The sequence below is a fragment of the Schistocerca gregaria genome, chromosome 7, assembly GCF_023897955.1.
Source record: "Schistocerca gregaria isolate iqSchGreg1 chromosome 7, iqSchGreg1.2, whole genome shotgun sequence".
Classification (NCBI taxonomy): Eukaryota; Metazoa; Arthropoda; class Insecta; order Orthoptera; family Acrididae; genus Schistocerca; species Schistocerca gregaria.
Window position 1 is genome coordinate 48,364,160 of NC_064926.1, and position 144,179 is coordinate 48,508,338.

General features: G+C 44.6%; 1 protein-coding gene across 1 annotated transcript; it reads left to right on the forward strand.

The window, feature by feature from the left end:
- The first annotated feature begins 13,311 nt into the window (after nt 1-13,311).
- Nucleotides 13,312-118,762, forward strand: LOC126281892 (myrosinase 1-like). The gene is made up of 11 exons (XM_049981207.1): nt 13,312-13,471; nt 18,714-18,847; nt 34,495-34,629; nt 51,866-51,988; nt 52,068-52,251; nt 59,814-59,908; nt 81,932-82,079; nt 85,259-85,374; nt 97,223-97,363; nt 97,449-97,555; nt 118,538-118,762. The coding sequence occupies exons 1-11, from the start codon at nt 13,336-13,338 to the stop codon at nt 118,662-118,664; spliced, it is 1,446 nt and encodes a 481-aa protein (XP_049837164.1). The 5' UTR covers nt 13,312-13,335; the 3' UTR covers nt 118,665-118,762.
- The last annotated feature ends 25,417 nt before the right edge of the window (nt 118,763-144,179 follow it).

Sequence of the window (144,179 nt, forward strand, 5' to 3'; positions counted from 1 at the left end):
GTTGTTAAGCGCTAAGGATTCGATTGTGACTCAGAAGCCACGAATCCACGCACACAAGTTGTGAACAAGGCATAGTTCAAGCTGGTGCTGGCTCCTGGTTTTAGTTGTTAAGCGCTAAGGATTCGATTGTGACTCAGAAGCCACGAATCCACGCACACAAGTTGTGAACAAGGCACAGTTCAAGCTGGTGGTGGCTCCTGGTTTTAGTTGTTAAGCGCTAAGGATTCGATTGTGACTCACAAGCTACGAAACCACGCACACAAGTTGTGAACAAGGCACAGTTCAAGCTGGTGGTGGCTCCTGGTTTTAGTTGTTAAGCGCTAAGGATTCGATTGTGACTCAGAAGCCACGAATCCACGCACACAAGTTGTGAACAAGGCACAGTTCAAGCTGGTGGTGGCTCCTGGTTTTAGTTGTTAAGCGCTAAGGATTCGATTGTGACTCAGAAGCCACGAATCCACGCACACAAGTTGTGAACAAGGCACAGTTCAAGCTGGTGGTGGCTCCTGGTTTTAGTTGTTAAGCGCTAAGGATTCGATTGTGACTCAGAAGCCACGAATCCACGCACACAAGTTGTGAACAAGGCACAGTTCAAGCTGGTGGTCGCTCCTGGTTTTAGTTGTAAACCGCTAAGGATTCGATTGTGACTCAGAAGCCACGAATCCATGCACACAAGTTGTGAACAAGGCACAGTTCAAGCTGGTGGTGGCTCCTGGTTTTAGTTGTTAAGCGCTAAGGATTCGATTGCGACTCAGAAGCCACGAATCCACGCACACAAGTTGCGAACAAGACACAGTTCAAGCTGGTGGTGGCTCCTGGTTTTAGTTGTTAAGCGCTAAGGATTCGATTGTGACTCAGAAGCCACGAATCCACGCACACAAGTTGTGAACAAGGCACAGTTCAAGCTGGTGGTGGCTCCTGGTTTTAGTTGTTAAGCGCTAAGGATTCGATTGTGACTCAGAAGCCACGAATCCACGCACACAAGTTGTGAACAAGGCACAGTTCAAGCTGGTGGTGGCTCCTGGTTTTAGTTGTAAAGCGCTAAGGATACGATTGCGACTCAGAAGCCACGAATCCACGCACACAAGTTGCGAACAAGGCACAATTCAAGCTGGTGGTCGCTCCTGGTTTTAGTTGTAAACCGCTAAGGATTCGATTGTGACTCAGAAGCCACGAATCCATGCACACAAGTTGTGAACAAGGCACAGTTCAAGCTGGTGGTGGCTCCTGGTTTTAGTTGTAAAGCGCTAAGGATTCGATTGCGACTCAGAAGCCACGAATCCACGCACACAAGTTGCGAACAAGACACAGTTCAAGCTGGTGGTGGCTCCTGGTTTTAGTTGTTAAGCGCTAAGGATTCGATTGTGACTCAGAAGCCACGAATCCACGCACACAAGTTGTGAACAAGGCACAGTTCAAGCTGGTGGTGGCTCCTGGTTTTAGTTGTTAAGCGCTAAGGATTCGATTGTGACTCAGAAGCCACGAAACCACGCACACAAGTTGTGAACAAGGCACAGTTCAAGCTGGTGGTGGCTCCTGGTTTTAGTTGTTAAGCGCTAAGGATTCGATTGTGACTCAGAAGCCACGAATCCACGCACACAAGTTGTGAACAAGGCACAGTTCAAGCTGATGGTGGCTCCTGGTTTTAGTTGTTAAGCGCTAAGGATTCGATTGTGACTCAGAAGCCACGAATCCACGCACACAAGTTGTGAACAAGGCACAGTTCAAGCTGGTGGTGGCTCCTGGTTTTAGTTGTTAAGCGCTAAGGATTCGATTGTGACTCAGAAGCCACGAATCCACGCACACAAGTTGTGAACAAGGCACAGTTCAAGCTGGTGGTGGCTCCTGGTTTTAGTTGTTAAGCGCTAAGGATTCGATTGCGACTCAGAAGCCACGAATCCACGCACACAAGTTGTGAACAAGGCACAGTTCAAGCTGGTGGTGGCTCCTGGTTTTAGTTGTTAAGCGCTAAGGATTCGATTGTGACTCAGAAGCCACGAATCCACGCACACAAGTTGTGAACAAGGCATAGTTGAAGCTGGTGCTGGCTCCTGGTTTTAGTTGTTAAGCGCTAAGGATTCGATTGTGACTCAGAAGCCACGAATCCACGCACACAAGTTGTGAACAAGGCACAGTTCAAGCTGGTGGTGGCTCCTGGTTTTAGTTGTTAAGCGCTAAGGATTCGATTGTGACTCAGAAGCCACGAATCCACGCACACAAGTTGTGAACAAGGCACAGTTCAAGCTGGTGGTGGCTCCTGGTTTTAGTTGTTAAGCGCTAAGGATTCGATTGTGACTCAGAAGCCACGAATCCACGCACACAAGTTGTGAACAAGGCACAGTTCAAGCTGGTGGTGGCTCCTGGTTTTAGTTGTTAAGCGCTAAGGATTCGTTTATGACTCAGAAGACACGAATCCACGCACACAAGTTGTGAACAAGGCACAGTTAAAGCTGGTGGTGGCTCCTGGTTTTAGTTGTTAAGCGCTAAGGATTCGATTGTGACTCAGAAGCCACGAATCCACGCACACAAGTTGTGAACAAGGCATAGTTCAAGCTGGTGCTGGCTCCTGGTTTTAGTTGTTAAGCGCTAAGGATTCGATTGTGACTCAGAAGCCACGAATCCACGCACACAAGTTGTGAACAAGGCACAGTTCAAGCTGGTGGTGGCTCCTGGTTTTAGTTGTTAAGCGCTAAGGATTCGATTGTGACTCACAAGCTACGAAACCACGCACACAAGTTGTGAACAAGGCACAGTTCAAGCTGGTGGTGGCTCCTGGTTTTAGTTGTTAAGCGCTAAGGATTCGATTGTGACTCAGAAGCCACGAATCCACGCACACAAGTTGTGAACAAGGCACAGTTCAAGCTGGTGGTGGCTCCTGGTTTTAGTTGTTAAGCGCTAAGGATTCGATTGTGACTCAGAAGCCACGAATCTACGCACACAAGTTGTGAACAAGGCACAGTTCAAGCTGGTGGTGGCTCCTGGTTTTAGTTGTTAAGCGCTAAGGATTCGATTGTGACTCAGAAGCCACGAATCCACGCACACAAGTTGTGAACAAGGCACAGTTCAAGCTGGTGGTCGCTCCTGGTTTTAGTTGTAAACCGCTAAGGATTCGATTGTGACTCAGAAGCCACGAATCCATGCACACAAGTTGTGAACAAGGCACAGTTCAAGCTGGTGGTGGCTCCTGGTTTTAGTTGTTAAGCGCTAAGGATTCGATTGCGACTCAGAAGCCACGAATCCACGCACACAAGTTGCGAACAAGACACAGTTCAAGCTGGTGGTGGCTCCTGGTTTTAGTTGTTAAGCGCTAAGGATTCGATTGTGACTCAGAAGCCACGAATCCACGCACACAAGTTGTGAACAAGGCACAGTTCAAGCTGGTGGTGGCTCCTGGTTTTAGTTGTTAAGCGCTAAGGATTCGATTGTGACTCAGAAGCCACGAATCCACGCACACAAGTTGTGAACAAGGCACAGTTCAAGCTGGTGGTGGCTCCTGGTTTTAGTTGTAAAGCGCTAAGGATACGATTGCGACTCAGAAGCCACGAATCCACGCACACAAGTTGCGAACAAGGCACAATTCAAGCTGGTGGTCGCTCCTGGTTTTAGTTGTAAACCGCTAAGGATTCGATTGTGACTCAGAAGCCACGAATCCATGCACACAAGTTGTGAACAAGGCACAGTTCAAGCTGGTGGTGGCTCCTGGTTTTAGTTGTAAAGCGCTAAGGATTCGATTGCGACTCAGAAGCCACGAATCCACGCACACAAGTTGCGAACAAGACACAGTTCAAGCTGGTGGTGGCTCCTGGTTTTAGTTGTTAAGCGCTAAGGATTCGATTGTGACTCAGAAGCCACGAATCCACGCACACAAGTTGTGAACAAGGCACAGTTCAAGCTGGTGGTGGCTCCTGGTTTTAGTTGTTAAGCGCTAAGGATTCGATTGTGACTCAGAAGCCACGAAACCACGCACACAAGTTGTGAACAAGGCACAGTTCAAGCTGGTGGTGGCTCCTGGTTTTAGTTGTTAAGCGCTAAGGATTCGATTGTGACTCAGAAGCCACGAATCCACGCACACAAGTTGTGAACAAGGCACAGTTCAAGCTGATGGTGGCTCCTGGTTTTAGTTGTTAAGCGCTAAGGATTCGATTGTGACTCAGAAGCCACGAATCCACGCACACAAGTTGTGAACAAGGCACAGTTCAAGCTGGTGGTGGCTCCTGGTTTTAGTTGTTAAGCGCTAAGGATTCGATTGTGACTCAGAAGCCACGAATCCACGCACACAAGTTGTGAACAAGGCACAGTTCAAGCTGGTGGTGGCTCCTGGTTTTAGTTGTTAAGCGCTAAGGATTCGATTGCGACTCAGAAGCCACGAATCCACGCACACAAGTTGTGAACAAGGCACAGTTCAAGCTGGTGGTGGCTCCTGGTTTTAGTTGTTAAGCGCTAAGGATTCGATTGTGACTCAGAAGCCACGAATCCACGCACACAAGTTGTGAACAAGGCATAGTTGAAGCTGGTGCTGGCTCCTGGTTTTAGTTGTTAAGCGCTAAGGATTCGATTGTGACTCAGAAGCCACGAATCCACGCACACAAGTTGTGAACAAGGCACAGTTCAAGCTGGTGGTGGCTCCTGGTTTTAGTTGTTAAGCGCTAAGGATTCGATTGTGACTCACAAGCTACGAAACCACGCACACAAGTTGTGAACAAGGCACAGTTCAAGCTGGTGGTGGCTCCTGGTTTTAGTTGTTAAGCGCTAAGGATTCGATTGTGACTCAGAAGCCACGAATCCACGCACACAAGTTGTGAACAAGGCACAGTTCAAGCTGGTGGTGGCTCCTGGTTTTAGTTGTTAAGCGCTAAGGATTCGATTGTGACTCAGAAGCCACGAATCCACGCACACAAGTTGTGAACAAGGCACAGTTCAAGCTGGTGGTGGCTCCTGGTTTTAGTTGTTAAGCGCTAAGGATTCGATTGTGACTCAGAAGCCACGAATCCACGCACACAAGTTGTGAACAAGGCACAGTTCAAGCTGGTGGTCGCTCCTGGTTTTAGTTGTAAACCGCTAAGGATTCGATTGTGACTCAGAAGCCACGAATCCATGCACACAAGTTGTGAACAAGGCACAGTTCAAGCTGGTGGTGGCTCCTGGTTTTAGTTGTTAAGCGCTAAGGATTCGATTGCGACTCAGAAGCCACGAATCCACGCACACAAGTTGCGAACAAGACACAGTTCAAGCTGGTGGTGGCTCCTGGTTTTAGTTGTTAAGCGCTAAGGATTCGATTGTGACTCAGAAGCCACGAATCCACGCACACAAGTTGTGAACAAGGCACAGTTCAAGCAGGTGGTGGCTCCTGGTTTTAGTTGTTAAGCGCTAAGGATTCGATTGCGACTCAGAAGCCACGAATCCACACAAGTTGTGAACAAGGCACAGTTCAAGCTGGTGGTGGCTCCTGGTTTTAGTTGTTAAGCGCTAAGGATTCGATTGTGACTCAGAAGCCACGATTCCACGCACACAAGTTGTGAACAAGGCACACTTCAAGCTGGTGGTGACTCCTGGTTTTAGTTGTTAAGCGCTAAGGATTCGATTGTGACTCGGAAGCCACGAATCCACGCACACAAGTTGTGAACAAGGCACAGTTCAAGCTGGTGGTGGCTCCTGGTTTTAGTTGTAAAGCGCTAAGGATACGATTGCGACTCAGAAGCCACGAATCCACGCACACAAGTTGCGAACAAGGCACAATTCAAGCTGGTGGTCGCTCCTGGTTTTAGTTGTAAACCGCTAAGGATTCGATTGTGACTCAGAAGCCACGAATCCATGCACACAAGTTGTGAACAAGGCACAGTTCAAGCTGGTGGTGGCTCCTGGTTTTAGTTGTAAAGCGCTAAGGATTCGATTGTGACTCAGAAGCCACGAATCCACGCACACAAGTTGCGAACAAGACACAGTTCAAGCTGGTGGTGGCTCCTGGTTTTAGTTGTTAAGCGCTAAGGATTCGATTGTGACTCAGAAGCCACGAATCCACGCACACAAGTTGTGAACAAGGCACAGTTCAAGCTGGTGGTGGCTCCTGGTTTTAGTTGTTAAGCGCTAAGGATTCGATTGTGACTCAGAAGCCACGAAACCACGCACACAAGTTGTGAACAAGGCACAGTTCAAGCTGGTGGTGGCTCCTGGTTTTAGTTGTTAAGCGCTAAGGATTCGATTGTGACTCAGAAGCCACGAATCCACGCACACAAGTTGTGAACAAGGCACAGTTCAAGCTGATGGTGGCTCCTGGTTTTAGTTGTTAAGCGCTAAGGATTCGATTGTGACTCAGAAGCCACGAATCCACGCACACAAGTTGTGAACAAGGCACAGTTCAAGCTGGTGGTGGCTCCTGGTTTTAGTTGTTAAGCGCTAAGGATTCGATTGTGACTCAGAATCCACGAATCCACGCACACAAGTTGTGAACAAGGCACAGTTCAAGCTGGTGGTGGCTCCTGGTTTTAGTTGTTAAGCGCTAAGGATTCGATTGCGACTCAGAAGCCACGAATCCACGCACACAAGTTGTGAACAAGGCACAGTTCAAGCTGGTGGTGGCTCCTGGTTTTAGTTGTTAAGCGCTAAGGATTCGATTGTGACTCAGAAGCCACGAATCCACCTACACAAGTTGTGAACAAGGCACAGTTCAAGCTGGTGGTGGCTGCTGGTTTTAGTTGTAAAGCGCTAAGGATTCGATTGCGACTCAGAAGCCACGAATCCACGCACACAAGTTGCGAACAAGGCACAATTCAAACTGGTGGTCGCTCCTGGTTTTAGTTGTAAACCGCTAAGGATTCGATTGTGACTCAGAAGCCACGAATCCATGCACACAAGTTGTGAACAAGGCACAGTTCAAGCTGGTGGTGGCTCCTGGTTTTAGTTGTAAAGCGCTAAGGATTCGATTGCGACTCAGAAGCCACGAATCCACGCACACAAGTTGCGAACAAGACACAGTTCAAGCTGGTGGTGGCTCCTGGTTTTAGTTGTTAAGCGCTAAGGATTCGATTGTGACTCAGAAGCCACGAATCCACGCACACAAGTTGTGAACAAGGCACAGTTCAAGCTGGTGGTGGCTCCTGGTTTTAGTTGTTAAGCGCTAAGGATTCGATTGTGACTCAGAAGCCACGAAACCACGCACACAAGTTGTGAACAAGGCACAGTTCAAGCTGGTGGTGGCTCCTGGTTTTAGTTGTTAAGCGCTAAGGATTCGATTGTGACTCAGAAGCCACGAATCCACGCACACAAGTTGTGAACAAGGCACAGTTCAAGCTGGTGGTGGCTCCTGGTTTTAGTTGTTAAGCGCTAAGGATTCGATTGTGACTCAGAAGCCACGAATCCACGCACACAAGTTGTGAACAAGGCACAGTTCAAGCTGGTGGTGGCTCCTGGTTTTAGTTGTTAAGCGCTAAGGATTCGATTGTGACTCAGAAGCCACGAATCCACGCACACAAGTTGTGAACAAGGCACAGTTCAAGCTGGTGGTGGCTCCTGGTTTTAGTTGTTAAGCACTAAGGATTCGTTTATGACTCAGAAGACACGAATCCACCTACACAAGTTGTGAACAAGGCACAGTTAAAGCTGGTGGTGGCTCCTGGTTTTAGTTGTTAAGCGCTAAGGATTCGATTGTGACTCAGAAGCCACGAATCCACACACACAAGTTGTGAACAAGGCATAGTTCAAGCTGGTGGTGGCTCCTGGTTTTAGTTGTTAAGCGCTAAGGATTCGATTGTGACTCAGAAGCCACGAATCCACGCACACAATTTGTGAACAAGGCACAGTTCAAGCTGGTGGTGGCTCCTGGTTTTAGTTGTTAAGCGCTAAGGATTCGATTGTGACTCAGAAGCCACGAAACCACGCACACAAGTTGTGAACAAGGCACAGTTCAAGCTGGTGGTGGCTCCTGGTTTTAGTTGTTAAGCGCTAAGGATTCGATTGTGACTCAGAAGCCACGAATCCACGCACACAAGTTGTGAACAAGGCACAGTTCAAGCTGGTGGTGGCTCCTGGTTTTAGTTGTTAAGCGCTAAGGATTCGATTGTGACTCAGAAGCCACGAATCCACGCACACAAGTTGTGAACAAGGCACAGTTCAAGCTGGTGGTGGCTCCTGGTTTTAGTTGTTAAGCGCTAAGGATTCGATTGTGACTCAGAAGCCACGAATCCACGCACACAAGTTGTGAACAAGGCACAATTCAAGCTGGTGATCGCTCCTGGTTTTAGTTGTAAACCGCTAAGGATTCGATTGTGACTCAGAAGCCACGAATCCATGCACACAAGTTGTGAACAAGGCACAGTTCAAGCTGGTGGTGGCTCCTGGTTTTAGTTGTTAAGCGCTAAGGATTCGATTGCGACTCAGAAGCCACGAATCCACGCACACAAGTTGCGAACAAGACACAGTTCAAGCTGGTGGTGGCTCCTGGTTTTAGTTGTTAAGCGCTAAGGATTCGATTGTGACTCAGAAGCCACGAAACCACGCACACAAGTTGTGAACAAGGCACAGTTCAAGCTGGTGGTGGCTCCTGGTTTTAGTTGTTAAGCGCTAAGGATTCAATTGTGACTCAGAAGCCACGAATCCACGCACACAAGTTGTGAACAAGGCACAATTCAAGCTGGTGGTGGCTCCTGGTTTTAGTTGTTAAGCGCTAAGGATTCGATTGTGACTCAGAAGCCACGAATCCACGCACACAAGCTGTGAACAAGGCACAGTTCAAGCTGGTGGTGGCTCCTGGTTTTAGTTGTTAAGCGCTAAGGATTCGATTGTGACTCAGAAGCCACGAATCCACGCACACAAGTTGTGAACAAGGCACAGTTCAAGCTGGTGGTGGCTCCTGGTTTTAGTTGTTAAGCGCTAAGGATTCGATTGCGACTCAGAAGCCACGAATCCACGCACACAAGTTGTGAACAAGGCACAGTTCAAGCTGGTGGTGGCTCCTGGTTTTAGTTGTTAAGCGCTAAGGATTCGATTGTGACTCAGAAGCCACGAATCCACGCACACAAGTTGTGAACAAGGCACAGTTCAAGCTGGTGGTGGCTCCTGGTTTTAGTTGTTAAGCGCTAAGGATTCGATTGTGACTCAGAAGCCACGAATCCACGCACACAAGCTGTGAACAAGGCACAGTTCAAGCTGGTGGTGGCTCGACTGAGTCGTCTGGCCCAATTGAACTGATCACTGATTGGAAATGGATATGTTCAGCTACATGGAGACCATTTGCACACATTCATGTACCTCAAGCCGCAAAATAACGACGGAATTTTCGTGGATGACAATGCACCATGTCACCTGGCCACTGTTGTTTGCCACTGGCTTGAAGAACAGTTCGAGCGAATGAGTTAGACACCCAACATGAGTCCCCTTGAATATTTATGGGGCATAATCGAGAGGTCAGTTTGTGCTCGAAATCCTACACTGGCAGCACTTTTGCAACTATTGATCGCTATAGAGACAGGATGGCTCAATATTTCTGCTTAGGATATCCAACGACTGGTTGAATCCATACCACATCGAATTGCTGCATTTCTTTTCTTTTCTTTTCTTTTCTTTCTTTCTTTTGAGTCATCAGCCTTCTGATTGGTTTGATGCAGCCCATTACGAATTCCTCTTCTGTGCTAACCTCTTCATCTCCGAGTAGCACTTGTAACCTACGTAGCCGGCCGCGGTAGCCGAGCGATTCTAGGCGCTTCAGTCCGGAACCGCGGGACCGCTACGGTCGCAGGTTCGAATCCTGCCTCGGGCATGGTTGTGTGTGATGTCCTTAGGTTAGATAGGTTTAAGTAGTTCTAAGTTTTAGGGGACTGATGACCTAAGATATTAAGTCTCATAGTGCTCAGAGCCATTTCAGCCATTTTTGTAACCTACGTCCTCAATTATTTGCTGGATATATTCCAATCTCTGTCTCACTCTGCAGTTTTTGGCCTCTACAGTTCCCTCTAGATCCATGGAAGCATTCACTGATGACTTAGCTGACGTCCAGTCATCTTGTCCCTTCTCCTTGTCAGCGTTTTCCACACATTTCTTTCCTCTGTGATTCTGCACTGAACCTCCTCATTCCTCTCATCAGTCCACCTAATTTCACCATTCCTATGTAGCACCACATCTGAAATGCTTAGATTCTCTTCTGTTCCGATTTTCCTGAAGTCCATACAATGCTGTGTTCGAAACGTACATTCTCAGAAATTTCTTCTCAAACTAAGGGCTGTGTTCGATACTAGTAGACTTCTCTTCGCAAGGAATTCCCCTTTTGCCACTGGTAGTCTGCTTTTGATTTTGACCTTGCTCTGGCTGTCATTGGTTATTTTGCTGCCTAGGTAGTAGAAATCCTTAACTCCATCAACTATGTGACCATCGGCCCTGGTCTTAAGTTTCCCGCTGTTCTCATTTTTGCTACTTCTCGTTACACCCGTCTTTCTTCGATTTACACTCAATCCATATTCTGTGCTCAATAGACCGTTCATTCGATTCATCAGATTGTGTAATTCTTCTTCACTTAGGATAGCAATGTCATCAGAGGAATCGTATCATTGGTAGCCTTTCACCTTGAATTTTAATTTTACTTCTGAACCTTATGGGCTCTAAACTAACAACCATGCAGGTTAATATCTGCAGGACAACGTCATAGAAGTTCTGTTATTCTCAGTGATTTACTGTGTTGGAGTGTAACATAAGAATTACGTCCTAGAAAATCATAACAAACTCTTCTTCTGAAGGAGAAGCACGAAATGCAGTGTATATGCAGCAGGGAAATGATCAGTGGAGATTACGTAATACTTCACCTCATGCAGGCCACAGCAGAAAAAAATGTATCAAAATGTCTCCAAATGCCGGCCGCGGTGGTCGTGCGGTTCTAGGCCCATCACTCCGGAACTCCGCTACTATTACGGTCGCAGGTTCGAATCCTGCCTCCTGTGTGATGTCCTTAGGTTAGTTAGGTTTAAGTAGTTCTATGTTCTTGGGGACTGATGACCTCAGATGTTAAGTCCCATAGTGTACAGAGCCAGTTTTTTGAACCTTTCTTTTAGTTCCATCAGTGCTTCTACGATGTACACTCGAAAGACTACATTGCTGTCTTTCACTCTTTTTAATGCGAGCACCTTGTTCTTGGTCGTCCATTCTTATTATTCCCTCTTGGCTATTTTTCTCAGAATTTCGAACATCCTGCACCATTTTATATTGTCAAGCACTTTTTCCAGGTCGACAAATCCTGTAAAGTGTCTTGATTTTTCTTTAGTTTTGCTTCCACAATCAACCACAAAGTCAGCTCACCGGTGCCTTTACCTTTCCTACAGTCAAACTGATCATCTAAAATATCTTTAATTTTCTTTTCTGTTCTTCTGTGTATTATTCTTGTGCACCTCGCCGGGCGAAATGAGGTCCGACACGATGTTGGGAGGTTGCTGTTGTTGTGGTCTTCAGTCCTGAGACTTGTTTGATGCAGCTCTCCATGCTACTCTATCCTGTTCAAGCATCTTCATCTCCCAGTACCTACTGCAACCTACATCCTTTTGAATCTGCTTGGTGTATTCATCTCTTGGTCTCCCTCTACGATTTTTACTCTCCACGCTGCCCTCCAATGCTAAATTGGTGATCCCTTGATGCCTCAGAACATGTCCTACCAACCGATCCCTTCTTCTGGTCAAGTTGTGCCACAAGCTTCTCCACAATCCTATTCAACACTTCCTCATTAGTTATGTGATCTACCCATCTAATCTTCAGCATTCTTCTGTAGCACCACATTTCGAAAGCTTCTATTCTCTTCATGTCCAAACTATTTATCGTCCATGTTTCACTTCCATACATGGCTACACTCCATACAAATACTTTCAGATATGTCTTCCTGACACTTAAATCTATACTCGATATTAACAAATTTCTCTTCTCCAGAAACGCTTTCCTTGCCATTGCCAGTCTACATTTTATATCCTCTCTACTTCGACCATCATCAGTTATTTTGCTCCCCAAATAGCAAAACTCCTTTACTACTTTAAGTGTCTCATTTCCTAATCTAATACCCTCAACATCACCCGACTTAATTCGACTACATTCCATTATCCTCGTTTTGCTTTTGTTGATGTTCATCTTATATCCTCCTTGCAAGACAGTATCCATTCCGTTCAACTGCTCTTCCAAGTCCTTTGCTGTCTCTGACAGAATTACAATGTCATCGGAGAACCTCAAAGTTTTTATTTCTTCTCCATGGATTTTAATAGCTACTCCGAAGTTTTCTTTTGTTTCCTTCACTGCTTGCTCAATATACAGATTTAATAACATCGGGAAGAGGCTACAACCCTGTCTCACTCCCTTCCCAACCACTGCTTCCCTTTCATGTCCCTCGACTCTTATAACTGCCATCTGGTTTCTGTACAAATTGTAAATAGCCTTTCGCTCCCTGTATTTTACCCCTGCCACCTTCAAAATTTGAAAGAGAGTATTCCAGTCAACATTGTCAAAAGCTTTCTCTAAGTCTACAAATGCTAAAAATGTAGGTTTGCCCTTTCTTAATCTAGCTTCTAAGATAAGTCGTAGGGTCAGTATTGCCTTACGTGTTTCAACATTTCTACGGAATCCAAACTGATCTTCCTCTAGGTCGGATTCTACTAGTTTTTCCATTCGTCTGTAAAGAATTCGCGTTAGTATTTTGTAGCTGTGACTTATTAAACAGATAGTTCGGTAATTTTCACATCTGTCAACACCTGGGAGGTATGTTATGACATTTTTCACCTTTGTGTATTCTTAAAATGTGCCACTGGCATCATGCGCGACTATCACGTGATCGACGCCGATGAAGAGCACTAGACAATCTGGTGCTCAGGAAGTGGATCTGGCATTGCAGCAAATGAAATGAGGCTAGAATATAGCGTTCTGTAGACACAAAAACAGGAATAAAGTTTCCTCACCTGATTTAAGGAAACAAAGATCACGTAATCAGAAAAACTTTACGAAGTTTTGAAGTTTGCTTTTCCAGGGGTATTGATGAACTGTTGCATCGGAACAGACATATTGATCAGAGTTTTCACCCACTGCGAAGATTTCCGATACCAGTACATTTTAGTCGCCGCACTTACCAACTGTGCTGTTTGTTCTTAAATGCTCTCGTGGTTTCTGTCTTCCTGTTACCGATAACAAAAACTAATGACGCTGTTAGTATACCTACCGGGTATCAATATCGCAACAGTAACAAGCAGTAATCATATTTGTTCAGTGATAATCTGTGATAGCCAAGTTGTATGACTTTATCACTTCAGCGGAGTGAGAAGTTATGAAGTGGCTCGCAACCTATATATACTCGGTCTACAGCCTACATTGGACTACTGACCACACAGAATGCTGAAGCTGATACTGCTGGCAACCGTGCTCGCCGTCGCTGCGGCACAGACGGCGGTCAACCAGTTTCCAGAAGGTTTCCTTCTAGGGGCTGCCACTGCAGCTTACCAGATCGAAGGAGGCTGGAATGAGGACGGTGAGTCTACACCAACGTTTGCCTTAACGCATTCTTTATCGTCAACTTTTTGTATATACCGGTAGTACTGTCATGTCTGTAGACGGTCCTCTTCATTTGAGCCGGCCAGGGTGACCGAGCGGTTTTAGGCGCTACAGTCTGGAACCGCGCGACCGCTACGGTAGCAGATATGAATCCTGCGTCGGGCATGGATGTGTGTGATGTCTTTAGGTTAGTTAGGCTTAAGTAGTTCTAAGTTCTCGGGGACTGATGACTTCAGCAGTTAAGTCTCATACTACTCAGAGCCATTTGAACCTCTTCATTTGAGAGTTGAAATACGTTTAGAAGAGTATCATGTATGGTCCCTTCACTACATGTATGCTCACTTCCAAGCCTCACTTCATCTCTAACGACTGTACATTGTGCAACGATGTTCCTCATATCTGTACCCCTCCTTCTGATTTAGGATTCTGTAGCCCAGTCGGTGAAAACGAAACCCTTATAGCACCATTTTGTTGTCGGTCTGTCTCTCTCAATATGAAAATTATGTCACACACAATGGTGTATGGTCACTTGGTGGTGTAACAAATGTGAGCCTCTCAAATGATACGGCCATTTATGTCACACATATTGATACTCGCAAACTCAAGTCATCAAAACCTACAAGTACACTCCGTTGCTCTAGAATCATCAGAATCGGTAGGAAGAACGGTTTCGGAGCACAACCAAAGGAAAAATGCGAACTTGTTTATTTGTAATTACATCACACGAAAAAATATTTCTTGTCATTTATTATCCGATTTCAGTCTTGGAATCCCTGGGTCCAAATGTCGGCAATATGCAAAAATCGTCGTCGATTCCAGGAGGGGATGAACTGTCTATTTACATAATTTATCCTCAGTGCATGAGTCCTACTAGCCTCTGCCAAATTTTTCAATATTATTTGAACTCTCTCTAAAATACCACGTTTAATAAACATTAACACTGGATATTATTAATTTGGAACTAAGGGACACCATAGCGGACTTCGTTCAACAGCAGAATCGACAAAACATGCGACAAAATTATACATTAACTGTTTGCAAATGTTTTAAAGTAGGGCTAAACCGAGCTCGTGCAATACTTTTTGTAACTTTGGTAAAATTGTAGGTTAGGCTCAACCGAGATATTTTTATTCGTGTTACTGGAAATTCAACGTGACGAGAACAGTTCACCTTAATTATAACTAAGGAACTGGTTTGCGTGCACTATAGCTTTTTATATGGTAGACTTCTTAGATCTTGTGATAGTGGTTGTAGAAGGCGAAGGCAAAGTCAGACCAGTGTGTAAATCTGAAAATTTACCATATGTTGCTTGAATTTCGCAGTTAAATGTTAATAAAAAATAACTTTTATTGGTTCTACACTGTATTTAACATCATTTACACATTACACGCTTCGATGCTGACAAGTACTTAATACTGTACACATGTTTTTGGATAGGGTCCGCCTTTAGCAAAACACAGTTTTGTTTTTTAACCCTAACATGTTTCACTGCAGTTGCAGCACCTTGTGGGCTTTTATTTTGCGTCTGCCGGCCGCGGTGGTCTCGCGATTCTAGGCGCGCAGTCCGGAACCGTGCGACTGCTACGGTCGCAGGTTCGAATCCTGCCTCGGGCATGGATGTGTGTGATGTCCTTAGGTTAGTTAGGTTTAAGTAGTTCTAAGTTCCAGGGGACTAATGACCACAGCAGTTGAGTCCCATAGTGATCAGAGCGTTTTTTTGCGTCTGTTAAAGATAAAGAATGTTCTTTACTCTTTGTATACATGAAACCATTTGTTTTTAAATCGTAATTACAGATATTTGAAAAACACATAAATTATGAATTCATATCTTTTGCCAATACACTTTTTTTTCAAATATCTGTAATTACAATTTAAAAACTAATAGTTACATGTATACAAACAGTAAAGAATATTCTTTATCTTTAACAGCCATAAAATAAAAGCCTACTTAAGGTGCTGCAACTGCAGTGAAACATGTTTGGGTTAAAAAACAAAATTGTATTTTGCTAAAGGCGGACACCATCCAAAAACATTGTATTGTTAAAGCAAACACGGGAAAAAGAGCTTCAGCCCCAAGATGATTACTTAATACTGTAGCACCACAAGTTCAAAATGACTGCTTATACCTACTCAGTAACTTGTGGGAACATTTTGTCCTCAATGAACGTGTTATAACACATTATCGAAGAACAAGATTAACCTGGTACTTGTCTAGTTCTGTTCAATCTGTGCGCTGTGCAGACATACTTTCTGAGATGCAGATGAGGTAAATGCAAGAGTACCTTTCCTGTCAGCCTTCTTGTTTTTCGCTCAGGTATCCATCTTTTTGATTTTGCTGTCCTTTGACAATATGCCGAACGATGCTGTCCTAGGAACTGACTCCCCAAATCTTGCACTAGCCGACGGTGTCAAACGTTCTATATTTCGATAATCACACTTTTGTGGTTGGCAGGAGAGCCAACACCGTGTTAGTAGAGGAGGCCGAAAGGCACGCGTGAGGTCTGGAACATGACAAGGAAATTAGACTTCAGAAAAACGGACGTAGCTGGTGAAATACTTAACATTAATCCATTAATGATTAACGTCGGTCTTGACGGTACATGATTCACAATATCAATAATAACTGATAATGGCGCCTTGCTAGGTCATAGCAAATGACGTAGCGGAAGGCTATGCTAAACTATCGTCTAGGCAAATGAGAGCGTACTTTGTCAGTGAACCATCGCTAGCAAAGTTGGCTGTACAACTGCGGCGAGGAAGTCTCTCAAGACCTGCCGTGTGGCGGCGCTCGGTCTGCAATCACTGATAATGGCGACACACGGGTCCGACGTATACTACCGGACCGCGGCCGATTTATAGGCTACCACCTAGCAAGTGTGGTGTCTGGCGGTGACACCACACACACCTTGCCTCCGGCTGCTTGGTAGTGTTATCAACTGTGAATAATCGACTGCAGACTTCATCATCTACTGACTCGCATAAGCTTTTTTCACCTTCGGACAGCTGGCAGTGGGCTCAAATCGCTTTTACTGCGGTACGTTAGCGTATAGGACGGCATGGGAGAGACGAGCTGGAAGGAGAAATGTGTATAATAGTGTTCATTTTAAAGTCCCACGTTGAGCACCTAAATATTGTTCACATTCTTGATTATGCAATGAACATGTGAAATTGTAACCATGGATGATTTTTGTACTATCCATAAGAGTTACTGCACTGAGAGAATCTGCGAAATTATGTGCAGACCGAACACAAATATGAACTTTCCCAGCAATAAGTCATCGCACGTGGAACAAATTCAATAACTGATCTGATGTGAATAGCATTGTTCTCTATGTACCTTACATTTATGATCTTTAATTAATACTCCCTCTGCCATAAAGATCTGTGCTGTGATAAAGTAAAACATACCGCTACTATAATCATACGCGGACACTACCCTACCTCTGTTGGTAACAAAGCTGGCTTAAGAATAACAGAAATGAAATCAAACTAGGTTTCAAATGCAGTCAGATGAACCCACACCCCGAGAAGCGTAACGTAGACAATACAGGCCCGCCTGCTAAAATATATATCTTGACCCACATCCCCCGCCCCCCAACACGAAACGTATAACCTATCATCAACTAACGTAACTTTCATTACAAGAGGTAGAAATAGAAATTTAATGGCGTATGCTTTAAACTCCCACGTGATATCAATAAAAAGATAATTCATTTACTATTCAAAGTGTAAAACAAAAATTATTAATACCGATACATGTTATTAAAAATTATACACACATATGTATTACATTCTCCTGTCAGAAGCCTACATAGGTGCACAGTCAACGTATCATATAGTCTTTGACCAAAATTTGGCCACTTCCAGTAGATTTTCTGTCACTTGATGGAGGTATTGGTTCAAATTGCTCTAAGTAGTAGGGGACTTAACATCTGCGGTCATCAGTCCCCTAACCTTAGAACTAATTAAACCTAACTAACATAACGACATGACACACATCCATGCCCAAGGCAGGATTCGAACCGGCGGCTGTAGCAGCAACGCAGTTCCGGACTAAAGCGCCTAGAACCGCTCGTCCACAGCGGCCGGCGATGGAAATCTTCTGCAGTACAGGAGGGTGGACACAGTCGAAAATGAAGCATGTGCTGGACTGTCTGGAATTCTCCTTAATCATACTTAATATTGTTTTCTGTACTGTAGCTCCATCTTAATACACTAAACCTTGATCTACCCATTCCTGATCTCAGCCTGTTCAAAGATTGCCATGTCATCCATTCCCTGTCATGTCCTGGAGAAACAGTTTCAGAAACTCTTTTTTCCAATCAGAGGGAATGGGAATCCTGTTCTCCCAAAGTTGCACCCTGTTATTTTTAGCAGTGGTAGTCAGTACCTTTGATGTTCTAAGGGAACTCTTCCTTGACGTCAGACGCTACTGATGCTGCTTATGGCCGTAGAGGATGTGGGTTTGCTCGTGTTCCACTTTCTTTTGTTCCTTATTCGAAGCAATTTCTCTTCGAAACGTAGATGATGCTGTCCCTGCAAGGTCGCAAATCAAATTTATCACATTACCCCTATAGTGACTGACAGTCAATATCAACAAGCATAGGCTTATAGATCTATATGTTGTTTGATTGATTTGTACTTACAAAACCGCACTGTACCCATTTTGACCTCTAGTGACTATGCAGCATACTTTCTGTGATGGAAGGTATTTATTATTTCTCTGGTATCAATAGATCATTTTGGACACTATAGATGCTGAATTCACTCTGTCTTTGGAAATAGGGTTCCACAGATAGTTCTTTACGAGTATGAGCTTCAAAAATAAGTTTTCACCTGAAGAAACAGCATCATGAATAGTTAAAATGTAAAATGTTTGTTCAATAATCTAGAACGCTACTTCTACGATGATAGATGAAGAGGTGCATTTTGTAACGTAATTTTTCAAACTAAGCTTTGTATGTAATGGCGGTAAGTCAGTAGCACCTCAAGAAGGGTGGGAGACGTATAATCCACTGGTCGCCGTGGAGATCATAATTGTATGGATTGAAATTTCAGTGGCAGGAAATTAAAGAATCCTTACCATGAGCTTGGTCCAGAAAATCTCTTGGTAACATTTCTGTCCACAATCTACTTCCTAGAAATTATATTTTACAGTTTCTCTCATTTCATAAGAATATGTGTTGCAGTTGTGAAATGATAATTTGATATTTGTACAGGCAAGGGAGAGAATATCTGGGACCACATGCTCCACGAACACCCGGAGTATGGTACAAATGGTAACAACGGCGACGTGGCCTGCGACTCGTACCACAAGTACCAGGAGGACGTGCAGATGCTGAAGGCGCTCAACGTGAGTACTCGCTGGCGCTGCACAGCTGTAGTATTCTGTGAATCTACATCATCTTGGTGCCTTTGAGTTGTAGCAGATAGTCTCTGTCTCCACATAAATAGCTGCTTCAAGAGTTAATAAATCCAACTGAATATGTATCTAAATACACTTTCAAAAATATCACTGTGCAATGGTTTACCACAGTTTTGTGATGTATACAGCCACACTTGAACACGGACTCTAAAAAGACCGCGGAACAATTGTGAAACCTCCCTGATACATTTCGCAATCGAAAATTACACGCTTTTGTGGGAAACAGATCCAAAAACCGGTATCAGCAAATTTTACAAGCCAAAACAGTGATTTTGGAAGTTGAAATAAATATCTCTGCAACGCTAAACAGGGCGCTCACCACCACCACTTTTCGAGTTTTAGTTGCTTGTTTGAAGGCAATGCCAGAGAGAGAGAGAGACAGAGAGGGGGGGTGGAGGGAGAGCGGGAAAGGGGGAAAGAGAAAGATGTATATATATAGAGCGAGAGAGGGAGGGAGGGAGATTTGCGAGTCCTGCAGCTGTTGTGATGCTCATCACTTTTCTGCCTCAGTGAGAGGGCTTAGCCTATATTTTCTGCTGGAATCAGGAACCTTATTTTCCTTACTTCTCGTAGCACACACTGGTGTCTAATGACAGACAGGAAAATCAGAACAATCACACAAACAGAATTTGAAGTAATGTCCAACAGACGAGAAAAATGTCTGGGATTTTCGGTGAATTTTCGATGTCCCACATCTGCTCATCTGGAGATGTTCTGAAGCCACAACGGCAGGCGAGGCACGGAATCCCGCCTGTCCGAACCAGAGGAGGGTGGTCTGCTTGCACTTGTCTCTGAACACTCGAACAAAGAAGACATCACGTGATTCACAGACCTTCCCGTAGATACCCTGCCCGTGTCTTGTTCTAACCAGTCTGTAGAGACTCCTATGCCCAATACAAACGATGTCTTGCGACTTCCTGACGTCATGGAACTTCCTGCGAATGGAGCATTCTGATTGATTCTTACTGTATTTACCCACGAAACTGCTTTTGCTTCCGATGTAGGAGCACTTACTGCCATTTTCTGAAAGCTGATAAATTACGAGACTTTGAGCGGTATAAACAATTTTGTACAGATCGGGAGAAAACATACAGCAGTCATACTGCATTGGCAGTTAAACCTTGCAAAAGTAATCTACATATCATGAAATATGGAAACTACAGCCAAAGACGCTTCCTCAACTACACTGCTCTGCTACTGCCTAGGAAGGTTTGAATTTTTCAGCATGAAACCGATCTCCAACCACATACCACAACGATGTAGTAAAAACAATTTCTATCTGCATCATAGAAAATCATCAGTTCTCCGTCCTCACCAGACAATCGTAAAAATACGGCGAACACAGATAGATCCCAAAAACATAAGCACACGCATCGTATATAGTCTTAGCAGCACTATATACTTCCCAAGAGGTCGGCCGGTCGTCCAACGCGGCCATCAGTTACAAGTCAACTAGCCACCACACACGCTAGCCTGAGGGGCGATCAGAGCGCCCTCCACAGACAGCGGTCATTCTCCGAACTGTTCTACAGAGGCTCGGCTGGTCCCCCCCCCCCCCCCCCCCCCCCCCCCATAAACGGCGTTACTGTTTCCGGCCCTACTTGCTTGCTTCCTACCATGCTTTCTACAGCCCCTGCAGACTTTGGGATTACAAGAACATGTCTCAAAAATGAGATCGACAGGAAATGCAAAATGGCTAAGCAGGGATGGCTAGTGGACAAATGTAAGGATGTAGAGGCTTATCTCACTAGGGGTAAGATATATACTGCCTACAGGAAAATTAAAGAGACCTTTGGAGAAAAGAGAACCACTTGTATGAATATCAAGAGTTCAGATGGAAACCCAGTTGTAAGCAAAGAAGGGAAAGCAGAAAAGTGGAAGGAGTATATAGAGGGTCTATACAAGGGCGATGTACTTGAGGACAATATTATGGAAATGGAAGAAGATGTAGATGAAGATGAAATGGGAGATACGATACTGCATTAAGAATTTGGCAGAGCACTGAAAGACCTGAGTCGAAACAAGGCCCCCGGAGTAGACAACATTCCATTGCAACTACTGACGGCCTTAGGAGAGCTAGTCCTGACAAAACTCTACCATCTGGTGAGCAAGATGTATGAAATAGGCGACATATCCTCAGACTTCAAGAACAATATAATAATTCCAATCCCAAAGAAAGCAGGTGTTGACAGATGTGAAAATTACCGAACAATCAGTTTAATAAGCCACAGCTGCAAAATACTAACACGAATTCTTTACAGACGAATGGAAAAAATAGTAGAAGCCGACGTCGGGGAAGATCAGTTTGGATTCCGTAGAAATACTGGAACACGTGAGGCAATACTGACCTTACGACTTATCTTAGAAGAAAGATTAAGGAAAGGCAAACATACGTGTCTAGCATTTGTAGACTTAGAGAAAGCTTTTGACAATGTTGACTGGAATACTCTCTTTGAAATTCTAAAGGTGGCAGGGGTAAAATACAGGGAGCGAAAGGCTATTTACAATTTGTACAGAAACCAGATGGCAGTTATAAGAGTCGAGGGGCATGAAAGGGAAGCAGTGGTTGGGAAGGGAGTGAGACAGGGTTTGTTGCCTATCCCCAATGTCATTCAATCTGTATATTGAGCAAGCAGTAAAGGAAACAATATTAAAGTCCATGGAGAAGAAATAAAAACCTTGAGGTTCGCCGATGACATTGTAATTCTGTCAGAGACAGCAAAGGACTTGGAAGAGCAGTTGAATGGAATGGACAGTGTCTTTGAAGGAGAATATAGGATGAACATCAACAAAAGCAAAACGAGGATAATGGAATGTGGTCGAATTAAGTTGGGTGATGCTGAGGGAATTAGATTAGGAAATGAGACACTTAAAGTAGTAAAGGAGTTTTGCTATTTGGGGAGCAAAATAACTGATGATGGTCGAAATAGAGAGAATATAAAACGTAGACTGGCAATGGCAAGGAAAGCGTTTCTGAAGAAGAGAAATTTATTAACATCGAGTATTGATTTTAAGTGTGAGGAAGTCATTTCTGAAAGTATTTGTATGGAGTGTAACCATGTATGGAAGTGAAACATGAACGATAAATAGTTTGGACATGAAGAGAATAGAAGCTTTCGAAATGTGGTGCTACAGAAGAATGCTGAAGATCAGATGGGTAGATCACATAACTAATGAGGAAGTATTGAATAGGATTGGGGTGAAGAGAAGTTTGTGGCATAACATGACCAGAAGAAGGGATCGGTTGGTAGGATATGTTCTAAGGCATCAAGGAGTCACCAATTTAGTATTGGAGGGCAGCGTGGAGGGTAAAAATCGTAGAGGGAGACCAAGAGATGAATACACTAAGTAGATTCAGAAGGATGTAGGTTGCAGTAGGTACTGAGAGATGAAGAAGCTTGCACAGGATAGAGTAGCATGGAGAGCTGCATCAAACGAGTCTCAGGACTGAAGACCACAACAACAACAACGTGTTCTTTCACGTGGTTTGCCAGAATATCATAACACTTACATGATATTTCTTGCTGTGAGCCGTGTAGCAGTATGTTACCGATCCACTACACAGTGTAATTCCGAATATAAATGCGGTCATTATATCTCTTGAAACCCGAAACTTTAGCGAAGCGCAGCGACGTAAGAAATGATGCAAAGTAACTAGAAATTAATGTCGCCTGCGAAGATCTTCACGCGAAAACGCGGAAAAATAGGGGAAACAGGTAGCTCCGCTCGAATTTTTTAACGAATACCTATGTACATGATATAACATATTCCGAAATATACTTGTACTTTACAAAGTCAACTTAGTGTTTCTCATGTCCAGAGAACCAGCAATGTCTCTCCCACCTGTCTTTCACCATCTAGATGCACACAACACACACTGCAATTGATGTTCTTTCAACCAAATAAAGATGGGAGATGTGCAGAAGGAGTCAACCGGACAAAGTACATGTGAGGGAATAACTGTCTAGCACAAATACACGTCCATACTGAATCATCTCAAATGTCCACGGAGAACACTTGCTATCAGGAAGGCTGCCCAGCATATACTATTAGTTCGTTATAGAGGGCGACATGGTTAGGTCAGCTGCATTCCTGTACCCCAGCTGGCCTCTCCATTCAGAGGGCTCCCACCTTAAGCCGGAAATGTCAATCTTTCCCTCCACTGGCTGCCACACGCCAGGCAGGATCGTAAAGCAGACACATATCTTTTATCACTGTAATTACAGTTAAATATTACGATCGCAGTCTCAATCTGACTACATTCGAAAAGAGCAGAGTATCGGAAATGCTCCTTTTTGACAGCTGTGGCTCTGGTAATATGAAAATCTGTACCATCCTTAAGACTGGATATAATATTCAGCATAGAAAAATTTTTCATTTCCCTTTCGGCTATTGCAATTTTCCACGTCCTATCCGTATCTCTCCTTTTCCTTTGCACTTGTCGGAACACTGGCCAACGTGCACAGACTTTATAAGCCTGCTGATAATGGTTAATCTAACAGACATCCTCTAATAATTATAATACTACGCCAGTAACTGTATGCTGGTGATACCAAACAATATTGAACGAAAATCAGCGATAGCTTTATATGTCTCATTTGTTTTTCTTGCCAGTGCTACAACTGTGTCGTAGGAAGAGAGACATAATCGCTTTACATACCACGACAGCAACGGCTGTGGTGTCACAAGCGGTCTTGGTTGTAACAGCGCACACAAGTACCGCTAACGATATCCATGTTAAAAACTAAATAAGCTACATAAATCCAGATATGGTATTGCTTCCTAATGGTTTTCCCACAAATACTGCAACTCTGAAAATAGATACTGATTACTGGAGTGTGTATTAACAGTCCGTAAGCGCAGGTACACTACATTTAAACTCATATTTTGCAGTTATGGGATAGCAAATGTCTCGTTGTTCCATTACCATTGATTCCTCATATTGTATTCATGTACGCAGTCACTGTTCTGGGGCTAGCCATCATCCCAGAAGATGTTGAGCCGCTACCAAGACCCTTCCTCCAACTCAAAAAAGTTACGTCAGTCAGTCATTATGTGGTAATCGACAGCGTACCAGTGGACGGATGTGATGGAAAAGATGCAATTGATGTACTGTAATAAGCATCAAAGCTAATTGTGCGATCAGTATTAACAGTTTTACATTTTTCCGTAATTTCAAAGCAGCCCAATGACATGTCAGCATGCTTCCCAGTTTCAGTATCATCTCTAAACCACCCCTCCTCAGCTTTGTATCATTGTGACAGTACATAGATGACTATGTAGTATATACATTCATTGTTAATCCTTGAACATATTTATACCAGCGTATACCAGTCAGCAATCTACCTATCATTAGCACTTCGATCATAGTGTGTGATTTACGATTACGATCGCCGGGAGTGACAAAGTGTTCACCCACTCTTAAAATAGAGGCTGAAAGATACCTGGCATTGTCTTTGATCAAATCCTCTGGAATCTGCAGTTGACCAGGATTAGACAGTTCCAGTCCGCATCTTGTGACGTAGCATACCAAACCAAGTCCGTAACTACTGTTCCGTACCAATCTTACTTGCGGCACCCATTAAAGAGCAAAAAATTTCTGCACATGCGTACATGTCGGAGAGGTTAGCACCTCTTATCGGCGTGCAGTAGATATGAAAAAGTTGTGATGATATAATGGACAGCTAAGAAGAAGAAACATGTGGTTTTTTATGCATAATGGAGCTCCAGACGTACGGAGTTTGAAGCTTTTTAGGTGAATCAACTCTACCATCAATTCTAAAGTATTATTGTAGTGCATGGAATCAGTACGGAGGAGGTATTGGTGAGAGAGCAATGATCAGGGGAAATAAACACATGCACTCTAATGCAAGACACAGATGTGCAACATCTGTCACACATCCACCCTGCAAGTTTTCTACCCAACCCAGCACGGTGACAGACATAAATTTAAACTACTTGCTTAAAACAGAGTCTTTGAGATACATGCAGAATACAGATTTCCAGAGGTATATAGCACCCACTTCTCACAGCAAACCATGGTTCAGAAATTATGCTGTGCTCACATCAGTCCTATAAAAATGATCGTTAGTAACGGAGAATGTCTCTTACAAGGCACCAACAAACGTGCAGCAGTGGTGTTAGACATGTGAAATGACACGGCGTGTTGCCACTAGCTCTTTATACAGAACATCCGTGAACATCCGTGAAGCAACTGTATACATGGGGATTGCAGTACCTCACAAACACCTGTCACTAACTTAGAATCACCATAGTCATGAAACTGAAGACTCGATTTTATGCCCTAGATGGAGCAGGGGGATGGAGTATGTTGCATAAATCTTCATTTATCTAGAGGAGGGTGCTGAAAACATGATGGACGTGTCCCACCATCAACACACATGAGCTGAAAATCCTGTTATGACTCAGAGGTTTACTGTTACCGATCGCAGGTAGATAGTGCTTCAAGTCACACAAAGGACACACAGTTGTATAAGAGACGAACGCAGGTTATGCCACAAAACTGATACACCCCAACAAAACAACGGAAAAAATGATTAAATGTGTGATAAATGGCATGCAGAAACATCTTCCCCCCTCTCTAGAATGCATTATCAGTCTACCATTAAACCATAAGTCGTTACAACTCCATCTCAAGGGCACACTCCATCCACTTTCTGTCATCATTTAAGGCAGTTTAGAGGCAGAAATAGTTCTCTTTTTTCCAGGAAAGTATCCAAGTCAGCAGTCAAGTCGCAGGTATCACTCTTACCTCCATAGACATACAGTAGAACTTTGCCATACAGTAACTGTTTGACACCTGATGTACCAAGTAACGATGATAGAGACGAAGTTTGGGTGACAGCGTGAAAGCATTCTATGGTACACATATTTCCTTCAGCCTGCAGTATCTGTATGTAGTGTGCTATCACACCCCACCACAACGCAGTAGCAAAATCCTCGTCCTTCTTCCAGTTCCCATAACTGCTCGTACTATCTTTTATACTACCTTGTGTTGCAGGGAAAATTTCGTTTGGCGCTGGCCTTACAAACTGTACACGGTTGGTGGAACTGCAACAACATGTTCCCATTTCCATCGAGTGTTCCAATCATAGTCCTGTGGAAAACACGGACCTGTGCTATTAGCCCAGCTCACCCTGTTTCTCTGTGGGTTGCAGAAGGTGGTAGATATAGCGCTCTTCAACTTCTACTCTGTTCCGACTTAAACTGAAAAGAGCACATGCACAAAGCTGCAGGTTTGGCGGGAACAGTTACAAAATGCAGAGGGACTGTCTAAAAACGACGTTGGAGTTTTATTGTAGCAGAAGGTTCGGAAAGAGGTGACTCGTTTCGAGATATGAGAGTGCCATCAATATGATTAACCAGAGGCTGTAATCATTAAAGGACATCTCCATAAAATTGAACGCATGTATGTGGTTGATTGGAAAAACTTGATTACAAATCGCAGACAGCATTTCTACCAGAAAGTGTAATACCTTTGGATCTGAAAAGCCAGTGTATTGACCACAGGCTCTTATGCATTTCTTACGACTCAATCTAATGTTGCATTTTTTTAAAAAATTATTCGTCGCACAGCACACCGTGATCATTTTCATTCAACCATCATCTTCCCTTGTTTATAACCTTGTGGATACATCGCAGAACTTCTGGTATGCCATTGGGGTAGAATGTGTTACAAATGCTGGAGAAATACCTAGCGGCCGCGTGAGGGAGTTGTAAATACCGGCTTCATACCACGTTCCTTATCCGTATCATTTTCTAAATTCGGCGATTGTATTACAACATTGCAGTGCCGTCGACGTGTACCTGCGCTTACGGACTGTTAATACACACTCCCGTGGTCAGCATTTACTTTCAGAGTTGCAGTCTTTGTGGGACAACAACTTCATTTGGAAGTAATACCATACTTCGATTTATAAAGCTTGTATAGTTTTTAACATGGATATCGCTAGCGATACTTGTGTGCTCCGGTCGAACCAAGACCGCTTGTGACAATAACATAGCCGTTGCGAGCGTGTTTTTAACATCTGGTGGCTTGTAGGACGATTACGTCCCTCTTCCTAAGACTCAGTGATACCACTCGCAGAAAAAACAAATGATACATATCTGTCCATCGCCGATTTTCGCTCAATATTGTTTGATATTGCCAGCATTCAGTTACTGGCGAAGTATTATATTTAGTACGGGATGCGTGATAGATTTCTGTGATAAATAAGCTTATAATGTATGTGTACTATGGCCAATGTTCTGGCAAGTGCAAAGGAAATGACTGTGTGCTGTCGTAAGGGGACGTAAAGATTTGACATGGAAAATTGCATCCAGTCATAAGGATGGTACAGATTTTTATATTTCCAGAGCCACAGCTTTCTGATACTCCGCTCTTTGTCAAATGTCTTCGGATTGAGACTGCAATCGTAATAGTTAATTGTAATTACAGTGATAAATTATATGTGGCTGCTTTCCTAGGACGATTCTGCCTGGCGCGTGGGGAGTACGTATCGGCGGTAGCCTCAGGCCAGAACGATTGACGTTTCCGGTTTAAAGAGGGAGGTCTCTGAATGGAGAGGGCAGCTGAGATACGAGAATACAGCTGATCCATGACGCCCTCTATGCGGCTGAACAGCCAACTAATACTCAGTAATTTGAAAAGATTCACTATGGACGTTTGTTAGTGCTGGACAGTTATTCCTTCCCATGTAATTTGCCCGGTTGACTGCTTCTACATGTTTCACATCTTTAATTGGTTGAAATTACATCGATTGTTTTGTTTGTTGTGTGCATCTAGATGCTGAAATACAGGTGGAAGAGACGTTTGCTGGTTCTCCGGACCTGAGGAACACCGCAGTTGACTTTGTAAAGCACATGGATGATTTGGAATATGTTATGTCATTGACATAAATTTTCGTTAAAAGTACGAGTGGAAGTACCCGTTTCCTCTATATTTTCGAGTTTTCGCGTAAAGATCTTCGCAGACAAGATACGTTTCAAGTTTTAAGTGGTTTGCAGCATGTCCCACACCACTGCACCTCGCTTAAGTTCTGAGTTTGTAGAGATATATTTCCTGCTCGTCGGAATTACCCTGTGAAAGGAATAGGTAGTATACTGCTATTTGGCTCATATCTTGAAATGGTTCAAATGGCTCTGAGCACTATGGGAATTAACTTCAGTGGTCATCAGTCCCCTAGAACTTAGAACTACTTAAACCTAACTAACCTAAGGACATCACACACATCCATGCCCGAGGCAGGATTCGAACGCTGGCCTGATGGGCGATCATTGCGCCCTTCGAGTAGCAGTCGCACGGTTCCGGACAGCGCGCCTAGAACCGCGAGACCACCGCGGCCGGCCATATCTTGAACTATCGCGTAAATGCTATGACATTCTGCGCATCCATGTGAAAAAAAACATATGTCCTTGTAATCCCAGAGCCTGTAGATTGCTGTAGAAAGCATGGTAGGAAGCAAGCAAGCAAATGAGAGGTCAGGGACATAAATAGTAAAGCCTTTGTGCTGGGCAGATCCAGCCCAGCGTTTATACACCATTTCGGACAGTAACTTCTCTGTGTGAAGGGCGCAATGATAGCCCATCAGGCCAGCGTGTGCGGTGGGCAGTTGACTCGTCACTGTTGGCTGCGGTTGATGACTGCACAAAACTACTGTGGAGCGACCTTTTTGGAAGTGTATTTAGACACATATTCAGTTGTATTTAATACTTCCTGAAGCAGTTCATGCTCAAAGACAAGGGTATTTTCCACAAAAGCGCTCTAAGTGTCTGAGGTACAGTTTCGCAACTCACGATGTTTTCTTTTGTGTCCGTTTTCAAGTGCTGTGGTGGTGTTCTTCGGAATAAAACATGCAATTATATCGAAAATTGTGTAAATATTATTGCGTCATCTGCAAAGCTCTCAGTTTGTGCTGTGGTACAGGTAGTTCCCGTGACATCTTCAAGTCATGAATGTGACAGTATTCGACACGCTGCCAAGACACCAGATGTGAGAACTGACGAAGCAGTTGGTGTTAAATGATAAAGGGTATCCGTTTGCCGCAGGTATCTCCAATGTGGCAGGAAGCATGCGGGCGCGCACCTGCGCTAACTGCATTGCGATAGCATGGGCCCAACGCGTGGGGAGCGGAGTGTCTGAGGTGAACGTCTTGCCTGTTAAAGTTTTATTGAATGATCTACAGTTACACGAACAATTTCACCGATTTTCGCACTTAGGTTGCCACGTAATCGTGACTCATTCTGTTTCATGATTAAAGAAAGGTCTTTCACATACACATGTTGATAGAAGTAACGTAGCACTTTTGCTACCTCATTATGTAGACGTCTTGGACAGTTTTATCGTAAAATAGTTTTTATTTAAAACGAGAACTACATTGCAGAGCAGTCACATTCATCTGCACATACACAGTGGCACTTTCACCCGAAACAGCACCGATCTCGAAAACAGCTCGAATACAGATGCAAGACTGGCAGCGTCTTCAAAACGTTTCGAAAACTATCTTCGTAATTCTTTCGAGATTATTATTAATTCTTCAAACCTCTCGTTTTCCTTAATGCCAGCAAGTTTAGGGACCTGGATTTTGTCAGATTTTGTCATTTATACAATGTGATTTTCTTTTTAAATGCCTCCCCTTCAAATCAGAAATAAGTTATGGTTTACCTCGCAATGCCTTACTGTAAGCTAAATATAAATGTCGTGTGACTAGGACCTCCTAGACGGTAGACCGTTCGCCGGGTGGAAGCCTTTCGATTTGACACTACTTCGGCGACTTGCGCGTCGATGGGGGTGAAATGATGATGTTTAGAACAACACAACACCCAGTCCCTGGGGAGCTGTGTGCAGTTAAGTCGACTTAAACGCGAGATTCGTGATCTACTCTGGATGTCCTAATTTTCATTCCTGCGCCCCTTTTTCCTTCATAAATGCAACATCAATAGTTCTAGACGTGCCCCTTGACTTAATCAACGTACTTAACAGCAATATATGAATTCTACGTGCTCTTCGTTCATGACCCGTGGAAAACTTTTGCTACAGACAGTGGACTAATGAGTGTGACTTAAGAAATTTTACTATTCTACCGATAGTTCCTTCGCGTGCTCCATCCCTCCACATTTAACGCAGAGTACTTCCTGACGAACAGAACGATGAATCCTGTCTGTCTATCGATAGTAGAATTTTTTATTTTTTGATTGTCAGCTAGATCTATAATTCTCTCTGCGTGGTGTTCTTATGTCATTCCCTACACAATTTATGGCACCCGTCGACTATGCGACTGCAGAATAGGTGTTGAGAATTCTCGTCCGCCCCTTCTGTCCTTCCCATTCGCTTTTAAAGGCTTCTGGCGACAGATTCCTAGACTGCATCTTTTTGTGCAAACAGGCACTGGACCTGTGAACGACCTTCATACCAGGAACAAACGTCGCAGTGCAAACAGTTCTGCCGAACTGAAGACAGTCGCGCCGGCAGAAAAGTGCAGCGCCGCAGAGCTAAACGAAATGTCATGTTTTACCGAGTATTGTCTACTAGATATACCGGCAATTTCGATAGAGGCCGTGTCTCAGCCTGTATGTGGCTCTCGCGTCGATCTCACGTGATGTTTGGCGTCCCTGTTCTGTACGCTACTCTTCTTTTCATCCAATATGTCCTATTTACTCTTACTGTTAACTTCATTCTATAGTAACTTACACTGTTGCTTTAGTACCTCATTTATAAGACTGTTACAGTTTCAACTTCTGTCTGTAAGTTGAACGATTTCTGAGTAATCCATGACTTCTCTACACTGTGGCGTACTGTACTACCTTACTTATTTCCTCTTCTATTCGACAAACAATCCTGCTGGAAGGACATCCGCAACTGAGCATTATAGCAGAGGTTGAAAATACCGCTTCAGTTGTAAGTTACTTTATTTTAACGCTATCGGTTCCGGACTGTCATAAGCCCATCCTCAGGCGTCGTAGCTGTGCTGCGGTCCCCGAGCGCTGCGTGTGCCAGGCGCGGTGTGCAGCCTATGAGCGCAGAACAGGGAGTCAGCATCTTGTTTTCTCCCTGTTCTTCGCTCATAGGCTGCACACCGCGCCTGGTACACGCAGCGCTCGGGGACCGCAGCACAGCTACGACGCCTGAGGATGGGCTTATAACAGTCCCAACCGGTCGTGTGAAAATAAAGTAACTTACAACTGAAGCGGTATTTTCAACCTCTGCTATTATATTCGAATTATCTTCTCGTGAACTACTTTTGATGCCTCGCTTTCGCTGATGCCACACATAATTTCCACTCAGTCTCTCTCTGAGCTAAATGTGCAATATTTCAGTTCATTGTATACTACTTCCTTCACCGTAATGAATTTCACCCTACTTTTCATTATAAGCTTCTGTTCATATTCAGGGGACGTTCACCGCTTCAGTATTTGTTGTCTAGAACTTTGTAGTCCAATTTGTATTCTCCATTCCCTCGTCTATAACAGTGTTACAAAAAATGTCTCTGAGCACTATGCGACTTAACTTCTCAGGTCATCAGCCGCCTAGGAGTAATTAAACCTAACTGACCTAAGGACATCACACACATCCATGCCCGAGGCAGGATTCGAACCTGCGACCGTAGCGGTCGCTCGGCTCCAATTTCCACCCTTATTCACAGTACTTATCGATTTCTCAATTACTTTCTAAATAGTGTCTATGAAAGAGTACTATGTCCTTACAGAGAATGGTCAAATTTACCAAAAGAACCTTATAGACATGTGTCCGGGAAGAAATATTTGTTGATACGATCGATTCTGTCCTTTGGCGTTACAGGACGTGCTCAATGTGTTTACCATTCATTCCCAAACATGTGTCAGCTTTCCTTCTCAAAGAACAACAACTCCGTTTCTTCGGAATTGATCATAAAACCGGGCAATCACGGTTGTCTAATGCGTGCACACTGTCGATGGAAAGTGGAGCTCAGCACTGCCTTTAAATTTCCTCACAGCCATAGATCTCATGGATTAAGGTCAAGCAACAGCGAGGTCATACTGCTGGACCTCCTCGATCAAACAGCCGCTCATTAAACACTTGCGCTGGATACTATCGTATCAGGCATACAAAATGAGTTCTCTCAGAGTCACTGGAGACGGTGACAACAGAGTCACGGGCAGAGGACTAATTACAGATGACACGCAGAGCCAATAATAAATGAGGAACGACTCCTTTGGCACATTTATCTTAACGAACACTGTTTGTAGGTTTAGGTTCATGGGAGTTTTCTTTAGTTATGAGAAGTACTATCTGCTGTAAAAATTTTGCACATTTAGTTCTTTACTGAAAAAGCTGTATAATATTTCTATTTCATCATCATCGTGTGATTTAAGCGTGTACAGTGGTGGTTGTCGTAGGTTGCTTTCAAACCTTAGATCAAGAATTCGTTGACAAAACAACCTTGAATTCAGATGTATTCATACATTAGTTGCCAGACTGACATTTGTTAGAAGGCCACACACGTTTTTTCTATTTTGCTTCTACAAACATTCGAATTATGTGTCCAAAAAACAAGAAAGTGCACAAATATCCTCATCATTACTAAGGACACTGTTGACACCTATTCTGATCTTTCTTTTGTAATTTCTCTTAAAAAATGTACTCTTTCTGTCCATGAACTTTTGTTGTATTAGCAGGCATCCTGTCTCACTTATTTACCACACTACAGGATAGTGGTGGATACCATTTGGAACACTGCGCCTAAGCGTGTAAAGGAGAAACTGTAAAAGGCTTCATACTCAATTTGGAAATAAAGTAAACAGCAAACACAGCTGAGTGGAATATTACTATAAAAATAGTCCTTGTGCTCTGCAAGAAAATGCTTCTGAAGAGTCTCTCCGTATCAAATACGAAGTCTGAAACGTAGCGTCAGTTGTACTGAAGTCCTACATTTAGGAAACTGTACCACCAGCTCTTGCTTTTTTTGTTAATGTATCATTAAACTCTGCTAACAATACTGCATTACAACGAAATAGAAATACGCTGGGAAAAAATCAAATTTGTAGAGTACAAAATACACTCCTGGAAATTGAAATAAGAACAACGTGAATTCATTGTCCCAGGAAGGGGAAACTTTATTGATACATTCCTGGGGTCAGATACATCACATGATCACACTGACAGAACCACAGGCACATAGACACAGGCAACAGAGCATGCACAATGTCGGCACTAGTACAGTGTATATCCACTTTTCGCAGCAATGCAGGCTGCTATTCTCCCATGGAGACGATCGTAGAGATGCTGGATGTAGTCCTGTGGAACGGCTTGCCATGCCATTTCCACCTGGCGCCTCAGTTGGACCAGCGTTCGTGCTGGACGTGCAGACCGCGTGAGACGACGCTTCATCCAGTCCCAAACATGCTTAATGGGGGACAGATCCGGAGATCTTGCTGGCCATGGTAGTTGACTTACACCTTCTAGAGCACGTTGGGTGGCACGGGATACATGCGGACGTGCATTGTCCTGTTGGAACAGCAAGTTCCCTTGCCGGTCTAGGAATGGTAGAACGATGGGTTCGATGACGGTTTGGATGTACCGTGCACTATTCAGTGTCCCCTCGACGATCACCAGAGGTGTACGGCCAGTGTAGGAGATCGCTCCCCACACCATGATGCCGGGTGTTGGCCCTGTGTGCCTCGGTCGTATGCAGTCCTGATTGTGGCGCTCACCTGCACGGCGCCAAACACGCATACGACCATCATTGGCACCAAGGCAGAAGCGACTCTCATCGCTGAAGACGACACGTCTCCATTCGTCCCTCCATTCACGCCTGTCGCGACACCACTGGAGGCGGGCTGCACGATGTTGGGGCGTGAGCGGAAGACGGCCTAACGGTGTGCGGGACCGTAGCCCAGCTTCATGGAGACGGTTGCGAATGGTCCTCGCCGATACCCCAGGAGCAACAGTGTCCCTAATTTTCTGGGAAGTGGCGGTGCGGTCCCCTACGGCACTGCGTAGGATCCTACGGTCTTGGCGTGCATCCGTGCGTCGCTGCGGTCCGGTCCCAGGTCGACGGGCACGTGCACCTTCCGCCGACCACTGGCGACAACATCGATGTACTGTGGAGACCTCACGCCCCACGTGTTGAGCAATTCGGCGGTACGTCCACCCGGCCTCCCGCATGCCCACTATACGCCCTCGCTCAAAGTCCGCCAACTGCACATACGGTTCACGTCCACGCTGTCGCGGCATGCTACCAGTGTTAAAGACTGCGATGGAGATCCGTATGCCACGGCAAACTGGCTGACACTGACGGCGGCGGTGCACAAATGCTGCGCAGCTAGCGCCATTCGACGGCCAACACCGCGGTTCCTGGTGTGTCCGCTGTGCCGTGCGTGTGATCATTGCTTGTACAGCCCTCTCACAGTGTCCGGAGCAAGTATGGTGGGTCTGACACACCGGTGTCAATGTGTTCTTTTTTCCATTTCCAGGAGTGTATATAACATGTTCTTCCATATTCTTACAATGAATTATTCAAGAACTGTGGCGCTGATTTCGTAAAGTAGCTCACATTATTATCTTTGTTTTTGAACAGGCGAACGTGTATCGCTTCTCCATCTCTTGGGCACGCATCCTGCCCACTGGAGACGTTGACGTCATCAACCAGCCAGGCATCGAGTACTACAACAACCTCATCAACGAGCTGCTCGCGAACGGAATCCAGCCCATGGTAAGAAGGACACACATGAGTATTGGTCTAAGCAAGTAAACAGTTCTGTAAGTATATGCTTGCATATTGTGCAGTCGAGGCTTGCTAGGAACTTGGACCACACCAGAGGAAATGGTTGGCGGTGGACACTGTGTACATAAGATTCTGACTATGACACGGTGGTCTGTCGTGCATCACAGAAAGTCAGTTTTATCTGCATGTACCAACTCTAAGAAGCGTCAATATTCTTTGTTCGAGACTCCGAAAAAACCGTCACGTCATTTTGACTTGGAAACCTAAGATAATATCAAATTTCGAAGGAGAGACTGACTCCAGCTGCAGTCGGGTAACGAAATAAATCGATAGTGAAAGTTCTAAATAAGTAATTGTCTGAGACTTGAACCCAGATCTCCCACTTAATGCAAACGGCCACCTTAACCGTCTCTCCCATCCGGAAACACTTCCTAGCCCATCCAGATTCTCACATTGTCACTTTATAGTAGTGTCCACTGTTCACCTACTTGCGAGTCCCACATTCCAGTAAGTGACGTGGGACTCTTAATGAGGACTACAGATATCGCTGTTCCCTCACGAGTGGAACAGGAAAGAAAATGACTTGTAGTGGAACAGGGTTCTCTCCCCCAAGACCACCACACGGTGGCTTGCGATGTAGATGTAGACCATGTTGTGCATCCGCAATGAAATTATCACGGGATTCATGCCTACAAATATACTACGGAGTGTTCAGTCAGTAATGCACCACATGTTTTTCTGAAAGCAGATTGATTTTATCCACGATTCCAATAACCATATTCTCCCCCTCTCATTTGGTTACGAACCCCTACTTTTCAACATGATCTGCGTTCAGTGCGACAGCCTTACGCCACACTATTGGGAGGTCCTGTATGCCCGCGTCTTACCAGTCTACTGGTCGGCGTCGGAGCGATCGTCTTGCTGCACCAATATCCTACACATCATCCACATATTGGTTCTCGTGTAGTGTATCATTTATTTGGCCAAGCAGGTCGAAGTGACAAAGTGCGAGACCTGGGCTGCAGGGCGGATAAGGAAGAACAGTCGAATGAAGTTCAGTGAACTGCTCAGACGGCCTGTGTGGCCGAGCGGTTCTAGGCGCTTCAGTCTGGAAGAGCGCGACCGCTACGGTCGCAGTTTCGAACCCTGCCTCGGGCATAGATGTGAGTGATGTCCTTATGTTAGTTAGGTTTAAGTAGTTCTAAGCTCTAGGGGACTGACGACCTCAGATGTTAAGTCCCATAGTGCTCAGAGCCATTTGAACAATTTGAACTGCTCTCGGGTGTGTAGATTTGGGTGAGGCCTTGCAATGTCAATGGGATGGAGAAGTTCATTTGCATTTTTACGGCGACGAACACGCGAAAGCCGTTACTTCAACTTCCTTACGGTAGCACTATACGCTTCACAGTTGATCTTTGCACCATTTAGAGTCCCACAAGACCGTCGCCATAACTTTACCAGCTGAAGGTGTGGCTGTGGCTTTGAACTTTTCTTTTGTAGGAGAAGTGGTCTCGCGCGACTCCACGGACTGCCGTTTTGTTTCAGGTTCGAAATGATGAACCCCTGTTTCATTGCCTGTGACGATGCTCGACCAAAAAATTATGACGATAAACCTCGTAACGTGCAATCAATTCCGCATAGCTGGCCCTTCGTTGCTCGTGATGGTCTTGTATTACGCGGCGAGGAACCCAGAATTCACACATGATTGCGTACCCCAGCTAGTGGATAAGTTTGGCTGCACACTGACAGAGAGGTCCAAGTGAGGAACAGGGTGTTTGATTGTGATTCGTCGATAACCTCGAATGAGTCAGAGCTGCAACCTTGGTCCCAGCTCGTGGGAGATGAGACACCTTTGCACTAACTTGCTACGATGATCACAGACGCCACGCCCAACGACTCATCATGCTTTTGTTCACTGCCAGGTCGCTGTAGACATTCTGTAAGCGTTTGAGAATATTTGCGATGTTGTCTGATAGAACAGCCACCACACTGTGTCTGATACAGTGGACATAAATGTCGAATTTCCGTAGAGAATCATAATAATTTGATAGTGAAAGTTGAAAATTTGTGCTGCACCGAGACTCGAACCCATATCTCCCGCGTGACGTCAGTGGCGCTTTTTTTTTTTTTTTTTATTACAGAGGCCAACCCGCTCACTGGCCGAACACGCTGAGCTACCGTGCCGGCCGTGGTGTAATCGCCTCGCCCATCGAGACACTCTTAGGCCCAACCCAAATTCTTAGTTTGGCCCACGCTAGTAGCGTCCACTGTCCGTCCACCTGCTCGGTCGCAGCGAGTCCTGTATTACAACAAGAGGCACGAATCCTATTGTTCATCCTCACTAAGGTGGCATTCTTACATGGGATTTATTTTCTATGTATACTGATTCTTTTGTCTGGTGTCTCAAGTATGACACTCGACAGTCAGGGCCGGTTCGAGAACGTTTTTCCACACAGGTGACGTATTACTTTGCGACCGAGCGAGGTGGCGCAGTGGTTAGCACACTCGACTCGCATTCGGGAGGACGACGGTTCAATCCCGTCTCCGGCCATCCTGATTTAGGTTTTCCGTGATTTCCCTAAATCGTTTCAGGCAAATGCCGGGATAGTTCCTTTGAAAGTGCACGGCCGATTTCCTTCCCAATCCTTCCCTAACCCGAGCTTGCGCTCCGTCTCTAATGACCTCGTTGTCGACGGGACGTTAAACACTAACGACCACCACCACATTACTTTGCGCCTCCCCACCTTTCACCGTGCTCTTTCACCCGACGCAATGTAGCTACCAAATGTGATACGCATTGTACACTAATCTTGCACTTGAGTATCCCTGCCGTCTGTCTCAGCTTGGAGCCCCAAGGTGCGGCTTATGTCGCTTGGACCTTATACTGTTCTTGTTGACAGTGGAGATAAGCAATTCTAGGTACAAGTTCACTCTCAAGTGCGTTTGAGAGAGAGAGGACAGCTGCATCTATCTTAAAGTTCTGCGATCTTGCGGTACGTGGCAGTAAGTTCCGCAAGTGTCGGACGATTCGGTCCGAAAACAATAATGGCTGAAGCCAGTGTTGTGGCCCACTTTCCAGTACATGCAGCACACGTCTTTCTCTTAGCTTAGCTCTGGTGGCTCACTGTACTAACGTATCCACCATTCTTCATTTGTGTGGGCATATAATCCATAATTGATTTACGATTCCTGAGGGTATTCTTGTTTCGTCGTTACAACTATAAGAAGTGTATTTTTCCCACCAGACGTGTTTTGCTTTATTGAGGTGAAGCACCATAAGTGCTCTTTAATTAAAGGTATTTAGCTAAAATCTGATTTGTGTGTAAGATCAGAAAACAGTTCGTAAACAATTTGTTGGTTTTTACTTACGGTAATTTTTGGTTGGTTTCTCCCCTACAACATAAAATGCCGTCTGCTGGCACGTCCATGGTTCCTTTCTTCATTAGACACTAATACTTGTAGTCTAATTTTTCTCTGCGTTCCACAACTATACGTTTCTTACGTTTGACAAAGCACACTTTTTGTATAGCATTGTTTGTTGTTTATCGGTATACTTCTAGTTGTGTATTGTGGTGTGTAGTCTTTCCAACATCGGCACTAGTTAGTGTTTGGCGCACATTTTTCTTTTGTAATTACTTATGTGTGTAACATTCGATTTCATTATGTTACTGTGTATTTATATACTGTGTAAGATCAAGTACTTACATCTCAGTCTTACAATTCGCCACGATTTTTTCCCAACGTCGGCTTTGTGGTATGTGAACTCTGTTCGAATTTTATGCTTTCGTTAATTGAGATAACAATGCCTTAATTTAAGTAGCACCCACAGGAAAGAGACACGAGAAAGCCTAAAATCAATCACTGATTAATATTCAGAACGCAAAATCTCGATTCGGGCTTCATCCCATCAAGACGTATGGTCCACAGGAGAATTGCTAGAATTGATCGGTGTCCGGAAATAAACGTCCAACCTGATCATAAAACGTGGTTAGCCCTAATCTTATTTATATTGGTTCTCTTGTTGATTCAGAGATTCTTTTCCTAATACTTTCATATGGAAATCACATTCTTGCATGATGCCACATTCGTTTGAAGGACACACTCTCCGCACAATGTTAAGGGATTCAGTTTGATTTTATAATTTTTAGGAAGGATTGAGTAGTTACTCTTACGACACCTAGTCGAATAGCTAATGTCTGTGGGCGCAACCTTCAACTGGACAATACCTCAGACTTTTGACCAATATGTGTGAGAACATTTGATAACCGTGCGAAGATTAGGAGTGCGATGCACTATATCTTCATAAACACTTGTGGAGGATTCGCGTACACTGTTCTCTTTTATGCAGGTCATTTCCATGTGGTATCTGCACACATAAATGTAAATTCCGCGTTCTTGTCGAAATACCATCATGCAATGCTGGCACTGACTTTTCAGCCTCAATCTCCAGCTGATAGGCAGGGGAAGCCATTTGAACAAATTGAATCTCCAGGTATGATTTACTGCCCGGGAAAGTATTTTTCCCGTATAACATTCAAGTACTGATATGAAAGCAGCTATATAATTCAGTTTGAGAAACATGCACAATAATGAAATAAGCCGTTTGTAATCCAGATCTCGACGTTTTGACTCTCTAATGTCGTTTAATCGTATCATCTCCTTCCAGTTGGGTTCTAATTTTTGCCAAGGTTTAGTTGTGACGATCATGCCCCAACAGTGGTTCCTTATCTGTTGTCTGCAGCCATTGATGTCACCCAGATAATGAATTGTATCCTTGTTCGATATAAACTGATTTATCCACGTAATTATTACTCCGCTGGATCTTCAGTATTCGTTGAATATGTCAAGTGAATTCATTCTTTTAAAATGAGCCAAAGGTTGGTGAAATACGCCTGCGGGTCAGACAAAGTAGCCCATTTTTGGTACAGGGTAAAGCCAACAAAGACCTAACATTATAGAGTGCAAACTATTGCTGTACTTGTTCCAAAAGGATATCATCAATCTTTGTTCGGGTACGTATATTTCGTTTACATACCTTTGTGATTCCACAAATTTCCAAACATATTCCGGTTTATGCATTATCATTTGCAAGTAATCAAGATCAAAGCTCTTTTTGAAAATCGAGAAATGCGATCTGCTAGGTTGGCTGCGCTTCTCATGTAAAATGAACTTAGTGTCGGTAGCCTGGGACCGCGGTTGTTTTATACTATCCAGAGATTGGAGGCAGTTGAACTTTCAGTCAGCTGGTACTCATCTTAGCGAATATTTGTCATCAACACTCGTTAAGTCAGCTCATCGCATATTATGAGTTCCAGTGATTTCGGCTTTGTTATTACCACAGTTACAGAATACAGCAGCCAATTTCTGTAGTGCATGCTCGAGTAAGTATCAGAATTTGATATAAAATTCTACCGGTAAATTATCGAAACCAGCTATTTTACACCTTAGCGGAAAAATCTCATCTACAGAGCTAGTCAGGAGGGAAGGTGTATGCTTTGAGGAGTTGGTAGTACTGACGATTCTGAACAAAGAACTTCAAATGAACGTAACGCCTTTTCTTAACTATTTCCGACATACAACAGTTTGATAGTCATGGGAATGGAGCGCATGTCCTTCTTCAGTAGCACTCACATGCGAATGCAACGAAAGAGGCACTAGGGTACGCAGTGTTGAGTTTCTGACCGTTTCAATGCGCGGTTCACCACTCCGTTACGTTACTTACGTTACATTAGATTAACTACAATACATTACATTACATTAAATTACTTACTTCATTAGATTACTTTTTGTGAGATCGGCTTAAGAGCGAAGTTTTCAAGCGCAGAGTGGACACAGAAGAGAAATGTCTCGTTCGTATTTTACACGCGTGAGCACAAGTAAAGGACGATACGAATGAGCTCAGATCACCGCCACAGCAGATGCCTACAAGAACTCAAAACGCTTTTCAGTTGACGGTGGTCTTTCTGAACATCTTTTGCGAGAAAGTGTACGCAGCTAAACAAAACATTAGATGACAGCGTTTCATTTACTATCACCTGATTTGTTCTGTTCCACATGGTCTCCGTTAGTTTCCTCGGAAACTGTTAAGAACAAGACGTAGGTTCGTATGACGTGTATTGTACAGAATCATACAATCATCTCTCGGAGCATGTTCCTTTCCTACTGACTCACGCTGTACAGTAATTGGGGCAGTAGAGTCTATTCTTCTGATCGTCAGTCTCATGTAACGCTTCAACGTTGCGTAAGCAGTCCGGAGTTAGAGTGCATGCCACGCATGCTGAAGAATACAAAGAGGAGAAAAGTGTCACAATACTGCTTTAGAATCTCTGTTGTGCTTCGCAAACATCTCCATCATCTGTCGGAAAACTTTGCGTAATCTGCCTGCACGCTGATTTGAGATCTTAAACATGACGTTGTATGGTTACTAATTACTGACAGATAATAGTTTCGTCCCACGCCCTGCAGCGATAACATATCGCATGCTTCTATATCAACACAATAATTTTGGCCCATGTGCTTGTCATCGAGACATTTTTATTTAGTATGGGAGTGTCTGTCTCGGGTAACTGCCCCATTTCCAGAAAATAATATTCTTCCCAGAATGCGATTTTCACTCTGCAGCGGAGTGTGCGCTGATATGAAACTTCCTGGCAGATTAAAACTGTGTGCCGGACCGAGACTCCAACTCGGGGCCTTTGCCTTTCGCCGGCAAGAGCTCTACCAACTTGTTTTCTTTAAATGTCATTTTGTTCCATATTGTTCGTTGTATATGTTCGAGGCGGACGTCACATGACACCCGTTCAGTTGTTCGTTGATCCATTCACTCAGGTTTTTTTTATTACAGAGGGTAGCTAACCCTCTGACCGAAGACGCTAAGCTACCGTCTCGGCACCAACTGAGCTACCAAAGCAAGACACACACGTCCCGTCCTCACAGCCTTACTTCTACCAGTACCTCGTTTCCTACCTACCTTCGGGTCCCGAGTTCGAGTCTTGGTCCGGCACACAGTTTTAATCTGCCAGAAGTTTCATATCAGCACACACTCCGCTGCAGAGTGAAAATCTCATACTGGAAACATCCCCCACGCTGTGGCTAAGCCATGTCTCCGCAATATCCTTCCTTTCAGGAGTGCTAGTTCTGTCAGGTTCGCGGGAGAGCTTCTGTAAAGTTTGGAAGGTAGGAGACGAGGTACTGGCAGAAGTAAGGCTGTGAGGACGGGACGTGTGTCTTGCTTTGGTACCTCAGATGATAGCCGGCACGGTAACTCAGCGTGTTCGGTCAGAGGGTTTTAGCTGCCCTCTGTAATAAAAAAAACTGAAGTAATGGAACAACGACGAACTCAAATGGGTGTCTTGCGACGTCCGCCCCGAGCAGATACAACGAACGAAAACGAACAAAATGAGATTTAAAAAAATGGTAGACAACTTCCCCGCGAAGACAAAGGTCCGAGTTCGAGCCTTCGTCCGGTACATACTTTTAATCTGCCAGGAAGTTTCAATAATATTGTTGCCTTGGTTATTATTAGATAGCCTGTTTCTTAGCTTATAATCTGACACGCAGTCGATCAATGTAGGCTTAACATTCCCTATCGACCTTTTTTTTTTACTACATATAAGTCCTACTCTCTCATTTGTTATTACACGAAAAAATACGGCAGCAGCTTCAATTAATTAATTATTCAACTACGAAACTCAACCAAAATTAACACTGACAAATTAATTCATTTTGAATAAATATATACCATGTTTGAGTTAATTTGTATCTTCCTCCTGGATCTTTAAGCAAGCTACAATTAAGCTGCCTCATTCCTCTGCTCTGGCGGATCTTTTGTGGTGCGTGACGGTACTGACACTGTACGTGTAATATCCTAAAAGACGCCATGGACCCCCAGTCTGCCGCACCCATTTTGCTTACCAGTTGTCACTATGCAACAGTGGGTCAAAACATTGTGACCACCTGTGCAGCTTTATGTACAATTATGCACCTTCGGGACGCTATACAACTCCGATTCTGCGTTGCTTGGACTCGACAATTCGCTCGTAAGTTTCCAGAGACCTGTGGCACCTAGTTACATTGTATACTGGCCGTGGTTTGGCACTCGGTAGCGTCTCAGATGTGTTCCACCTGGTTCGCTCAGGCGAATTTAGTAGACAATGCATCAACTTCAGTTCGCTAGTGTCCGAACCTGGTAGCTGAGTGGTCAGCGCGACAGAATGTCAAACCAAAGGGCCCGCGTTCGATTCCCGGATGTGTCGGAAGTTTTCTCCACTCAGGTCCTGGGTGTTGTGTTGTCCTAATCATCATCATTTCATCCCCCTAGACGCGCAAGTCGCCGAAATGGCGTCAAATCTAAAGACTTGCACCAGGCGAACGGTCTATCCGACGGGAGGCCCTCGTCACACTACATTATTATTAGTTCACTAGTGCTCCTAAAATGACTCCAGGACGGTTCTGGCTTTGCGACACAAACAGTTATCTTTCCAGAACGCCTTCGCCGTCGGGAAACACATCGAGCGTGAATGGAGCCAGGTTTCTTGCAATAACGGTCACGTAGTGCATAACTCTAATGGTGCCTGCGTTTACTACCAAAGCTTCCATGGGAATGCTTGTGAAAGACACCTACAGCATAACAATGCGTCCATGGCACGGTGCACATTTCGAGATGCTGTTCATCTGCATGCAGCGTATGCAGACAGGACCGTCGACCTGCTGAAGCAAGGAACCTGACTGAACCGACCAAGCGACACGTTTCCACTTATCCACAATCGAGTCACGATTATGTCGATGGGCCAGCTTAGGAACACACAAGAGTTGTTTGCTGCGGGGTCCCACGTTCAACAATGAGCGCTCAGCACTGTGGTCCGAAACACTGGTGCCCGGGCCAGCACCGCACTCTTTTGTCCGGTCCGCCACAGACCACCGTGTATCCTGTTCTACATAACGGGCAAGTATTCGCCTTCCCCGTTTTGTGAAGAAGTGTAGAAGTCCAAAATATTTGTCACCACCTCTGATTACAGCGTCGTTCAACTGCTTTTCATAAACACCCCAGACACTAGTGCGCGAACAGTCGACTGGCTTCACCGATTACAAAATGCTCTTTTCCAGCCCTGGTTCATAAGGGAGAAAAATATGTAAACGGAGTAGAGACGAATGAGGAATCATTCAAGCGACGATACTGATGGTAAATAGGGAAAATCTAATGACGTAAGCTACTTTGTCATCCGTTTTCCATACTACTACACTCCTGGAAATGGAAAAAAGAACACATTGACACCGGTGTGTCAGACCCACCATACTTGCTCCGGACACTGCGAGAGGGCTGTACAAGCAATGATCACACGCACGGCACAGCGGACACACCAGGAACCGCGGTGTTGGCCGTCGAATGGCGCTAGCTGCGCAGCATTTGTGCACCGCCGCCGTCACTGTCAGCCAGTTTGCCGTGGCATACGGAGCTCCATCGCAGTCTTTCACTGGTAGCATGCCGCTACAGCGTGGACGTGAACCCTATGTGCAGTTGACGGACTTTGAGCGAGGGCGTATAGTGGGCATGCGGGAGGCCGGGTGGACGTACAGCCGAATTGCTCAACACGTGGGGCATGAGGTCTCCACAGTACATCGATGTTGTCGCCAGTGGTCGGCAGAAGGTGCACGTGCCCGTCGACCTGGGACCGGACCGCAGCGATGAGAGTCGCTTCTGCCTTGGTGCCAATGATGGTCGTATGCGTCTTTGGCGCCGTGCAGGTGAGCGCCACAATCAGGACTGCATACGACCGAGGCACACAGGGCCAACACCCGGCATCATGGTGTGGGGAGCGATCTCCTACACTGGCCGTACACCTCTGGTGATCGTCGAGGGGACACTGAATAGTGCACGGTACATCCAAACCGTCATCGAACCCATCGTTCTACCATTCCTAGATCAGCAAGGGAACTTGCTGTTCCAACAGGACAATGCACGTACGCATGTATCCCGTGCCACCCAACGTGCTCTAGAAGGTGTAAGTCAACTACCCTGGCCAGCAAGATCTCCGGATCTGTCCCCCATTGAGCATGTTTGGGACTGGATGAACCGTCGTCTCACGCGGTCTGCACGTCCAGCACGAACGCTGGTCCAACTGAGGCGCCAGGTGGAAATGGCATGGCAAGCCGTTCCACAGGACTACATCCAGCATCTCTACGATCGTCTCCATGGGAGAATAGCAGCCTGCATTGCTGCGAAAGGTGGATATACACTGTACTAGTGCCGACATTGTGCATGCTCTGTTGCCTGTGTCTATGTGCCTGTGGTTTTGTCAGTGTGATCATGTGATGTATCTGACCCCAGGAATGTGTCAATAAAGCTTCCCCTTCCTGGAACAATGAATTCACGGTGTTCTTATTTCAATTTCCAGGAGTGTATATAAAGACAAGTCCATGTTTGTTATCAAAAGTCTGGAAAAGTTCTTCACCGAGTTACTTCAGATTTTTACAGGATACTCTACTGTACGTTCGGTAAGAACTAGGCTACATATTTTAATACTCGTGGAAAGTAAATACATATGTGGATACTACGCAAAGGGGAAACGTAGTTACCAAAAACCTTTAAAAGTTATTGGCCGATTTGCTTCAAAGTTTTACAACTTACTTTAATACATGTTCTGAAGAAATTTCCCTACATAACCTCAAAAATTTGTCACCGATTTACTTTAATTTTTTCACTACATTCTAAAAATAACTGGACACACAAACGCTATATTTAGTCTAAAAACAACTGGACAGACGTAAGCTATATTTACTCTAAAAATAATTGGACTGTCATAGGCTATACATGGTGGTCCATTGATAGTTACCGGGCCAAATATCTCACTAAATAAACATCAAACGAAAAAACTACAAAGAACGAAACTCGTCTATCTTGAAGGGGGAAACCAGACGACGCTATGGTTGGCCCGCTAGATGGCGCTGCTCCATAGGTCAAATGGATTTCAACTGCGTTTTTTGAAACAGGAAGCCCCATTTTTATTACATATTCATGTAGTATGTAAAAAAATATGAATGTTTTAGTTGGACCACGATTTTCGCTTTGTGATGGATGGCGCTGTAATACTCACAAATGTATAAGTACATTCCGTCAGTGCGGACGGTATTTGCTTCGTGATACATTATCCGGGTTAAAATGGACCGCTTACCACTTGCGGGAAAGGTCGATATCATGTTGATGTATGGCTATTGTGATCCAAATGCCCAACGGGCGTGTGCTATGTGTGATGCTCGGTATCCTGGACGACATCATCCAAGTGTCCGGACCATTCGCCGGATAGTTACGTTATTTAAGGAAACAGGAAGTGTTCAGCCACATGTGAAACGTCAACCAGAACGTGCAACAAATGATGATGTCCAAGTAGGTGTGTTAGTTCCTGTCGCGGCTAATCTGCACATCAGTAGCAGACAAATTGCCCAAGAATCGGGAATCTCAAAAACATCGGTGTTCAGAATGGTACATCAACATCGATTGCACCCGTACCATATTTCTATGCACCAGGAATTGCATGGCGACGACCTTGAACGTCCTGTACAGTTCTACCACTGGGCACAAGAGAAATTACGGGACGATGGCAGATTTTGTGCACGCGTTCTATTTAGATACGAAGTGTCATTCACCAACAGCGGTAACGTAAACCGCCATAATACGCACTATTGGGCAACGGAAAATCCACAATGGTTGCGCAAAGTGGAACATCAGCGACTTTGACGGGTTAATGTATGGTGCGGCATTATGGGAGGAAGGATAATTGGCCTCCAATTTATCGATGGCAATCTAAATGGTGCAATGTATGCTGATTTCCTACGTAATGCTCGCGTGCGGTTGAAGCGGTACTGAATAGCATATTTCATGATAGGTGGATTGGTCGTCGAAGCACCATACCATGGCCCGCACGTTCACCGGATCTGATGTCCCCGGATTTCCTTCTGTGGGGAAAGTTGAAGGATATTTGCTGCCGGCCAGAGTGGCCGTGCGGTTCTAGGCGCTAGTCTGGACCTCTCCGGTAGCAGGTCCGAATCCTGCCTCGGGCATGGATGTGTGTGATGTCCTTACGTTAGTTAGGTTTAATTAGTGCTAAGTTCTAGGCGACTGATGACCTCAGAAGTTAAGTCGCATAGTACTCAGAGCCATTTTTGAAGTTTGCTATCGTGATCCACCGTCAACGCCTGACAATATGCGTCAGCGCATTGTTAATGCATGTGCGAACATTACGGAAGGCGAACTACTCGCTGTTGAGAGGAATATCGTTACACGTATTGCCAAATGCATTGAGGTTGACGGGCATCATTTTGAGCATGTATTGCATTAATATGGTATTTACAGGTAATCACGCTGTAACAGCATGCGTTCTCAGAAATGATAAGTTCACAAAGGTACATGTATCACATTGGAGCAACCGAAATAAAATGTTCAAACGTACCTACGTTCTGTATTTTAATTAAAAAAAAAAACTACCTGTTACCAACTGTTCGTCTAAAACTGTGAGTCATATGTTTGTGATTATTACAGCGCCATCCATCACAAGGCGAATAAAGTGCTCCAACTAAAACATCCATATTTCTTTACGTACTACAAGAATATGTAATAAAAAAATGGGGTTCCTATTTAAATCCGTTTGAGCTATGGCAGCGCCATCTAGCAGGCCGACCATAGCGCCATCTGTTTTTCCCCTTCAATTTAGACATGTTTCGTTTTTTGTAGTTTTTTATTTTGACGCTTATTTCGTGAGATACTTGGCCGGGTCACGATCAATGGACCGCCCTGTATATTTTTCAGAGTATATATAGCCTACGACAGTTCTGTTGTTTTTAGAGTATCGAGCCGACCGCGGTGGTCTCGCGGTTCGAGGCGCGCAGTCCGGAACCGTGCGACTGCTACGGTCGCAGGTTCGAATCCTGCCTCGGGCATGGATGTGTGTGATGTCCTTAGGTTAGTTAGGTTTAAGTAGTTCTAAGTTCTAGGGGACTGAAGACCACAGCAGTTGAGTCCCATAGTGCTCAGAGCCATTTGAACCATTTTTTAGAGTATCGAGTAAAAATTAAAGTAAATCGGTCAACAAATTTTTGAGATGTATATAAATGTCCCGTCTGGTGCCAAACCCTCTGCGCGGTAGAAAACAAAACAGCACATAGTTATGTCTAGAATTTATCCTTAAAATTATATGTAAGGAGAAAGATAATATATGTGTGAATCAATTTGTCTCATTGTTTAAATGCACTGATCCTGTAATTAAAACTGTCTGTAAGGAAGAAAAATGAAACTCCCATTTTCAGAGATCAGCTTTACCTTTCTCTCAGTTGGTTTTAACAGAAAACCTGTACATTCTTGTTTCAAACAGATAAGTAGCCCCATATATAAATATATATACCGAAAAGATCTTGACATATTTACTTCAATTTTTGAACGATACTCTAACAAACATTCAGTTAAACATAGGCTCTATATTTTTTAAACAGCAATGTATAGATTTCCTGTTAAAACTAACAGAGAAAGATACAGCTATGCTCTGAAAATGGGAGTTTTCTTTTTCTTCCTTACAGACAGTTTTAATTACAATATCAGTGCATTTAAACAATGAGATTAATTGATTCTCACGAATATTATCTTTCTTATTACATATAAATTTAAGGAAAAACGCAAGACATAAATATGTACCGTTTTGTTTTCTTACACGCAGTTGGTTTTGAGAACAGACAGGAAATTTGTGTATATTTCTTTTCGGATTAGGGTTATTATACCACTATGGAAATTGAATCTTCCAATATTTTGTAATCTTACCTGTTTGCTGACGAAAACAATGCTTAATATTGTTATTGAAGGTAGCATCATCACAGATGCAACACTGGGAGAGGTCTTTCACACACTCTGCGCCAATTATCCCACCGATTTAGCCATTCATATCAAGGGACTTTACTTCCCAATCAAGGATTAGGTGACAAGAAGAATAAACGAGGCTCAGAGTCAGAGAGAGAGGGGAGAAAGAGGACAGTGTGTGTGTTGGGAGGGGGGGGGGATGGTCGCAGTGAATGGGAGAAGGACATGGATAGAGGGATGGGGAGGAGGAAGTGGTGGGAGAGAGACAGGGGAGAGGAGGAGATGGACAGGGAAGGGAGGGAGGGGGTGATGGTCTGATTGAGGGGGAGGAGGAGGAGACGGACAAACAGAGAGGGAGTAGGAGATGAACAAAGAGAAGGAGGAAAAGGACATTATGACATAAAGCAAGTTACATACATGTTTAGCAATTGCGAAATATTGCCAGGTTCGCTAGTATAGCATATATTTACGTTACTGGGCAAATGGCGGGAATGTCGTCCGGTGGTACACAGTTTTGTGCTGGTCATTGGTCTTATGTTCTGACTTATGAGTGTACAAAACGGTAAATGGAACTCGAGGCAGCTATAGAAATTCTCAAATTTTGTCTTTATTCAGACCTAAACTATTTTAGCTTGAAGAAAAAAATGAATTTTTCTGTTGACCTGTGTTGTTTACATCTGTCAACTGAACGAATGTCCGGTGTGTGAGGCTGGGCAACACCTCTGAGCTCAGAGTCTGAGGGTTAATTATAATGTACAGTGCCAAATATCGCAGAAAGTCGGATTATCTACATCCATGTCTACAAGTAGCAGGGGAACTTTTTTGTACCACTGTCACTTCCCCCTTTTCGTGTTCCGGTCGTGAATGGTTCATCAGTATGATTGATGCTGGTGAATCTTCGTGTAGTCTGGAATCTCTCTAACGTTATATTGATGGCCTTTTTCTGATGTATACGTAGGAGTAACCTCTATACTGGTTGGCGCTTGCAGGAACGTATGCTCACGGAACTTTAAAGATATACCATAGGTCTTTTACTCACTATCAAAGATCCCAGAGAGCTGTCATTTGCGCCAGTCAGAAGCAGAGCTTGGAAACAATAGCAGTGCACCCCAACTGCTTGGACTCAGATGGGTGGAGCATCATTTAAGTGGACACAGAGGAGGTATAAGATCATTACTTTAGGTGGATTTCAAACCCAGACAACGAACAGAAATCATCAACAAATAGTCGTTCGATGACGCACGTACAGTGCAATATAGAGACTACAGTAAACTTGGTCTTCAAAACGAATGTTGGGCCACAAAACTACAAAGGTAGAATGGAGCTCTGGTTTCATAAGCGAACAGTTATAGGAACCTCAACCATGTCGGAGCGTGTTGATTTGTATAAACAGAGGATAATCTTCGTTTCTGGGATAGCCTTTTATCACCATAGTTGGGGTAGACAAAAACTCAGACAAACGATTAAGGGTGCAGGAATTTCATATCTTATGTAGATCCAAAACACTGCAGAAATCAAAATCAGGATGTAAGGACCACACAATCATTTCTCTGCCGCAATCCAGTCATTTCATATCGGATAACCATGTTCGAAGCGCATAATCATGATAAATCTCAATAATTCCAGGGTTTTCTGCAGCCAGATATGGCAGGCCGTTGTGGCAGAGTGGTTCACTTCAGTTCGGAACCGCGCTGTTGCTACGGTCGCAGGATCTAATCCTGCCTCGGGCATGGATGTGTGTGTAATGTCCTTAGATTAGTTAGGTTTAAGTTGTTCTAAGCCTAGGGGGACTGATGACCTCAGATGTTAAGTTCCATAGTGCTCAGAGCCGTTTGAACCGTTTGTAGCCAAATATGAAACAGTTAGTGAAGTGATACCAAAAAGAAATCATTGCTCCGTCATTGAGGGCACGCGACTGATTTTTCGTCCAGCTCAATTGCCTGTCTATACAACGCTGATGCTATACCTCTGTTGGAAAATCTAAACACGATTAGACCAAGAGACAAATAAATTATCACATGAACAAAACCCAGTCTTGAAACATGATCATTTCATCAAAGCCCAGTAGAATATACTTTCCTCATCATTAGACGCGAAAGGCAACGCATTGTTGACGTAGCCATCCGACCCTGTCCGTCGCCATCTATATCATTTGGTTGTGCTATCTTCCCTGTATCGTGTTACCCAATATCATTTTCTTGTTAATTTCTTTTAGTGTTTGTTGATTAAATGTTCTTTCAGTCCAAGATGTTTTTAGGTTCTTCTCCATATCTATTGCTTCTAAGTTTTTCTCGTCTTGTTCCCTCAGAGTCCACCTTTCACAACAATAGCTTAAATTTATTAAAGAATTTCTTCCTTGTTTCTGTATTAGTGTAGTTCTTTGTTGATAAGTTACACTTATGCCTGAATACTCCTTTAGTCATCGCAAAAATTCTTCCATTATCCACTGTACTTTTGTTGTCATCTGTTACTGTTCTTCCCAAGTAACAAATTTCATTTACATGCATGCACTAACGTTTTATTTCCTGCCTTAATGTGTGCCCTCATTTTTCTGTTCTGTTTATCTATCATCATTATTATAGTATTGCTAATGTTTATTTTCTGTTTATGATCATGAAATGTGTAACAAATAATTTTACCATAAAGTTCATATCCTGTACAGAATCTGCTAAGATTACTATACCATCAGCAAATATAATGTATTTGATTACCACTAATTTTGATCCCCGTTGCTGCTGTTCCTCGTAGTTTGTGTTACATTTTTTGTAAATTAATTAAGTACTGTAAATAAGGAGGGAGAGAAAAACAGCTTTTTCGGACAGCTCTTCTTATTCTAACCTCTTTCTTAGTGCATTGATGCCTACTTCAGTGCCGGCCGGAGTGGCCGTGCGGTTCTAGGCGCTACGGTCGCAGGTTCGAATCCTACCTCAGGCATGGATGTGTGTGATGTCCTTAGGTTAGTTAGGTTTAATTAGTTCTAAGTTCTAGGCGACTGATGACCTCAGAAGTTAAGTCGCATAGTGCTCAGAGCCATTTTCTACTTCAGTGTTATGGTTTTCCTGTAGACTGAGAATCAGAGTGTTACTTTTGGAGCAAGAATATATTTTACTCGGTTTTCCAAATAGTAGTTTTTAGCACATTCTATCACAAGCGCTTATTTAGGTGCATGAACGCGACGTATGTTTCCCTGCTCAACTCATTTCTTCATTTTTATCTTCTAGATTAATCTTTCTTCCTCTCTGTATAAACAATGTATTTACAACAATAAACCTGATTACAGATTTAACAAAAACCATTTAATTTAGGACTGAAGAACATAATCAGTAATAAAACACGGTATGAGATGTATTACATAACGTTAGTGATGAGGTGTATGGTGTACAGGTGACGATGTATCACTGGGACCTACCGCAAGCACTGCAGTACATCGGAGGATGGCCAAACCCGCTCCTCGCCGACTACTTCGTGGAGTACGCCAGAGTGCTGTTTGAAAACTTTGGAGACAGGGTGAGTAGCGACAGCTCTACTGCTTCTCACGTTGGTTTCTACCTGTTGTGATTCACCTCTGATGGCCCTGGTCCTGCAGGTGAAATGGTGGATCACTTTCAACGAACCGGCCAGTTTCACCGGTGGCTACGGCTCTTCTGGTCTTCAGGCGCCCTCGCAGAACGCGTCTGGCATCGGTGACTACCTGGCCACACACACTGTTCTCAGGGCCCATGGGCTAGTATATCACCTCTACGATGAACAGTACAGAGCCACGCAGAACGGTGTGTTTTTACTCAAGCCAAATTTCATTTTTACTGAGTGTCTTGTTCGTCAGTATCATTATTGTTGTGTCTAGACAAAACTACTTGCGTCTGGCCATCACTATGGATTTTTTTGATTGCTCTGGGAGAAGACTTATTGAACTAGAGAACATGTTACACAAATGAGTAAAAGATTTATTTGAGTTCGAGACCGCTGTTTGTACAGGATTGCTTAATAATTTACAACTGTCACTGCTTATGAAAAATGCACAGATTAACAAACGGTACTCTTACAGTACAAAATGCACCATTTGCGGAAATGTATTTCATCAAACTTACAACAGACACTGTCCTACACGATGTTGGTGATTGCCATAGCTGAGGTCTGTGATTGGCCTGAGCTCTTGCATGCTCGACACTGTGTTGAACACAGTGCGAGGGGGATGGCATACTGAGAGGGAGGGCGTGTCTTCTGCAGTGTCCCCCAATAGTTGTTGCAGACTGCAGTGAGCCCTCACTAATGTCTGTGCCATTGATCCGTGTTGCTGCATTTGGTGTGGCACTGCAATCTCTGGGTGGTACCACAATAATAATGATAATTATTTAAATTATTATTATTGGTCGTTTGCTGATTACATACAAATAAATTACCCACCCTCATTGTAAGTACACAGTCTGTCACAGAAAATGGAAATAATAAGTCTTGAATATGCACAAATTCAGTACAAATTTTAATTTTCTAATCCTTCCATTTACCTCGTCATTTCTGAAACCCTATATATGTGGACACCATTGCATTCACACCGCGCTGCACCCTCCACTCAAACAATCATTATTCTCCTTCGACAAGTAAACAGTCCAAACAGAGAAGCAGCAGCAAAAATGTTCTTTAGAAGAAAGCCATTAGAGGTATATTAAATACATACCACGTAATCCTTAACAAAAACGCAGATCTGTTTTGATGTCAATAATTCATTTTCTTTTCTCGAAGCGGTGGAAACAATACAATGGTAGCATGCTTTTCATCTCTTCCTTACAGGACACTATACATTAGTTACAGCTGCTGTGCCATAGTGAGGAGATGCTCATGGATTCGGAACACGCAAGAAAAATACGTGTTTCCAAAAGATCTAATATGCTACTATTCTTTTCTCCTATGTGAGGTGAAATGTGGAGAAATGAAAAAGAAATGACACAGTTCTTCGAAAAACATTTAACTGTAATTTATATGTACTCAAATTCATAATGTGATTACTGGGTTGTTGTAATGAAGCGTCATCAAAACAAGTCACTTTACTTTGCCTTTATAACAAATCGCAATACACTATTCAACTTGTGCCAAGATCAAGCATTACATAGCATATGCATTTTGTGACGTAGTTAACAACACTTACATCATTTGGTTCCGCTAAAAAATTCGTCAGCATAATATAAGATGTTGACCATCACTATATCTTTTAAATTTTGTTGTAATTTTGTTAAAACTTTTATCACTGCTGGCGAGTTATTGATAATGTGTATCCCTGAATAATGGGCAATTTTCCATACCAAAGAGAGTTACTTTAAGTACAAATGAATATTTTTCTCATTTTTAGTATTGATAATGAGAACAGCGTTAATGCTTTGAAGCCGAACTGTGTAGGTATGACAAATAAAAACAAAAAAAAAAAGAAGAAAAGAACGTAAAATAGATTTTTTTTATTTCTGCAGCTTACATAGTACAACTAATGTTAGGTCGATATTGGACATTTTTGTGATATACATAGTTGTTGTTGTGGTCTTCAGTCCTGAGACTGGTTTGATGCAGCTCTCCATGCTACTTTATCCTGTGCAAGCTTCTTCATCTCCCAGTACCTACTGCAACCTACATCCTTCTGAATCTGCTTAGTGTATTCATCTCTCGGTATCCCTCTAAGATTTTTACCCTCCACACTGCCCTCCAATGCTAAATTTGTGATCCCTTGATGCCTCAGAACATGTCCTACCAACCGATCCCTTCTTCAGGTCAAGTTGTGCCACAAGCTTCTCTTCTCCCCAATCCTATTCAATACTTCATTAGTTATGTGATCTACCCATCTGATCTTCAGCATTCTTCTGTAGCACCACATTTCGAAAGCTTCTATTCTCTTCTTGTCCAAACTATTTATCGTCCATGTTTCACTTCCATACATGGCTACATTCCATACAAATACTTTCAGAAATGACTTCCTCACACTTAAATCAATACTCGATGCTAACAAATTTCTCTTCTTCAGAAACGCTTTCCTTGCCATTGCTAGTCTACATTTTATATCCTCTCTACTTCGACCATCATCAGTTATTTTGCTCCCCAAATAGCAAAACTGCCTAACTACTTTAAGTGTCTCATTTCCTAATCTAATTCCCTAAGCATCACCCGACTTAATTCGACTACATTCCATTATCCTCGTTTTGCTTTTGTTGATGTTAATCTTATATCCTCCTTTCAAGACATTGTCCATTCCATTCAACTGCTGTTCCAAGTCCTTTGCTGTCTCTGACAGAATTACAATGTCATCGGCGAACCTCAAAGTTTTTATTTCTTCTCCATGGATTTTAATACCTACTCCGAATTTTTCTTTCGTTTCCTTTACTGCTTGCTCAATATACAGATTGAATAACATCGGGGAGAGGCTACAACCCTGTCTTACTCCCTTCCCAACAATTGCTTCCCTTTCATGTCCCTTGACTCTTATAACTGCCATCTGGTTTCTGTACAAATTGTAAATAGCCTTTCGCTCCCTGTATTTTACCCCTGCCACCTTTAGAATTTGAAAAAAAGTATTCCAGTCAACATTGTCAAAAGCTTTCTCTAAGTCTACAAGTGCTAGAAACATAGGTTTGCCTTTCCTTATCTTTCTTCTAAGATAAGTCGTAAGGTCAGTATTGCCTCACGTGTTCCACCATTTCTACGGAATCCAAACTGATCTTCCCCGAGGCTGGCTTCTACTAGTTTCTCCATTCTTCTGTAAAGAATTCACGTTAGTATTTTGCAGCTGTGACTTATTAAACTAATAGTTCGGTAATCTTAACATCTGCTTTTAAGTAAGAGCACTATAGTAGGCAGAAATTCTTTATCTTTCCATAAGTACTTAGACTCACTTCATTACCAGTTTTTGATGTTCAAATTGCCTTCCCTCTACTCGGGCCTGCGTGTGTGTGTGTGTGTGTGTGTGTGTGTGTGTGTTTCCAGTTGTGTAGCTATTGTCCTTCTAGCAGTCATTTTGTGATGCATCTTTCAAAGTCATTGCGCTGGTTTACAAGATACGGAACGTTGCGTATATGGCAATAAGACTTTTTGGTTGACTACCACTAACTAACACGATAGCAATTTTTTTAAATTTTTCATATTTGCAGAACAAACGTTTCAGCATATAAATTCGAATGTCATGAACACTGATGTGTGCAATAATAAAAACAATAGAAATGACAATTTATTGACATTGCTGTCATGAAACGTTGCAAACAAAATAAGCAAATCCATCTATTAACATGGCCTTCCGGGCTACTTGTGACGCAGAACATACGGTTTACAGCTCTCAGTGTCACCGATGTGTGTTAAAGAAGGTAGTAACTAAGAGCGCTGTCCTCAGTTACTTGAACAGATATCCAGGCTAAACAATTTTTTGGTTCACTTTGTAGCAGTGTACGTTCCCATCTGCTAGTGCATTGCTTTTACAATTTGTTAATCACCCTTCATCTTCTACCGGTTTAGGATGGTAATTTTACTCACTTCCTCTTTTTGTGACGTTAGTGGTATTTGCAAAGTTGCTTCATTAGATGATAATCGAATCATAATTATGACGGGCGTTCAATAAGTAATGCAATCCGGATTCCCACGTAGATTTCGTCGAAGTTGTTATGGCTCATCTTGTTGATTCTAGGGTGATTCCACTTTGACTGCTAGAAAGTCCACATCTGTATTTTAGCAATATTTCAAGACCTAACAAATGCGTTTTTCAGGAAATTGTTAATGATCAAACAATCCCAGATCATAACAATGATATGGTAGAAATAATTTTTGATTTGGTGTTCACGATCCACATTTTTATTAAACTTCTTGTAAATTCACATATACTTCTCCTTAGTTGTCACATAATCAAGAACACACTTTTGTATCAGTCTTCATATATTTAATTTCCACTTTAACTAAACACAAGACTTTACTGTTCTTTTACAAAGCGAAATAACAACTTCTGCAAAGTGAAACAAAGACTGCTCTGTGCGCATTCGCGCCAAAACGGTTACAAGTAAGTCGAAGATTATGACAGTCTCTCCGAAATGAACACACACAAGAACCATATCACTTTAATATATAGATACATCGGAGTACCTACACATTAATAAAACCAAATGTGAATATTGTTACAAAAATATGTCTGTTACTTCGCAGAAAAGTAGTACGATATTACTGGTATCGAGAACTGGGGTTGGAGTGCCGTAACGGTCACGTAAATAAAGAACCATTACATGTTTCATGTAGTTTCGATAGGTGGCGGGGCTTTACGTAGCCTTTAAAATGTTTCCTGTAACGGAGGTGCGTTTTAAGCTGAGAATTGTTATTCAGTGTCTTTTGGCTGAAAACCAGAGCATTGCAGATATTCGCAGGCGCTTCCAGAATGTCTTCAGGGGGCTGGCATTGAACAACGGCATGATAAGTCGTGGGAAGAGGCATCTGTCGTCATTTCTACATGGTCGAGCAAAGCTGTCCAATCCACCGTGTGCCTCACACATTTCTGACTCCTAACATAGTGGGACGTGCGGACACTCTCACTTGAGGTGATCGACAGATCACAATCAAACACACCACTGCTCAACTGGACGACTCCGTTGACAGTGCTGGCACACTTGATACCAGTTGGAGTCCTCAAAAGTGTGGTCCTGCTCGGTTCCTCGCCACACTAACACAAGGCCATGAGGAGCAAAGACGGACAATCTGTGCGGAATTGCTAGCGCGCAACGAGGCTGATCGTGACAATTTCTTGAAGAACACCACCATAGGCGATGAAAAATGGGTTCACCTCTTCGAACCGGAGACAAAACGGGAATCCATGGAGCGGCACCACACCACCTCTCCTCTGAATAAAAAGTTCAAAGGAGCACTCTCAGCCTCTAAACTCATGGCGACGGTCTTCGGGAACACTGAAGGCGTTACCTGTTTGATGCCTTCCCTCACTGTGCAACGATCAGGTCGGAGATCTGATGTGCTACGCCCAGAAAATTGAAGAAATGACTCCAGCGTGTTCGTCGCCACAAAAACGCAACTCATAAAACTTTGTAACACGCCAGCGGTACAAATGGCGGGGGGTGGGGTCTCTTTAGCTGGTTGTCGCTTCTTCACCGTGCGCCCTGTCCACACCACGAACCTGAAAAACCCGCGGCGGTCGTACTGTTCTGCTCCACACAGCTGCTGGCTTGCCTGAAACTGTCTAAATATGCAAGCGAGTTTGGGGGGGGGGGGGGGGGGGGGCATTAAACGTTAAGCACAACACTGTCCTACGTCTGGTAAGAACATCTGTATTCTGTTTACATTCTAAGACATAACTGCTTGTCCCAGTTAACATTCTTGATGATTACCAGTCCACAATATCACTTGGACGAGCGTACGCGTAACCGACGCGACGCGGGTGATTGTTAATGATGCAGAAGCCGAATGAACGAACGAAAGTTCTTACACTCGTCATGCATACACAGATATTTGGTAACAGTCCCCCCTGTCACTAGTAACGATATAACACTGTTCGTAGAGCTAATTTTTCAGTTTTCGGTTCTCACTTGTACGAGTGTGAGCGTAACCGTCGTGGCGCGGCTGATTGTTGATGATGCGGAATGGGATGACCGAACGCACGTTCTCAGGCTCACAACAACACATTGGCACTTGAATGCTCTCTTTCTTGGTAAACTATATCGCTGATCGGCATTAGTTCATTCTGAGAGGCCGAACACTGCTCGGATGATTGATATACAGTGCGACACGCAACGAGAGAATACACAAATACATTATCGGCGGCACTGCTTATTTTTAATTACATCATTACGCTCTGTGAACCACTTCCATATTTCATCACTTTACTATAATAGCACTTGTAGCAACACTTTAACTTCCATAACAACAATGCCTCTCACATGCAGAGCTAACACATCATACTAGTTCCGTGTCCCGTGTTCGCATGTGCAAATGCGGCTGCCCGCAAAGATAATACTCTTACAACTTGATTAGACTGTCTCTCCTTACCCACCCTGCAGCCCGCATCTTGCACTTTCCGACTTCCATCTGTTTGGCCCAGTTAAGTAGTACGTGTGTGATGGGGAGGTTATTGATGCACCAAGACGAGGATCCGACGTCAGCCAGTAGGGTGGTATCATGCGGACATACAAGCCCACCGAGTTAGATGGTGTAAGGCCATCTCATGAATGGAGAGCATGTTGAAAAACAGGTTTCTTGTAGCCAGACCAGTTGAAAATAATATAGTGTACTGGAATTCTGAAAGAACCAACCTACTTTCAGATATAGAAAAAAATGTTGCATTACTTACTGAACGCTCCTCGCGTTAATCCTAAAGTGCTTCGTTTACATTACACCGTGAGCATAACTCAGCTGCTGGCAAAATTCTCTGAAGAATTGATCTTGTTACTTGTTCTGTGTGAATAATCAAATGTCTGTGTTAATGTAAAAGAATTTATTAAGATTCGTGCGTAGATAGTTTGGTTGAGAGTTCTGTGTAGCTTCGTGTCACAGTATCTGGTGATGGTAGTAGTAGTAGTAGTAGTAGTATTAAACCATCGGATAATTGTGTGTTATGATGCAAGTTAATTCTAAGAGTTGTTTGCCAGCTTATGTTTCAATGTTGCAGTTGTTTCAGATATTCTAAATGGTTATGTTCGAGCCCGCCGCTGTGACCGAGCGGTTCTAGGCACTTCAGTCCGGAACCACGCTGCTGCTACGGTCGCAGGTTTGAATCCTGCCTCGGTCATGGATGTGTGTGACATCCTTAGGTTAGTTAGTTTTAATTAGTTCTAAGTTCTAGGGGACTAATGAGCTCAGATGTTAAGTCCCATAGTACTAGAGCCATTTTTTGGTTATTCGAAGGCCATCCAGTATAGACTGTTAAAAGTTGTTGCTCAGTTATGTACATTACGACTAAGGTTGGAGTTATTTCTGTCATTTAATGGAGGACATTTTGTTTCATAGATTGCTTGGAGCCCTTTTTAAGGATATTTTCAGGTTGCAGATATATGATATTTTAGTGAAAGTGTATTTCCATGCTGTTGGTGTTAAATAAATTATTATTTAAATTGAGCTCCACGTGTGCACAACCCGCAGCTTGAACCCCAGTCCACCTAAGCCCTAAGCTACAAAATGTTCAAATGTGTGTGAAGTCCTAAGGGCCACAACTGCTGAGGTCATCGGTCGCTAGACATACACACTTCTTAAACTTACTTAAACTAAATTATACTAAGAACAATACACACACACCCATGCCCGAGGGAGGACTCGAACCTCTGGCGGGAGTGGCCGCCTAAGCTGCAATTCTACTAACTCTCCAAATGGAAATCTGTTGTAGGTAGCGTAGGAATCACGCTCAATATTGCGGGAACAGAACCATTAACAAATTCGACGGAAGACTTAGAAGCTGTTGAGAGAAGCCTTCAGTTCGAAGTAAGTATTTTAACTGCTGCCCTAGCAGCAGCTGTTGAACTCGATTTTATTTTTAGATTTTAGTTTTTGTGATTTCAACGTAAGTTGATGCTGCTCCAGTGGTCGTATTGTTACATATTATCAAACGATGCCTTAACTGTCAACAGTTGAATACATACCACTCATTACTGTGACATTGGAGTGAACGCTATAGCGAGAGACTGATACTGTTTCCTCTATTTGATCGTATATGGGAGGAAATATTGGCCTGTGTATCGCAATGCAAATGAGCGATTTGTGAAAAACTTAACTTCACATCCATTACACTACTGATAGCATTTGAGGATCAGTGTCTACAGTTATGCGAAAACTGTATTTCTTTACTCGTTCCATTTGATGGATTACAGCTTTTACGCACTGAACTAAAACGTTGTACGTGGAGTATGTTAATATCCAGATAGCAAAAGGTCAAAGAACGTATGTTAATATCCAGATAGCAATACGTCAAAGAACGTGCCGGCCACTGTGACCGAGCTGTTCTAGGCGCTTCAGTCCGGAACCACGCGGCTGCTACGGTCGCAGGTTCGAATTCTGCCTCGGGCATGGATGCGTGTGATGTCCTTAGTTAGGTTTAATTAGTTCTAAGTTCTAGGCGACTGATGACCTCAGAAGTCGCATAGTGCTCAGAGCCATTTGAACCATTTAGATACCAGTGAGGCAAAGAGGCCCGGTCACCACAAAAAAGAAGGCAACAGCAGTGCGAAATCAGCCGCTGTACAGCACAAACGCCTTTTTGGAGGGTCTGTAACTTCAGTCCTCGGACCACGTGGGTCGAGCTTAGTGCGAGACCATTCTCACCGGAGTTTGTTTGGGCGCTTTGGCGCTCTCCGTTCGTTTCCGCCTTCCCTTCGTCGTGTTCGCAAAATACGCGACGCCCCGCGGTTGCAAGAAAAAGGTTCGTTTCGTCGTGGACACGCGTCTGCTGCTCTCCCGTGCCCAAGTCATCGGACGAAGCGTTCGTCACCGACGAGTGTACACACTCCCGGTCGGAGTTGCAGTGGAACTGTTATGTAACACAATTATCGCGATCGCCCAGTAATGGACGTTGGGATCTAATTTAATTCTTGTCACTTGTTCATTTGCTCATTTGGCAGAATAATACATTTTCGGCAAGTGTACTTATCAATTCCCCTTACCACACCATAGCCTGCATCCCGAACAAAGTGCGTGGGTGCGAGAGCAAAGTCGGCTCACTGCACGACTGACATGTAAGCGTTGGTATCCACACGTTCCCACTTCACTGGTGACCCCGACGTGATCACTAGCCTAGATACGTAGTGACGAACTGCATCGGTGTGAGTGACGCGGAACCGCGAGTGATCTAGCACTTTTGTCCTCGGGTACCAAGAGTGAGTCTGCAAACAAATTGTGAACTAGGCGCTAAAGCAAGAACTGCAAAAGACAGTAGGCTGTAGAAAAAAGACAGTAGATGAGCTGCTAGTGAGATTGGAGAGCGAGCAGCAGGCATTCTCGGCAGAGAAGCAGCCGAGGAAAACTTGCTTGCAGCCACACCACCACCTCCCACTGTTACGGGAGCGACGGCAAGCGCAGGACAGGTGTTGGTTAGGCTGCTGCCCTTTTGGCCGCACGATCCAATCATGTGTTTCAGCGAAGTGGAGGCGGTTTTCCTGAGCAGCAACGTCACCTGCGACCAGACCCGGATCTGCGGAGAGTGGGGTGGGCAAACCGGACTATCTGCCCCGGGTGGTAATTTCAGTGGGGCGCCAAATTCATATTCTCGAAGAAAAAAATCTTGTTTCATAAAGCGCTTAGCATCCAAAGCACGTTCGTCTGTCGATCATTCTTATGACTTTAAAATGCAGCGCTGTCGGTTTTCGAGCATTTTTGAACACAGTCTAAGTTGATTTCTGAACGAACCATAAGTTGATATTTGAATGTGTGTGTGTGTGTGTGTGTAGTGTACGTGATGTCTGTACCAGGGGGATCCCCGTCTTATCTAGAAATAAAAAGCTTTCCCGCAGGCTAAAGCGACCGGGCTGTTAGGGCTGAGCCGGATAAAACCGAACGGGTGAATGTCAATCGCTGTTTGTTTATTTGGTTCACTGAGTGTGTGAATGATAAGCCTTGTTATAATTACTAGCGAAATCCATAGATTGAAACTACCAGAGTGGAAATAAACAACTAGCAGGAATAACAAGTAAGGAACTTACATATCATCTTCTCAGTCTGTCCAAGGAAATGAAATTTTGCAGAGAAAATTTTCGCCGGGCCGCTACAGTACCGTGGGCCAGTTGCACACTCTCTGATTAGCAGCCGCTGAAGTTGTGTTGCCTGAATAGCGCGAAAACGCATTGTACGAACGCGTAATACCGCGTAACCGGAGCATAAACGCCACATAACTGATCCGGTGATTCTGACAGGTTTGGTGAAGTTAACCGGAGAATAACTTTTAACATTGGCAGGAACAGTTACAGAATTAGTGACGACAAAATAGTTTGTTAGAACGAGGAAGAAGACGCGGGTACATCACACAGATCATACGGAATATATGACGATCCCAAATTTATGTAAAAATTTGGTACTACTACTACTTTTCGATCTCATACTTGAGAAACTGGAGTCTATGAATGAAATGTGAAACTATTTCCTAATTTAAAACTTTTTACTTGTAGTAGGTCTAATAGGCATTTGATATTGGTACTCTGTGAGTTACATTCTATCGTCTTATTTGTGTAAATGAGGTAGATAAAAATGGCCGTTTGTGGCAAAACAGTCTCGCTTATTTGACGTGTGTCTGCAATATTAGAGAGGCCTGTTTCGTTCTGGTCACAAATAGTTCCACCCAGTGTTAATTGTGAGTTTTCAGTATACACGTTTGAATCCCACAGAGCGAAATAGAGTGACGTGCTGTGTGGAGAGGCACGGCACTGCACTTTGGTACACTTAAGAAGAAATAAGATGTCGTACATTTCCTCGAGCATATACGTTTTATATAACAAGCTCTTCGGAAAGATGTGCGCTAAAAATGGACATATCTTTAAAAAGCCGATTTCCTTTTCTTAAAAAAAAAATTGAAGTCCTATCGCAAATCCTCGAGGGGGAGGGGGCACCACTATCACGTCTTTGCCCCAGCTGAGAAATTTGTAGATCAGGGGCTGCCTGCGACCCCGCCAAATTCGAATACGTAGTGAGCCAGGTAGATCAAGAATACCCGGCCGAGGTGCGGGACGTAATCACCGCAAGCAGACGCAGTCTTCATATAAGCGACTTAAAGAGGGGTTAATGCGCCGCAATTCATCGTCGCAGGAACGACGTGTGCCATAGTTGCTGCGCCAGGAGGAGTGTGGCAACAGAGGGTCATCTCAGTTCCTGAGTCATCTGCACAGCCACGCACAGTCCGACGTGGTCCCGGACTGTTGCGTGCTATCTGGATACGCAGCTATCCAGCACAAGTGAAAGCGGTCATCGCCGCTCAAACAGGAATGCAGCCGGACGCTGTCCGGTTCTTTACGCCTGGTAACGGCGCCAAATATCGCTGCCCTGCAGCCCTCATTGCCTTAGGCGCGCGGACAAATGTGACTGAGGGCCGACACGCGTCTCCCGCAAGAACTGGGACGGACGCCGCCTAGTTAAGACTTGGCCGCACAGATGGCAACACTCAGCACGTAGACCGACCGGTTGGCGGACTCACTGACAGAGGGCAGCAGGCGCCGTAGCGGCGGCAGAACCCGACTGCGCCGGGCCGGCGACGCGTAACCAGTCGTTCTGGCTGTACGCCGACGATAAGAGCAAAAGCGGAGCGGGTTCCGCTTTGGCAGCGAACCGACAAACTGTCGGCCTCTCTGCCCTCCCCAACTGCCAACGGGGCCTAGGCGCACCCAGCTGCAGTGCAGTATCCAGGAGTCTCTTCGCAACGCAACGCGTCGGCAGTATGAAGTACCTTGTCGAGATGGGGTTCCGATCTATCTGTATTCCTCAGGTCTACGCGAAGCGACCACCGGAAACCTTAGGAGCTGTCAACAATATCTTGAAAGGCATCATGTTTACGCCAGTGACTGTTAAACTCTTTACATCTTTCAAGAAATTTCACATGACTGAATGTCAGCTATGAAAAGTTAATTCAACAATAAAAACGTGAACGTTTACTGTGGCTGACGTCAACGAACCAGTGCTGGTTCGTATTCCCTCGTCCACAACTTACTAGACGACATTGTGAACGCCATGCAGCAAATTTGAAAACAGCGACGAGCGGCCGCCTTCTTCGGTGTTAAGGCACTCAAGTCCCCCGGTCCACACGCAGGCGTACTGGACGAATTCCCAGAGCTCACTGGCCCACCTGGTGCACCGAGGGGCCTCAGACATTCGACGGTGACTACGCCGCCCCCTGCCGCCCAGGTTGACTTGAGCGCGAGCGGTTCACTGTAGCAGAGGCTGAGTTCAAAAAATGGCTCTCAGCAGTATGGGACTTAACATCTCAGGTCATCAGTCCCCTAGACTTAGAACTACTTAAACCTAACCAACCTAAGGACATCACATGCCTGACACTCGAACCTGCGACCGAAGCAGCCGCGTGGTTCCGGACTAAAGTGCCCAGGACCGCTCAGTCACAGCGGCCGGCAAAGGCTGAGTTCGAGACCATATTGCGGCAGGGCATTGTTCGACCTACGGTCCTCTGCATTCGAGTTGGTGCCAAAGAAAGATACTTAGTGGCGACCATGCGAAGACTGTCGTGTACGAACTATGCCGGTTCGATATCCGGTACCGCACTTGCAGGATTTTAGTCACGCCCTGGCTGGCTTAATTATATTTTACAAAACTGACTGCGCGAAGGCGTTCAAGCACATCCCTGTCGAAGACGTTGAGGAAACACCAATTATCATGGCCTTCGAGCTTTTCGAAAGCTTTACGTGACGTCCGGCCTTCGTAATGACGCCCTGACCTGGATAGCGACTTACGAGGCTTACTGTGGTGTTTCTCGTACGTCGACGACATGCTCGTCTATTTGAAGTCGGCCGAGTCCAGCGCCGCCTCCTAGTGACTATCTTTCGGCACCGGCATCGTCATCGTCATAAATTCTCCAAAAGTGTATTCGGAGTAACGAAAACAGAGTTTCTGCGGTATTTAATCACATCTAACGGATCTCCGCCACTACCGGGCAAGGTAGAGGCGATCTCGAACCTGTCGCGCCCACTGTCGCACAAAGACTTACACTGCTACCTTGGGAGGATAAATTGCCGGCGGGGGCCGAGCGGTTCTAGGCGCTTCAGTCCGGAACAGCGCTGCTGCTACGGTCGCAGGTTCTAATCCTGCCTCGGGCACGGATGTGTTTGATGTCCTTAGGTTACTTAGGTTTACGTAGTTCTAAGTCTAGGGGACTGATGACCTCAGATGTTAAGTCCCATAGTGGTTAGAGCCATTTGACTAATTTGATGATAAATTTTTATCGGTGTCTTCTGGCAGACGCCCCCGAAATGGTGGAAACGCTGAGTGCGGCGCTACAGAAGGGAAGGGAAGAACTCCTGTTAACTGGAATTACGCAATAGGTAGAAGCTTTATTAAAGTCCAAATGAAGCCCCGCAATGGCGACGCTGCTCGCTCACCCGGTGCTAGACGCTGAGCCGGTCGTGGTCGTGGAGGCACAGCTTCAGCAACTCGCCGCTGGCACCTGGCACCCACTCGGTTCGTTCTCACGGAATCTTTCAGAGTCGCAACGAACATGAAGTTCTTATGATCGTGAGTTGCTAGAGTTGTTCGAGGCAGGAGCTCGTCCTTCCGTGATTTTCACCATCTATAAGCCCCTAACTGACGCGTTTCAGAATAATAGTAAAGACTATACGCCACCCCAATTCAAATGGTTCAAATGGCACTGAGGTCATCAGTCGCCTAGAACTTAGAACTAATAAACCTAACTAACCTAACGACATCACACACATCCATGTCCGAGGCAGGATTCGAACCTGCCATCGTGGCGATCACTCGGCTTCAGACTGTAGCGCCTAGAACCGCACGGCCACTCCGGCCGGCTCACCCCAGTTCCGGCAGTAGGAGTACGTGTCGCAGTTCTTGACGGACGTCCGCCGTTCTTTCAGAATTGACAACGGTCGTCGCCGACTGCTTGTCCCGCGCTTGTGCCGTTATCTCTGCTCCTGTGAGCTTCGAGGACGTTTAGCAAGCAGAGAAAAGTGACACAGAACTGGACAGCTTCTGCCAAGATGCCTCCAGTGGCCTGCAGGCCGAGCTACTGCATGTTGCTGGCAATGCCCGCAAAATTTGATGCAACGTTTTCCTGGAGCAATTCAGGCGCAATGCCTCCGAGCTTGTCCACGGATAATCACATCCCGGCATCAACAGCACTGTTTCTATCGCAGCCGAACGTTTCATCTGGCCAGGCTGCCGTCAGTAGGCAAGCATTTGCAGTGCATACCAGAGAGCCAAAGCCGGGAGGCACACCCACGCACCCTTCGGCGCCTTTCCCGATGCGACTCGTCGCTTTCACACGTGCGTGTCGACGTCTCGGGTCCTCTGCCTCTGCCCCAAGGCAGGCGTTATCCGCTGACGACGCTAGACCGCTTCGCACTGTGGCCGGAGCCAACGCCCACAGCGACGTTACGTCCAAGACCGCCGCTACAGCTGTCGTCAACACACGGCTGGCACGCTCCGGCTACCCCAGACTGTGCGCTGTTCACACCAGTCGCCCGGCTTGCACTTACACAGCAGTACCAGCTGGCACTCCGCGTCTAACTGCAATGTCGAGCGGCTCTACCGAACACTTAAACGTTGCACTAACTTGCCACGATGCCGCCTGGCACAGTTATAAGTTGGCACAGTGGACAGGCCTTGAAAAACTGAACACAGATCAATCGAGAAAACAAGAAGAAGTTGTGTGGAACTATGAAAAAAAAGCAAAATATACAAACTGAGTAGTCCACGCCCAAGATAGGCAACATCAAGGAGTATCCGAGTTTAGCAGCGCCGTGGTCCCGTGGTTAGCGTGAGCAGGTGCGGAACGAGAGGTCCTCGGTTTATCTCTTCCCTCTAGTGAATAGTTTATTTTTTTATTTTCAGACAATTATTATCTGTCCGTCCGTCCGTCCGTCCGATGCAACTGCGCCGCAGTATGGGGAAGCTACAACTAAACAAACATCGAAACAAAACATATGTTTTGACAGAGCACAGGGAAAACTGCGCGACTGTGAAACTGTTGCATTCATTTGTTGCAGTTGATGTGACCAATTCTTATGTTTTCATCACTTTTTTGGGAGTGATTATCACATCCACAAGAAAACCTAAATCGGGCAAGGTAGAAGAATCTTTTTACCCATTCGCCAAGTGTACAAGTTAGGTGGGTCGACAACATATTCCTATCATGTGACGCACATGCCGTCACCAGTGTCGTGTAGAATATATCAGACGTGTTTTCCTGTGAAGGAATCGGTTGACCTATGACCTTGCGATCAAATGTTTTCGGTTCCCATTGGAGAGGCACATCCTTTCGTCTACTAATCGCGTGGTTTTGCGTTGCCGTCTCAAAACACGGACACAGAGCAGACAGTGAACAGAGACTCAATGAACGGACAGCGAAAACAAAGAAAGTAGACTTTTGACTTGAGGGAAGACTTGAACCAAGAACCTCTCGTTCCGTAGCTGCTCACGCTAACCACGGGACCACGGCCCTCCTGAGCTCAAACTTTCCTTGATGTTGCCTATCTTGCCCGTGGACTACTCAGTTTGTATATTTTGCTTATTTTGTCATACTTCCACACAACTTCTTCCTGTTTTCTCGACTCATTTGTGTTTCAAGGCCTATCCACTGTGCCAACTTATAACTAAATCTGAAGGGGGGTGCGATGCGGAGGTTCCCTTATGAGTAACACCAAAAGAAGAGATCGGCACTTTACCTGCAGACCTCGTATACGGACAAAGTCTTCCCATCCCTGGTGATTTTGTGGAGAGTGTACCACCACCGTGCGACGCATCGGCGCCTCGACTGGCAGAAAGTCTGCGTGCTCACGTGGCCCGCCTCTTACGGCAGCACGGCACCGGCAAAGTGTTCGTGCAAGCCCAACTCCAGCTGTGTACACACGTCATGCTGCGCACTACACAGTACGATCTCCACTGCGGCCGCCGTACTCGGGTCTCACCGCGTCATCACCGCGGCGAGATAATGCTCGACATAGGGTGCAAAGACAAGCCTTACGTCTCGACCGCTCCTGCCGCCGTTCACTTCTTCGAGCCACCTGCGGGACAACGCTTCTTCCGCCAGCGGCCAGACAGACACCCTAAAGCCGTCGGTACACGGACCGTGCATCCGAACGTTGAGCGTTGAGCGTGCCGAGTTTCTGACGTCATACCGTGGAATAGCATGTTCGGGGGTCTTTCCGAACGTGCAGAGCAGTATCTAGCATGTCAGATATTCTGAGCGTGCGTCTGAGAGTTGACCAATGAGATGGCACAACGCCACCTAAGTCACACGAAAGCCATCTCCCTTCAGTACAGAGTTGTGAGGCGCCATATTGGTATTCATTTCAATCCTATATGTATATATGCCGTTTCTGAGCACCAGAAAATTAAGAATCACTGTAAAACCTGTTAAATGCGTTATTCGTTCCAATAAAATAATGAGAAACATCATATTCGTGGCAAAAGAATTGTTGTAACTTGCGTATTATGAGAGTAGGCTATTTGAAGGCAGAGACACACTGAAGATCCACCCAAAACGCATTGTTCTTGGTACAATTTGTTATAATTAAAATTCAGTTAATAAGATGTCTACGATTATGGTTTTAACCATGGGTAACAAACTGTGATTAGAGACTTTACATGTGTTGACGGTAAAAAAAAAATAAATAAAAATAAAAGAAAGCGTGATGAGTAGCGTCATTATTCCACGACAATAATTTTATTGACGGCGGTGGTTCGTTACTTCACACTCCCAAATTTTTTTTCTTAAGATCCGTTTTTTTATTAGATTCTGACTTTTTATTATTAGTTTAATATAAGTATATATTACAATATTTGATGCTACATAAATGTAAGTTCCTTTTTGTGGGGGTGATTCGATTGGCTTAATCTGCAGGACAGCATGTGCTACTTGTATAAAGATACTTTGCTCCTTTTTCTTTTACGCTTCGTTGCAAAGATTCAGCTACTGTCTAGGAACAGTTATCAAGTAAGACTGACCTTGTGATTTTAGTAAAATGTGATAATGATGAAATAATGTTCATCTTACGCGGAGAAGCATTCCAAATTTGTACCGCACTGTTTGTAATGGAACTTTTATAACCCTGTGTCCTTATTGATTGGACATGGTACTTTCCTTTTCGTGGACGAAGAAGGAAATGTCCGTTTTAATAGAGCTAACATGGGAATTGTACGCTCGCCCGTTGAGTAATCAGTGTGATTTACGAACTAGAAACATCTCTCAACTGCCGCTGGAGTGCGTTGCGATCGCGTTTACCACGTTGTGGCCCACGTGCCGTCGCATCGTTCCTGAGCGTTCAGCAGCACGTTGAACTTGGGCACGCTCAATGTTAACGTTCGACAGCACGGTCCGTGTGCCGACGGCTTATTAGCGTGGCTCCCAATGACGCACTGCCGCCACCGGCTGTCATCGCGCCGTCACGTGCTCTGCAGCCCCACCCCACCTCGTTCAACAGCCCGGGTCGCTCCCACCACAGCTGCCAGCAGACTACGTCACGCGCGCCGGCCGCAGCGTCCTTTTTAAGCGCCCGTCCTGCGCCATAACAACGCCCCAGCCGTAGCCTGCTGTACGCCGCCCGTCTCTACTGAGCCGTGTGACCGGCACTTCCTCTCCAGTCCAGCTCCGAAAGCCATTTTCTGCCTAAACGGCTGCTCGTCCGCCTCACCTGCCGTTCTCGCGGCCCTGTGCCTCAGCCGTGTCGAGCGTTGAGGCCGGAATAACGTCCGGGCCGGACCGCCGGGCTTCTCGGTCGTAGTTCCGGGAACCGTGTTCTCGCGCGAATCTAGACACTTCGCGTGACCTCCGTACCTAGGGTGACCAGATGCAATTGTTTAAAAAGGAGGACAAACAGCTTCAAAAAGGAGGAAAAAGGAAGAAAAAACTGCAGCTTTGGACAAGTCACGTGACTGCCGGGAATAGCTGGTAAAACTAGTAGTTAATTGTTACTGGTGGTCAGGTGGTGATTCCTAGAGCAATACTTTTTTTTTAATTTTAAATTAAAAACATTGATTGTGGTGACAGTGCGGCGTCAATTGTTTTGTTATGTTAACAACACGGAATTGTTTACAAAGCGAAAAACGGACGACCATTCACCTCCCTTCATTCGCCGCACCGCTACCAACATCTACAATTCAAGCAGCAGCTGACGACATGTAAACTGCACTTTGATCTTCCGAATACAAATAAATTGAAGGACTATGAAACAATGAAATAAAACCATGACAGATAATCTGTCGAGTTATTTCTTACCTTTATTGGTCACTGAGACGTACGTTCCAACTCCACATATCTTAGATTCCGCTTCAAATTCATTTTTCCCTTTCTTGCAAGCCGGTTATTTGCAGGATAGGACATCAGAAAATGTACACTTTCGTTTAGGCATAGCCAAATATTTTACGTAACTCATTCGATTAAAAATTACACTCACAAATCACACGTGCACTACAGTAAGCCAAGCCAATACAAAGCGAAGGTACGAAACGAAAATTTTAAATAATCGATATTTGCACTCGCTTATAGGTCGATCAACGATAATATCGGCGATCGTGGTGCCACCTACTAACACCGCCTTCGTGCGTGCTTATCAAGAAGGCTGTGCCAATAGTTAAAATATTTAAGAGCAATAGAACGGGACGAATATTAAATGTAACTGTATTACGCTCAATTTTGCGAAAAAGCCGGACAGTGTAAAAATCCGCGCGGACCCCGGACAAAGAGCTAAAAAGAAGGATATGTCCGAATTAATCCGGACGGCTGGTCACCCTATCCGTACTTCCGCTGTGCCTCAGCGTCGAGTCCGGACTGAATCCCGCTCTGTGCTCCGACTGCCGGGTATGTCTGCGTACTTTGAGCGGTGAAGCTCGTGAACGCTTTTTCTGTTACATTCTACCAACAGTATGGATTTCTTCCCCTCCCCCCCCCCTTTCGAGACGACATCTTTTCACGTAACTCACAGCTAGCGCTGCCAGCCACTACTGTCATCGTACTCTGTTCATCATACGAATAAAACTGATGTAAACAACTCACCATCTATTCTTTCGCATTTGCTTGACTCTCATTGGATTTCGTTTCACTTGGAGCGGAAACCAAGCTGTGACCAATACAATCACGTAGGATCGTAAGGATACGCTTCATGCTGCGTTGCATGCACAATGACCCAGTAACAATGCGGGACGGCAGCTTCACCGACGCCTTAAACTTGGGACAGCACTGCCCAGCCAACAAACCAGTAATGACGTGACCAGCTGTAGCTGACACGTAAAAAGAGACGAGGAAAGAAACAATTTTTAAGGGAATGAAATAATACAGTATTCGGCAAAACTCGGCACTCCTGCGCTTTCCTTAGGTGACCAGAGGGGAAGCATAAAATGCTCCCATTCTCACCTGACACAGTATTCTAATTACAAACAAGAGTGATGAAAATTTCCAACTTGAACACAGGGTAATTTCTGTGAGAGAGCTGTGTGTGATGCAAAACCATAATGCAGAGATTTCACCGTACTGTTGAATGCTGAAGCCACTGAAGATATTAATTACAGTCAGTCGTCTGGTAATCTTTTAGCTCCTTCCTTATCCAAATCGGAGAAATACATTTCAGTTCTGGAAGTGTCACCTGCTACGTTGATAACGAGCCTATGAATAACAGAAACCGCGAAGCCAACCGGACGCTGCCTTTCCCCCCTCTTCTTTTGTGACGAGCCATTATATATCCCGCCAGCGTTCGGCAGTACACGTGAACAAACTGCTTGCGTCAGTTCCAGTACGTCTGACAGCTTAACAGTTCAAATGGTTCAAATGGCTCTGAGCACTATGAGACTTAACTTCTGTGGTCATCAGTCCCCTAGAACTTAGAACTACTTAAACCTAACTAACGTAAGGACATCACACACATCCATGCCCGAGGCAGGATTCGAACCTGCGACCGTAGCTGTCGCGCGGTTCCGGACTGAGCGCCTAGAACCGCGAGACCACCGCGGCCGGCAGCTTAACAGTGTTGTTACACCTAGGCCCAAATCCCGTAACTTGGTTCCAGATCAGTTCTGTTCATATTTTAATGGTAGAGTGCCAAATGTAAAATGTATGGTGTACTCCATGTTGTGAAAATAATAATTTTCTATGTTCGTACGAAACTTATCTGTGGTATAAAGCGATTGACATAGTCCAAATACAGAGTATATGTTTTTTCATTTTTGCCTTAAAATTAAACTGTTAAGTGTCCTTAATGTAAGCAACTTTTATTAACAGTCTTTCGTAAAATATCGATAATTAAGAATTTATATTTGAAATGAAAACAGGAATTTCGAGTGCAATATGTAATTAGAAAGAAAAAATGCATTACCAAAAAAAAATTATGTTTGTTATCCACGAGATTTCAAAGTGACTGAGAAAAAACAATGACTAAGACGAGATTAGAACCATTAACTATAATAAGTTTTTAATCGATTACGCTGCGGGCCGTAGTGGCCGAGCGGTTCTAGGCGCTACAGTCTGGAAACGCGCAACCGCTGCGGTCGCAAGTTCGAATCCTGCCTCGGGCATGGATATGTGTGGCGTCCTTAGGTTAGTTAGGTTTAAGTAATTTTAAGTTCTAGGGGACTGATGACCTCAGAAGTTAAGTCCCATAGTGCTCAGAGCCATTTGAACAAATCAATCACGCTACCGATTCCGCTCCGTGTCCAGTAGGCATTTGCGTCTCAACTGAATGTAATACGGTCCCTCGCAAAACTTCAAAGCCGACTATTTTTGTAATTTTATGAAAAACATTAAAAACCACCTACTTCTCGGCACTTTTTAACCGGGTTCCCCACGCGTGTTTCACTACGGAACAGGAATCAGCCTCAACCATTTTCATTCTGCGCATCAACAGGGCGACAATCGGAGCACAATAGTGCAGAGACTATGACTAACACGATTTGTGACATGAAAACCACATAGCCATAGCGTGATTGAGACAAATGTTGATGGCTGTTAATAAATGTGGATATCTTAAACTTTCATAGTAGCAATGTATCTAATACATAAGTAGGACCCACTTCCAAGAGCGGAGCAGCGCCAGTGTACGAATGTTACGGGTTAGAGTTTTTGTTTGTTTACATGAGGTTTATTCTTGTGATGAACGGAGTATAGTCAGGCCCTCGACGGCACAGCCACCGTGCACACCTGCGCTGACGTCACGCGCCGCCGGCCAATCACCGCCGAGAGGTTCGCCTCCTCAGACCGCCCAGCCTCAGTCGCGCTCGCGCTGACGTCACAACAAAGTGCGCCAAGCCCAGACAACTGTTGCACAAACAGGACGCCTACACTTTCTGGCGGCCGTGCCGCAAAAATGTGACAACGGAGCGTGGCCGCTCACTGCCGCGTCCGGTATGTGTGACGTGCATAGCTGTAGACACGCAAAACTCTGACAACGTGTGAAATATGCGGTGCCCCACTATCGAGAGAAAAAGGTCCGTCTCGTTGCGGACACGCGGCCACTGTTCTTCCGCGCTCACTCGATCGGACCACGCGCTCGCCACACACCCGCCAGGATCGGTGTTAGAGCTGAACTATTATTCAAACAATTATCGCAATCGCAGGTCGATGGACATTGCGATCTGATTTCATTTTTGTCACTTGTTCATTCACTCATTGGGCATAATAAATACATTTACGACAAGTGTACTTACTAATTCCCGTTACCAAACCGTCACCGAAGCCTACATCCTGAAGAAAGTGCGTGTGTGGGACAGTTAAGTCATCTCACTGCAGGACTGACATGTAAGCGGCAACACCCACACGCTCCCCCTTTCCCAGTATCCATCTGCGCTGTAGTGGGATCAAATTGTACAAAAATGTTAAGCAGACTACTATGCAAGTCGATTTAATTACATTTTTATGCTTTTTATTGTGTTAGTTTTAATTACTTCGGCTTGCCTATAGTCGTATACTCTATCATAGGAGACGAAAATACGTGAACAGACAATGGCTCGTCTTCACGACATCCAGGACATTAGGCAGGAAGTGCCATGAAAGGTCTAATTATTTGTGTTTTGCATCACTTCGATATTCTGATTTGTTGTAATTTTATCCTTGCAGCATTATGAGTACTCAACGGCCATTAACACTTGTTGGTGACTAACGCAACTACCTATAAATACTTTTAAAATGCTTTTATTTCAGAACCATAACAGGCATTCATTCCCATCATCAGATGGCTAAAGTTTTCAATTACATAAAAGTTTTCATCGGCAACATGTTGTCAGTTCCAGCATAGCACAAGAATATTTGAGTGTTTAGTGCTCCTTTTATGTTTTTTCATGGCAATTACATGCTAATATCCCTGCATTGATTTGGCTATAAGTTGTACACACCTAAATACTTGTACGTTCCACTGGACGGCGCTTCGACGTGCCATTGTCCCTATAACTTTCGAGGACAATCTACAAGTTGTTGTGCTCTATAATAGCACACACAGTGTAAATAAATCAGTGAGGGACGTAAAACACACTCGAAAATAGTCTCAACGTCAGTTCAAGTTCAAACATGTACTTTCCTCTTGATGTCTTTGTTTAGAAAGTAAAGAGCTACCATTAAGCAAATATATAATAGGTTTCTTTATTGAGAAAAGATCTAATCTAAGGAAATATGTCGAAGGCGCAGAAAGGCTTTTACCCGAAAAATGAAGTTATTAGTTAAAAACTCCAGAATCGTCTTATTTCGGTTATTATTTTTAGTAACAAATGGCAGCGGATATTTTAACAAAACACTTTCAGAGACATCAGATTGGATACTATAAATTATACCTACAGGGTAAACATTAATGAAACCGACAAACTGCAAGGGGGGGGGGGGGATTCCTGACTGGAAATGGAGGAAAAAAGGTCCAGAAATGGACGGTGTGGCGCGGGATCAGGCGAGCGGTCTAAGGCGCTGCAGCCATGGACTGTGCGGCTGATCCCGGCGGAGGTTCGAGTCCTCCCTCTGGCATGGTAGTGTGTGTTTGTCCTCGTGATAATTTAGGTTAAGTAGTGTGTAAGCATAGAGACTGATGACAAGAGCAGTTAAGTACAATAAGATTTCACACATTTTTTTTCATTTTGGGACGGTGTGCATGCTACAACAGATCATCCCCAAACACTGTACAGAAGTGCATCGCATACACGTCACAACAGATGTTCAAAGCGGCCCTCATGGGATGCGATGCACTCGTTGACACGTCACATCATGGTCTGCTACACTCTTTCGCACGTTCCGGCCTCTCTCCGAATACCGTCACAGACGTTGTCAACACGTTGTTGAAGGTTGGTTCAAATGGCTCTGAGTACTATGCGACTTAACTTCTGAGGTCATCAGTCGCCTAGAACTAATTAAACCTAACTAAGCTAAGGACATCACACATATCCATGCCCGAGGCAGGATTCGAACTTGCTACCGCAGCAGTCGCTCGGTTCCAGACTGCAGCACCTAGAACCGCACGGTCACACCGCCCGGCGTTGTTGAAGGGTCTGAACATTAGGGGGTTTAATTCCAATGATCTAACAGGCCATGCTACAGGGACTCCGCGTCTTACGTAAAGTCCGGGGGAAATGTTGTTGAGTTGTAGGCGAACTGTAAGGCGGAAGTTTGGAAGGTGGGAGACGGATACTGGCAGAAGTAAAGCTGTGAGTACCGGGCGTCAGTCGTGCTTAGGTAGCTCAGTTGGTAGAGCGCTTGCCCGCGAAAGGCAAAGGTCCCGAGTTCGAGTCTCGGTCGGGCACACAGTTTTAATCTGCCAGGAAGTTTGTAAGGCGGAAGTTGGGTGGTGTTCCGTAGTGCAGAAAGCACATAACGTGTGGTATTGTTAAACGCAGATTCTGTAGCAGCCCAGGCAGACTATTCCTCAGGAAGTCTAGGCACATTATTACTCCAGAACGATTTCCCGAGGATTTTCTGTAGCGAATAGATAACGATTATGTAGATTGACGATGTCAGTTCTGGTAAAATTTCCTTTATCGATAAAGGGAACTGAAGACAAAAAATCCCATAATTTAGATGGTCTAGTGAAAAAACCATCGACAATTTTTTTTTCCTGTATAGGGAAATCTGCATTGATAACGACAGTAGTGGTTGCCATGCACTGCACACATAGTCGCACTTCGCTTACACCATACTGGCTGGCCACTTGCCTGGAGCTTCTACTGAGGTTTATCTCAATGTCCTGTAGAACCTGGTCGTCCACATCTGATGTACACACAGTCCGCCGCTTCCCTGCACACTCGACTGTCTGAAAACAGCACACAAGCGCCCCAAAAGGGCTTTAAATATTGTGTGATGTGGTCGGTGTCTGCGAGGGTGCTTGCTTTTGTATAGCCTCGGTACCTCTCGAGCGTTTCCATCTGCCTGGTCGTACACAAACAATAACTCTGCTTACTTCCGACATGGATACCGGACCATTCTGCTGCTTATAGTACACTGCGTCAATCACACAGCCTGCAACACACAAGGAACACACGGTACGTGGTCAGAGGAACTTTTAATCGTCAGCGGCATCTACCATGACAGCGATGCATTTCCGGACACATGTTCATAGGACATTCATTCCACCATTTCTGCTCAGGAATCCGTTCATGCAGGTTGTCGGTTTCATTAATGTTCACCCTGTATATGTATACACACATACCTATGTTACGTACGTAACTTTTGATGATAATTAGACTTTTTAAGTTGGTTGAGGGCAGCACAAAATTAAAAATGCGGATGGTGGAAAAAGGTAAAAACAGTTCCTCAGAATTATAGTTTAAATTTAATTAATTTTATACTGACATACGTGGCTACAAGCAAAAAACGTTTTAGGAGATATTAAAAATTAAAGTTATTTGTTATTGGTGGTATTCTGAGTATCTGTTTGGTGTACTGATCTTGGTCTCTGTTCTTTTTCTTATATAGTGATTGTTACGGTGCTGTGTGGTGCAAGTGCCTGTGAGTCTGTGCCTAGGAAAAGAAGGAATGTGAATATTTTCTTTTCTGCTGGAGGTCGTGTATCTGCTGAAGATAATGTTTTGACAATACGGATTTCCTTTACTCTGGCAGATGTTCTAGTGGGAGTTTTATGCGTGCAGTTTAACATGGATCTCGAATATGACATTTTTGCTGTGTAGTTGGGTTTTCTATGAACTTCATGCTTGATTCCACTTTTTTTTATTCTAAGACGTAGAAAACTGATGTCCTCATCTGTCTGATGTTCAGAGATGATTTTGATATGAGGGTGTTGTGGTGCACGTTACTCATGTCACATGAGATTGTTTTCAGACTTGATAGTTCACAAGCATCTTACATACTTCGTTCATCTCCATTTCCTCTACTTCATTGTGGTGCGTTGTAAGCAGTTATCGTTTACACCATATCGCCATACCCAGTTATTGTACCACTGAATATTCCACAAGTCACCACAGGACGCTCAGCAGAGGCGGATTTCTACCAATGTTTGTCGTTCCCTATTCCTTCTGCACACAAACTGTGGAAAGAGGACAGACGTCTGTATATACACTGAAAGACAAATGAAAAATAAAGAAAAAACGACGCAGGACGAAGGAATTATCCGAATGGGTCGGAAATCGGTATATGTTATTTACGTGTACAGACAAATTGGAAATGAATGTATGGCATCGTTGGCCGGGTGGCCCAATCCGGTGACGTTCGGCCGCCAAGTGCATGTCTTATTTCAGTTGCGCCACATAGGGCGACTTTCGTACCGATGATGAGGATAAAATTATGAGGACAACACAACACCCAGTTCACGTGCGGAGAAAATCCCAACCCGGCCGGGAATCGAACCCAGGTCCGCCTGCACGGAAGGCAAGCATCTTACCAAAAGGCAAGCATGTTACCATCCAGCCAAGCAGGTGGACCGTGTACAGCCAGAAAATAATTACAATTTCAGAAAAATTAGATGATTTATTCAAGAGGAAGAGCTTCACAAACTGAACAAGTCTGTAAGTCTTTGGATTACATCTGGTCCTTATGCAAGCAGTTATTCGATTTGGTACTGACTGACAGTTTTTGGACGTCCTCCCGAAGGATATGCCACATTCTGTCCAGCTGGCGCGCTACATCTTCAAAATCCCCAGCTGGCTGGAGGGCCCTGTCCATAATCCTCCAAGGCTTCTGAAACAGAGACCGTGCTGGCCAACGTAGGGTTCGGTGAACACGAAAACAAGCAGTGGATACTCTCGCCGCGTGTGCGCGGGCATTTTCTTGCTGAAATGTAAGCCTGGATGCCTTGCCATAATGACCAACAAAACTGGGTGTAGAATATCGTCGACGTACCTCTGTGGTGTAAGACTGCAGCGAATGAAAACCAAAGGTGACCTGCGATGTAATGAAACGGCATCCCAAACCATCACTCTTGGTTGTTGGGCCGTATGGTGGATGACAGCAGGCTGGTAACCCGTCGCCGTTCGGAGCGTCTCTGGACACGTCTTCTCGGGTCATCGGGGTTCAGTTCCAAGTGGCACTCATCACTGAAGATGATTCTACTTCAGTCAATGGGATCCCGGGTCGAGGACATGTCTGGAGACGCCGCGGACACACATAGAACGCAAACCCGATTGTAGCCCACTGTCCTACCTGACGACCAGGCTGTCATGTCAAATTCTGTCCAGCTGGCGATTTACATCATCAGAGTACCGAGTTGGTTGGATAGCCCTGCCCATAATTCTCCAAACGTTCTGAATTTGGGCAAGATCCGGCGACCTTGCTGGCCAACGTAGGGTTTAGTAAGTATGAAGACAAAGAATTGGAAACTCTCATTCATAACAGGACCATTCTGGTTATCGCTCACGCCACCCTCACATCACAGCAGTCCGTTGACAATATTCTAGCCGGCCTGTGTGGCCGAGCGGTTCTAGGCACTTCAGTCTGGAACCTCGCGACCGCTACGGTCGCAGCTTCGAATCCTGCCTCGGACATGCATGTGTGTGATTTCCGTAGGTTAGTTAGGTTTAAGTACTTCTAAGTTCTAGGGGAGTGATGACCTCAGAAGTTAAGTCCCATAGTGCTCAGAGCCATTTGAGCAATATTCTATGCCTCGTTTTGTTGCCCTTCATGGCAAACTATCATGGACTTACATTGCAGCAAGATAATGCCCACCCACACACTGTGGGATTTTCCACTGCTTACACGATGTAACGCGCCAGTTGGTCAGAATGTGACACGATATCCCTCAGAACGACATCCAACAACTCTCAACCAAAGCTGCACTAAATAATTGCTAGCGCAAGGATAAGAGGTGGACAATGAGTTAGCGACATGCTCAAATTGCGAATCTCTTCCTCCCGAATAAATTATCCAATTTTTCGAAAAGCTGTCCATTTCTATCTTATTGGTATAATTCCTTCGTGATGAGCCGTGTTTTGGTCCTGGAGAGTATTATTCTGTATGAGCTCTGATTTCACTTATCTTGTCTTCACGGTGTTTACGGAAGATGTACTTCCATGGGAGTAGAATCGATCCGTAGTCAGTAGCATTTCACGAGATAAATGTCTTCTTCCTTCGTGGTATACACGCTTTGGTTCATGGAGCATTTCTGAAATACGCACGTGTTTAACCAACCTTGTGGTAAGAAATATGGCACCACACCTCTTAACTGCCACAATATCTCCCTTTAATCTGACCCCAAACACTCGAGCAGTACTCAAAACTGGGTCGCGGAAGTGTTTAGTACGTGGTCTGGTTTACAGATGAGCTACACTTTCCTAGAATTCTCCCAATAAGCCGAAACCGACCATTCGCCTTTCCTACAACTGACTTTACTTGCTTGTTCAATTTCATGACGCTTTGGAACGTTACCCCTGGATATTTAATAGTCGTCATTACGTCAGGCGACATACCACTAATACCGTATATCAATATTACAGAACTGTATCTTATACTCATCGTTATTAACTCACATTTCTCAGATTTAAAGCAAGGTACAATTCAGCACACCTAATAGAAGTTTTCTCTTACTCAGCTCGTATCCTACTTCAGTGAATCAATAACGACACTTTCCCATATACTACAGCGTCATCAGCAAGCAGTAGAGATTGCTGCTGTCGCTATATGGTGCAGTCCTAATGATATCTTGATCTACAATTATGTTCACGATCCAGGTGGAACTACTAGGATCCATTACTTAAATGTCTTCGAGCCACTTCCAGTCCAGGCATATACACTCCTGGAAATGGAAAAAAGAACACATTGACACCGGTGTGTCAGACCCACCATACTTGCTCCGGATACTGCGAGAGGGCTGTACAAGCAATGATCACACGCACGGCACAGCGGACACACCAGGAACCGCGGTGTTGGCCGTCGAATGGCGCTAGCTGCGCAGCATTTGTGCACCGCCGCCGTCAGTGTCAGCCAGTTTGCCGTGGCATACGGATCTCCATCGCAGTCTTTAACACTGGTAGCATGCCGCGACAGCGTGGACGTGAACCGTATGTGCAGTTGGCGGACTTTGAGCGAGGGCGTATAGTGGGCATGCGGGAGGCCGGGTGGACGTACAGCCGAATTGCTCAACACATGGGGCGTGAGGTCTCCAAAGTACATCGATGTTGTCGCCAGTGGTCGGCGGAAGGTGCACGTGCCCGTCGACCTGGGACCGGACCGCAGCGACGCACGGATGCACGCCAAGACCGTAGGATCCTACGCAGTGCCATAGGGGACCGCACCGCCACTTCCCAGAAAATTAGGGACACTGTTGCTCCTGGGGTATCGGCGAGGACCATTCACAACCGTCTCCATGAAGCTGGGCTACGGTCCCGCACACCGTTAGGCCGTCTTCCGCTCACGCCCCAACATCCTGCGGCCCGCCTCCAGTGGTGTCGCGACAGGCGTGAATGGAGGGACGAATGGAGACGTGTCGTCTTCAGCGATGAGAGTCTCTTCTGCCTTGGTGCCAATGATGGTCGTATGCATGTTTGGCGCCGTGCAGGTGAGCGCCACAATCAGGACTGCATACGACCGAGGCATACAGGGCCAACACCCGGCATCATGGTGTGGGGAGCGATCCCCTACACTGGCCGTACACCTCTGGTGATCGTCGAGGGGACACTGAATAGTGCACGGTACATCCAAACCGTCATCGAACCCATCGTTCTACCATTCCTAGACCGGCAAAGGAACTTGCTGTTCCAACAGAACAATGCACGTCCGGATGTATCCCGTTCCACCCAACGTGCTCTAGAAGGTGTAAGTCAACTACCTTGGCCAGCAAGATCTCCGGATCTGTCCCCCATTGAGCATGTTTGGGACTGGATGAAGCGTCGTCTCACGCGGTCTGCACGTCCAGCACGAACGCTGGTCCAACTGAGGCGCCAGGTGGAAATGGCATGGCAAACCATTCCACAGGACTACATCCAGCATCTCTACGATCGTCTCCACGGGAGAATAGCAGCCTGCATTGCTGCGAAAGGTGAATATACACTGTACTAGTGCCGACATTGTGCATGCTCTGTTGCCTGTGTCTCTGAGCCTGTGGTTCTGTCAGTGTGATCATGTGATATATCTGACCCCAGGAATGTGTCAATAAAGTTTCTCCTTCCTGGGACAATGAATTCACGGTGTTCTTATTTCAATTTCCAGGAGTGTATTTCGTATCCTTCGACCTTCATTAACAGTTTTCAGTGTAGAGCTGTGTCTATGACTGAAATAATAAATAGTGTGTGACTATAAAATTTAGAGACTGATTTAAAACACAGGTTACATGATTTATTACTATGCTCGTTCATTCGCCAGCTTCGCTCTGTATCAGTGTGTTCGGATAACCTGACTATGGGGAAGGACTTCTTATGTCAGACGCTTTTTTTGTTGGTGCTAATCAGGCGGGCCACTACGCACACCCCATCTTCAGCCAGGACGGGGATTACCCAGCCATAATGCGTGAGAGGGTGGACGCCAACAGCGCAGCAGAGGGACGACCCCGCTCGCGGTTGCCAACTTTCACTCAGGAAGAGATAGCATACCTTAGAGGTAAGCATATATCGTTCTACCAAATTCACTTCGATCGAAGTACAGTTTAAAATAACCAATGCCCTCCTATATTGAACACAGCTACAAATTTAACATTGTTATTAACTAAGTTTTCTTTTGTTTGCCTGTTTAAATATTTTGATTCTATGTATCTTGAAACTAAGAGACATAAAACATTTGTCATCGATTTCTGCAGATACTACATGAATAAAAAACTGAAAATCTGTTATTTCACCCATTATTTTGATCGATTTTAACAATCACATAAAAAAAACATACAACCGAAAACCGGTTGTTTCAGAGATAACCGCCATCCCTGCTCTGTGCTGCAATTCCCATTGTATCCAGCTCCTACAGGACAGATAAGCTAGATGCTGCGCCACTATCCATTCCTCCATCCAAGACTCTATGGGATACCTCCTCACATACTAACACGATTGAAGTAGTAATGTTGGCTTCATCCTCTCCCTTCAATAATTCTCTAAAAAAGTATCATCTTTCCTTGACACACCTAAAACGCTATGCACATTAAACAAATAGATACTCCAGACCACCTACAACACGGAAACTTTGAGCTGAAGAACAATTCTATGGCTATTATCTTAAGGGAGCATGTGTGATAGCAATTCACAACTGTATACGCTAAACCGCAGAAAACAAGTCCTAAGCAACGAAGGGAGAGGTGGAAGGAGTGTATAAACTGTCTGCTATGTCTGCATAAGCAGAGGAAACTAACGATCCAAGTCCGAAAACAATTTATTAGACTCTTCAATTAACCAAAACAAATTCTCCAAGTATAACACCAACGCTAAATAGAGGTCCGTCTTCGAATCACAATTACATACAAGAATAATGTAGAAAACAACAGAAATAATTTCCTACTATTCCCCGCCAGAGACTTCTCCGATATACCAAGCCTAATCCTTGATCAGCGAGAAGATCCAAGCTGGGCTGCCGGGGCGGCAGCTACCCACGTCTGCTGGCGGTCGATGAACTGCCGATGTGCGGCCGAGCGCCGGCCTTTATAGCGCTTCGGCGGATGAGTACCTCAGAACTATTTTGCATCACGTGGTTTGACGTGTGAAAATAGTTACGGGATCTGCAGCGACCTCTTCCTTATGTTTTTGTGTGCCGGTAGTGGCCCCAGGTGGCCGTTGGTGTCTTTGCAGTGGTATTGTTGTTGTTGTTGCTGTTGTGGCCGTTTATCAATAATGCCTGTCGGTTGTGTAGTGCTGCAGTGTGCCTGCGAAGCGGGCAACCCGCGGCTGCAGGCTGTCAGTTTGGTTGCTGATACTCTAGGCGGCGTGATGTCTGGTGGAGAAGGCTACACCACTGTCTACACGGGGAAGATGAACTTGAAGGCAATGTTACTGAAATGAAGAAGGCGTAAACAAAGATGATGTGGGGGACATGTTGCTGTGACGAGGATTTGACAGAGCCCTGAAAGACATAAGTTGAATCAACGCCCCAGCAGTAGAAGACTTTCTGTAAGAACTACCATATTCATAGTCTTAAGAGAGTCATCCACGACAAAACTCTTAAATCTGGTGTGCAAGATGTATGAGACAGCCGAAATACCCGCAGACATCAAGGAGAATGCAGTAATCCTAATTCCAAAGAAAGCATGTGCTAATAGGTGTAAATATTACCGTACTACGAGTTTAATAAGTCATAGTTGCAAAATACTGGCGCGACTTCTTTAAAGAAGATTGGAAAGAACAGGAAGAAGCTGCCCTCAGGTAAGATCAGTCCGGATTCCGGAGAAATGTAGAAAAACATGAGGCAATACTGACCTTATGGCTTGTCTTAGAAGACAGGGTAATGAAGGGCAAACCTTAGTTTCTATCATTTGTAGATTGAGAGAAAGTTTCTCAAATTGCTGAATGTAATACTCTCTTTGAAATACTGACGGTACAACGGCAAAATACATGTATGGGAAGACCATTTGCAACTTATACAGAAACCAGAAGGTCGAGGGGCATGAAAGCGAATAAGTGGTTGAGAAAGGAGTGAGACCAGGTTGTAACCTGTTACTGATATTATTGATTCTCTACATTGAGCAAGCAGTAAAGGAAACCAAAGAAAAATTTGGAGTAGTGAGATTTGCCAGTGACTCTGTAATTCTGTGAGAGACAGTAAAGGACTTATAAGAGGAGCTGAACGAAATGGACAGTGTCTTGAAAGAAGAAAATAAAATGAACATCAACAAAAGCGAAACCAGGATAATGAAATACAGTCGAATTAAATCAGGTGATGCTGAAGGAATTAGATTAGCAAACGGGAAACTTAGAGTATTACACGAGTTTTGCTATTTGGGCAGTGAAATAACTGATGGTAGCTGAAGCAGAAAGGATTTAAAACGTAAAGCAGCAATGGAGAGAGAAGCTTTTCTGAAAAAGAGAAATTTAGTGACATATAATGTAGCTTTAAGTATTGGGCAATCTTTTCTGGAGGAATTAGGAATGTAGCCGAGTATGGAAGTGAAACATGGATAATAAACAGTTTAGAGAAGAAGAGAATAGAAACTTTCGAAAAGTGATGTTACAGAAGAATGCTGAATATTAGATGGGTAGATTAGGTAATTAATGAGAAGATACTGAGTAGAGTTTGGGAGAAAAAATTAGCATAACGATAAATTTAGAAGGAGAATTTGAATGACTACACAGTTACACATTTTAGCGGCTGTTGATTTATGTTCAGAGGAATCAAATGCGTAGATAAAGCCTTGAACGGAATTACAATTGAGACTGGTGGGATTTCATTATAAAATTTCGTATCGTGATTCAGTAGAAAGCTTTATATTGACGATTCTGAGTAGATATTATTTAGCAGTTCACCTTTAGTCACTGCAAGTACGTGTGTAACCCGCGTCTATAAATATAAAAGTATAAATGGAACCTTCCAAACAGCTATTTTGATGTTTCTTTTGGTTTTGTTAATAGTTGGCATTGCATATATTTTTGTTCAATGGTTAGAAATGTTACATGTCACTCTAAAATTAGTATCCTGCCTCATTTCCATGAGACCTGAGAATGTGGTTTTTAAACTGCCTGTACAGTATACGATCATTAAACATAACGATTTCAGGCTCTATAATTCTCTGTAAATCAATTCTTTTACTCCACTGCTAAATGATTTCTTCGGAAATGTGCACCTGTGACAAAAAATCTCTTTTATAGGTTCGTCTGATTTTTTCGGAGTGAATCATTACTACACGAACATTGTGACATCAGGGGAATCTGGAATATCTCCATCCAAGACAAGAGATTCCGGCATTGTCAGCACCGCTATTCGGGTACGTAAGCTGCTGAAGTTCAAGACAAGATATGTACCGATAAATAATTTAAACTTATAATTGGATCAATAGAAGCAAATCTGCTATGAGGTTTCTTTGCAGATTCAAGTACTCTATAGGCGACAGCACTTTTGTGTAGATGCTGGCTGATCCCCTTTTACCCCTTGTTGATATGTTGTTATGATCAGTGAATCGATAACAGGTTACACATCGGTGTTTAAAATTAAAACAACAAACGAGAATCTTGCAACGTTGCGTTTATTTTGTTACAAAACATCATAAATAGGTGATGACAAGTAGAAACAATGTGAAGAATACAGAAGGTAAACAAGTGCACCATGCATAACGGTAGACAAAAATGTTCTTCGCCTTTTCCATCTTAATGGATTTGCACATACATTCCGACAACTGGTCAGTGTGCTCGGTATTGGGTGTGACCACCTCTGGCAGCAGTGCAGGCCTGACAACAACGGAGCATCCTGTGAATGATGTCATCAGTCTCATGTTGAGGCAATAATGCCCATTCTTCCTGCAGAGCTGCTCGCAGTCATGGAGAGTGGTTGGCGGATGGTGACGTGATGCAAGCCGTCTCCCTAGCGCAGCCCAGACATGCACTATGGGATTCAAATCAGGAGAGCGGGCAGGTAACTCGGTGTGTGCAATATTTTCCGTTTCCAAAAAAAACATCAGCCACCCGTGCTCTATGAGGGCTAGCATTATCGTCTATCAGTACGAAGTGTGGGCCCACAGCAACTCGCAACAACCGCAAATGAAGTCCCAACTTCTCGTTATGATACCTGATAGCAGTCAAACCGTGCCTATTCACCCGTATAATTTCATGAACAGGTGTTCGAATTGTAAAAATAATCCTTGGCGACACCAATAGAGATCCTCCTAGATATCGGTCTCTTTAAGCAATTTTTGGGTCCCTAAATCGTGTTCCACGTTCCCTCCATGCGCGAATCCACCGAGAACCAGTCTCCAAAATCAGGACTCATCTGTGAAAACAACATTGGCCTGCTATTTCGACCGCGCAGGTGGTATGATGACTCCTCTTCAGACATTCCCTTCTATGAAGATGCGACAGAGATGGACATACAGAAGGTCTCCGACAATAAAAGTAGTCTGCCGAAGCCTTCTCGTGTGGATGCTGCGAGCTCACAAGCCAATTGCCGTGCAGTACAAGGCAGGGCCCTTACAGCCAAAATACGGTCCTTTCTTCTGAAGTCACACGTGGTCGCCCTGCCCTGATCTTCGGGAGACAGTTTTGGTCTCTGTCACCACAACAACAGAACGATTCACTCTAAGCCATCGGTTCACATCAGTTTGCGACTGATCTGCTTCCTTTCTTTCTCTGGCCCTCCACTGCAGAGAGTCTGGTAGGCATCTCCTCTGTGTCATACTGCACCGTCTGTGACTGTGTACATCTGTGACTGTACACAGCAGTTGTTGATTTGGGGCTACCCGATAAACACTACTTCGTTTCATAGGTGCCCTGACATCATCGTTGACCGGAATGCCACCTTCAGTGCTGAACACTATCGTACGGACGTGTGGTTGAAAGTCTATATGATTATATCGTGAATTAGTGAAACAGGACGGGGAAGTAGCCGTTTGTTGCTTTTATTCTGGACACCAGTGTATATATCAACCATGTTACCTACGGCACACACTTTTCTTCTTCTGCCGTAGACCCAAGTCCGTTCCCACCTCAAAGAGTGTGTACCTGTGAAGTAACAAGTGTTTCGCTGAAAGCGGTTAATCATCGCCGAGGAACATCTTGTGCTGAGCGCAAGTTCAAAAGCAACAAAACACTAAATGCATAACAAATTTCTCTAATGGATTATTGGAGAAGGTAGTAGTTTTAGACGCCTGTACTTCTTGTTGAAATAGTTCGAAAAGTAGATGACTATCTGGTCAGAATATAGATTACAGCTATGCCCGGAAAGTGGAGTTACCGACCGTTAAACGCGGCCCAGCGTAGAGGGTTTGATGTCCGGGTCACCATTTGGTCCGCCGCACACAGCAGAAATAGAGTAGAGACTGCGCGGCTTCTCTAAAGCACGCTTGCCAAGGAAACACCTTGCTTTACACGCAGTGCAGGCGCAGGGCAGGACATTAACTGGGCCAGCCCTCTGTCCGAGCCGCACAGGTTTCCTTTACCTGCTCCCGCTTCAGTTGATTCGGCGCGGTAATTAGCAGGCGTGCGTGACTGAGTGAACGGTAAAAGTGAGCCAAGCCGAACGGTATGCAGTCTTTCTCAGTCGTGTGTAACGGAACTATTCGATAAACAAAATTGATTCTAGCACATCTCATAGCCTCTTTTGTTGGCTTCGTGACGTACTGCCTAGCATTTCGTTAATTGTTATAGTCACTGAGATTATGTAAGCTACTACAAAAAAAAAAAAAAACAACTCTTAAAGTTTCCATTGGAAATTAGGGGGGGCGGCCGCGGTGGTCTCGCGGTTCTAGGCGCGCAGTCCGGAACCGTGCGACTGCTACGATCGCAGGTTCGAATCCTGCCTCGGGCATGGATGTGTGTGATGTCCTTAGGTTAGTTAGGTTTAAGTAGTTCTAAGTTCTAGGGGACTAATGACCACAGCAGTTGAGTCCCATAGTGCTCAGAGCCATTTTGGAAATTAGGGGTCACTATGAATTTCCATTTGGTGCATGTTAGGTCATATGTTGCTGTGTATGAAGTGACGCTCAGATGTTGAATTATTTTTTAAACTTGGGAGGATATCGCTGTCTGTCTCCAGTCTCGAGACTGTTATATGTAAACGCTTCGTCCCGATCGCGTGCGCGAGCGAAAAAGCCAGAATCAAATATTGACAAAATACCTCGTATTTCATTAACGGTTTCATATACTGAAGCGAGATTTTGGCAAATGATAGCACACAAAGAGGGTAGTATTTTTCCATATAATCAATACATGAAATTTCTGTATCTATAGCGATCTTCACGCAACTATAGAGTTTTTCAGTGGAATAATGGATAAAATTGGAAGGAGGTTGCAGAGGAATTACGTTACAGCAACAAAATGCGAATGCCGTGTGGCTAGGGCCTCCCGTCGGGTAGACCGTTCGCCTGGTGCAAGTCTTTTGAGTAGACGCCATTTCGGCGACTTGCGTGTCGATGGGGGTGAAATGATGATGATTAGGACAACACAACATTCAGTCCCTGAGCGGAGAAAATTTCCGACCCAGCCGGGGCATTCCGTCACGCTGACCACTCAGCTACCAGGGGGGGGGGGGGGGGGGGGGGACACGTTACAGCAATTGTACGTATTGTTTATTATTTGATTTATTCATTTGTTTATTTCATATGCCTATTCACAGTAAACTTTTAATATTAACAGCGCTATGTTCTGCACTTTAGTATTGGCCTCTTTTATACCTGCATACTGCCCTTGATTCTGGTGAATTATAGCTTCACTCTTGTTTCTTCATCCACTTGGAACAGGCGACAGAAGCTAGTTGGTAATCAGTGGTCTCATTTCCTCCTCTTCCTCCTCGTAATGTTTTCAGTTCTCAAGTAGCCTAATTATGAAGTACGCATGTTACCATTACAATTTTATCTACAGTCTGTAGTTTACAGACAGAAGGTCGTTTAAACACACGAAATCTGGAGCCCAATACAGGGTGTTTCAAAAAGAATATACGTATTACAATGTATTATCTTGTCCAAACTATCGATCGCTGCGCCTCGGCTCGGCTATTGGAAAAACGAATACATAGTCTGGTTTATATTAATAGCCTCTAGATGTCAGTTGTCTCCTGTTTTGCTTGGTAACAGTGATATGTTTAAAATGGCTACTCCGCAACATAAATCATTTTGTGTTCTCGAGTTTGGAAAGTGCAATTTCGTGATTACGGTGCAAAGACGTTTTAGGTTGAGATACCAAACTGACCCTCCGAATGGGTGGAACATTCGCAGATGGTATCGACAGTTTCTAGATACAGAGTGTGTATCTAAAGGAGAGTCCTTGCCACCCTCCTGTTCCTGAAGAAAATGTTGCACGAATTCAAACTGCTTTCCAGCTTAGTATTTCAAAATCAACTCGTGCCAATCTGGAGTTACAAGTACCTACAACAACATTTTGGCGTGTTTTGAGACGTCGGTTGGTAAAGAAACGGTACAAGTAGCAGCTGTTACAAGCTCGGCTTTCTGATGACAAATGCAAACGTCTGACATTTTGTAAAGAGATTCTTGGTGCTATTGACAATGATAACGCATCGTGTTCAGTGATGAAGCGACTCTCCATGTTAGTGGTCAGGTAAACAAACACAATGTTCGAATTTGGGGCTTGCAGCCACTGAACATGTGCGAGATTCGCCCAATGTGTTCTGTGCGATATCCAGATCATCCGTGTCTCGCTATGTTACAAAAGTAGTTGTTTCCAACGCTGCACGTAAACAACTTCATTTTCCAACAAGACGGGGCACCCATCACTGGAGTCACTAAGTGCGTGAATATCCGAATGAAACTCTACCGAACCGCTGGATTGGTCGTCAAGGAGCTGGCGACTTAGCATGTCTCAGCTGGGCTCCACGGTCAACGACCTTCATCCTATGGGGTTCCGTTAAAGAAAATTTTTACGTACCACCACTCCCACAGCACCTGGAAGAGTTGAAGAACCGGATCCGTACCGCCATAACATCAGTGACGAAGGACATGCTTGCCCGAATATGGGAGGAATTTGCGTATCGATGAGATATTGTTTGCGTTGCTGATGGAGTACATACTGAATATCTGTAATCTCAACTTGAGAGCTTCGTAAATATGTGTGTAAAGTTTCATAGTCGTATGCCTTCAAGTTTAATAAATATACGAATTCGAAATATGTATATCCTTTTTGAAACACGCTGTGTATGAAATGCACACTCTACAGTTTGACGCCAACGGGAAAGTCTTAGCTGAAACTTCACTTTTGTCATTAGCTGTACCTCTGCACTTCCGGTAGGGTAGCATTAAGCTTTTTAAAATACGGAAATGTGTCATCACCCACGGAAACATAAAGGGCCCTAGAGTTCCTGAGTTCCGAATAAGAGTCGAAATGTAAATGTAACTGCATAGACAGAATCAGAGTGGACGCAACATGGCATCCAGTGCTTCGCGATCGCTCAGATCTGTGTGGCTGTGCTGAGGCCAGCAGAAGCTCTGGTGCTAAGCCACGCTTCTGCAGCGTGCAGTGTGCAGAGGAGGGCCTTAGCGTTGGTCTGTATTGCAGCTTCACTGCTGGCTTCTTCACCGCTCGCAGGGAGCGTTTACCTCTCATGTCGGTATTTGATTACTTCCACCAGCGTGAAGTGAAAACGCTATTCCCTGCCTCTTCTGAAAATGCATAAAAATTTGAATACAGAAAGTCCAAATTACAGCGCTCTAAAAACAGCTCAATAATCATCCAGTGAATTTTTACAGACTGTTGCGAATGCTGTGACAACTTTTCCAGTTTATGGTATATGTTATTAAATGACAAATAGTTGAAATATGAACATTTGGCCAGCAACATTAATAATCTACTTCAACTATCTCTCTCACCTGTAACTTTCCCTTTTGGTATTTACCAAATGGGGATAAATTATGTGAAACAGATGAATTGAATTCAAAAAATTATTACATCTCATATTATTCAACATGGTGCATTTGCTCGTCTCAGACAGCTTCGCATTAAAAAATGCCTGAAAAAATGCCTGTTCGAAAGCTTTATTCTTATTTCTCACTCTTCAAATGATCTAGCATTTGCTAGATTCATTAGTAAGCTACTTTGAAAATGAAATCAATTGTCATATGATTTTACATACAAAACAGTTCTACGAGTCCGGTATGTGGGATCCATACCAAATAGGACTATCAGCAGACATTGAACGTATATGAGGATAGGAAGCTCGAATGGTCACAGGTTAATTTGACACGTTGGATAGCGGCACGTAAATACCATAGGCCGGCGCCTGAAGATGGGTGATAACTTCCGAAAGACTCATTCATAAAAAATTTATGTCCAGATTGCATTTCATTTAAGCGTTTCGGGAGGCTGCCACTATCAGGTCAGCAAATTAAAGAATCAGTGCAACATGTATCGACAAACAGTTCGTAATTGTACTGACTAAAAGCGTATACTGGTGGTGGCACTCTGTCAAAACGCATATGGTAAGGTCTAGGATTGGTAAGCAGGGCACAAGGGCTGCTGGAGTGAGATTCTGACCACATTCTAGAATATAAAATTTTATTTTCACCACCTTAGTTAAAACAGAGCACTGCTAACAACACAATGATTAATTAGAATTTGCAAATTGCGGTGATCTACACCGAGTATTCAATAACATAAAGGCAATGAGAGTAATTCAACTGTAAAAGAAAAGCAACCTCACGGCCCCTATTTTAATAAAAAATTACTTTGCACAAATATAACTTTAACATAACTACAGATCTGAGCTCACTAGTCAATTACCAGGCCTATGAATACGAAAATAACAATTTGTAACAGCTATTAGGTTTCAAAAAATACACTCCTGGAAATTGAAATAAGAACACCGTGAATTCATTGTTCCAGGAAGGGGAAACTTTATTGACACATTCCTGGGGTCAGATACATCACATGATCACACGACAGAACCACAGGCACATAGACACAGGCAACAGAGCATGCACAATGTCGGCACTAGTACAGTGTATATCCCACTTTCTCAGCAATGCAGGCTGCTATTCTCCCATGGAGACGATCGTAGAGATGCTGGATGTAGTCCTGTGGAACGGCTTGCCATGCCATTTCCACCTGGCGCCTCAGTTGGACCAGCGTTCGTGCTGGACGTGCAGACCGCGTGAGACGACGCTTCATCCAGTCCCAAACATGCTCAATGGGGGACAGATCCGGAGATCTTGCTGGCCAAGGTAGTTGACTTACACCTTCTAGAGCACGTTGGGTGGCACGGGATACATGCGGAAGTGCATTGTCCTGTTGGAACAGCAAGTTCCCTTGCCGGTCTAGGAATGGTAGAACGATGGGTTCGATGACGGTTTGGATGTACCGTGCACTATTCAGTGTCCCCTCGACGATCACCAGAGGTGTACGGCCAGTGTAGGAGATCGCTCCCCACACCATGATGCCGGGTGTTGGCCCTGTATGCCCTGGTCGTATGCAGTCCTGATTGTGGCGCTCACCTGCACGGCGCCAAACACGCATACGACCATCATTGTCACCAAGGCAGAAGCGACTCTCATCGCTGAAGACGACACGTCTCCATTCGTCCCTCTATTCACGCCTGTGGCGACACCACTGGAGGCGGGCTGCACGATGTTGGGGCGTGAGCGGATGACGGCCTAACGGTGTGCGGGACCGTAGCCCAGCTTCGTGGAGATGGTTGCGAATGGTCCTCGCCGATACCCCAGGAGCAACAGTGTCCCTAATTTGTGGGAAGTGGCGGTGCGGTCCCCTACGGCACTGCGTAGGATCCTACGGTCTTGGCGTGCATCCGTGCGTCGCTGCGGTCCGGTCCCAGGTCGACGGGCACGTGCACCTTTCGCCGACCACTGGCGACAACATCGATGTACTGTGGAGACCTCACGCCCAACGTGTTGAGCAATTCGGCGGTACGTCCACCCGGCCTCCCGCATGCCCACTATACGCCCTGGCTCAAAGTCCGTCAACTGCACATACGGTTCACGTCCACGCTGTCGCGGCATGCTACCAGTGTTAAAGACTGCGATGGAGCTCCGTATGCCACGGCAAACTGGCTGACACTGACGGCGGCGGTGCACAAATGCTGCGCAGCTAGCGCCATTCGACGGCCAACACCGCGGTTCCTGGTGTGTCCGCTATGCCGTGCGTGTGATCATTGCTTGTACAGCCCTCTCGCAGTGTCCGGAGCAAGTATGGTGGGTCTGACACACCGGTGTCAATGTGTTCTTTTTTCCATTTCCAGGAGTGTATATACTCAAATAGTAAGATCTCATAAATACGTGAATTAACTATTATGGAAAACATTCGGCAATAGGATGTTATGATAGCCTGAAAGATGTACACAGCAAACCAGCACATCCGCGACGTTTGGCGTTCACATCGGCCGCACGTCTGAATTCCATGTTCGAGAGCTCGAGTGTCAACAACTGGCAGGAGGGATTGCGAACAGTGATAACGGCTTGTACATCGCCCAAACCGAGTATTAATACACAGTTCACTAAAATACTAAAACCAACAGCCAAGCACTGGGTAGCGCCAAATGCAGGAAGAGATATTGAACGTTAAAGTGTGACAACCGCAGCCACTATTAAAGCAAAAGTTCATTAAAAAGTCTCCAATGACGTCAAATTAGACTTGATAAATTTATGAACCACGACTATCTCAAGGTGATAATGACCAGACAGTCAGCGCACAACCTTGAGTACCAAAGCAACGTTTCCCGGCGCAAAATTGTTACTGTTAAAGTTGCCAAAAAGAAAGAAGATGGCAATTCCAATTTAAATTGGTGGCTGACGTTTTAAACAGAGAATAAACTTTGATTCATAAAATTGACCACCTAATATATTAACATATAAGAAAAGGAATCGCCGAATATCGTCCACACTTGTAATTCAACGTAAGCGGGGCACAGCTCAGTTCCATGGACTTGCAATGCCAAGAGTCCCCGGCCGACGTCTATGTGGTTTACGAAATGACTAGCGAACATCAATGTGGCTACACGGAGCAGTGACATCCAAAAATTCCGTCACAAAATGGCTCACCATTTAAAGTTAGTCCACGAGCTCGCCGTTAACATGCACGCCAGGGTAAACCCCTGCGCTCTCCTCGGGATTCGAGATAGACACGACACTTAAAGTAGTGAAGGAGTTTTGCTATTTGGGGAGCAAAATAACTGATAATGGTCGAAGTAGAGAGGATATAAAATGTAGACTGGCAATGGCAAGGAAAGCATTTCTGAAGAAGAGAAGTTTGTTAACATCGAGGAAAGATTTAAGTGTCAGGAAGTCATTTCTGGAAGTATTTGTATGCAATGTAGCCATGTATGGAAGTGAAACATGGACGATAAATAGTTTGGACAAGAAGAGAATAGAAGCTTTCGAAATGTGGTGCTACAGAAGAATGCTGAAGATTAGATGGGTAGATCACATAACTAATGAGGAGTATTGAATAGGATTGGGGAGGAGAGGAGTTTGTGGCACAACTTGACTAGAAGAAGGGATCGATTGGTAGCACATGTTCTGAGGCATCAAGGGATCACCAATTTAGCATTGGAGGGCAGCGTGGAGGGTAAAAATCGTAGAGGGAGGCCAAGAGATGAATACACTAAGCAGATTCAGAAGGATATAGGTTGCAGTAGATACTGGGAGATGAAGAAGCTTGCACAGGGTAGAGTAGCACGGAGAGCTGCATCAAACTAGTCTCAGGACTGAAGACCACAACAACAACATCTCTTCTGATACTATGGTTACTTGATGATGTTCCACCAACTACCCTATCACCATGACTTTTCTTCTAGTTAATTGTTTATGCTAAGTTCTTTTATTGCTGCTTTTGTGGAGAGCCTCCATATTTCTTATATTACCATATCCTTTAATTTTCAGCATTCTTTCGTAGCAACATATCTCAAACGCTTGGACTTACATCTTTGCCAGTTTTCTCACTGTCATTGATTCACTGACGCATATAACGCAGTGTTCAAATATAAATCCACATGAATTTCTTTCTCAAATTGAGGTCAGTTTTTGGAACTAGCACACTTCAATTGGCGAGGACAGCTTTCTTTACATGTGCTAATCGATTTCCCATATCCAGGTTCCATCATAAGCTATTCCCAGTCCAGACTATTGATGTTACTTTTGTCACTAATTTCATATCTGTTACTCCTCAACATTTTCTTTTTCCTTTGATGCACTGTCAATCAATATTTTATCCTAACTCGTTGTTCATTTCATTCAGCAGGTCATGTGTAATTTTTGTTGTATTCCACACATCAACACACAGAATCGGTTAAGGTCACGGCTGAAAAATTTCCAATTTATAACGCCATTTTTCTCTAATGGCCAATGATCTCGGACATACGCAACTGTCTCCACCCGCCGTGGTCACTGACCTGCCGACGTAGTGGGAGTGCGCTGCTTCTGTAGTACAGTACAAAAACAAAGAACAAGTTTGTAGGAAAAAAATAATTCTCATACTCCTCTTCAATTCATCCAGAGATCATCTCACAATGATACACATACACACAGAATATAGAAGTATATCTTTATGAGGATAGCACAGGTCACTGGCTGTGGCCTTGATGCTACAAACATCCTGGCATTTGCCAAAAATTAATTTAGGAAAACCATGAAAAACGTTAATCAAGATGGCTAGAGAGTGAAAACTCCATCCTCCCGAATTTTAGGTCAGCGTCTTACCAACCGCAATGTCTCATTCGGTTGGTCGTTAAGGTGCAATGTCTTGTTTACACATAATTTGTTCCATATATCTTATAATTTTACACTTCAGCACTGCAAACACAAGGCACTCAAGATGGTAACTACAGAACCATTAACATGAAGCTATTTCCCTTGAATTCCCCGTATTTTATTCAGGAAACTGACTCCACTCCAGTAAACATGCAACTCTATTTGTCACACGCAGTTCTTCATGTCCGCCCATCGGCCCACTGAGCCAGCATTCTCACATGATAACTGGGATGTCGCCCTCAGGAAAATAACAGGGCATTACTATCACGCACTGTGGACATCGGCACATTATTTTCTTGTAAAAGCATTGCATTTGAGCACCTTTCGTAATGTGGTTATTGACCACTATTTTGAGCCTTCAAAGAACTGCACTAGTTAAGAAGAATGTTTTAGCTGTATTTTTAAACAGATGTATTTTAGTGATACTTTTCCTCTCCTTGGGAAATTTATTATACTATTTTATTCCCTAAGAGAAAATGATGACTTGAATGTTTTGTTTGCTTGCATTCGGTAAATGTAAGTCCAGACTGGTTATTGATGAATTATTATGTATAAAACTATTAGTGAAATACGTGGTAATGATTTCTCTGATATGCGCAACATATTAGTAGATGCACTCAGTTGATACAGAATAGGTGCGCAGTATCTGAAACAGTTATTTATAATGAGCCCGATTACTACTTCTAGTTATTGCTATTGCGGCACTTTCCTGCAATTTAAAAACTATATTCATGCTTTATCCCTTTGATCCCCAGAAAACAAACCCATAATTAAGAACTGAGTGTACATAAAAATACGATGTCAGTAGAAGACAATGGCTGTTACAAAATGACAGAACACTGAGAGCATAACATACTGACGTTCCTTTTGCCAGTATCTTTGTGTGTTCATTCCATGTTAAATGACAATGAATATTCATCCCTAAGAGGTTTACGCGTGTTACAGTATCTGTTGCTTTATCATCTCTGTGTAATGTACAGAGTTAAGCTGAAGTGCACACTGTTTGTTTTCTTTATGTTCATTGATAATTTTTTATCTACTGTCCAATGAAAATATCGCTCAAGGTTTCAACTGCTTTCTGTAATAGGAGTTCTGGCGTTTTAGCAGTCACATGTAAGTACCATCAACAAAAATAATTTGTTCTCCGTGTCTTATACTCTATGGCAAGACACTGATGACATATTCGGAACAAAATTTGGCCTAACATTGTACCCTTGGGGACACATAAGTTTATAAGCTTCGTAATCCACAATAGTTTTTCCTTTCTTTGAATTTATCATCAGCAGAAATGTGAAAAAGTCTATAGTACAAATAGTTTGTAGCAATGATCGTTTTTGTTATGTGCATTTATTATTGTTTTTAAGGTAGCTTTTGTTTATGTGGTCTTACATCAAGCTACATTCATTGTTTCCTGATCCAGCCATACCCGTGGGCGTTCCGCAACATACTGAACTGGATTGCTAATGAATACCCGGGTTATCCAATCATTGTCACCGAAAACGGCTTTGCAGCACTTGGTTATGGTGGTCTGAATGACACCTATAGAATCATTTATTACAGGGTGAGTTCTGATCATTAACTCAAAAAACATTACAATCTTAAATACACAAAATCAGCTCTTTACACCTGTTGAATGTTGGTTACAGGCTTACTTGACGGCGCTTCTACAAGCTGTCAACACTGATGGCGTTCCACTAATCGGCTACACTGCCTGGAGTCTCATGGACAACTTGGAATGGAACAGTGGTTTCACGTGAGTCCTTGTGTATTATGATGCTCCTTTTGTTTACTCCGGCTGAAACTGAGAAAAACCGAAGCGATTTTTCCATCATGATAATCTCGATAGGAAATGAGGAAGTGAAAATTGGCGTGATTAAAATCATTCCCGAAATTATTATTCCGGTTCTTACACAGATCTTATATTTCATTTTTGTTAGGTGCACATATTCTTCTGAGTGGAAACTAAGCTAAATGCGATCTCTACTGAGTAATAACAACCGAAAATTAAGGTGTTCTTACTGGCTGATTGGCATATTGTCAACATTATCAAATGATTTATATTATGCTTATGAAAAGCTGCTGGATTATCTTAATTGTTATAGACGTGATACATGCCAATCAGGTTTCCAAAAGCGTTTTACGACGGCAAGAACATGAATTAAAGTGACTGACTATTTCAAACATCTAATAGACTGACGGAACTTTGCTTAGTATTAATTAAATATTTGATACCGTTTACTTCGTTACGTTAGTTCTGAAAATTAACCAGTTGCGGTTCTCAGACAGTACGGTCATGGGGAGCAATAGGCAGGTGTGGAATAAGTATCAAATAGTTGTTTGAGGGTTGGAAACGTCATCATGAAAAAATGTCCTCCAAGGGTTCCGTTAGGGTTTAGCCCTCGTTCCTCTTTCTCCCTGTACAAAATATGAAGAGTATATCAGCTGCGCTGTATCATTGTAACTCTCATAACCTGATGATAAGAAACTGTAGACAGCCCCAGAAAGATATCTTCTGGTGAGTCAGACGTGAGAGATGACCTGTGATCGGCAACAAGATTGGTTCAATACTTGGATATCACATGAATTCTTGGGTACGATATGTGTGTTATTCTTTGTTAAAGTCTAAAGATGAACCCGTCGCTTCGAAACCGGGGCTGCTCTTTTTGTGTAAAAACACTCGAAGACAAAAAAAGACAAAAGAAAGAAAGATGCTGTGTGGTGTATATGTACAGGCAAACAAATGATTACAGTTTCAGGAAAATTGAATGATTTGTTGAAGCGAAAAAGCTTCACAAATTGAGCAGGTCAATAACGCTTTGGTCCACACCTGTCCTTATGTAAGCAGTTATTTGGCTTCGCGTTGATTGAGAGAGTTGTTGGATGATATCGCGCCAACCCGAGAGGATGAGACATCCCTTCCCATAATGCCCCAAAGCTTCTGAATTGGGGAACGATTCGGTAAACGTGATGGCCAAGGTGAGGTCCGGCGAGCACGAGGACAGGCAGTACATGTTGTACAGCTGCCGTTTGCGGACGTTCACTATCTTGCTGAAATTTAAGTTCACGATAGATTGCCATGAAGCGCAACATAGTAGGTCGCGGAATATCTTCTACGTATCACTGTCCTGTGAGCGTGCCGGCCGTGACAAACACAGAGGCCGCGCTGTGAAATGAAGTGCCACCAGAGTCCATCGCTGTCGGGACTTATGGTAAGCGACAGTTAGACTGGTGATTCCGAAAGAGCGTGCGAGAATGTAGCAGGAGACAGTGGGCTCCACTGAAAAATTTGAGTAGGGAACCTGTGGTCGGAGAAGTCAGCTTAAGGAGATTTGGAAGCAAAATTGTCTGCCGCTTTGTCTAGCATTACCGTTTTCCAGCTTGTTTACATCTGATAGGCGTACAAGCTTACCCGTACAGTAGTGATTATTTACATTTATATTTCCAGAATGAAGTTTTCACTCTGTAGCGGAATGTGCGCTCATATGAAACTTCCTGGCAGATCAAAGCTGTGTCGGACCAAGACTCGAACTCGAGACCTTTGCCTTTCTCGGATGGGTGCCCTATCAACTAAGCTACCCAAGCACGACCCACGACCCGTCTTCACAGGTTTACTTCCGCCAGTACATTCTTATTTCTTGCATGGAAGCAAGGAAGACGAGCCTGATTACCAGGGAGTCATGATGCAGGTTTTGTTTACTTTACTTGTCCACATTATGGCTCTACTGTACCGTATTTACAATGTCCCATGACAGAACGTGCTATCCCTCAACGACAGACCCATTCATTCACTACCCAGTGTTATTTAGCGACGTACATTACAATACGATGGAGCACTACCGTACAGTATTCCCTGGTCGCTGAATTGGAAAGGGAGTATCCTATTCCATGGCCTGCAAGGTCACCTAACCTGAATGCCCTTGATTATTTCCTATGATTATATCTAAAGTCACTAGTGTATGAGACTCCACTGGATAAGGAGATGGAATTAGTTGCCGGAACTGTAGCTACCTGTGATGTGATTCGAAACATACCAGGAATATCTGTCAGTGTGCGTCAGAATTTTGTTCGCGCCGTCATGCTTGCTTTGAGAGTGGTGGCTGTCAGTTTCAGCACATTTTATTACATACAGTACAAATGGTACGTTCATTATGTCGGTGATGATATTTGCAGTTAACTAATGTGAATAATGTGCACAGGAATGTGATTTTATTCCTAGTATCCTATTATGTCCTTCAGCTGGCTTCCCCGTCCCCAGGTACCCTACCTCAAATTGTTCAGTGGAGCATCCTCTATGTCCTATTAAATGTTTGCACCCTCCTACGGAAACACCCTCAATGTACATCACATCTGCCGACATCCATTCCAGTCGGATAATTCTTTCGGGCTGCATAATCTTTTTCGTGTTGTAGTGTAATTAGCGTTATTAACAGTGACTAATTGCTGTTTTCCCCTTTGCAGGAATCGCGCTTCTTCTCACACAACCTCAAAAATTTCAATTTTCAATAAAATAGCAAGAATAAAATTTTTGTTCCTAATGCTGCTGATACTGAGGCGCTACGGCTTACACCGAGCACGTGCCAAAAGCCTCAATAACCACCTACTTCGCCGCGAAACCTGCCAGTTATGAAAGGTGCCTACAGGGACGTGGAGTTACCTGACTCCAGTGCAGTGTCCAGCTGGGCCAGTTTTTTCGGTTGAGGATCCAAAGGGCGAGCAGCCCGATCGAGATGGGCGCACAGATTCTCGACTGGATTTTGTTCCTGAGAGTCTGGTGGCCAGACCAGAACGGTATTCAATTAAGAACAATTATCTGAATTATTATTATTAGTTACACACACCAAAGAAGGTTTGGCATCAGCTCAGTTCCGAGAGTTCCGCACCATGTATAGAAAATCGGAACACAGGTAAACACAAACATCATTTCCGCCCTTTTTATTGTTCATGAAAACCAAACATTGCATGTTGTACAACCATACAGCGAAACAGTGATGGTGGTCCAGATTGCTGTACACACTGGTCTCTCTAATACCCAAAAGCAGGTCCTCTTGCATTGGTGCATGCCTGTATTCGTCGTGGCATACTATCCAAAAGTTCATCAAGGCACTGTTGGTGCAGATTGTCCGACTCCTCAAGGGCGATTCGGCTTTAATTCCTCAGAGTGGTTGGTGGGTCACGTCGTCCATAAACAGCCATTTTCAATCTATCCCAGGCATGTTCGATAGGGTTCGTGTCTGGAGAACGTGCAGGTCACTCTAGTGGAGCGATGTCGTTATCCTGAAGGAAGTCATTCATAAGATGTGCAAGATGGGGGCGCGAACTGTCGTCCATGAAGAATGTCTCCCAAATATGCTGCAGTTATGATTGCACTATGGGTCGGAGGATGGCATTCACGTATCGTACAGCCGTTACGGTGCCTTCCATGACCACCAGCGGTTTACGTCGGTCCCATATTAGGCCACCCCAAAACAGCAGGGAACCTCCATCTTGCTGCACTCGCTGGACCCAGACTCCAATTCGAGACTTTTGCCTTACGCGAGCAAGTGCTCTATCAACTGACTCGGTTGCCTCCAAAGACGTCTCCGACGATTATGTGATTGAAGGCGTATGCGACACTTATCGGCGAAGAGAACTTGATTCCAATCCTGAGCGGTCCTTTCATCATGTTGTTGGGCCCATCTGCACCGCGCTGCATGGTGTCGTGGTTGCAAGGATGGAGCTCGCCATGGACGTCGGGGCTGAAGTTGCACATCATACAGTCTCGTGCGCACAGTGTCAGCCGTAACACGACGTCCTGCGGCTGCACGAAAAGCATTACTCAACATGGTGGCGTTGCTGTCAGGGTTCCTCCGAGCCATAATCCGTAGGGAGCGGTCATCCAGTGCAGTAGTAGCCCTTGGTCAGGCTGAGCGAGACATGTCAGCGACAGTTCCTGTCTCTCTGCATCTCCTACATGTCCGAGCAACATCACTTTGGTTCACTCCGAGACGCCTGGACACTTCCCTTGTTGAGAGCCCATCCTGGCACAAAGTAACAATGCGGACGCGATCGAACCGCGGTATTGACCGTCTAGGCGTGGTTCAACTACAGACAACACGAGCTGTGTGCCTCCTTCTTGGTGGAAAGGCTCGAACTGATGGGCTGTCGGACTCCCTCCATCTAATAGACGCTGCTCATGCATGGTTGTTTACTTCTTTGGGCGGGTTTGGTTCAAATGGTTCAAATGGCTCTGAGCACTATGGGACTTAACATGTGTGGTCATCAGTTCCTTAGAACTACTTAAACCTAACTAATCTAAGGACATCACACACATCCATGTCCGAGGCAGGATTCGAACCTGCGACTGTAGCAGTCACGCGGTTCCGGACTGAGCGCCTAGAACCGCTAGACCATTGGGCGGGCTTAATTACATCTCTGAACAGTCAAAGGAACTGTGTCTGTGATACAGTATGCACAGTCAACGTCTCTCTTCAGTAATTCTGGGAAGTGGGGTGATGTAAAACTGTTGATGTGTGTGTTATTGGAGCAATAGGAGGTCTAAACCAAACGTTAATAAGACAACTTTTTTCTGCTGCTGTTCAAAACACGCACATACAGCTGTGTGACAATTTGTCCTGCTGGTAGATGCCATCGTGCTGAGATAAAACGAACTGCGCACATCCCAAGGATATATGCATACTTGTGTTGATCCATTATGCCTTCCAGAATGACCAGATCACTACGTAATGCCACGAATACCTTCCACAGACCATAATACTCCTTCCTCCGGCCTGAGCCCCTTGCATTCAGATGTTTCACGCCGTACACGCTGACAGCCATCTGTCCGATGGAGTATAAATGTGAGTCATCTGGAAAGACCACATGTCGCATCCAGTTATGGTACCGCCTTGCGAAGTTCAGCCTTCTTCGCCGATGAACAGCAGTCAGTATGAGTGCATTTACCAGGCGCCTGCTGCAAAGGTCCATACGCAGCACCCTTCGCTGAACGGAATTGAGGAGATACTGTTCTTAACTCTTTGGTTGACCTCGGCGGCCAGCAGTTCAAGAAATGCAAGTCTAGTCGTTCGTACACATCTTCGCAGGCGTCGTTCACCTCTGTCATCTGCGGCTCATGGCGCACCACAGATGCCACGGTGCCGGGTTTGGATATTTCCATTTTGCCATGCATCGTATACTTTAAAGACAGTGGCACGCAAACAGTTTACTGAGTCAGCCGTTCCGGAGCCATGCAATGATCATGCAGTTTTGGACGCCAGATAAATCGCTTCGTTTCTGCATTACGACAACGACCGGGCTGTGTTCAGAGACGCCCTCCCACTCCCCAATACGAATCGCTCTGTATGCCCTCCACTGCTAGCGTTGCCGCCTGCCGTCTCTGAGTGGTTACTGCACGCTGCCGTTGAACATAGGCCGTGGTCACGTCAATGCGATTGGACCGTGTATTTTGCGCCGATACTAGTGCACAAATACAGCATTACGGCTTTAACTAGTAGAACTGTAGTCAACAAAAATGGCTTCTCGTATCTTTTAAATTTTGAAGCTCTAGAACGAAGCACAGATTGCAACAAAGACTTTGCGCCATGTAGTAACGCATGTTTGAAGGACTTTTTCGATGGTTTGGTAGCGGGATGAAGTGTAGGGAAATGCAGTAGGGAACACAGAATACAAGAAGACTGAAAACGCTGTTTTCAATATGTATACAGCTGACATTTTGTCTTTAGTCACATTAATCTGCGTACTGTTAAGAATGCAGCCCGTTAACTAGACTGTTTAACGAATTTTGTCTTTGTTCTCCATCAGTGAGCTTAAAGCACTTGGTATCTGCACAGGACACAACATGTATTTAGCCCGTATTCAGTTTTTCCACAGTCAGCTTAATCGAATTAGCAGCTGCCACAAGAAAAGGACGATACTTCAGTGGCGAAATTCTGCTGCTGTTAGTGTCACCGTCCTTGAGTGTTGCTGAATAGTTCGTGGAAAGTTCGGCCGTAAAGGCGCATGTCGAATGTCAAGTAACTTCTGTAAGTAGCTTTCGTGAGCATTTCCCGAGGTGCTTACAAAGGAACAATACGTACACCATTTTATTTCTGCAAGTCGACTGGGAAAGTTAATCTCAGGTTTTTAGTGCAAGTTTCTCGACTGGAGTTCCGTCGTGAGACACAAAAGTTTACAGTGTCGTGCTTAGAAACCAGAGTACCCGCCACCGCTGCCGCATTGTTGTTATTTGAGAAAAATCGTAACGAAAAAGTAAAGTTGAGAAAAAGCAAGTCTTCTAGTGAACAAAAGAATAGATAGACGTACACATTTAAGCTATCAAGAAATGTTACTGAAAGAGATAAAATCAGAGGACTTCGGCCAGATTAAAATCTTTCTGAGAATGTCGTACGCAAATATCGAACATCTCTTACCTGTTGTGCATTCAAATATTCGAAAGCAGGATACGAAAATACGACAAGATACATCACGAAGAGATCACCTTTTAACTGTTCTTCGGTTTTCACGAACAGTTTTTGTTGCTTTTATTACAAATGTTAGGCGTTTGTATTTTCACCATCATTACAAAATCGACGACGTCTGTGCCGCCACTCTACTTCCCCTTCTTGTGAAGCAAAATAGCCGGTAAGTTCATTTCGCAATTCCTTGGCTGGTGATGACAAGTTACACTGAAGAGCCAAAGAAGCGGGTACACCTGCCTAATATCACGCAGGACCCCCGGAAGCAGACAGAAGTGCCACTAATGTGTGAAGTAGCGCTGGAGGAAATTGACACCATGAATCCTGCAGAGCTGTCTATAAATACGCAAGAGTACGAGAGGGTGGAGACCTCTTCTGAACAGCACGTTGCAAGGCATACCAAATATGCTGAATATTACTCATGTTTGGGGAGTTTGGTGGCCAGCGGAAGTGTTTAAACTCAGAAGAATGTTCCTGGAGACACTCTGTAGCAATTCTGGGTGTGTAGGTGTCGCATTGTCCTGTTGGAATTGGCCAGGTCTGTCGGAATGCACAGCGGACATGATTATATGCTGATGGTCAGACAGGACAGGTCAGACAGTACGTGTCACCCTTGAGAGTCGTATCTGGACGTATCAGTGGCCCTATATCAGTCCGACTGCACAGCAACCCACACCATTACAGAGTCTCTAACAGCTTGAACAGTCCCCAGCTGGCGTGCAGGGTCCGTGGATTCATGAGGTTGTGTCCATACCCGTACACGTCCATCCGTTCAATACAATCTGAAACGAGACTCGTGCGACCAGGCGACATGTTTCCAGTCATCAACAGTCCAATGTCGGTGTTGACGAGCTCAGGCGAGGCGTAAAGCTATGTGTTGCGCAGTCATCAAGGGTGCACGAGTCGGACTTCGGCTCCATAAGCTTTGTTTTCTTGAATGATTCGCACACTGACACCTATTGATGGCCCAGCATTGAAATATCCAGCTTTTTGTGGAGGGATTGCACTTGTGTCACGTTGAACGATTCTCTTCAGTTGTCGTTGATCCCGTTCTTGCAGGATTTTTTCCCGACTGCAGCGATGTCATAGATTTGATGTTTCACCCGATTCCTGACATTCATGTTAGACTCGTGAAATGGTCGTACGGGAAATGTCCCACTTCATCGCTGCCTCGGAGATGTTGTGTCCCATCGCTCATGCACCGACTATAACACCACGTTCAAACTCCCTCCAATCTTGATAACCTGCTACTATAGCAGCCGTAACCGATCTAACAACTGCGCCAGACACTTTTTGTCTTATATTGGCATTTCCGACCGCAGCGCCGTATTCTGTCTGTTTACATGTTGCTTTATATGAATACGCATACCTATACCAATTTCTTTGGCTCTTCCGTGTGTGTACGTTTAGGGGTTCCCATTCTTATTTTCAGTACTGACATATTCGTGCCGATATTGAAGACGGAAAATTTCTGCAAGTTCGAGTAAAAGTGACAATGCCTGCTTGTACTCGTTGCGAGAAAGTGTTTCCACTAAATAACGGAAACTAGTCCTGGAACATGACGAAAATCTCGGATGTCGACATCCCGAGGGCATTCCCGAGTCAAAGAACTTGCAGAATTGGCTTCTGCAAGCAACCTGCAGACGTTTACCTTCTAGTGGACATGTGGGTGAAATCCCCATGCCGGCCGCGGTGGTCTAGCGGTTCAGGCGCTCAGTCCGGAACCGCGGGACTACTACGGTCGCAGGTTCGAATCCTGCCTCGGGCATGGATGTGTGTGATGTCCTTAGGTTAGTTCGGTTTAAGTAGTTCTAAGTTCTAGGGGACTGATGACCACAGATGTTAAGTCCCATAGTGCTCAGAGCCGTATGAAATCCACTTGGTGGTGCACAGACTGCTGGCTGGCATGCGCCGAGGGAGGACATCTGGCCTGATTCTCGAAGCTGTCCGCTGCACGAGTTTTGGCGGCAAAATGTCTGTTCCAAGTTTTCTCAGCACATAAGAATGACTTTTCACTTTACCCGTTACGTAAAGTGATAATGCTGTTTTTCTTCAACTGTGGAGAAATCCGCTCCATCTAAAAAGCATTTCGACGCTATGTTCTGGCCGATACCAGGCTTGCAGAGGGGCAGGCATCGCAGACTGTGACTTGTGCAAGATTCTGAAACTTAATAACGAATGTAGGCGAGTCGCAGTTTGTTAAAGGCGTGTCCTCTACTTCAGAAACTTTGTTTCATTCAGGACTGCTATTCTGCCACCTTATGCCGGATGATGTTCTGTGTCTGGATACCTCAGCATGCAAGAGCCGGGCCGACGGATGGCACGGTTCAGTGTCTGAGATTCAGTCTCACACACAGGTTTAGCCTCTCACAGGTTTTCAGAGAACAGCCCACAGTCTGCTACAGAGTGAAAGGATAGTTCTGAAAATACTGCATTCCTGAAGCAAGATATGTACCCATGGTCTAGGTGTAGCATCTTTGGTTAATAATGAAAATTTCCTCGGTCCCGTGTTCGAACCACGCCCACACTTAACATTTGAACAAAAATTATCAGCAATGGCGGCCGAAGACTTCCGGCATGAAAAGTCACCCTCACTTTGCTGACAGCCTTGTCAAAGAGTGCAGAGGAGCGAACAGAGGTTCCGGGATCTCTTGCCCATGGGATGGGACACTGCCCAGAAACGTGCAAAAATCAGCAATGATCAACGGTATGAGAATGCTAAAGGCAATGGAAACCACTGCATTAAAGACATATAATGTGTATCCACAGGACATGTGGCCAGTAACTGAAAAAGTGTCATGATGATCTCTCCATTCGCAAAAGATTCCGGAACACTTCCCCATTAGGATCTCCGGGAGAGGACCACCGAGGGGCAGGTAACCGTGAGAAAACGATGGAATAACCAACGATTTGACAGCAGTCTGCGAGTCGTAGCATGGAATGTCGGAAGTTTGAGCATAGTAGAAAGCAAGAAAATCTGAAAAGGGAAATGCGAAGCCTCACTCTAGATGCAGTGGAGGTCAGCGAAGTGAAATGCAAAGAACATGAAGATTTCTGGTCTGACTAGTATAGGGTAGTCTAGAACCGCACGACCGCTGCGGTCGCAGGTTCGAATCCTGCCTCGGGCATGGAAGTGTGTGATGTCCTTAGGTTAGCTAGGTTAGAGTAGTTCTAAGTTCTAGGGGACTGATGACCTCAGAAGTAAAGTCCCATAGTGCTCAGAGCCATTTCAGTATAGGGTAATATCAACAGCAGAGAAAATGATATACAAAAGTGGGATTCGTTATGAATAGGATGCTACGGCAGAGAGTTAGTTACTAAGTCACAGTTCGATGGTAGGGTTGCTCTGATTAGAATGGACAGAAAACAACACCGACAAAGATGGATCAATTATAGACGCCGACGTCACAAGCTGAAGATGAAGAGGTGAAGAAAGTATATGAGGATACTGAACGGGTTATTCAGTACGCAAAGGGAGGAGTAAATCTTAAAGTTATGTGGGACTGGCAAGAGCTTGTAGAGGAAGCAGTAGAGGAACGGTTTACAATATGGATTTGGTACTAGAAATGAGAGAGGAGAAAGACTAAATGCACGATTGGATGGAAAAAGGATAATACTCCAAGAAAAGGAAATTATACTGAGATAATCATTTTGTAGCCAGCTGTATGTGCTATCCAGTGGATGAAGAATTAGGAATATTCCAATCGAACTTCATTGATATAACTGAGATTGAAAGTATGTTTGAGTGGAAGAGAGATAATATCCCAGGAACGTTATTCTTTTTCCACACAGAGGTGCATAATTATCTTAGATGTTCAGAAATGACGGGAGATTGGATCGACAATGAGGGCTAGATTTGTTGACAGCTTCTGTAACAATGCAAACTGGAGCTGTTTGTTGCGTATGTGTGTTTATATTCAGTAGGTAGGAGATATTTCTTAGTGAGCGAAGCATTCTTTTGCGTTCTGTGAAAAATGTCTCAGTCATATGAGAATGTGACAGATCCTGGAAGAAAGCGAAATAAAATGAAAGAAGACGAGCATTCAAAGGAAATAGAGAAATTAGACAAAGAAGTGAAGAATTTGTCACAAACAAGGGTTGTTTGCTGGCTAAAAGGACTGGTCCAGACTGTTGATGTCATAAGAAATGCATGGCTGTTTTCCGTGGTGCATAGAAAAGGAGTGTGATCGTTTGTGCAGTGGAAAAATAAAATACACACATATCTATTAGTATTGCCAGAAAGACACGATATTGCTAGACATCGAACGATCACAGGGAATTGTTAACAAAACACATCATCCTTCAGATACTTTGCTGTGAAAGGACTCAGTCGGCTACAAGTTTGTCGTAATGCCTATGTTAGTTTGCATGCTGTCTCAAATATACTGGTTTTAATATTTAAAGGGGCTTTTGGAGAGTAATCAGTTGCCTACTGGCATGAGAGAAAAGCATTAAAAATTGAAATTCAAGCTCGCTTTTGTATTTAAGATCCTGCAAGACAACCAAGTGCAGAACTTCAAAGATTGGTGGCCTCTCTACTTCAAGAAGACATCGAAGGACCTTAGGAGGAGTGGTTGTTCGTTCAACATTAGTACATACAGATATTTGAGAACAATAATAAACTGAAAGGATATGCGAAGGCTTTTGTCTTCATCGATGGCCTATTTGAGAGGACATTCAAGCTGAAGAAGGAAGAGGATGTTGTGCTTCCGAAAGGCAAAGCGTGTGGTCGAATCGTCTGTATCAATTCTAAGATGCTACAGAACATTTACACAGTCACACACTATGTGCCTGAAAAACACAGGTCATTTTATAATGAGATTCTTCAGGGGCCTACTTTAAACACATAGAACAGTGACATTGATGAGTGAAGTACCTCGAAATGATTCTGTAAACTTTGATGTGTTTCCTTATTGTTCTTTCAGTAAATAAATTGTTCATTAAAAGCTGTAAACAACAGCTATTTTCTTTAGTATATTGTTTCGGGTTGTTTTCTGTCCCAGAAGCATCTCTTATCACACTTTATCGAGTTGTTTAAACAGTGAGTGGAAAAGAGATAATATTCCAGCAAGTTATCATTAATTAATCATTAAATAATGACACTCCTGTTATGACATTTTGACACATAACCACTTGCTACTAGTGCTACAATTGCTTAATGGTGCATTTGTCAGTACGACCGGTAGTTTTGGTAGCAAAGAGTTTTCTCCTTTTTTCTTGTTTCCCCCAAAACTTGGCAATGGAATGTTAGCGTTTTTACACTCAGCTATTTTATTAAGTTTAGCAATAAATTTCTGTTCGAAAATCACAAGAGGAAGAAGTATCCTCGGGAAGGGCCAAGATATACGGGAAGATTTCAGTTAGATTACATCATGATTAGGCAGACATTTCGAAATGAGATACTGGATTGTAAGGCGTACTCAGGAGCAGATATAGACTCAAACTTAGCAATGGTGAGGAGTAGGCTGAAGTTTAAGAGAGAAGTGAGGAAGAATCAGTGCACAAAGAATTAGGACACGAAAGTAGTAATGAATGAAGAGACAAGCTTGAAATTGACTAGGTCTGTAGATACTACTATAAGAACAGCTATGCAGGAAAGACTGTACATCTCTAAAAAGGGCAGTCACATAAGATGGAACGAAAAAAGTAGGTTCAAGCAATGTAACTGCGAAGAAAACACAGCTAACAATTGAAATACATTAATTGATCGATAAAATAAGAAAGTGCAAAAACAGTTCAGGGAAATTCAGGTATACAGATATACTAATCATTTAGGAGCGAAATAAATGTACAGTGCAGGGAACCTAAGGCGAAATGGTAGCATGAAAGATGTGAAGAAATCGAAAAAGAAATGATTGGCGGAAGGACCGACTCAGCGTACAGAAAAGCAAAAACAACCCCCGGTGAAATGAAAAGCAATGGTGCTCACATCTCGAGTGCAATAGAAATTCCAATAGGAATGCAGAGAAGAGAGCGAATAGGTTGAAAGAGTACACTGAACGCTTCTATGAGGAAGAAGACTTATCTGATGACGTGATAGTAGAAGAAACAGGACTGATATAGATAGGCAGAGGGTCCAGTATTGGAATCAGAACTAAAAAGAGCTTAAGATCAAGTAAGGCAGAAGATATAATTCGATCAGTATTCCTAAAATCGTTGGAGGAAGTGGCAACAAAACGACTATTCAGGTTGGAGTGTAGATTGTGAGAGACTGTCGATATAGGCTACCTTCTGACTTTCAGAAAAATATCACCTATACAATTTCGAAGACTGCAAGAACTAACAGGTGCGAGAATTATCGCGCAATCAGTTTTATAGCTCATGGATCCAGGTTTCTGACAAGAACAATACACATAAGAATGGAAAAGAAAATTAGGGTTGAGATAGGCGACGATCAGTTTGGCTTCAGGAAAGATAAAGGCACCAGAGAGGCAGTCCTGATGGTGTCGTTGATAACGGAAGCAAGACTGAAGAAAAATCAAGACACTTTCATTGAAAACAGCGTCAGACAGTGCCAAATGCTGCACGATTTTGAGAAAAATAGGGGTAAGCTGTAGGGAGAGACTTATAATGTAAAATACGTAGAAGAGCCAAGACGGAACTGTAAGAGTGGAGACCAAGAACGAAGTGCCCGGATTAAAAAAGGGTGTAAGACGGGGATATAGTTTTTCAACCCCGCTGTTCGATCTAAAGGTCGATGACGCAATGACGGTATGGCTTCGTCAGTTAAGTAAGTAACGAGAAAGCAATGTAAGAAAGTTCGAACATATCACCGTGCACCATTGAAAAGAAGTCTGTCTCACCAATCTGTAGGGTTATGATCATTATTTTCCGGCATGCCTCTAAGCTGGGGAAACCATACCCGGAGAAAATTAAGCGCGTCTTATGCTCCAATGAGATGAAAATATGTGACAATGTCAGAGGAAGCCTGTTTTGGACGGCGAAATCCTTTAATTGGGGGATGCTAGTAACCATCTCCGCAAAAGTTTTTCTGACGACGGGAGACTTGAGGGATCTGAAGAACGAATTGTCCGATTACTCATTATTAGAAGATTTTTCGCCCTCTGAGCTCCACGTGTTACCATATCTATAGATAAATGTGGGTGCGAAACGTTTTGTGCTCAGTGCAATCCGTCTGGCGTCTGGCGTTGAAATTTGAAGGTATCTCTTTAGGTACGGTATCGTCTTATTACAATACTTCGGAAAATAGCACTAATCTACAATGTGCCTACGTGGAAAATCAAACGCCTTTTATTACTTAAGTAACACATTTTTTCACCTCCAAGCAGAGGCCAGTTATCCCTCTGTGCTCTATAGGTACACGCAATACTTTGACCTGAACAGCTGTCCGACATTCTTGTCCGTCTGCAAAACAAACGGTTTGTTGCAGGTTTCCTTCCCGAATACCACCCTCGAAAACTAACCACTGTAGTGCTATAAAAACTTTCCGTGTTCGGACCACGTCGAATTGCAGTTAAAAATCGAGCTTTCTGAGGTAACAACCGTTTTCTTCGTCAGGAGATGAGTGTCTGCCGTTTGACGTTGGTCGAGTGACCCAGCTCGGAACTCTAGCGTCTATTGGTGGAATGAAGTCACCTTCAGGGCATGCATGGCCCCCGACAAATACGGGCCTGTAAGGAGGTAGTGAAGTCACTCTAGGCGCATTGTCCTCCATATTTCGCGAATGCTCAGCTCTGAGCAGGGCCCGTGAGAAATCAATAAATATGCCAATGAAAAGCTGCCCACTAAAGGTCTAAAATTGTTGTTGGCTATTGAAATCTTGTATGCATTTCAACGTGCAGTTGAAAATCATTAAACTCGTCTGAAACAGCTATTCGCTCCCCTCTGAAGACGGCTGATCCCTCGACTCGTAAGACCTGATACGTCACGTGCTGCGACGCACGCGACTCGGCCGTCATTCTCGTAGATCTCAGGCCATGGGATTCGAATGCGTAAGTTTGAGAAATCGGCATGAGGCAGTAACTACCCACCCCCTCCACCAAGCGGCGATTCTGGGCGGAAGAAGAGCACTCCAGCAGCCCTTAGTCACTTGGGAAATTGTAGTTTTTTTATTTTAGTTCTTTGAAGATGCTCTGTATTAAGTGCTCGTAGCCAGGCACCACTGAGACTGAAACCCCGAGTTTCTACCGCTTATTTTATTACAGAATCCCAATAAGCAAAAGCCTGGGACGGTATCTGCAATCGTCAAAGTAGATATTTCGTCCTTCTATAAGATATCTTCTTCTGTCGCTGATTATGCCAGGTTTATATACTTGGTTCATCGGCTGCATTCACTGCTGTGCTCGGCTACGGCTCGGACAGTCAATCAACTTAATTTTCGTAACGTGTATGTGTCACATAGTAGATTCTAGGTAATATCAGATACTTTCAGATCTTTCACTGGACACTGAAGTTGGAATATTGGTCTAATACCATATATACGTAATATAAAACAATTCTTACCGATTTCGCATGAAATCCTGCCCTGCAGATGTCATCACTCCGTCATTAGAAGATGAAATTCCAAGAGACGTCAACTGATGAAAGACAAGCTGTACGACACTATTACAGAGGTAGACATTTCTCCTGGCAGACAGTCGTCTCGTGACGAAGAATTTGGTGATTGCCTTCGAAAGCTGAAGTTTTAATTTCGGTTGGATGATGTCCGCGCACCGAAAATGCTTTATGCAAGGATACCATTACTGTAAACTCCCATGTCATAATCACTATGCTGCGTCACATACGCTACAAATTCCTCCATAAAGAATTCACAAATTTATTTCTACGAAATCTGCAACAAATCGTAGCTGTGATCATGATTACGGGAATTTGAAAACCATTGTCAGTCTCCTCCCATGCCGGGGTCCGCTCCGGTAGCTCAGATGGGCAGTGCTGCGAGGCGGTCACGCGCCAGAGCGCTGCGGGCGAGGCGCGCGCGGTGTGTTTGTGTTTACTTCGGCCGCTGTAAGTGCCGTTTTCCCTTCTAGACCACCATGGCGCACAAGTATCGGAAGAAGACATTACGTTTCAACTTTTGTTCCGACTTCGCCCGACCCAAGGCCCTGGAGGTAGAACGATTTATTCGCGATGGAGTTAAAATACAGGTACCACCAACGGATCTAATTGGTATCCACTTGTCGATAGTTAGCAGTACCGTCTACGTCAAAATGATCAACGATGCGGCGTGCGACAAGGTGCTTCAAGAGGCCAAACGTGGACTGCGCTTCTGCCATTCCGACGGCAACGTCGGACCCGTTACCGTCGATCACGCAGGTCTCGGTACACGGTCGATAAGGATTTTCGAACTGCCGTTCGAACTACCTGCAGACGTCGTCATCGAGGCGCTCCGTCCCTATGGCAACGTTCTGGAACATGTCGCCGAACGATGGGTGCAATTTCAGACCTATCCCGTTTTAAATGGCGTTCGACAGGTCCGCATCGAGTTGCAGAAGCACGTGCCTTCCTATCTACGTATCGGAGGCTGCCGTGCCACTATAATGTACGACGGCCAACCTCGAACCTGTTCCGGTTGCGGGAAAGAAGGTCACATACGGTCTGAATGCATTCAACGACGTGTCGCGCAGCTCCCGTTGTCGGAAGCGTCCGTCACACCCACGATGACCGCCCTACCGGTCACTTACGCAGCGGCTCTTGCCACGTCTACAGTTTCGTCCAGTCCGTCGCCCGGTCCTTCCGATCGGCACGTCCCACCGCCCCAGTCAGCTATGGACGGTGTGGACGCCCCACCTGACGACCTTGCCGCCGAACAGGCTCCCGCACCGGCCGCTGAGGAGAACAGTACATCCTCGCAACACCTGTTTGACAATTTCATTGTACCCACCGACGCCTTCGAACCAGGTCGACGCTCTTCCTTGCCTTCGTCCGACACTGAGGAACACGTGCGCAAACAACGCTCGCCACGTAGGCGCAAACGCCGTCGCCGTTCACCCACGGGCTCTCAAAGCGTCGCCACCCGCGACGACGAAGACGACACCCAACCAGCCGACATTTCCACGCAGAGGTCGGCGGACAACTTTCACGACGAACAAGACGTTTCGCAGGACGGGACCACTATGGAGGTCGCCACGCACAATGTAAAGATCGGTGCGCCGGTTGAGACGCCTGTCTCCCCGCCGACAACTCCAGATCTCTCTCACCAAGACGCAATTCCCATGGACATTGGACGGACCCATGGCACAGGAGCATGGGCCGACGAGATTGAGGAAGAAACGGCCCCTCCTCCGCCGGACAAGGCTGCTTGTTAACATCAAAAGCAAGGCACTGCAGCTGATGGGACGGCACTTCCTGTCGGTGCCCTCCTCTTACTTCCCTTGGTGATGGTAGATGCGCGTCCAACACCTGTGAAACAAACGTACCGGTTTGCCACACTGAACATCAACATGATCGGCACTGCACCCAAGCTGCAACTCCTATGTGACATGCTTCTGGCCTCTGACGTCAAAGTCGCCCTTCTTCAGGAAGTACGCCTTGCCACACTACCACCAGTCTACGGCTACGATTCATACACATCCACATGTGATCAATCAGGGCGTGGAGTGGCTTTCTACATACGCGAAGGAATCCCACTCAAGGACACGACAATCCTTCCCTGTGGAAGAGGCATGGCTGTTACCATCTTCGACACGCGCGTCATCAATATCTACGCTCCGTCTGGTTCCTCGAACCGTCGGCAGCGGTCCACTTTCTTCGGACATGACGTGGCGCCCCTGTTTTCTGGACGCTATGATCGCCTTATCATGGGAGGCGATTTCAACTGTGTCCTCCATCCGCAGGACCAAATGCCTGGTAATTCGCCGTGCCCGGCGCTTCTCACCTTAACCGAAGATTTTCATCTAGTGGACGTTTGGGGGAAAATTCATGGCAATACCCCCGGTTTTACCCATTATACAGCACATTCTGCGAGCCGACTGGACCGGTTTTATATCTCTGCCCACCTTGGCAATGACGTCGCCCAAGCTGAACGGTGGCCCCTTGCATTTTCGGACCACTGCGCCGTCATTTGCTCCCTGGCTCTGCCACCTCAGTCAGTGTGGCGCAGCAGAGGTTACTGGAAGCTTAATACCTCCCTCCTTAGTGATCCACACTGCCGACAATGTATTGCCACTACATGGGCGTCTTGCCAAAGACGCCTTCCGCAATACACATCCACGTTCCATTGGTGGCTCAAATGTGCCAAACCTGCGATCAGAAAGGCCTTCATACAATGTGTCAAGGAAGCAGCAGCATGGCATCGAGACACCACAAATTTTCACTACGCCGTCCTCCGTGAGCTCGATGCGCTCCCTCCATCACCTGACACCCATAGGGAACGACAACGTACCAAAGCTCGTCTCCTCTCTCTTCAACGTGCACGACTGCAGGGTGTCGTGGTGCGTTCCCGACGACAAGACCTCCTCCACGACGAAACCCCATCCACAATCCATGCCACATCCGACCATAGTCGTCGACGTCGACTTTTCGTCGCCAACATCACGACCTCCGATGGTGTTCACCACACAACACAGGCGGCGGTGGTGTCTGCCTTTGCTGAACATTATCGCCAATTTTATGATGATGAACCGATGGCGACACCCATTCCTGATTATCTCCGTATTTCCCCTGATCGGACCCTCACCGTAGCGGAGTCAACGTCCATGATGTCTGCAATCACCGCAGAAGAGGTGGTAGATGCGATCAACAAAGGGGCCAAGAACAAATCACCCGGACCAGATGGTCTCCCGGTGGAGTTTTACCGGGCTTTCACCACGTTAATGCTTCCTCGCTGGACGGAAATGATTCAGGAACTCTTTACTCCGTCCTTCCCAATTCCACCTGAATTCGTCACTGGCATTCTTCTACCTGTGCCTAAACCGAAGGGAGGGCCTCATGTCTCTGCATATCGCCCCCTTACACTACTGAATGCAGACTATAAAATCTATGCACGCCTCTTAGCAGCACGCATACGCACCGTCTTACCTACGGTCCTTTCACCTGAGCAGACTGCACGTGGTTGTGGGGCCACCTTACAAACAGCCCTAGGAGAATGTCGTGACCTCATTGCACTGGCGTCGGTTTGTCGCCTTCGTGCAGCACTAGTATCCGTCGATTTCACGAGTGCCTTTGATCGCGTTCGACACCCATTCCTCCTCATGGTGGCGACACGAATGGGGTTCCCATTACTTTTTGTCGATGCCATTCGCCTGTTACTACTTCCCGCGGTCTCGATGGTACAAGTCAATGGGAGGCTTGTAGGACCGATCCCTATACGCCGCTCTGTGCGTCAAGGATGCCCTATGTCTACTTTACTATATGTCATTGCACTTGAGCCCCTCATCACTGGACTTACCTCTAGACTGCAGGGCCTCACTTTGCGTGACTACACCTTTCACTGTAGGGCTTATGCGGACGATCTCCTCTTTCTCACCTGCTCCTCCACGGAACTCAATGACGCCATCCAATGGATCCACCAGTATGGACCTCTTTCTGGTAGCATTCTTAATGTCCGTAAATCGACTATGATGCACAATGGGCGCGGCCTCCCGGCTGTAGTGCCGACCCCACTCCCAGTCAGTACCACACTTCGTTACTTGGGTATCGAATTTACGAGCTCCACACACCGCACAGTGGCCCTGGCATACCGGCGGCTTTTACAGTCGATTCGGCACCATGTCCGCGGTCAAGTGCACCGTAACTTAAACCAACTCCAACGTGTGTCCTATGTCAACATGTATGTAGCCCCTAAACTGGTACACGTCGCCCAGATCCTCCCAATGCCATTACTCCTTGGCCGTCGCATCCAATCAGCCTTTGGATATTTCGTGTCACCAGGGGCACTTTTCAAAGTCCGCTACAACACTCTAACATTGCCTCCTGCAAAAGGTGGCCTCGGACTCGTCAACGTGCGGGCACGATCTTCTGCACTCTTTGTCCACACTCTGTTGCGACACTGGCAGGGGACGGTTCCGTCCTTAACACGCAGTCTCTTAGATATCCTCCGACCAGCTTCTCTCGATCCACCGATCAATGTGGCATCTATTTCTCCATTATTGTACCATGTCGCCAATTGTTTCATAGAACGCAGCTACGTTCGGGCCGATCTTCCAGTCACCCGTCCTCCCCGTACAAAAGATTACTATCGTTTGTTTATGCTGTCCAACCCTTGCGACCCCATGGTGCTACAGCATCCTGAAATTAACTGGCGCACGGTTTGGGGGTGTGTGCATGCACCCTTTTTACCGTCGTCTGTGTCCGCACTCTGGTATGTTTTAGTCTATGGAAAATTCCCGACTAATAGTCGACTTTATCGCATAGGACTGGCCACCTCCCCTCTCTGCCCTGACTGTCAGCTCGGAGACACCGACGAGCACCGTCTTACGTGCCCCCTGAAACAAAACGTATGGCTCCTCATCCAACGAATCGTGGGCTTTTACCTCCGTGCCCCGCCAACGACGGTAACCCCGGATTTCCTGTTGTTGCCCCAGACATTTCACTACCCTCTTGCTAAGCACCATACCCTCATCTGGTTTCGAGGACAGGCTTTAGAATACCTCTTTCAAAGTGGTCCGCATACAGTCCTTGACTTCTGGTACAAAGTTGTGACCACGCATAGCACCATCTTACCGACAAACTTTTGCCGGGTATCTCCGCAGCGTCTTCCTTGACCCCCCTCGAAGTTGGGGTGTTCCATGCCTACCTGTCACATGATGCAACACCCTTATCCACGTTCCCATGCATCGACAAAACGGAAAAAAAATAAAAAAATAAATAAAGAAAGGAAGAGGACAGAATATGTTATATTTTGTTGTATTTAATGTTTTTATTTTTAATTAATTTATTTATTTTTTTGCTTAACTAACAGTCATTTGTATATGTTTAAATGGTATGGTACCTTGAAGAACTCTTGCATAGTGACTATATATGTACTTTTAGTTTGTTCAATACAAATTATTAAAAAAAAAAGTGGTCAGCGCGACAGACTGTCAATCCAAAGGACCCGGGCTTGATTCCCGGCTGGGTCGGAGATTTTCTCCGCTCAGGGACTGGGTGTTGTGTTGTCCTAATCATCATCATTTCATCCCCATCGACGGGCAAGTCGACGAAGTGGCGTCAAATCGAAAGACTCGCACCAGGCGAACGGTCTACTCGACGGGAGGCCCTCGTCACACGACATTTCATTTTTTTCCATGCTGGGCACGTTTTTACGTACTGTGCGTATACACTTTATGTGAAAACTATACAAGTGATATCGTGTATGTCAAAGCTTTATTAATCTTAATTGTTTGCAGCGTAAAATATGGACTGTACGAGGTGGATTTCGACAGCCCGAACAGAACCAGGACGCCGAAGGATTCAGTTGCTTTCCTGTCGCAGGTCTATGGGAGCAGAGAAGTTCCTCAGGATTACTTCTACTAAACTGTGCTTTCAACTGGTTACCATAACTTTGCCTGGCCTCTTTTTTTTGTATGGTGATCTGTACTGAAGAAATAAAGGACTTTCATCACCGCTGTTAATCAATGAAGTTATTTCCTTGAATGGTAATGAATGCGTTATACAAAAGCATTGCATTTTGATATTGAGTTTCATATGCCTTTATTTTCTATACAGCAAAACACACCGAGAAACATGTGATGTACAGGATGGCAGCCAGTCAAGGAATATTTTAAGGAATTGGTTTAAAAAATTTAATTGAAAGGCCCAGTGGAACCTTTACAAGTTTTCTCCCAGAGTAATTCACGCCGTGTGTACGTGACACAAGTCGCTTGCCTTTCAGAACCGAGGCGGTTCTGTCCAGTTAAAGCTGCTGATAGGAGGCGCCCTGAGCCCTCTGCTGTAACTGATAGCGGATTTACGCCATTGGTTTTAGCCAGTAGCGTGCACGGGATACCGATCACGTGTGCTGACGCCGGAGTGGTCTGCGGTGCGAAACACAGTTACTTCTCTCTCTTGTAATCCAGACCTCGAGCAGAACAGACGTCTTTTTTGGAAGGCAGAGCCTCTGGCTCTGGTTTCACGACCTGCCACCAACGAAGTTACCATGAACCGCTTCCCCTCCTGTCACCCATTTCAGTTAATTGTTCGTCCTCCTAGACTGGCCTAAACGTGCTAACTTCCGACCCTAGGCGCGCCCTTGTTACTCCGTATATTGAAATATATCCTGTTCATTGTACTTAATTTCCTGTTTTGTCATTTAACGGCAGCCCTGGATGCCCACTATCAAATACTGACCGCTTCACCTCCTGCACACTGCCGCCACGAGGCATGTTTAACAGCCTTCTTCCCCCTTGCCTGCCATTTTATACATTAACATCTGTGTCAGAAGCTTCTCTCCCCATCCCCAAACCATGTAATCTTTTACAGTGACATAATCCGTGAAAACAGCTTGGTAGTCACAACTGAGTAACCTAAACGTTCCAGAGCCGAACGTGTTTTCAATTGCAATTGTCTTATGCTGTGTATAGTTCTTAATGTTTTATTACACTACTGGCAATTAAAATTGTTACACCATGAAGATGACGTGCTACAGACGCGAAATTTAACCGACAGGAAGAAGATGCTGTGATATGCAAATTATTAGTTTTTCAGAGCATTCACACAAGGTTGGCACCGGTGACCACACCTACAACGTGCTGACATGAGGAAAGTTTTCCAACCGATTTCTCCTACACAAACAGCTGTTGACCAGCGTTGCCCGGTGAAACGTTCTGTAATGCCTGGTGTATGGAGGAGAAATCCGTACCATCACGTTTCCGACTTTGATAAAGGTCGGATTGTAGCCTATCGCGATTGCGGTTTACCGTATCGCGACATTGCTGCTCCCGTTGGTCGAGATCCAATGACTGTTAGCAGAATATTGAAGTGGGTTCAGGAGGGTAATACGGAACGCCGTGCTGGATTCCGGCGGCCTCGTATCACTAGCAGTCGAGATGACGGGCATCTTATCCGCATGGCTCTAACGGATAGTGCGGTCACATCTCGACCCCTGAGTCAACAATAGGGACGTTTGCAAAACAACCACCATCTGCACAAACAGCTCGACGACGTTTGCAGCAGCATGGAATATCAGCTCGGAGACCATGGCTGCGGATACCCTTGACACTGCATCAGAGACAGGAGAGCCTGCGATGGTGTACTTAACGACGAATCTGGGTGCACGAGTGGCAAAACGTCATTTTTTCTGATGAATCCATGTTCTGTTTACAGCATCATGATGGTCGCATCTGTGTTTGGCTACATCGCGGTGAACGCACATTGGAAGCGTGTATTCGTCATCGCCATACTGGCGTGATGGTATGGTGTGCCATTGGTTACACATCTCGGTCACCTCTTGTTCGCATTGACGGTACTCTGAACAGTGGACGTTACACTTCAGATGTGTTACGACCCGTGGCTATACCCTTAATTCGATCCCTACGAAACCCTACATTTCAGCAGGGTAATGCACGACCGCATGTTGCAGGTCCTGTACGGGCCTTTCTGGATACAGAAAATGTTCGACTGCTGCCCTGACCAGCACATTCTCCAGATCTCTCACCAACTGAAAACGTCTGTCCGAGCAACTGGCTCGTCTCAATACGCCAGTCACTACTGTTTGTGAATTGTTGTATCGGGTTGAAGCTGCATGGGCAGCTGTACCTGTACACGCCATCCAAACTCTGACTCAATGTCCAGCCGTATCAAGGCCGTTATTACGGCCAGAGGTGAGTGTTCTGGGTACTGGTTTCTAAGAATCCTAATTGCGTGAAAATGTAATAACATGTCAGTTCTAGTATAATATGTTTGTCCAATGAATACGCGTTTATCATCTGCATTTCTTCTTGGTGTGGCAATTTTAATGGCCAGTAGTCTACATTATTCCACGGGAACTTATGTATGGCCAATTTCACTCGGAGCAGACCTGTTTTGTAACATATCGTCAATGAAACTGGAAGATCGTGCAGATTCCAAAGAGGTATTTGAATTATAAGGAAACAGAAAGGATGAGGTGGAGAGAAGAGACTACACGACAGCGAGCAACTAAAGAACCAGGTCGCCATGCAATGAACCACAAAATATACCAACGCTCTCGCCCAGCATGGTATGCAGGGAGCAATGGTTTAACGTATCTTTCGATAGAGGAACAGTGGAATTCAGCTTCTCATCTGCTCAAACTACTGATGGTGGCTGTCATGCTACGTGCTGCACACAGCAGTCACAGAACCAACAGAGGACTAAAGTCCGAAACATTTCGATCTGGCATTGATCCACCAAGCTGCTCATCCCGAAATAAACAGCGGACGATTAGAGGCGGCAGTGGCGACGGTTTACCAGGTGAAGAAAGAAAACCGTCTCAATGAGGTGAGACAAGGGTAGCAGACGTGGAGGAAAGTCCGATTGACAACCACAACTCGCTAGTGTACCGCTGTAGAGATGGCGTCATAATGCTTTACCTAACCAGTTGAAACCTGTTATGCTTAAGAGCACAATTTCTAGTTAAATTAGCCCAAAGTAATGGGTTAAATTCAGCAGTAAAGCTAGACAAACTTAAAAACAGCTTATACACCTTCGTTTCATTGCACACGCCTTTTTGTGATATTTACAGCATAAATTAGTAAAGCTACAATTCTCATCTTAAGTCAACTGCACTGCTAGTATCGTAATGCCATTATTTCTCACTGCACTAAAAAGAGGACAGCAGTAAATTAAACGAAATGTGGTACTGTAAGATTCAACATTTAACAGTGATACGTAAAGGTCAGTTACTACAATTTTTGTTGAGATGCGGTAAGTATGAATGAATTAAGCTACTGAAGAAACATAAAAGCAAAAATTAAATTTGAAACACTCTTATTTCCTTAAAAATAATTTTTCACGGTAAGTGTTGAAACATTTTTTCTGGTTCTGTGGCTGTAACTTTACAACTGCATGTTTCGGGCGCGTGGTTAGGTGACAAATATTTCTCGATTTAGTGTCTCGTACCAGTAACTGATATTATGGCAGATTTGTCTGTTCCCAGTATTCTGAAGAAGACTGGGATTCCATTTGATTACGGAAATAGGCTATGAAAGAGACGTAAGTGTCATGACAAACTGAGCGTAGCTACGGAAGTTCGTAAAATTTATTAAGCGCGCTAAAAATTGTTGTGTCGGAAGTAGAGGTAACTAAATGTCAGTTTGTGGCGTTATGAAATACATGGTAAAACAAAATATAATTGGATCAGAAAATTCAGGTTGACCCAAAAATGCGTTAACATTAAAAACTTCAATACTCCACCGCATAATGTAGGTATGGAGGTAAAAATTGCCACACGTCCGTGAAATGACATGGGGGTTTATTGAAACCAAAAAAAGAGCACACATGGCGCTCCATATGATAGAAAGCAATATTTAGCACAACAATTTATTTTTATCAAAGACGATGTTGCTTATAACAAATGATCAACATGTTAGCCGTCATTCATCAACAATACCTGTAGTCCACAGGCAATGTTGTGAACTGCACTAAACAACATATCAGTTGGCATGGTGAGAAATTGCCGTATGATGTTGTCTTCCAGAATCCCTAATGATGTCGGACGATAGCGGTGGACCTGCGACTTCAGGTAACCCCACAACCAGTAATCACACGGACATGGCAGGCCAAGCATGACGGACGTGGCTGCTCTGCATGCGATCCTCGCCAAACAATGTGCTCAACAGATCTTGGGGGTGGAGCACAGTCCTCCATAAATGTCGTACCTTCCATCGGGTGTTTGTCACCCAAGCTTGGACCGATCTGACTGCCTCTCTAACGGCAATTCATTTTGTATACGCTTCTCAGTCACTGACATGTTGCTGTCCATATTCAGCTGTCGGCCAGTAATGCACTTTCTTGGTTTCAATAAAATTCTATCTCAATTCAGTTACGTGTGTCAATTTTTATCTCTCCTCCTACAATATTTCGTGAATTAGTGAATTTTCAAATGGTAATGGTCTCTTTGGACACCCTGTATTTCATGCACCTTAAATCGTGCAATACCAGGGGGATGGGGGGGGGGGGGGGGAGTTACATTGTGCCCAAATGTTCAAAATATTGTAATCTAGTCAGTTACGAGGCATTTTAAAATTTAAAAAAATATATTTATTGTTTTTAATGAGTTCTTCTACCAGATTGCTTTTACGTTTCAAACTTTCAGTTAAAATACACCAAAGTCCCAGTAATAGTTTTCACCTTCCCCAGTGCATGTCGTATTTAGTATTTCCAGGCTCAGGACCATGCTTACACATCAGCATCTCTGTAGAAAGTATGTTGATAGTAAAATTCGACAACAATGACCGAAATTAGCGTTTTTATTTTTTTTTGTTTTTGGTCATAAAGTCGGCAGTACAAGTACTTGAAAGTGACTTAGAACTGCTAAGAGTATGCTAAAAGGTATTTTTAGGTTCTGGACAGTACTTACACATCAGTACCTCTTTAGAAGTATGTTGCCAGTATAGTTCAACAACAAACAACGATTTTTTGTTGTTTTCGGGTGGGCGTAAAGTACTCCTTTCCCCCTTAGTAATGCGCATTGCGGAAAATACCTTGTAATTGCTAGAGTTACGATAGACTACCCATCTTACTTCATACACCTTGGTTGTGTATGACGTAAGCTGGGCCGCCTGTCTTAAGCTGCGTAAAACACTCTCCGTGCCAGTTTTATTTTGCCCACGCACTAGATCGCTTAGTAAGGCAGACGAGAGTTAGATGTAGATTCTTTTTTTTTTTCGAACCTCTGCTCTCTGATTGGTCACATGCTGCCCCCCACGAATTCCTCTCCTGTGCTCACCTCTTCATCTCACACATGCAACCCATGACATCAGATATTTGTTAGAAATTTTCAAATGTGTGTTCCTGCCAGTTTTTACGCTGCACATTTACCTGTGGCACCATGGAGGTTACATTCTGATGCCTTAACATGCGACCTCACATTCTGCCCATTAGTCTTATCAGTGTTTTCCATATGTTCGCTCTTTCGCCGATTATGCGGAGAACCTCAACATTCCTTATCTTATCAGTCCATGTGATGTCCAGCATTCTTCTGTACCATCACATCTCAAACGCTTCCATTCTCTTCTGTTCCGATTTTCCCATTGACCATGATTCACCACCATACAACGCTGTGCTCCAAACGTTCATTCTCAGAAACGTCTTCCTCAAATTAAGGCCAATGTTTGATGCCAGCAGACTTATTTTGACCAGAAATGTTCTCTTTGCCAGTGCTACTCTGCTCTTTACGTCCTCCTTCCTCGTCCACCCAAGGTAGCAGAATTCCTTATCTTCTCCTACTGCTTCGTCCCCAATTTTAATATTACGTTTTGGCTATCCTCATTTGTGCTACATATCATTGGTATTATTGTCTTCTATTTACTCTCAGTCCATATTCTGTACTCGCTAGTCCGTTCATTTCATTCAACAGAGCCCGTAATTCTTCTTTACATTCTCTGAGAATGTCAATATCATCAGTGAAACTTATCATTGATATGCTTTACTCTGAATTTTACTCATACTCTTCAACCTTCCTTTATTTTCGTCATTGTTTCTTCGATGTATACACACTTTTTAATCAGCGCACTTCTCTCTTTGTCTCCCGGTCTTATTATTGCCTCTTGGTTATTGTAAGTATTGTATGTTTCCGTCTCTCCCTTTAACATTTATTTTTATCTGAATTTCGTACATATTTCATCATTTTTCGTTGTCGAACGCTATTTCTAGCTCAACGAATGATGTGAGGGTGTCTTTATTTTTCTTTAACCTTGCTTACATTATCGACCGCGTCGTGAGAACTGACCTTTCGTACAGTAGAGTGAATGCATGCGCAATTAAGCTGATCGTGCAGTTATTTTTTCACATATATGCCCATTCTGGCTTCGGAATTGTGTGGATAATTTTTTCTCGAAGGGTCTGATGGTACGTCGCCAGTGTCTTAGATTGTGCACACCAACTTCAGTTGCCGTTGGTTGTTTCTTCCCTCAATGATTTCACAAATACCGATCGAATGTTATCGATCCGATCTGTCTTATTTCATCTCAGGTCTTCCAAAGCTCCTCTAAAATCTGACTCGGATACCGTTACCCCTATGTCATCCCTACCGACTCCAGTTTCTCCTTGTAACCCGTTATCAGACAAGTTCTCCACCGCAGAAACTGTTTTTGCACCTATCTGCTCTCCGCCGGCCAGGGTGGCCGAGCAGTTCTAGGCGCTACAGTCTGGAACCACGCGACCGCTACGGTCGCAGGTTCGAATCCTGCCTCGGGCATGGATGTGTGTGATGTCCTTAGTTTAGTTAGGTTTAAGTAGTTCTAAGTTCTAGGGGACTGATGACGTTAAGTCCCATAGTGCTCAAAGCCGTTTGAACCATTTTTGAACCTATCTGCTTTGTCTTCTGCGTTTGGCTGTGGAATTCCCATTTCACTTTTAATGTTATCACCCTTGCTATTAATTTCACCGAAGATTATTAGGAGTTTTCTGCATGTCGAATCAGCCCTTCCAACGGCCGCTCTTGTTCGATTTCTTCACATCTTTCCCGCACCCATTTCACCTTGGCTGCCCTGGATTTGCTATTTATTTAATTTCTAAGGGATTTGCTTTGCTGTATTTCTCTTATCCCCAGAACATTTTTGCACTTCCTTGTTTCGTAGGTCAAGTTAAATGATTCTTCTGCTACCCACGGTTTCTTCGCAGTTACCTTCCTTGTACTAATGTTTATCTGTCCAATATCTGTAATTTCCCTCTTTAAAGATGTCCGCTCGACTGATTCGCCTAGTCTAGTATTCCTTCTCGCATTAATAACACCTTTAGGGAACTTCAAACGCATCTCGTCATTCTTTAGTTCTTCAGTTCTTCAGTATCCCACTTCCTTCCATCTTGATTTTTTTGGACGATTCTCTTAAATGTCAGTCTACTCTTCATCATTACTAAATTGTTACTTGAGTCCGTATCTGCACCTAAGTGAACGATACAATTTAATATCTGAGTTTGGATACTCTGTGTTAACATGATGTTTACCCAGCTGGAACCTTCCTCAGTCTCCCGGTCTTTTCGAAGTATAACTTCTCCTGTTGTGGTGACTACTTAACATTGTATTCGCCACCACTATATGAAATGTATTGCAGAATTCAATTAGTCTTTCTCTTCTCTCTTTCCTACTACCAAGCCCATAGCCTCCCGTAGCCCTTTCTTCTACTGCCTCCCTTCAACTGCTTTCCAATCATACATGACTATTAGATTTTTCTTTAGATACTCGATTACTATAGGTAGTTCATCATCCGCGTACACTTCCTCTGTCTCTTCATCTTCTGCTTGCGACATTTGCTTGTCGGCACTACCGTTGCCGACGTTTGTGTGCTGTCGAATTTGATGAGAACTACCATGTAACTGAACTGTTCACAACAGCTCAGTCTCTGCCCTACCTTCCTATTCATACCGAATCCTACACCCGTTACACCGCCTTCTGCTGCTGTTGACGTTACCCTGTTTTCGTGGGACCAAATATCCTTATCTTCTTTCCATTCCACTTCACAGACCCCACCACAGCTAGACTGAGTATTTGGATTTCCCTTTTCAGATTTTCTACCTTTTCTACTACGTCCAGACTTCTGACATTCCATGCTCCGACTGGTAGAATGTTATCCAGTCGTCGCTCTTTCTCTCATGGTCACCAGCCCTAAGCATTCCCCTCCTGGAGAGCCCGACGGGGGATTACTCCGGAATCTTTCGCAATGGAGGAATCATATTGACACATTTTCCAGCTACAGGCCACATGTGCTGTAGTTACACATAATGTGTTTTAATGCAGCGGCTTCTGTCGTATTCTTCATACTCACGTCACTGATCATTGCCGATTATTCCACCTTTTAGGTGCAGTTTCCCACTCCAAGGGCAACAGAGTGTCCACTCCTCCGCCCTCTTTGACAGTGCCATTGGCAGAACGAAATTGAAGTCTTCGGTTGCCGTTGCTGAGGACTTATATTCAAAACTTAAGCAGTGGCTCAAAGACCTTACCCCTCTCACCCCACTTTCCTCTCTCTCTCTCTCTCTCTCTCTCTGAATTTGGTCTGGGCGGAAGTCACATGGTACTCATTCAAGTCCATCGCTGAATACTTTACTGAGTTTTTCTTTATAACAGAGGGCAGCCAGTTCCCTGCCCGAAGACGCTGAGCTACCGTGCCAGCATCCTAGGCCAAGAGTAAACTATATTGACAAACATACGACGATCATGAGTCCTCCAGTAAACGGGACTGGAAGCTGAATTTGTGCCTGTTCCTGTCTGTATCGTTGTTCAGAAGACAACCTTGTTTTTATGTTTGCCTGGAGTGGCAAACATAAGTTGGAATTGCTAGCAGGACGTGACCAAAGTGTGACGCAAGATCTGATGACCGAGAAAAGATTAGTCTCAAAGTAAGGCGCCAGTGATCAGGAAGATTACTTATCTTTATTCTCCACACTGAAGCAGGCACCGTCTATTGCTCTCATAGCAAGTAGCTACGTATTGAAGTTCACAATAAAATTCACAGATCCACAGTGCAATCCAAATCGTAACTAAGTTCTAAGCCCAAGGTTGTCATATAATATCTGTACAATAACACTTCGATATTAACACAGCTAGCGAGCAAGAGCGAGTGGCAATGGCGTCAGGTCTGTGCTCCCGTTATACCTTGTGACCATAGTGGGAGCTCCGGGCAAGAACTATTGAATGGTGCGACGTCTTCAGCCGGAGGTAACGCCACGAACCTCCGCCGGCCGCGACGTGAAGCTGAGGCCAACGACCGCGCATGTGCGGCCGGGCTGAGCGACGGCAGGGCGCGCGTGGTTCGGTTAGGTCCGCGGACATAGCACTCGTGAACGCGGGAGGGCATTTTCGAAACATGCGCATTCAGCACCGTAGCTGCCACTCGCTGCCGTCTGCAGCCTATCGAGCGAGGAGATGAGCAAGGCGTAGCCATATGTTTTAATATCTCCTCCATAGAAAATAAAAACCAGACGGAAGAAAATGTAAACGGCGCAGGAAACATCAGGTTTGTGTAAACTACAGGTTACGGCATTATTACTAACATAACATCATCGTACTCCAAAAGGAAAAAACTTGTACTGCAAATTGCTACCGGCATCTCATTACGGCGCTACCACGTCCAATCTCGTTTATGCGGTATGTGACACCGTACTGGATAGGGGCTCGTTCTTTAGTGCTCACTTAATCCGTGTGCTTCTTTCAATATAAAATCATGGTAGTCTTCAAATATGAAATTTAACACACGTAAACACTTTAACGACTAAACAACACGTATTACACAATTAACTTTGTAGATACAACAGCAGCTCGCCGTCAGGTCTCAAAATTATTTGTAATGTACAGAGAATGGACTCTGAAGCTACACTCTTCCTCTTTCCCTTTATGTTTTTCTGTAGAATAAATACTCTGGAGGTATTATTTCAGTTTCTCCAACGCAGAACAAAGAGTTTTTGTATTTGTTATTGGATTTTATTGGAAACTAGCTACATAAAACGAAAACTATGTAATCTGCATGGTGATTGATAACAGAAAGTGAATCATATGCCAAAAGAGTGAAAAGCTGTGGAAGTTCCAAAATACATTAAGCACACACTAGCACTTCGTGGCGTCGGAAGCGCCGACGACAAATATTGTTGCTGCTGATACGTGGTCTTACATTATTTCTTTAAATTTAATGTTATCCATATCTTTCTTTGCAGCTGCAAACGTGACTGTATATAGTACGTTGGAAATATGAATTAAAAAATACCTTCAGTCACAAATTTTCGTGTTTTCACCTGATCCAAGAGCAAAAATTAACCATTTATTAAGAAGATTTGCACCTGATGATGGAACAACAGGGTCCGAAATGCATCTTGTATTTAATAAACACGAAAATGTGTGACTCAAGGCGTTTTTTTTACTCACACTTACAGTATTGTTTTACACTGAAGGGCGATGACCCGAGGGTCCTTACACCCAATCATTAAATATTTTTTATAACTACCATAACATCACAATAACGGGCAACACATTTACCATGGAGGTAATAAAAATACCAGAACATCAGAAGCTGCAGATGAATATACAGGGCGTACTACCTAACTGTGCCACCTCATATACTTCCGAAACGAAACAAAATGCGGAAAATGCAAGTAGCCAGTAATGTACCTATGTCAGGAACCCACTTAATAGGCAGAAATGCACAGTCTATAAGTGCAAACAATCATCACTTTCAACAGAAAGTTACGTTTTCTTTAAATGACACATGTATGTATGTATGTTTTTTCTACGGAAATGATACCTAGAGGCACAATTAGTGACGGCAAACTCATTTTCCCTCTTCTAAACCTCAAACCTTGCGGAATGGCAACGGCACAATTACAACCGTTGTAAGGAGTCAGGCAAATCCAACACCTTCGATGAAAACCCCGACATGATAAGCAAATCCAGTAGTATGTCACATAGCTCCGAATAAATCGTGACATTAAATTAACCAAAGTAATACGAGTAACGAGTCAGCAAATGGAATACGACAGACTAACACAAGAATGCCTAAATGCATGTCGTACCTTCCCACTGTGAGACAGACGCAGTTCCGAGGGGAGAAACGGAACAGAAGCCGAGAGCAGAACCGTGTTAACCTAGAAGGCCATACGATAAGGGACGGACTGGACATCCACATCGCCAGCTAACCACTAGGGCCACACCACCCGCAAGTTTTAGCGTGAGACTTTTTCGCGTCTCTGTTACGTCAAGGACCACCCCCACAGCCCATGTTAAAAGCTAGAGCCCTAAAGAAAAAGAGTATAGATCTTACGATAATACAAAAAGGGCCACACCACCCGCAAGTTTTAGTGTGAGACTTTTTCGCGTCTCTGTTACGTTAGGACCACCCCCAGACCATGTTAAAAGATAGAGCCCTCCATAAGAACAGTATGGATCTTACGATAACGCTAAAAGGACCACACCAGCTGCAAGTTTTAGCGTGAGACTTTTTCGCGTCTCTGTTACGTTGCAAACTTTAAAAACATTGCCCCACCATGAAAAGTACAACGTTTCTCATTGGATAGACAGAATTTTTGAGGGCGGAGCTTAAGGTTAACATTGAGACCCTGATTGGTCAGATGAAAACACAGCCAGATAGTTGTTTTTAAACCAACTTCGATAAATGGTAGTAAGGGGAAGTTTGGGGAGAGTTAGTTCCGAGACAGCGAGCTGGATGGCTGAAGGGCCGGCCGCTGCCCCCTGAAGCTGCCTAACCAACGACAAGGTAATGAACGCACGCGATGCCGCATAACAGTGCATAAAGCTTCACTCAGAACTGCAGAAGTCTCATCTGTTACACCCCCTTTTTGCGTAATATTAGTGTCGATCGAAAATTAATGCTCATGGTGTTCACATTTGCCACTTGAAGTAAAAATCTGAATAGCGATGATTTCTCTGTTATATAATTATTGAGAAGCCATATCAGCCACTGTAATTTACGACAAGTTAGATAAGTAATTAAAGATAATTGAAGTTCACTGTAGACCATTTTGATTGTTTTCTCTTTTGTGAAACTTAATTTAAACCTAGATTATAGATGCGATATGGCGTAGGTCATCCTTCGATCCATTGTAGAACTTGGAAACCCACTCAGGGAATATTCGTTCTCATTTTTGTTGAACGCAGTTGGTTTTTACCATACTGTATTAAAACATATAGTGCAATTTATAAACAATGTTTTGTGAATAGAATAAAATTTCCAATGGTAAACTTTTTCGACATTTTACCAGCTAACTAAAAATAGGAAAGTCTTGAAGCCCTTCCACTAAATTTAGTTAGTATTAAGATTCCTTTACAGGGAGTGCAGTGGAGCTGACGCTGAGATCATTAAGTATTTGGTTATATCATCGCTGGTCTCACTGAACTCTTCTGAATTCTACATGTCATGTGTGGTCTGGCGTCTCCTTACCAGCAACAGGTCCCAGGTTCAAATTCCCTAAAAAACACGCTCAGAGCGTCGTTGCGCGAAAGTGGTAGTGAGATACGATATAGAACAAACCGACACCAACATGAATGTTTAGACCGTAATGACACGAAACAAGAGTTGCCCACAGAAGGATTCACCACAGAGCAGGCAATCCGCGTCACAGCATTACAGTAGAAACAGTGGCACTGTTTCCATTATTCAAAGTCTACGTGTTCCAAAAGATATTCACTAACTGTACCTCTGGTCATGTCTGCCATCACTAATTGTAACTCTCGTTTTCATTTCCGTAGAAAAAAGTGCATAAGAAAGACGTGACTTTGTGTAGAAAGCGATGTTTGTTTAATTGTAGGGATTGTGCGCCCCTGTCTGTTGCGTGAGCCTATACATAAGTGCATCCTTGGCCAACTGCATCTTTCACAAATTTTTTTTTTCAATTTTGGGAATACGTTCTGTTGGAAGATTAAGTAAATACCTTGTACGAATATGAGTTCAAGTTTTTGTGTTACAATGTCTAGGTCGCAATTAAACTGTAAATAGTCAATTTAATAAAATCCTTGATCGTAAGTGTTGGACAATATACATCGTAATCACAAAAAAGACCATTAACAATATAAACATTTTACAATACAGCTGGGAGTGTTTTTATAGTTGCGTGGGAGTCCAATGGTCGTCGTGAGTGATTTAAAGTGAGCCATTCTATGAGGCACGTTGTATGTCTTCAGTCGAGTATTAATACAATAAGATATGTGACGATTCGTGTGCTCTATCATAATTGGTATGAAGGTAATTGGAAGTAGTCGCTTTTCTTTAGGAACCATTTGTGCATTTCGCTTGAAATACTTTGAGAAAATGTCAGGAGAGCGAAACCTATGTGACGTTTGCAAATATTATCATACAGTGGTGTCATAAGAGTCATAAGATGCCTCCTAATATCGTGTCGGACACCCTTTCGCCCAGAATATTGCAGAAATGCAGAAATTCGACGTGGCATGGACTCAGTAAGTCGTTGGATGACCCCTGCATAAATATTGAGTCATGCTGCCTGTATATCTGTCTATAACTGCGAAATTATTGCTGGTGCAGGATTTTCTGCACGAACTGACCTCTCGATTATGGTCATAAATATTCGATGCGATTCATATCGAGCGATATGTGTGGTCAGATCATTTGCCCGAATTGTCCAGAATGTTCTTAAAACCAAACAATTGTGGCTCGGTGACATGGCACATTGTCATCCATCGTTCCGTAATTTATGTGCAGATACAAATAGCAATTTAGTAATGATAGAGAGTAGCCATGAGTGGCTGCAAGTAGCTGAACACCCAGAGGACCCAGTCCATTCCATATAAATACAGCTTGTACCTTTACGGGGGCCACTACAAGCTTCAACAGTGCCTTGTTGACAATGTGGGTGTATGGTTTCGTGGCGTCAGCGCCACACGCAACATCTACCATCAGCTCTAACGAAATGAAATCTTACTCATACGACTACGCCACGGTCCAATAGGTGTGGTCAGAAGCCCAGGCACTGCAGGGAATGTCATGCTCTTAGCAAATGCGTCGGTTGTCTGCTACCACAGCCCAGTAACATCGAATTTCGCCGCCCATTACTAGCGGATATGTTCATCGTACGTGAGACGCCTTGCTAAACTCGCAGGACAGGACAGGTGGTTTAAGTTGTGAAAAGGGGCCAATTAAGCGGCTGTCTGTTACACTCGAACATACAACCTTTTATTTGATCAAGATCCAAGAAAAAACCGTACAATCTCATGCCTTAAGGGCAAGACCACTTTAATTTAAAAACGGCTGAAAGCAAGGACTTATCTTAAAACAATTCCTTAATTAGGCTGAAAGCCCAAAAAATCTGACAGTTCCAGAGCAGACAACTTAAATTCAAAATCGGCTGAAGGCGCAACACTTAAGAATCAATAACATTCATTTTAAAAATGGCAGCGGGTCCGGCCAAACTACGCGCCTCGGAGATTTCCTCGCTGATCTACGCCAACCGACCAACACAGTCCAGCCGGAGACTATAAGCGCCAGGCCAAAGATAGTTCAGTGTGCGAATATCGATGCACACCGCAGCTGCCACCCGCGCAAAGAGAGGATAACAGCATAATCGTGATAACCGCGGGAGACTTAACACAGAATAACAACCAAGGCTTAAGCCAAGGCATAGCATGAGCGAGCCACAGCTCAGCATGTCTTACGTTCGTCTCTGCCGTTATTTCACGCGGTGTTTCTTGTCTCTTAGCACTGACATCTCTACGCAAACGCCGCTGCCTACAGTCGTTAAGTTATTGCCGTCGGCCTCTGGGTTGCCCGTTGTGAGAGGCAATGCCTGTATTTCGGCACTCTCTTGACACAGTGGATCACGTAATATGGGATTGCCTCGCTATTTCCAAAATGAAATGTCTCACGCGTGTAGCTCCCACTACCATTCCGTGAGCAGAGTCCGTTAATTTCCGTCATGCCGCCATAATGACGTCGGAAATCTTTTCACGTGAATCATCTGAATACAAATAACAGCTTCACCGATGCTCTGTTATACCTTGCGTACGCAATATTACAGACATCCGTACATGTGCAGATCACTATCCCTAACCACAGTCCTAACTCGCCCAGAAATTCCTATTTGAATAAGATTGATGATTTTTATTCAAACTGATTTTCCGTCGTTCACTAAAGAATAAAACGTTGCATTTGGCTTTAAAAAATTAACTCTGAGAGCAGAAAGTGATTCATTAAAGTACATTTTTGGATGTTGTTGTTGTTGTGGTCTTCAGTCCTGAGACTGGTTTGATGCAGCTCTCCATGCTACTCTATCCTGTGCAAGCTTCTTCATCTCCCAGTACCTACTGCAACCTACATCCTTCTGAATCTGCCTGGTGTATTCATCTCTTGGTCTCCCTCAACGATTTTTACCCTCCACGCTGCCCTCCAATACTAAACTGGTTATCCCTTGATGCCTCAGAACATGTCCTACTAACCGATCCCTTCTTCTGGTCAAGTTGTGCCAGAAACTTCTCTCCTCCCCAATCCTATTCAGTACTTCCTCATTACTTATGCGATCCACCCATCTAATCTTCAGCATTCTTCTGTAGCACCACATTTCAAAAGCTTCTATTCTCTTCTTGTCCAAACTATTTATCGTCCATGTTTCACTTCCATACATGGCTACACTCCATACAAATACTTTCAGAAAAGACTTCCTGAAACTTAAATCTATACTCGATGTTAAACATTTTTGGATGATAGTATAAAAATGGTATGAACAACGTGGCAGGCAGAAACGAAACGATTATAAGTGTTGTCTCACAGGAGACTACTAAAGAGGACACTAACTGATCGAGGAAGAAAAGAAGTTTCCGTCTCACAGGAGACTACTAAAGAGGACACTAACTGATCGAGGAAGAAAAGAAGTTTCCGTCATGAGTCAATGAGTAAAAACGTCTGGTATGGAACATTACAAGGTCAGGAGAGAGAGTGGTTAGCCACGTATTACGACATAAATAGTCGTCGAAAGCCGTAGTTGAAAGGATGATGAGAGGAAGGAATCACCTAGGCAGGATCAGGTTTCAGTATATCACTCACATCGTTGATGGAGTTGTTACGTGGAAATGAATAGCTGACAGGCCACTGATCGGGAAAAAGGCATCAGACCAACTTCAAGACTGATGCCCGAAACTACAGCAAGGCATAAAGGTATGAATGAAAATTAATTAATTAGTAGTAATCGCAATGTCATATTAGGAATGATGCATTCCTCGTGTAGAAGCCTCGGGTGATCTCAAGTGATCTCGAGTGATATCTGCTGTAGGTGAAGAGTCGTTCTTCTAGTCAGGACGATGTTGAGGTCTCGTGACGCGGTGGCAGCGAGACGGTTGGTAGGAAACAGATGTCTTCTGACAAATAACGACGGCTTTTTAAGTTTATTCGTCACTATACAGTAGTGTTAAGTCGCAGACAGCGATCAGAATCAGACTTCGTGTGCGTCGAGGGTGCTTAACTGACCGTGCAGTCTTCGCTGGCGTGGCCAGCTCACAGCGTAAACAGGCCGTAGCAATGCGGCGTCGAACCTTGGACCCCAAGGCAGATGGCAGCGACAGTGGCTGACAACAGTAGAGTGTGCTCCTACAAGGCAACTTCGCAGACTCAGGCGTAAACCATGGTCCCCTAAGTACGAATATTACAGGTGTTTGGAAGCCAGCCGACAGGGGCCTCTGGGTGGAGCTGGGAGACCACAGCCAAACTCCCAGCGACATCCGTACGCAGGTGCAGCAGGCAGGGCTGCAACTAGCGGCAGCAGTGAGATTATCCACGGTGACTGGTTGCAGGCGGTGACTGATACCGCCTGGCTAAAATGAATAGTATTTATGGCAGTTCGACCAACCACTGTTTTGACGGGCTAACACTCGTAGTCACGTAGGACAGAGCAGGGGGTAGGCCATGTGGTAACCCTGGTCGGCATTACCCCAGCCTGTCCTCGTGTGCATGCTGCATGCTGCATCACCGGTTCAATGCTCTGCCGGCAGTGACGACGTCCAGACATGTGGTTGTATTGCATTGTATGTTAGCGGGGGCCTAGAAACGAAGCAACCACAGTGGTCCACAACCCCAGGACGACTACTGCAGTTCACCCCTCCGTCACCTCACACCGAACCACTCTGTCACGGTTATCGTGCGGTTCGGTCCCCAGTGGACCCCCCCCCCCCCCCACACCACAGGGAACGTCTCACATTAGACGAGTGTAATGCCTATGTTCGCTTGGTAGAGTAATGGTGGTGTACGTGTACATGGAGAACTTGTTTGCTCAGCAATCGGCGACATAGTAAAATATCTTTTAACCGTAGAATAAGGGGAACCAGCCCGCATTCCCCGAGGCGATAGAAAACTGCCTAAAAACCATCCACAGATTGGCCGGCTCACAGGTGCCGGAGCCCAGGCACTCCTTCCCAATCCGGAAAGCCGTACGTTAGGTCGAACGGCTAACCGGGCGGCAGACGTGGGGTTACTTAGCATACGGCGCGACCTGGGCGGAAACTCTTGCTACAGAGCATCTTGGCAGCCTCCCTGTGTATTGCTCCCCTGTAGCCTGATGCTTCTTGGGTAAAGTCGTCATGACATCTCTCGTTACCTCGGTCTCGCAAAGTAACAGGAAGCCATGGCGCAGCGTTAACATCTACCAGATATATCGGCCACAGCAGTGACCATGAAAAAGTTTCCTTTCTTAGAACACTCAGTATAATGACGTTTATTGAAACTGAACTACCCTTCTCGAATAATCACTATATACACACAAAGAAAATAAATAACATGTAGACGACTATTCATCAAGAGCATCAGTGAGGTCCGTCGGAATTGGTCCTAGCTCGGCGAGGAACTGGCTGTAGTGCTGCTGCGCTGGCCTTATAAAGCCGGCGGAGGTCGGCGGAGTACTCCAACTTTCCCTGTGTCTGTGAGGCGACCTCTGCAGTTAAAGGTTCGCATTAGTCTCTGGCAAGTTCTTTTTGTTTTGAAGAATTGTTTTCGTCTTGGTTGCGCCTGCAAGTGCTTGTGTATGTTATATGGTACACAAGGGTGTCTTGAGTGTAGTCTGCCTGGCAGGGGCCGTCTGTGGCAGACGTAACACTTTCGTCGGCCGTACATCCCAGAATGGGTATGCCAAGCAGGAAAAATCGCCGTGAGCATCGAGGCAATCGTCCCACCAACGCACGTGTTTGGTAAATCGCCGTGTCCTGCTGCGTGAAGAAATCCGCAACTGCCTGCTGTATATCTTCATCCGAAGGAATAGTCGACCATTCAAATTCTTTTTTAAAGAACCGATGGCTCGATAATCGCATGGAGAGAGATCAGGAGTATAGGGAGCGTGTTGGAGTGTCTGCCACTTGAGTTGGCGTAACTTCTCCGTTGTGACATTTACGATATGGGAAAATGCGTTATCATGAATGAGCAACAACCTTCGGAGCACCATTCCACAGCGTTGGTTTCCGACAGACATCGTGCTCACACACATTCTCAGACGAATGTCTGACAGTGTTTGTCGTTCGGCAGCCAAGAAAACATTAACAGCACGTTTGTCCCCGTTAGGACGCATTTGCTAATAACTTCACCGTAGTTCCCTTTCTGCATTTACAGTACGCACGTCAGAAAGGTGCGAATGTCACGATGATTCCTTGCCTACACGTTGCTGTTTATGTACCCGTGTCGGACTCGCGCTGCATTGCATATACACTCCAGGAAATGGAAAAAAAAACACATTGACACCGGTGTGTCAGACCCACCATACTTGCTCCGGACACTGCGAGAGGGCTGTACAAGCAATGATCACACGCACGGCACAGCGGACACACCAGGAACCGCGGTGTTGGCCGTCGAATGGCGCTAGCTGCGCAGCATTTGTGCACCGCCACCGTCAGTGTCAGCCAGTTTGCCGTGGCATACGGACCTCCATCGCAGTCTTTAACACTGGTAGCATGCCGCGACAGCGTGGACGTGAACCGTATGTGCAGTTGACGGACTTTGAGCGAGGGCGTATAGTGGGCATGCGGGAGGCCGGGTGGACGTACCGCCGAATTGCTCAACACGTGGGGCGTGAGGTCTCCACAGTACATCGATGTTGTCGCCAGTGGTCGGCGGAAGGTGCACGTGCCCGGCGACATGGGACCGGACCGCAGCGACGCACAGATGCACGCCAAGACCGTAGGATCCTACGCAGTGCCGTAGGGGACCGCATCGCCACTTCCCAGCAAATTAGGGACACTGTTGCTCCTGGGGTATCGGCGAGGACCATTCGCAACCGTCTCCACGAAGCTGGGCTACGGTCCCGCACACCGTTAGGCCGTCTTCCGCTCACGCCCCAACATCGTGCAGCCCGCCTCCAGTGGTGTCGTGACAGGCGTGAATGGAGGAACGAATGGAGACGTGTCGTCTTCAGTGATGAGAGTCGCTTCTGCCTTGGTGCCAATGATGGTCGTATGCATGTTTGGCGCCGTGCAGGTGAGCGCCACAATCAGGACTGCATACGACCGAGGCACACAGTGCCAACACCCGGCATCATGGTGTGGGGAGCGATCTCCTACACTGGCCGTACACCTCTGGTGATCGTCGAGGGGACACTGAATAGTGCACGGTACATCCAAACCGTCATCGAACCCATCGTTCTACCATTCCTAGACCGGCAAGGGTACTTGCTGTTCCAACAGGACAATGCACGTCCGCATGTATCCCGTGCCACCCAACGTGCTCTAGACGGTGTAAGTCAACTACCCTGGCCAGCAAGATCTCCGGATCTGTCCCCCATTGAGCAGTGGGACTGGATGAAGCGTCGTCTCACGCGGTCTGCACGTCCAGCACGAACGCTGGTCCAACTGAGGCGCCAGGTGGAAATGGCATGGCAAGCCGTTCCACAGGACTACATCCAGCATCTCTACGATCGTCTCCATGGGAGAATAGCAGCCTGCATTGCTGCGAAAGGTGGATATACACTGTACTAGTGCCGACATTGTGCATGCTCTGTTGCCTGTGTCTATGTGCCTGTGGTTCTGTCAGTGTGATCATGTGATGTATCTGACCCCAGGAATGTGTCAATAAAGTTTCCCCTTCCTGGGACAATGAATTCACGGTGTTCTTATTTCAATTTCCAGGAGTGTATGTTGCAGCAACGCCGTCAAACGGAAACTTTTTGATCGACCCCTTATACATGTCAGTTCTTTAGGTCTTGTGTAGTTGGCTTTAATTGAAAAACTGACCAAATATCCGTAAAATATTTCGACAGTTCATTTGTCTCTTTCTTAACTAGGTGTATCAACCCAAAAACTTTGCGCTTTATTGTCAACAACAAAGCATTTCAGGTGATAGTGAAGTTTTTCTTAAAAGATAGTTATATCACGATTACAATTCTAGGACCAAGCAACCTGTACAAAGACTTAGAAGCTTTAAGGTTGACCCATAAAGAGAACCAGTTACATGAGTAGTACTCTTAAGATACATATGTTTTCAGCGACCTCATACGGCATACTGTCTGCGTTATGGATAATGTATTGAAGTTTAGGAGTGAATCAAAGAAATATTCATTTAGTATGTTATTTTCCTTGGGTTCACAATTCGCTGCGGCTTCTCCAGTCATTACCCAGTTTTTAGCCAGAAAATCATGCCATATCAATAAAATTGGTAGAATATTCATATTGGGTGCTTCCGTTTATTCCGGTGTACAAATGTAAGTGCTCTTGATGTTTTGACAGTTGACTAGTGACCATTTCTCGCCTTATGTAGTAAAATTAAGAGAGCGGCTAGCGAAGGATTGGAGAGAAATGCGAAAGGAAAATAGGAGAAAGGAAATTACTGAGCAAATGTCCAATCACTTTTTTTTTTTGGGGGGGGGGGGGTCATCAGTCTGGATTTATACGGCCCGCCATTAATTCCTCTCCTGTGTCAACGTCTTCATGTCAGAGTAGCATTTGCAACCTACATCCTCAGTTATTTTCTGGACATATTCCAGTCTCTGCCTTCGTCTAGAGTTTTTGCCCTCTACAGCTCTAGTACCCTGGAATTCATTGCTTGATAACAGTTGTGTTTTGACCCTGTCCTCCTTGTCAGTGTTTTCTGCATTCGTCAGTGTTTTCCACTTTCCTCTCCTACTCTGCGCAGAACGTCCTCGTTCCTTACTTTATCAGTCCACCTAATTTTCAACATCGTCAGTAACACCACATCTCAAATATTTCGATTCTTTTTTTTTTGGTTTTCCCACATGCCATGTTTCGCTACCATACAATGCTGTGCTCCAAATGTGCTCTCTCGGAAATTTCTTCCTCAAATTAAAACGTACGTTTGATACTAGTAGACCTCTCTTGGCCAGTGCTAGTCTGGTTTTGGTGTCCTTCTTGCTCCCTCCGTCATTGGTTATTTTAGTGCCTAAGTAGCAGAATGTATTAACCTCGTGACCATCATTCCTGATGTTCAGTTTCTCTCGATTCTGATTTTTGCTACTTCTCATTAGTTTTGTCTTTCTTTGATTTTCTCACAATCCATATTCTGCACTCATTATATTACCCATTCCATTCAGCAGATTACGTAATTTTTCTCCACTTTCACCCTGAACAGCCATATCACAGAGATTTGAAAAGGAAAGTCTAGGGGGGAAATAACTAATAATGATAAGGCTCTTACTAACCAGTTCTCTGAGAAAAAGTAATGATCTCTCGGAGGAAATAATAATAATAGGGAGATGAAAAGGAAGCTCTCTGAGCAAGTCACTAATAATAATCATGTGAGAACTGTGCTAGGAATGCCAACGGTCGACCTCGGATTATTCGGAGAACTTTAGGAAACAGTGGTTGACATGTAATGGAGACTGCACATACTATGCTGCCCGAGTGTTTGGGATACGTACCAGGTCGGATTAAAGGAAGACATTGAAATAATTCAGAGGTGGGCTTCTAGATTTGTTACCGGTAGTTTCAAACGGCGCGTAAGTGTTATTGAGATGCTTCGGTAACTGAAATGGGAATCCCTGAAAGGAAGGCGATGTTCTTTTCGAGAAGCACTATTGAGAAAATTTAGAGAACCGGCATTTGAAGCTGAGTGACGATAGATTCTACTACCGGCAACATACACTGCGCGTAAGGACCAAGAAGGTGAGATACGTGAAATTAGGGCTCATGCGGAAGCATATAGATAGTCATGGTTCCCTGGCTGGTGGGGTGGTACAGGGCACCCTCCGCCACGCACCGTACGGTGGCTTGCGGAGTTTCTGTCTAGATGTAGATGTAGATGTAGATAATCAAGCTCTTACCAAGCAAATATTTGATCACCAGTCTGAGCAAATATTTAACTATTATGCCCTAAAAATGGAATTAACTGAGCAGTTAACTACTAAGATCTCCGAGATTAGGACTAATAATAATGAGGTTCTTATTGAACAAGTAGATAATAATATCTCGAACAAAATATCTAACATTAATTTAGCTCTGAAGCTCTGAGCAGCCACACCAGACTCATATTAATGAACGTTGAGCGTGAAGGCGCAAGTGTGCAATAGAGAAAAGGTATCAACAGATGAAAGTAGCTAGACGAGAATCTGTTGCATACAGTAACAGAGTGAACTCGCTTTTGGTAAGAAACAAGAAAACGGTGTATCTAATTTCAGGAGAGAATTCCGGTTAGAAGGCAGTAGCGATTTTTTATAGCCTTGTAACATTGAAACGTGGGGGTGCAATACACATGGTGATTTTCGTAAGGATATTTAAACACATTTGGAATGTCTCATGAGAAAATAGAAGAAAGGGTGTGTTGTGTAAAGTATGTTCTGGTTAGATCCTGGATGTAATCTCTCGGAGTTCACTCTCTTTATGAAAACACAGCTGAAGACTGCAGAATCCCGAATCGTTTGTTATATTTCTTCTTCTTTCGATTATGTCCATTCATACCCTCTAACTCTTCTATATCTTTTAACCGCAGTTTCTTCTACTATCAGGTACTCTCTTTATACATTAATGGCCATTAAAATTGCTACAGAAATTTAACTGACAGGAAGAAGACGCTATGATATGTAAATGAATAGCTTTTCAGAGCATTTATACAAGGTTGGCGCCGGTGGCGACACCTACAACGTGCTGGCATGAGGAAAGTTTTCCAATCGATTTCTCATACACAAACAGCAGATGACCGGCGTTGCCTGGTGTAACGTTGTTGTGATACCTCGTGTAAGGAGGAGAAATGCGTACCATCACGTTTCCGACTTTTATAAAGGTCGGATTGTAGCCTATCGCCACTGTGGTTTATCGTATCGCGACATTGCTGCTCGCGTTGGTCGAGATCCAATGACTGTTAGTAGAATATGGTATCACTGGGTTCAGGCGGGTAATACGGAACGCCGTGTTGGATCTAAACGGCATCTTATCACCAGCAGTCGAGATGACAGGCATCTTATCCGCATGGCTGTAACGGATCGTGGAGCCACGTCTCGATCCCTGAGGCAACAGATGGAGACGTTTGCAGCTCAACAACCATCTGCACGAACAGTTCGACGACGTTTGCAGCAGCGTGGTCTATCAGCTCGGAGACTATGGCTGCGGTTACCCTTGACGCTGCATCACAGACAGGAGCGCCTGCTAACATGGGTTCTCATCCGAGATCTTAGTCCGTTCTACGACAGGCTTTCGTGTATTGTGTACGTTCTGGTAGTCTGTGATTGGTCGATGCCTGTGAGAGGCTGAGCCCGAATAGAATAAGCTGTAATCCGAGCAATAATGAAATTATATGTAATGCATTGAAACCAGCGTCAATTGTAGTGACATTGTAAGTGAATATTTCTTATTGGATTTGTAGCTCGTAGCTTATCAATCCAGATATGCTTAATAGTTGCATTAACTAAATTTCTGAGGAAAACTTTAATGAATTAAATGATCTCTGTACCCTCTCCTCCCATTTATCATCACTGGATTTCATGATTAATCAGAGCCGTTCAGCTGATCTAAGCTCTTGTTATCCTGCATTTGTTTCCTAATTAATTGTTTTTGTTAGTAATTAAATACGGAGTTGCTAATATAAGCTTACAAGACCGCCCTGATGGATTTAATTTGTGTAACTGTTGCATTGTTTACTTTGTATTGCTACCTGGGAGATTACACTACTAATTTCAAATTTTGATTTATTTGTAAACCAAAGAACATTGAATAGTGGCACAGAGTGGCAGTTTTCCTTTATCTTAGTAGTAGTAGCTCTGAGTAACTGATTAATAATAAATCTTCCTCTAGCAGTCATTACTGGTGTCTTGACTGTCTTCATATATTATGTTGGGGCATAGCGGCGCAAGGTTGCAAATATGACAAATGTTGAAGAAATAGGTATATATTTCCTTAGAAAACTCCGTGTTGTTATATTCCATACGATGACCGGTGTCAAGGGAATGTTCTGCAATAGCGGATTTGCTCGGTTGTTGTAAGCGTGTGTGACGCTCATGTTCAATGCACCCTTCTTCCACAGTCCTATTGTCTGACCAATATATGACATGCCACAACTGCAAGGAATACGATAGACCCCAGCCTTACGCAAACCAAGATCATCTTTTACGGACGCCAACAGGGCCTTAATCTTAGAAGGTGGTCGAAAAACACATCATACTTCTGCAAAATACGGCCAGTCCTGTTGGAAATGCTTCCAGCGTAAGGCAAAAAGGCCGTAGACTTAGGTGCAACTTCGTTGCTATCGTCACTCACCCGTTGCACAGAAGGCTTATGGCGCAACGCACGTTTGATCTGCCTCTCACTATAACCATTCTGACGAAAGGTGACTTCGAGATGTGCTAGCTCAGCTGCCAAACTTTCAGGGTCTGAGATAACTTGGGCCCTGTGAACCAAGGTGCGTCCTTCACGCTGAGTTGGATGGTGACAACTATCAGCTCGCATATACACGTCAGTGTGAGTAGGCTTCCTATAAACAGAATGTCCCAACGTACCATCAGTCTTCCTTTTGACAAACACATCAAGGAAGGGAAGGCATCCATTCTTTTCTACATCCATAGTGAACTGAATATTCGGGTGGAATGAATTCAGATGTTCCAAAAACCGGTTTAAATTCTCACTACCACGAGGCCATACAACAAAAGTATCGTCTACATATCTGAAAAAACAAGCGGGTTTCAAGATCGCTGACTCCAAAGCACGTTCCTCGAAGTCCTCCATAAACAAATTGGCCACAATAGGTGACAACGGGCTTCCCATTGCAACTCCAGCAGTCTGTTCGTAGTACTGACCACTGAATAAAGAGTAAGTGGAAATCAGCACATGTCGAAACAAATTAGTTAACTCGACACCAAACTTAACCTCAATTAGCTGCAACGAATCAGAGAGAGGAACGCGAGTGAAAAGAGAAACCACATCAAAACTGACTAAAATATCAGAGTCATTCAAACGCAATCCCTGCAATCTACGTAAGAAATCTGCAGAGTTCTTAATGTGGTGTTCAC

Bases quoted from the DNA above. Each gene is read 5' to 3' on its own strand.
- LOC126281892 (XM_049981207.1), top strand. From the start codon at position 13,336: ATGCTGAAGCTGATACTGCTGGCAACCGTGCTCGCCGTCGCTGCGGCA. The intron at 59,909-81,931 runs GTAAGTATTTTA...GGTGCTAATCAG, and splicing joins AGAGAAGCCTTCAGTTCGAA to GCGGGCCACTACGCACACCC. The intron at 85,375-97,222 runs GTACGTAAGCTG...TTCCTGATCCAG, and splicing joins TTGTCAGCACCGCTATTCGG to CCATACCCGTGGGCGTTCCG.